The 103,849-nt window shown below is 40.2% G+C and overlaps 6 protein-coding genes across 29 annotated transcripts in view; 3 read left to right on the forward strand and 3 right to left on the reverse strand.

Annotated features, from left to right (window-relative positions):
• The first annotated feature begins 2,193 nt into the window (after positions 1-2,193).
• ppip5k1a (diphosphoinositol pentakisphosphate kinase 1a) lies at positions 2,194-31,894 on the forward strand. 16 transcript variants are annotated; one of them, XM_058629229.1, is made up of 32 exons: positions 2,194-2,276; positions 5,139-5,632; positions 5,845-6,040; positions 7,238-7,328; positions 7,441-7,526; positions 9,575-9,729; positions 10,185-10,286; positions 11,136-11,297; positions 11,414-11,535; positions 11,648-11,749; positions 12,043-12,129; positions 12,219-12,294; positions 12,904-13,013; positions 13,282-13,367; positions 13,468-13,593; positions 14,781-14,902; positions 15,002-15,184; positions 15,413-15,554; positions 15,942-16,165; positions 16,633-16,760; positions 16,838-16,952; positions 17,060-17,167; positions 19,140-19,268; positions 19,353-19,484; positions 19,826-19,919; positions 21,491-21,616; positions 23,587-23,649; positions 25,569-25,619; positions 26,342-26,521; positions 27,793-27,930; positions 28,020-28,133; positions 28,278-31,894. In XM_058629229.1, exons 2-32 carry the CDS (start codon positions 5,489-5,491, stop codon positions 28,892-28,894), a joined length of 4,311 nt encoding a protein of 1,436 aa, XP_058485212.1. In that variant the 5' UTR covers positions 2,194-2,276; positions 5,139-5,488; the 3' UTR covers positions 28,895-31,894. The 16 variants fall into 16 exon arrangements, with proteins under 16 accessions (XP_058485212.1, XP_058485217.1, XP_058485214.1 ...); XM_058629234.1 differs by lacking the exon at positions 26,342-26,521; XM_058629231.1 differs by lacking the exon at positions 23,587-23,649.
• A 3,572-nt stretch (positions 31,895-35,466) lies between these two features.
• On the reverse strand, positions 35,467-63,363 carry map1aa (microtubule-associated protein 1Aa). 2 transcript variants are annotated; one of them, XM_058629220.1, is made up of 7 exons: positions 63,178-63,363; positions 62,437-62,538; positions 46,976-47,058; positions 44,835-44,975; positions 37,683-44,664; positions 37,330-37,556; positions 35,467-36,666 (listed from the first exon to the last, which is right to left on the reverse strand). In XM_058629220.1, the coding sequence occupies exons 1-7, from the start codon at positions 63,359-63,361 to the stop codon at positions 36,511-36,513; spliced, it is 7,875 nt and encodes a 2,624-aa protein (XP_058485203.1). In that variant the 5' UTR covers positions 63,362-63,363; the 3' UTR covers positions 35,467-36,510. The 2 variants fall into 2 exon arrangements, with proteins under 2 accessions (XP_058485203.1, XP_058485204.1); XM_058629221.1 differs by lacking the exons at positions 62,437-62,538; positions 63,178-63,363 and adding an exon at positions 53,108-53,245.
• Positions 63,364-65,962: 2,599 nt separating this feature from the next.
• tp53bp1 (tumor protein p53 binding protein, 1) lies at positions 65,963-85,479 on the forward strand. 6 transcript variants are annotated; one of them, XM_058628616.1, is made up of 29 exons: positions 65,963-66,091; positions 69,389-69,608; positions 70,677-70,764; positions 70,876-70,960; positions 71,062-71,129; positions 71,215-71,337; positions 71,900-71,954; positions 72,043-72,212; positions 73,330-73,456; positions 73,545-73,639; positions 73,724-73,911; positions 74,337-75,471; positions 75,886-76,002; positions 76,084-76,275; positions 76,413-76,479; positions 76,989-77,081; positions 77,945-78,209; positions 78,906-78,965; positions 79,050-79,202; positions 79,717-79,937; positions 80,246-80,416; positions 80,693-81,087; positions 82,125-82,316; positions 82,610-82,792; positions 83,620-83,808; positions 83,938-84,032; positions 84,487-84,683; positions 84,937-85,073; positions 85,160-85,479. In XM_058628616.1, the coding sequence occupies exons 2-29, from the start codon at positions 69,429-69,431 to the stop codon at positions 85,342-85,344; spliced, it is 5,226 nt and encodes a 1,741-aa protein (XP_058484599.1). In that variant the 5' UTR covers positions 65,963-66,091; positions 69,389-69,428; the 3' UTR covers positions 85,345-85,479. The 6 variants fall into 6 exon arrangements, 5 of the variants coding, with proteins under 5 accessions (XP_058484599.1, XP_058484600.1, XP_058484601.1 ...); XM_058628617.1 differs by lacking the exon at positions 65,963-66,091 and adding an exon at positions 69,058-69,113; XM_058628618.1 differs by lacking the exon at positions 65,963-66,091 and having other exon boundaries at positions 69,135-69,608; positions 82,610-82,774.
• A 97-nt stretch (positions 85,480-85,576) lies between these two features.
• On the reverse strand, positions 85,577-93,183 carry tubgcp4 (tubulin gamma complex component 4). Its single transcript, XM_058628622.1, has 18 exons — positions 92,967-93,183; positions 92,038-92,166; positions 91,654-91,776; positions 91,520-91,573; positions 91,350-91,406; positions 90,582-90,661; positions 89,837-90,038; positions 89,576-89,741; positions 89,368-89,492; positions 89,226-89,276; positions 89,047-89,152; positions 88,331-88,438; positions 87,489-87,633; positions 87,204-87,381; positions 86,783-86,917; positions 86,563-86,679; positions 86,340-86,479; positions 85,577-86,150 (listed from the first exon to the last, which is right to left on the reverse strand). The coding sequence occupies exons 1-18, from the start codon at positions 93,042-93,044 to the stop codon at positions 86,144-86,146; spliced, it is 2,001 nt and encodes a 666-aa protein (XP_058484605.1). The 5' UTR covers positions 93,045-93,183; the 3' UTR covers positions 85,577-86,143.
• On the forward strand, positions 93,145-98,190 carry cdkn2aip (CDKN2A interacting protein). 3 transcript variants are annotated; one of them, XM_058628624.1, is made up of 4 exons: positions 93,145-93,215; positions 93,802-94,051; positions 95,186-95,310; positions 96,131-98,190. In XM_058628624.1, the coding sequence occupies exons 2-4, from the start codon at positions 93,804-93,806 to the stop codon at positions 96,718-96,720; spliced, it is 963 nt and encodes a 320-aa protein (XP_058484607.1). In that variant the 5' UTR covers positions 93,145-93,215; positions 93,802-93,803; the 3' UTR covers positions 96,721-98,190. The 3 variants fall into 3 exon arrangements, with proteins under 3 accessions (XP_058484607.1, XP_058484606.1, XP_058484608.1); XM_058628623.1 differs by having other exon boundaries at positions 93,209-93,468; XM_058628625.1 differs by lacking the exon at positions 93,145-93,215 and adding an exon at positions 93,537-93,718.
• A 4,899-nt stretch (positions 98,191-103,089) lies between these two features.
• cart3 (cocaine- and amphetamine-regulated transcript 3) overlaps positions 103,090-103,849 on the reverse strand; it is a 1,525-nt gene continuing 765 nt past the window's right edge. Inside the window, exons 2-3 of the mRNA XM_058629759.1 lie at positions 103,768-103,849; positions 103,090-103,670 (exon numbers count right to left, since the gene is read on the reverse strand). The exon at positions 103,768-103,849 is cut by the window's right edge and continues 2 nt beyond it. Of these exons, the coding sequence (XP_058485742.1) occupies positions 103,563-103,670; positions 103,768-103,849 (190 nt within the window). The 3' untranslated portion in view covers positions 103,090-103,562. The remainder of the gene's footprint in view (positions 103,671-103,767) is intronic.

Raw genomic sequence — 103,849 nt, forward strand, 5'->3', positions numbered from 1 at the left:
AGCAAAGTGATGTTCTCGTAATAGCCAAACAAAAACAAAAACAAACTCTTCTTGGTACCTTCAACATCATGGGTGACTCCTTAAACTAAAGGGCGCTTTGTGAGCTGTTGTTGGAGCTCTTAAGAATAAAGATGATGGGTGCTAATGAATTAATGTGGGCTCTGGGACATTTGGTAATATGGAGTTGCTGATGCTATCTTAAAATAATTAGTGGCAAAAGAATGGAAGAAAGAGAGGGATTTTATTTTTCTGTGCAAAGCACTATGAAAAGGGAAAGGCTGCATCTCAGCTTGAATAGAAGTGATGAATGACCAGGTTATGTCCTTGTGTTCTATAAAACTAGTTAAAAACAATAGGGTAGCACCCACATGTGGTGTGTGTTCTTGTAGGAGTCCAGAAACTGTCCATGATGACAATTTTTCCATGTAGAAATTACAGAGTTGTAAGACAAACCTTATAAATTTGTATTTAATTTGGCTAAAATATCCATTTGCTAATCATTTGTAATTGAGTGATTTGTGAACCCCCAGGGGGTCCCGACTCCTTGTTTAGGATTTAAATGAGAAATGGACCTTTAGTCATATTAGAATGTATATAGAACTGTCCACTTATTGCACCTTAACCTATGAGCTGAGGGTTGCTTCGTCCACATTTGTTGCTAAATGCTGCATAGTTACATACACTTTAATCAGCCCCTGCAGGGACCTATAGACCAAAGCAACCAGACACAGCACACATATTGTCTTGAACTGGCACTGCATTCATAATTCAATTCCTTGACCTGGTCTGACCTGTTGTTGTAAGGCACAGAGAGTGTAACACTCCTGACTATGGCAAATGGAAGCCATATGAAGGTGGTAGGCAGCAGAGCTACTCTTCACAGAGAGCCTTTGTAAAAGCAGCTGGGGTTTGGTGAGGGTGAAGACAGGATCATTTACTGTAGACAAATTTAACAGATAATCTGCCTCTTTACCTCACACACCATACACTAAGTTTAATTCCAAGTGAATAAAGAGACCTAGTGCTGCAACACAAAAAAACTTATCTGACTTTCGTGTAAATTACTTGCTGTTTTTATATTCTAAAAAAGAAATGCTGATGTAAAAGGAAATTTTTATTTGACTCTATTTGTGCAAGTGGAAGGGGCCCCCGCCTCTACATGTACAGTTTGTTTATAGAAGAGCCTTGTTTGCACTCTGTTCACCCAACCATTAATGAAATATGTCTTTCATAAGGAGTATAATGATCCTCTATGACCCCATAAAGTTCAAAGCAGCCACTGCCCTAGCTGGCTTAACACACAAGTATGTATGTAACCAACACGGAGGCAGACAAATAAGAGTCAGGTCTGCACAGGGATGTTCAGACAGCAACATGATGACATCAACATTAAAACCTACAAACACTAGCAGTCAGTGGGTAGTTTGCTCTGCTGTCTCTCTTCTGAGGAAGGACATGGCCACCTCTTAAAATATGCTGAGATCATATGGAAAACATGTAAGAACACTAATGTTTTAGATTATAACACTAATAATAATGTGGATAATCTAAAATGTAAATAAATCTCCACATGAGCAATCTATGGTGATATGACAAAATAGGCTCGATTTTCCAGATAGAGAGACATTATACTACTGAGTTGATGAACACAAGTGTTACAGAAATAGTAATAAAAATTGTATTATTATTATTATTGTTGTTGTTATTTTTATTATTATTATTATTATTATTATTATTATTAATAATAATAATAATAATAATAATAATAATAATATTGTTATTATTATTATTATTGTTGTTGTTGTTGTTGTTGATGATAATAAATTATTTTGAAATAAAATAACTGCAGAAATGCTTATTTTTTCTTTACTATAGAATTAGTCATTATTTAATAAAATGCCTTACCATTTCTGTATGGTCTTTCCATTCACACATTGCTAATGAATGTGCATATTATCATTTTAATTAAACAAACTGTTGTTTACCATTTGTCTCCATGAGCCCTCACAGGTGAACTACCTGCTAGTCTCAGTACTAACACTAGAGGTCGCCAAAGGTACCCCACATTTTTTGTCAGCGAGTGACTTACGCTGTGCTTATTGGCTCGTGTGTTGTAGGGTTACGCCTTCTTTCATGCGTTCTCTTCTGTCATTGGTCATTTTTGACGTTGCTCATCACTACGTCAAACTGTTGAAAAAAAGTGTCGTTCTGGGGCCAACTGTCAACAGCCTAAGGAAGGGAGCTCATGGCAGCGAAACAAACCTTAACTCGACACTGTGAGTTCATGATCCAATGTCTCTCGCTGATAATAGAAATGTCATCCACACTTCTCTTGTCTTAAGCGTTAACATGAATTATAGCACTGGAGTTAAGTATTTGTCTTACATGTAGGCCCATGTCGTCGTTACGAACACCAGGATACTAGTTAGCTTAATGCTAACAGTGGCCAAATTTTGCTGAATGTAATTACTCTGCTAAAATTGACGGATGCTACCGGGAATAGTTTTGCAAACTGTACGAGGATAATAGCGGAGCACGGTGGAGAGTAACATTAAAATTGTCTACTCAAGTGTCATACCGCTGTGGCTAACGTGTGTGTACGTATTTGCATAAATACAGTAAGTAGTGTGTGCGTGCGTGCGTGCGTGCGATAGCAGGGTTCAAAAGTCTGAAAGCATTTTAGGGAAAGTTGACTCAGTCTTTTAAAGTAAAGAGATAAATCATGTATTGTCATTTGTTTTTGCTGATCACCATCTGCCTTTAGGGTTAGGGTTAAGCAGCACCAGTTTTATGCACTGTTTTCCATTGAAAATATGTTCCAAAATGTTGTCATATTGCTGGGTAATAGGTTTATTTCTGTGTCTTTTCTCTTTGTTTGGGCCACATCACCTGTTGAGTGATACAAAAAGTGAATGTTAGTTGCAGTCTTTAGTAATTATTGTATAATAATAATAATTCACTTTATTTATGTAGCACTTTCGGTGATGATGGGGAGATTCTCTCTTTTAGCGAGTAGTAAAAATTGAGTATAGCAAAATATTGGCTAAGGTGGAGATGAATTGCATCATTATACTGCTGATTTCAATGGTAAATCATTCATAAATGTCAACAATAATTATTTACCCTTCTTATACATTTATTTAAGTAATGGAGAGAATAACTTTATTGAAACTGGTGACTACTTATTAGTGTCATGGCATGCCAGTATTTGCAGCTCTGATGGTGCTGAGGGATGAAAAATCAAGGGCCTGTCCTTACCTGTTTGTTGAAATCTTATGTTGCCTATTCAGGGTTGAGGATATGGACTGTAATATAATATTTACATGGGTCCATGGAAACCCAGGAGTTGTAGGAAATGAAATGTCTGATAAACCTGCTAAAGAAGCATTGGCCAGGGAGATATTAGTTCTAAGGGTTTGTATATGAAAGGATGAATTTGTGAGTGTCTGAAGAAAATGCAGTGAAACAGTGGCAAGAGGAGTGGCAGATGAAACAGAGACAAATTCAGTTATAAAAGTGGCTTTCAATGAAGTTAAAATGAAGAGACGAGGTTATCCTAACTAGACTTAGATTCTGGCATTGTGGATTAGCCAGCTATCTGAACATTATAGGATAACACCGAGATAGTCTGTGCCAGTGTGGACATGCTTTATTTTTTAATGTCACAAGAGAACGGCAACAGTTGTTTATTTAACTGACTGACCTGGGGCTTTCATGTGTTTCCTTAAAATCGGTTTTCAATATTGAGGAATTGCTGTCAAAGCAGCACCATTTTAAAAACAATATTTAAGAAGAAAAACCTTTGATGGAACTGTGATGGAGAGTTGTGTTGAAGGACTTACCTTGTAAAGGATTATAAAAATAAGGACTTTGATGTGCGATGTGAGCTTTGAACTGGTTGAGGAACTTTGAACTTTTGAACTGTGTTGGACAGCATTACACCTGTTGGTGTATGGCCTGCTAGAAATTAGTAGAAAAAGAAGACGTTGAACTGTGAAAGAGAACTGCAATCAAGAACTTAAAACTGTGTTGAATAACTTTGAACTGAGGACAGAAAACTTTTTCCCTGTTGGGCAGCATTGCACCTCTGCAGGAAATAATTAGAAGACTCGGTCGAAAAATTGAAAACTGTAAGCCTTCAGATAGAACAAAGTAGAGTGTGCCCATCACACGCTCTCTTTGGTAAATGATAATTCTTCAGTCTGCTAGTCTGATTTAGATGGTGTCTTAACCTAATCTGAATCTACTCAGTTATTGTCAAGTAAACAAAGCTGTCACAGTTATGAACGAGATGAAAAAACCTGTAATTTATTGAAATTACTTCTGCTACCGTTCCTGCTCTGTTAGACCAGGTAGCTGTGAGCGTGCCTCAGCAAGGAGTCCTGAGTCATCTGGTTCAAGGTGTGGACAGGGTGGAGGCCAAAGAAAAAGAAGAGTACAGCTTTGTAAATATCAACATTTATTTATCTATTTATTTTTTTAATAGGTAATTGTAATATCCTGAGATTTTAGACAGAACAAAAAGACAAAATGTGTCGAGGAAATGCAGCCTTTTTTTACAGTTTTATTTGAGTTCTGTCAGCAGGAGATCCCTAACGCTTTGGACACTTTGTTTACTGTTTCACTTGGCCTCGTCTGCCTTGGCTGCTGCTGTGAATAACAATATTTTTCTTCTGTAACTAGTCAGACTTGAGTGACTGTGCCTGATGGCAAAGTGGTTTGTTGTTCAGATGTGTGTCTCATAGCGTGCAGAGGGGTAATGAGTAGTTGAGGACATGACCACTGCCTGTCCTGTCTCCATGACTGGCTAATGTTTAGTGGTGATAGAAATGCAGAATGGAGCTAATGCCTCTGCTCTTTTGTAGCACCAGACTGCAGAGTCAGGGTAAATACAGTATGTCACAGTCGAGTAAGTGTTGGAGGTAATTATTGGACCAGTACATAGCCATTTCTGCTTATGTATATATATATATATATATATATATATATATATATATATATATGTATTGGTAGGTTTATTTCTAGATACATGCTTTTGCTGTTGGAACTGGTGCCATTTCTTCTATGCTGAAAATACTCATTCAAAACATGATAAAAAGAATTCTTGAATAATGTTAAATGTTTTGTTTCTTTTGTAGGGCTATCAGTTTTCCATTAAACTGGAGGAAAGTACTGTCTTCAGACAATTGGATCTTAGGTCTCTCAGCTGCTGAAGAAGGCCTGTAAGAAACCTAAGCCATTTATGTGAGTTGTGAAACTGCTGAATGAAGAGTGAGAGATTTGATTAACAACATAATAGGAGACAGTTGGCCATTCTACCCGTCTGCCTTGCATACCCTCATCTCCCAGCTCTGCTATCCAACTTAGGCAGAGTGGAACTGTCCATTTTCCCAGACCTTGTGCCCTCCCATTGGTGACCCGCTCTGGCAGCGCGTTGGTGGACGTCGATGGCGTGGTGGGATGCTGAAGGCTGCTGCGGGGGACTGTAATGTCAGAGCCCAACAGCTCGGGTGAGAGCCGGTGTGGCACTCCCAGATTCTTCTTGGGCTGCGAAGATGATGAGAGTGAGGTCTTGGAGGACAGCATGAGGACAGACATGGATCTGTATGAGGACGACGAAGACACAGACTCGGTGGGAGACTTTTGTCACACTACATACCCTCTAATTCATTATTGTCTGTCTGTTCTCCCTGCAATCACAGCCAGCAGGAATGCCACATACCACTAATTTCTTTCAGAAAAGATTAACAGATACAACATCAATAGCTACCAGAGGTTGAGTTCTTAAATATTAAGAACAAAGCAGTTGTTTTCATAAAATGTTGCTCTCTTTCCTCTCCTCAGCCCCCAGAGCAACAGATTATGGTGGGCATCTGCTGCATGATGAAGAAGTCTAAGTCCAAGCCAATGACCCAGATCCTGGAGAGGCTGTGCAAATTTGAGTACATTACTGTGGTCATCTTCCCAGAGGACGTCATCCTCAACGAGCCCGTGGACAAATGGCCTCTGTGTGACTGCCTCATTTCATTTCACTCGAAGGGTACAATGCACACAAACACATGCTGTACACTGACAGTGCTTTCAGTGCTTTTCATTTTGTTTAATGAACAGCAAGAATAGTTTTTTCCTTCAAAGATTTACCTGTATTTTCAAAATTGTTGTTTACTTGTTGTGTAACCCCAGTTCTCTGAGTAGCATGAATGAGTGTCTCACATTGCGAATGATGTTCAGAAGGGACAAATGTCCTAGGATAAGCCTTATTAAAGCATAACCACTCTAAGCACCTTGTGGGCTAGAGAAGGGGCTGTAACATCCAGCCTGTAAAGTCTGGTGAAGGTGTGTAGGGAACTCACCACAGCACAAATCTCCTGGATGGAGATTCTTTTTAAAAAGAGCCCATGGCGAGACCCCAGGTAGAATGTGCACACCTCTCTGGTGGCTGCAGACCCATAGATCTATAGGCCAAAGTGATAACATCAACAATCTAATGAGAGAGACTTTGCTGGCCTAGGTGATTCTTTGCCCAGGACACAAGCTGTTCACTCTTCCTTTGCATAATGGCCTTACCGGACACAACATATGCAAACTACGAGGAACAACACTTGAGGCATAAAATCAAGGTTAAGTTTTAAATAAATGCATTCCACACAAAGACTTTGTACAGGTTGGTACTCTGAAAGGGCAATTATCTCACCCACTTTGTTGAGGTGAAGCAAGAGACAGCAACAAGGCTGACTTAAAAGCTAACATTTTTAAGTCTGTTCTATTGATTCAAAAGGTGAGACTGAAAGGGTGTTTTAACACAGTGGGTCCCAGAATGAGACCAGTGACTTATGAACGAAGATTTTGGTGTGTACCATTTATAAAACGACAGACCAAGGGATGCAGTCCCACAGTCCCCCTTCCAAAGTTAATATGGCTGGCCGAGACAGGTACTCTTTTTTTTTTTTTTGCCCCGCTGAAAGGGCTTTCCATCAAGATCAATAATCTGCCATTTTCTCTGATAAAGAGACCTTGCAGGGAAGGATTCCACCGTACACGACACTAATGCTCCAGCCAATACTGGCTGGCAGAATTCAATAGGAGTTTCTGATGAGGTCACACCAGAGGCATACACATTTGTGAAGCACGAAACAACTGCTTTGAAAGAAAACCATTTTACCTCAGCATTTCAACACTGAATCAAAAAATAAGGCTTAGCTTATTTTGTTGAATTATTTCAATCCATGTAAACCAGGCTTCCCATTGGACAAAGCCGTGAGCTACGCCAAACTTAGAAACCCTCTGCTCATCAATGACCTGAACATGCAGTACTACATACAGGACAGGTAAGTGTACATGCCTTTACTTCATATTCTTGTATTCAAAAAAAGTATCCATGCAAACTAAAGTAAGGCTAGAGAAAGTATAATTGTCTATTTATTTTGTATGTTTTAACAGGAGAGAGGTATATCGCATCCTGCAGGAGGAAGGGATTGATTTGCCGCGCTATACTGTGCTGAATCGTGACCCAGATAAACCTGATGGTCAGTGTGCTCTTGATGAGTTTTTTTTTTTTTTCATTGATGCATTTTAGCACTTTAAATGCTATACTTAACGGGAAGTTTTGAAAATACAGTTACTCTTCTTATTTACCTCAGCCAAGGAGTCTTTGTTTTAGGATTACACATGAACTGATTTTCTTAAAATTCCATGTGAGGGTAGGGCAATATGGAATTAGATTTGTGTAAATAACACTTATCACAAATTCTTAAGAAATTATGCAGAGATCATTATACTGTTCAGGTGCTCGAACAACACTACATTATGGTGCAACGTAAACATCTGACTGAAACTGTTATCCCCATGATGTATACATGTGTGAAAGACGACATTCAGCAGAGAGGGTCGCTATAACCTGTGACACCTGGACATCACTGTCAACGCAGTCGTACCTGTTGTTTATGGTGAAGAGAAAAAATTACTGTAATGTAAGTACTGTAACGTTCTGCTTGAAATGATGAATTCGGAGTTAGTCAGCAACAGCGACTTTATTGCAGAAACTTCACGGTTACTGTCGGCCAAAACCCCGCCAAAATAATACAGCCATAAACATTAGGTCTGCACCGAACTTTTGCTCTCATCACAGTCACAGCAACACACACACACACACCAGCATCTTGCTCATCCAACCACATACCTGTCTTAACCCCACACACATTCACTGCATCACACAGTCAACACTGTGAACATTACAATACAGGTACACTTTATAAACAGACATTACTGCAGGTCGCTACAGTACATTTGTATTTTGTAACACAGTTGAGCCATTTTCATTATTTAAGAGCAGATTGAATCGACACGAATCATGTTTAATCGATTCAGAACCTTATGAATTGAAATCGGATCGATTTAGGAAATTGCCCACGATACCCAGCCCTAATAATCAGGGAGTATACATTGTATACATACAGTGTCAGAGTCTTATGATTGGGTCAAATTTAGAGGGGACCGGGAACATAGAGGTATATGCTCTTGCAGCACTTTCAATTTCCCTCTGCTGAGTAGTTTTTATATTTTGCCCATGTTTGTGTATATCTGTCCTTCTGATAAATGATTTGCAGAGTGCGGTTTCAGTCTTCAGAACATTAAAACGACTATGAAATGCCGTCTCTCTGACACAAAGACACAGAACCTCTCTCACCTCAGTCTCTCTCTCTTGATGCGTTTGATTACGCTGAAGCGAGGACCAAGTTTAAGGAGGAAGGTTTGAATTAATTTAGGACAGGCTACAATAGGTCAGCTGAGTTCAGTTTAATTTCTTGTAAATAGTTTGCTCACATTTTAATTGTGATTGTCTAATTCACTATCTTTGCATCGTTCATATTTGCAGAGACGCAGAGGTATTTCAGTGGCCTCCCTCCACTATCATGCTGGAAAAATGAAAGCATTTAATACAATTCTGTGTCTGAAAAGCCCTGCAAATATTATTGTGGTTGGTTTGTTTTTAAATGCTAATTAAATGCTATTAGACTATGTCTCATTATAAATTAAAAACAATTATGATGGATAAAAATAGACGATGATGCAATTTTTACAACCCTGTCCATCAAAATGATGGACAGCTATAAAGTTCAGCACAAGTCTGCACGAGTATACAGGGAAACTGTTTATATTTGGAATAATATAGTTATATAAAGTTTTTTTGTACATAGTACACACCCAGTACTATAGAGAGCGTGTATTGAATTGACAGTGTGAAAAGCTTAGCGGCATTGGTGGAGGTTTGCTGAGTCCCTTCTCTAGTTCAAGACTGCATTGTTTTTATTTCAGCTTGTGGGTAAATATAGAATCAAATGTGAAACAGTCATCAGTGCTGTGATATGAAGTTACACAGAGATAGTCCCTGGTGTCATGAGCCATTAGATGTTTTGAATCACTGCTGTCCTTGAGTAATAGTGCAGGGCTGCAGTCCTCAGAGTGAGAGAGCTCAAGAATAAACACTGATGGGTCCGACGTCATCTGTGTATATCATTGTTTGTAACAAAAAGTTTCCTAGCAAACAGAAACATGTGCTCTGTGTGTTTCTCAGAGTGTAACCTGGTGGAAGGCGAGGACCATGTGGAGGTGAATGGAGAGATATTCCAGAAGCCTTTTGTTGAGAAGCCTGTCTGTGCCGAGGACCACAATGTCTACATCTACTATCCCACTTCTGCTGGTGGAGGCAGTCAGCGTCTTTTCAGAAAGGTTTTTTTTTTTTTTTCTTCTGCAAGTCCTGTTCTCAACCCAAATTCAGTTCAAAGTTCCAGGGCCAGTTATGATGAAAGTGGCAACTAATTACAAAACTCAAAACTCGTTTTGAACTGCAAAGTAGTTTTTATTTCTAAGCCATTCAACTTTTCCCACACCAGTGATCTCATGACCATTACACTAATCCCCCATTTTAAATCTTATTAATCAGGATGAGAAGGATAAGACCTTCAAGCTTGATTATTCAGGTGCCGTCCACGTTTATGAAAAACGCTACTTTAAACCATCTACCAAAAATATATTTTGAAATCTATAATTTTTTTCAAAAGATGTGTAAAATTGTTGTCACAACTGTGAGCAGCAACCACATCTGTCATTTACTGTTTTCAAACTTGGAGCTGCAAAACTATATTTAGACAGTCATTTGTTTCTACTCATTGTTATTTGTGCAGATTGGGAGTCGAAGCAGTGTGTACTCGCCAGAGAGCAGTGTGAGGAAGACGGGCTCATACATATATGAGGAGTTCATGCCAACAGATGGCACAGATGTTAAGGTATAGTATTGATTAATATCAAAGCAGTAAGTAACTCACTTATGTAAAATGTAATATGGAACTTGTAAAGGGAATGTAATTTATTTTGTCTGAAATGTAAAGGTTCCATTTCATTTTCCCATTGACTGTACACTCACTATTTGGGTTCTGCTAGAGCTTCTAGGCTACCTGAAATTCCAACAAAATGATCAATATATGCACCTGGTTCTTGGTTAGTCAAACTCACAAACCAATATACATAGATATGATAATATACATTTGACTTAATGGTGCCTTGTAGAGTGTGGAACTGTTTAGAGTGAACCAAAATGCTATTTTATGAAACATAATTTCCTCAATGCACATTTCAAATAAATGTGGGAAATACTTTTTCTGAACTAGCCACTCCCACTTTGCATGGTAATTTTCTTAGGTATGGCCCAATAATTTATCTCCACCCAGGAGCTCTTGGCAGCAATTGTATGTTTGAATATGAGCAGCATAACTCAAAACATTTAAAGGATGGATTTGGATGAAATTGAGGTTATGACCCACAGAAGAAATTACACGGAAGAAATTATTATATTTTTGTGGTAAAGAAGGATTCAGGACATTTTTTCAATCATTTTGTGCGATAAAGGCGTGTGTTGGCTTTGTGGGAAACGGCTAAGTGTTTCTCTAGATCAGTTTTTTCGTCTTTCAGCTTCTCCCCTAGGGGTCACCGCAACGGATCATCTGTTTCCGTCTTACCCTATCCCTCATGTCCTCTCCTGTTGCACCAACATCTGTCTCTGTGGTTTTCCTCTGCATTCTTAAACAAAAAAAATAAAAAATACTGATTAAAATAACTGGTTGTATTATGTTTCTTAGGTGTACACTGTGGGACCGGACTATGCTCATGCTGAAGCCCGTAAGTCCCCAGCTCTGGATGGGAAGGTGGAGAGAGACAGCGAGGGCAAGGAGGTTCGCTACCCTGTCATGCTCTCTGCCATGGAAAAACTGGTGGCCCGTAAGGTTTGCCTTGCATTTAAGGTGAGTAAAGGCATGCTGATGATGTAGTGTGGTTAGTCTCTGTTTGTCGTTCTTTAATTGTTAACTGATGCAGTTGCATCTCCACATCACTGAATGAAATGTGTTCTCCTCTGCAGCAAACTGTTTGTGGCTTTGACCTTCTCAGAGCCAATGGTCACTCCTATGTTTGTGATGTCAATGGATTCAGTTTTGTGAAGAACTCAATGAAGTACTATGACGACTGTGCCAAAATCCTCGGGTACCATCTCTATTTTTTTCATTCCCCATCCTTGTCTTGTTTTCTCTTTAGCTTGAGCTGGCTTTAGTTCATTTCTAATCCATTCATTTATTATATCTTTACTCCTCTTTAGGAACATTGTGATGCGTGAGCTGGCTCCTCAGTTTCAAATTCCTTGGTCCATCCCTACTGAGGCAGAGGACATCCCCATTGTTCCCACTACTTCAGGGACCATGTGAGATGCAGTAGAACTATAAACATTTCCAGTGGTGGTGTGACCAGTATATTTCACATTAATTAGGTTGAACCTATAAATATCAATGTTTTTTTTAAATTACAGACACTTAAATTGTATATCAATTTAATAGAAAAATGTGTGTTATGAATTGGATTTTATGTGATGAATGTCTGTACTATAGACCTTCGTGCAGAGTTCTGCTAAATTGTTTTATTTTCACAATTTTCACTTTAGAAAATACTATTCTTTTAAATATGTTTGTAGTTACAATTTTCTTTTGTCCTCTTCAGGATGGAGCTGCGCTGTGTCATTGCTGTCATCCGACATGGAGACAGAACGCCTAAGCAGAAGATGAAGATGGAAGTCCGCAACCCCATGTATGTAAAATTTGTTGTTTCTGCTTTAATTGCAGTGACAGATTGTTTTCTTTTGATTTTTTATAAAGCCATGTTTTTGATTCGTCCAGGTTCTTTGAGCTGTTTGAAAAATATGGAGGATACAAAACAGGGAAAATAAAGTTGAAGAAACCAAAACAACTTCAGGTAAAAAAACCAGTCACACACAGTAATATATAAGTCACATATATTCCAGTCCCAGAATTTAAACATTTTATACCATCAACCCAACACTGTTTTAGGGTCAAAATAGATGCAAGTAGATACATTAATGTGCATGTGCCACCGCTGCCATTTTTAATTTGTACATGCTCTGAATTATATTGTATACTTAATAAATTGTATATCACACATTTTTATAAGTAATTTTAATGTTGGTATATTTTTCCCTTTGCACTGTGATGAAAGGTATTTTAGAAATCTTTTTTCACTGCCTATTCACTGCCAATTATCAGTGGCGTGGGATAGTAATGGATGTACTTTTGCGATAGTTCTTATCATCCTTTCTGAAAATATCCACATCCCAGTCTGTACAAAGCCAATCTTTCTTCATGCAAAGATGTTTGCTGTTCTGGCCTCATTAGTGAGCTGTCTTTCTTTTGGCCTTTTGTCACCATAGCAGAGTACTTAATGATTCACCCCCGTCTACATGTCATCTTAAAAGCCTCCTGAGACTGTCTGAACAGAAGTCTGTGTTGCTTTAACTTTGTGTGAACATGTATAACGTCTCTGACAGCTTTTTACTCTGAACATCAGGAGGTGCTGGACATCACACGGCAGTTGTTAGCAGAACTAGGACAGCACAATGACTGTGAGATAGAAGAGAAAAAGTCCAAATTAGAGCAGCTGAAGACTGTTCTGGAAATGTAAGTAATAAGAAAACTGGTTCACTTGTTTAACCATTGTCCCCAAGACAATATAACCTGTAGTGTGTACTGGAGGAAATGTGTGCACAAGTTCAGTTATGTATTTCTGGTAAGGAAACATCCTTATCCTGTTTTGTATTAATCATACTAACATTATAGTAGCCATTATAGACATAATTGTTTAGAGGTAGAATACAACCATGTTTATATATAAATAGTTCTAGCTTTTAATGAGTCTGAATTTGTTTTATTTTCTAATGCTACAAAGGTATGGCCATTTCTCTGGGATCAACAGAAAAGTGCAACTAACCTACCTGCCCTATGGGCAGCCCAAAACCTCAAGTGAGGAAGAAGGTAGGAGCATTTTCTTTTCACCTTCTACTTTTACCAAGATACAAGATGTCCAAAAATTTGAAGTGGGTATGAATTATCTTCCACCAATTTTGTTTTTCAGACTCACGGAAGGAAGGTCCGTCTCTGCTGCTGGTGCTGAAGTGGGGAGGAGAGCTGACTCCGGCTGGCAGAGTGCAGGCTGAAGAGCTGGGAAGGGCTTTCCGCTGCATGTACCCTGGGGGACAAGGTGAAGTGCATCTTTGTGCTATTTCTGCTGAAACAATGTCATGTACACATGTGGCTGTTGACTGCTTCTCAAGATTATATTGCTATTTTAATTAATAATTTTTTTATTACATGTTAAATAGTTGAGGGATAAACCCATCTGGTAATGGTTTCTGTAATTATAGGCTGTGGCCACTTATTAATGAGACTTTAAGGCCCCATTCAGGTCACACACAGGTCTGAATGTGTCCTCAGTTCAGATCACAGAAAGCACATGCAAAGGTGGTTTGAGATCGCATGTGGCCACATTCCTGAACTACATGAATGTGTAGCACAGATTAGAGACCACCCTCTCAGCTGACATCTTCTGACCAGTGTAAGTTTCAGATTTGGTTTTTTGTTTGTTTTTTGTGTGCACTAATTAGCGCTTATATGTTACATAATCATCTCTACAGTCATAAAAACATGTTTGTTCTCAAAACAGGCATGAGGTTAGTGTGTATGTGAATAAATGCACACATTCAGACCGTTAGTGATTGAATGTTTACTTTTTTTTTACCACCCCACTGAGCAGTCATTAATTCCCATGAGAGGATAAAAGAGAGAAATAGAATATGGGTTAAAAGACCGCTGCGTTCCACTCCTCTCTGTATTTATGTGGTTCTGATTCTTTTTATACATCAGTCAATGCTCTTGCACTGTTAACTTGGATAAATTGGTTAATTTGGCAGAGAACTACAATATAAACACATAAAATCATGGTACATGATCTTGTAACACTTGAGGATTGTTGAGACTGAAAAACATTAGGCTTTAGAACAAAGCTTTAATCAATAAAAACCTGGACAAGAAAACCTCATAACTTCAGAAAGTCAAAGCAAATAATCATAGGATATTTAAGAAGGATCAGAGTGGCAGCTGGGTTGCAAGAAGATCAGCAAGCTATAGCACAGAGTGCAAGTACCAATACCAAGTGTTATGAAAGATCAGATCCTCTACACACACTATGATAATATTTATCCTCAGTCATTTTGATAAACGTAATAATTGTAGTTTAGTGTATTTAATCATCAAATAAATTCATTAATTCTGCTATCCATTCATCCCAAGTTGAAGAGTAAATTGGTACCATGCCCTTCCTACCTTTAGGTGAACTTAAAACCAGTACATAGTTTATGCACTAACAATGTGAGTTCTGTGTTTTTGTAGGTGACTATGCTGGTTTTCCAGGATGTGGGTTACTGCGGTTACACAGCACCTACAGACATGACCTGAAGATATATGCATCTGATGAAGGCAGGGTGCAGATGACAGCGGCAGCTTTTGCAAAGGTATGCAGTGTCCAGAGAGCAGGTTGTTCAACCTTCTCATGTGAAAGTTTGATTCTAAAACCTCAACTTTTTTTGTGTTTGTGTCGTTTATGTGAACAGGGTTTGCTGGCTCTGGAGGGTGAGTTGACACCCATCCTGGTGCAGATGGTTAAGAGTGCCAACATGAATGGGCTGCTAGACAGTGACAGCGACTCACTGAGCAGCTGCCAGCACCGTGTCAAGGCCAGGCTCCACGAGATTCTGCAAAAGGACAGGGACTTCATCGAAGAGGACTATGACAGGGTGATTGATTAAATTTGTTCATCACTGAGCCTTCAAAAGTTTCCTGATCTGTGTAGTTACTTGTGAACAGAAGATTACTCAGCACTATTCGGTTGATGATTGTGCAAAAATGCAATGAGCCAAATTGTATCAAACTTGGTGTGGGGATGGTGGCATAGACCAGGAAACAACCTCTTGCCATTTGTGTTTGTTCTGCTGTATAATTTTCTCCTTTTCTTTGTGTGACAGCTGGCCCCGACCTGTAGTGACTCTTTGATGAATTCAATGAAGATGGTCCAGAACCCAGTGGCCACTTGTGACAAGGTCTATGCCCTCATTCAGAGCCTCACGTACCAAATCCGCAAAAGAATGGAGGACCCCAAATCAGCTGGTGCGTTAATTCCTCTGTTGGCTCTAGTGGGATGTTGGTGATAGATCTGCTTGACTGAAAAACTTCATACAGCCTCATCTGTATTTTGTATTGTATAAAGTGTTAATAAACAGTTGTTAGCATCCAACACTCAAAACTAAGACAGTGCACAGGTAATTGTGGTCATTATAATATCATCAAAAAATGCTGTGCCTATGTAAAGCCTAACTGAAGATAGTCAGTCTTGTCAGATGTTTAGTTGATCCATTTCAAACAGGTCATCAATCGGTTCCTGATGCTTTACAACAGTAATTATTGGCTCATATTAAAAAGTATTTCAAAACCAAATTAAATTGAACAAATGTTCCACTCATCTTAAACTATTTGTCCTCCGTCTTGTCTCCAAAGACCTACAGTTGTACCACAGTGAAACACTGGAGCTGATGCTGCAGCGCTGGTCCAAACTTGAAAAAGACTTCCGCATGAAGAATGGCCGCTATGACATCAGTAAAATACCTGACATTTATGACTGTGTGAAGTACGATTTCATACACAATGCCTCTCTGGGCCTGGAAGACACACTGGAGCTGTTTAGGTTGTCTCGAGCTTTGGCTGACATTGTTATCCCTCAGGTGAGAGATGGGTACAGGAAGGAGGGAATAAAGAGCAGGAAAGGCAGATGTTTATAGAGTAAAATTGCAAAGCAATATTTTCGAACATTTTGTGCATAAGGTTGTTTTTTTTCTTTTGTAACTGTCCAAGATGAGTTTAGATAACCAGAAGAAAAGCCAAATAACTGCTTTACCTACTATAATTCTGTTCAAAATGTAGCGAAATCATTTTATTTTTTGTATTTTGAAGTCCTTCACATTTAAAAGGTGAAAAAAAGACATGAAGGAAAGTTCAATAATCAAGCTCAGACATTTTAGTGTGTATGATTTACAATTAAATGTTGATCAATTTTGAACTTTTTAATTGGTGTTAAAATGTATTTTTTTAAAAGGTGTGTTTATATAAATAAGACCAATTGACTGTTTTTCACATTATTTAAACTAAGAAAGAAATATCACTCATTTATGTGCTTTTTTTGTGGTTTTAGGAATATGGCATGAATAAAGCGGAGAAATTGGACATAGCATATGCCTACTGCCTCCCACTGGTCAGAAAGATTCGGCTTGACCTACAGAGGACCCATGAGGATGAGTTTGTCAACAAACTACATCCTCTGTGAGTTTGATTAGTTTTGTTGTTGTAGAAAAAGATTTGCAGTTAGACCTCTTGAAAAAAATTTGACTTGTTTGCAGGTACTCTCGTGGAGTCCTGTCTCCTGGACGCCATGTCAGGACACGTTTGTATTTCACCAGTGAGAGTCACGTCCACTCCTTGCTCAGCTTTTTCCGCTATGGAGGCTTGCTTGATGTAAGAAATCAACACTAGTGAATGTTAAATGTTTCTCAAGGGGGGATTATAGGTGAAGCTAAGGTTCTCTTTTTGTGTGTGTGTGTGTGCGCATATGTGCTTAAAAGGAGGAGAAGGATCAGCAGTGGAAGCGTGCCATGGATTACCTCAGTGCTGTCTCTGAACTTAACTACATGACTCAGATTGTCATCATGCTATATGAGGATAACAATAAGGTAGGAGGGGTGTTATTATTTGTGTTATTTACTTGCACCTGCCTATCTGGTCATTTGTTTGTGTGTAAATGCACACATTTTTAATATGCAATTTAGAAATTAATGTACCCGTTTAGTAACAATGGTCGTATTAAATAGTAAATAACCACTATTTAGGTACCGAAGTGTCATCAAATGTAGACTTGGATTGTTAAAATGCGTCACTGTACAGCTGCTTAATTAATTTTTAGTACACAATCAGGATATTTTATATTCCTCAAATCAAAATTCTTGAAAATACAGTGCTCAGCGTAAATGAGTACACCCCCTTTGAAAAGTACCATTTTAAACAATATCTCAATGAACACAAAAACTATTTTCAAAATGTTGTATATATATAAGTTTGTATAACATCTGTTAAACTTATAACATGAAAGTATGGTCAATAACATAACTTAGATTACACATTTTTCAGTTTTACTGAAATAAGGGCGATGCAAAAATGAGTACACCCCACAACAAAAACTACTAAATCTAGTACTTTGTATGGCCTCCATGATTTTTAATGACAGCACCAAGTCTTCTAGGCTTGGAATGAACAAGTTTGAAACATTTTGCTACATCAATCTTTTTCCATTCAAGAATTATCTCTTTTAGAGACTGGATGCTGGATGGAGAGTAATCCTCAACTCTTCAGAATTCCCCATAGGTGTTCAATTGGGTCAGATCAGGAGACATACTTAGCCACTGAATCACTTTTACCCTCTTCTTCTTCAGAAATCCAACAGTGGCCTTCGATGTGTGTTTAGGATCATTGTCATGTTGGAAAAGTGCACGACGCCCAAAGGCACGGAGTGATGGTAGCATCTTTTCTTTCAGTATAGAGCAAAACATCTGTGAATTCATGATGCCATCACTGAAACGCAGCTCCAAGACACCAGCAGCACTCATGCAACCCCACATAAGGACACTGCCACCACCATGTTTCACTGTAGGCACCGTGCATTTTTCTTTGAATTCCTCACCTTTGCGACGCCATACAGTTTTGAAGCCATCAGTTTGAAAATATTTATCTTGGTCTCATCACTCCAAAGTACAGAGTCCCAGTAGTCTTCATCTTTGTCAGCATGGGCCCTGGCAAACTCTAGGCGGGCTTTTATGTGCCTGGGCTTTAGGAGAGGCTTCCATTGGGACAGCACCCATGCATGCCATTCCTCTGCAGTGTACGCTGTATTGTGTCACGGGAAATAGTCACCCCAGTTTGGCTTTCTACTTCGTTGGATAACTGCAGTGAACTTGCATGCCGATTTTCTTTCACCCTTCTCATCAGGAGACGCTCCTGTCGAGGTGTTAACGTCCGCGGACGACTTGGACGTCTCTGTGAGATGGTTGCAGTTCCATCTTTTTAAAATTTTTGTACCACTTTTGCTACAGTATTCTGACTGATAAGTAAAGCTTTGCTGATCTTCTTGTAGCCTTCACCTTTGCGGTGTAAAGAAATGATTTTCTTTCTCAAGTCTTGAGTCATTTCTCTTCCATGTGGTGCCATTGCTAACAACATGAAATGGGAAGGGGTTTATAGTCAACTGTCTGCTGGACACCTGTGTGATGAATAATTAGACTCACCTGTGGTTGATTATTGTTAAATTGGACATTTGTAGTCTAAAATTTAGCCTTGCTCCAGAGACTTTCAGTGGGGTGTACTCATTTTTGCATCATCCCAATTTGAGTAAAACTATACATTTTGTTCTCTAAGATATATTATTAACCTTACTTTCATGTTATAAGTTAAACAGATGTTAAATAAAACTTAGTCTTGTCAACATTTTGGAAATTGTTTTTGTTTTCATTGAGATATTGTTTAAAATGGTACTTTTCGAAGGGGGTGTACTCATTTACGCTGAGCACTGTAAGTCATTTCACTTGATTGTCTGGTGGGGCAATGGTTCAGACATTTTTTAAGAATATCTCAAACACCTCTGTTCTTCTTAAGGACGTGACCTCTGAGGAACGCTTCCATGTAGAGCTTCACTTCAGCCCAGGGGTCAAAGGTGTTGAGGAGGAAGACAACGCACCCACTGGCTTTGGCTTCAGGCCCGCTTCTGCAGAAGTAGCACGACAGGTACTATCACGTCCTAGCATTTCATCAATATTCTACACAGTCTACATCATTTTTTCTCTTCATTTGCTCACTCACAACGAGCAGAAAGAGTCGGACCCTGGCAGTCTTGAGGATCTCTCACGAGATGAGACGGACCGCGCTGGGCCACTGTCTGAGCCAATCACTATTCAGAAGAGGTCTCCACTTGTACGCAATCGAAAAACTGGATCCATGGAGGTGGGTGTCACAGACTTAATGCAAATAATAAAGCATTGTGAAGTCTTGTTTCTGAACTCGGTTTTAAACCGTCTTCCACTGTGGGCTTGCAAAGTTACAGCATATTTTATTATCAAACATTAAATAACAAACCTCAACAGAGATAATTTTCAGTAACTTATTTAATCAGTGATGTTTAATAGGTCCAGAGTTTCTCTTTTATGGTTTTGGCCTTTCCTGTTGCCCAAAATCACATTTTACTCTGCAATTTAGCAGCCATTATTGAAGACTGGTTTGTGTAATATCATATATGCCAGTTTTCCTGTTAATCAGTGTGATTGTGTGTGTGTGTGTTCCACCAGGTCCTGTCAGAAACGTCATCGTCTAAAGTAGGCAGTTATCGCCTCTTCTCTTTCTGCACACGTCAGTCCCCTGAGATGAAACAAAGTGGATTAGGTAGGTCTCCTCATGCCCTGTTTCCATAGCAACCATTTATAAAGACGATGCAAAATTAATCTGAGTGAGAGGTGCAACTTTCTTTGGATGAGTTTTGACTACAGTATCCAACAGTGCACACACCACTGGGACATGCAGGCAGGCAGACAGATGAACATATACCTGTATTTGTTAAAACATCTGCTTGGAAGAAAACTACTTTCCAAATACAATAGGTGCTGATATATATGATGAAACTAAATCTGAATTTCATGCCAGTTTTTTCTTTAAATAACAAACACTTATATACAAATACATTGGTTTGTACTTAATAATAATCCAGTTTGAGTGGATGTAATTAAGAATGTTTGGATGACATGGTCTGAAATTTAATTTCAGCTTCACACATGTAAACTAAACGATAAAAATCAACAATAAAAAATGTGTTCTCTGCGGAGGCTTTATATTCTATTTAATTCACATGCAGCATGTTTTTGATACACCCATACGTTGTTTTCATCAATCAGTTAACAAGTCTGGGCTGAGGAAAAAGCAATGGTGGAAATCCATTGTTTTTATTTTATTTTTGGTTGAATACATTCATTTATTCAATGAGGCTGCAGCAACTTTATACATCTCTGCAGCACCCAGGTTTTTTTTTTGCTTAATTGAAAATGGATGTTAAAAAAGCACAGCCCCTCAAAACGTCTCTCTGCCTTCTTCCATGTGTTTCTCAAGCCTGTTTAGATGCTGCATGTGAATGGCCCCTTAAACTTTACACAGGTCCACACAAATTAAAATGTGCGTTGTCCTTTTTCCATGGCAATGAACCTCAATCTCTTCCCCCTCAGCACAAGCCTGAATAAGTGACTAAAGCCTCTTTTTTTTTTTAATAGCTCTATTGCGTTGCCATACAGTGGTGAAATGTTGGCTGTCATAAATATTGCAGTTAAACATTTGGTTGTGTCAGAACTAAAGCACAACATCTTGACACTGCTTAACACTTCAAAAAGGAGGGGGGAAGTCATGAGAGTCACAAGGACTAGTTGCATTTTTTTATCCTTTTCCTCCAAGCTCTGTTTTTATCTCCATTCTACTCTATTTTCCTTGTACCGATGAAAATGAAAGGTACAAGGAAAATGTAAAGTAGATGCTTAACACATTGAATATGTAACAAACTGCCAAAGTTCAGTCTGTTTTTTTTCTCCTCCTGCCTCTTGTGAGGAGTGAAAAACATAGAGAGAGGGAGATCTTGGTCTAAGTTGTATGGTCTCTTCTGGGTTCTTGAGTCTGTCTGCCTTGTCTGTCTTTTTTCAGTTTTTCTGTCTCCTTTTCTCTCTTTCTCAGATGCTAATTGATTCTAGTTGTTTTGATTCAAGCCTAGTTTATACTACATGATTTTCAGCCCAATGTTCCAGTTGCTTACGAAAGCCCCCAGTGAGTGCTTCATTGTCAGTTGCCAATTGCTTTGTGCAAACTCTTCAAAGAGATGATTCAAAAAAGCCACCCAACAATCTGGTCATGTAGTGTGAACTGGGCTGCTTAAGCATGTTATCTAGTTGTGACTAACCCCCCCCCCGCCCCACTCGCAGGCTCTCAGTGCGCCGGGCTCTTCAGCACCACTGTCCTAGGTGGGTCCTCTAGTGCCCCTAATCTGCAAGACTACGCACGTGCACACCGCAAAAAATTCTCCACTGGCAGTCTATCCTACAAAGACGGTACGTGTTTGAGACCTCACCAAACTGCACAGGGTTGGTAGAAGTTCAGTGTCTTACGCATTTTCTCACTCCTAAAAACATAAAATACTGTGAGTTGGACATCAGTATCAAAACCCTGCAAGGTAACTGGGCACAATGAATAAAATAGGTAGAAATGTGCACTGCATATTATGTTAAGCATTAAGTAGCAGTGAAGTAGTCAGACAATGTCTAAAATCACAGAAGAAGAACATATTCAGAAAACTCTCACCACTCTATTGTTTTACTTAATATTAATGTTCTTTTCAAGAATTCTGGAAATTATAGACTGGATATAAATAAGTGTAAAGTAAATTAAGATTCAGCCTTAATAACAAGGCTATGAATCTATGACTATTCTTGCCAAAAGACAAAAAAGGCAGCGAATTAATGAAAATATAAGATATTTTGATGGATGAATATGCCACTAGAACAGGTTAGTTTTATCCAATTTAGGTGACACATCATCAGATGAAACGTTTACTAGAATTAAAAAAGCGCCATCATAGTCATCTGTGCCAGTGGATATTTTCGACATACATCACTTTGACTATGATTGGCATTTTTCCTTTACCATTTCTATACATGCTGACTCATGGCCAGTTCAGTTTTCTAAACCCAATATACACTGTTCATCAAGTTTTTCTTTAGTTTGTTAGATGTGAGAGGTTTGATATATATATATATATATATATATATATATTTTTTTTTTTTTTTTTTTCAATTCTAAACAAAATGTATGATTTCCTTCAGAGCTACAGCATGAAGGTTATAACGTAGCTGTTCAGTTTGTGTTAATTTACTGCCCTTCAATCCTAAGATTATGATTTCCTGTGTTATTTTCTTTCTGGCATGCTCCATGGCTGCATTTACCTCTTATTGCAGTCTTTCAGTTTCCATTTCTCTTATTGGGACTACTTACTAACAAAACATATGTCTCCCAGAGACAATGATCATGACTGTGATCATCTGAATTTTACATTCTCATCATAAACTTTTTCCAATATTTTAGCCCCCTCTGCTGACATCAGGCAAACATGTTTAATATTATACATGAAAGGAAATTATGAATTGTCAATATTCAGGGCTGAACAATGCTCAAAACATGGTCAACGTTCTTGGCCACAATTTTGTGGCTGAGGTGATGTCTGTTGTCCAGTAGGCGTCAGTGTGGTGTCATACAGAATTTCTTTCCTCTCAGCCTTCATCCTCCTGGTTGTCTCACATTGCCTCGCGTTTGGTCTTTGTCATCCATCTTGTTATACCATCATTTTCAAGAATCAAATGAAGTATTGTATTTTCCATGCAGTCAGTTTGCCTGAATTGCAGTGTAGCAGTGCATGCTCCTCTGAGTGCAGCGTTGGTTTCATGCTTTTTGAATTTTTTTCCATGCTGTAGCACCAGTCAGGTTCACACAGTTGGTATTTCTCACTGTTGTTGTCTTTGTGTTACAGAACATGACACCAGTCAGAACATTGTCACTTTAAGTGGGCTTGTTGTTAAGCTTGTCAGTTAGATTTCAAGAAGTAAAATGCAAGATAACCTGAATAACTCAGTTCAGTTTCAATTGCACTTTGTGTGCTTGGACCCAAATGATGGGCTTTTTTTCTGTGTTCTTGTCACCTCCTAAGCTATAACCATTTTGTTTCACTTGGTCATCTATGAATGTTCCATCTGATTCTTGATCCGCAGCCACCTTTACACATCTCCACATTTTTAACATTATGGAACCTGGTAACAAGTAGTTTGACATTAGGTACAGACCATTTTTGACATTAGGTGCCTGGTAACGGGTATTAACTTCAGGTATTTCTAATTCTTTAACCACTCTTTCGCATATAAGCTATACGTTACACAGTTGCATCCACATTGGAAGATAAAAGAGAAATGATTAAACAATGATTACTGTGGCTCATAGTAACACTAGTGATTTTTTTTTTTTATTTCCTCAGAGTTGTTGTCTATGCCGGCAGTAAAACGATTTTCTGTGTCGTTTGCAAAGCATCCGACTAATGGTACGTCTGCTTCTTTCAAGTATTTTTCCACTCCACCTCCCTTTGTCTTGCATGTCTTCAGTTTATTTTTACCTTGGGTTTTTTTTCACATGGCCCTCCAGCATACCAGGTTTCCATTTTAGTTTTTTTTGTTTTCTAATTATTGACATTTTTTTCCTCATATGCTTTGGATTGTTATTTTCTAACACAACCTGACATTCTCTTTCTAACCAGGGTTCCCACTGGTCATTCAATTTGTGAATTAGGAGATGGGGAATGTCAGCAAATTTTTCAGCAGCATCATTGTAGTGATGTGCAAAACACAGCCATCTTTAAACTGCTTTTACCCATGATGAAAAGCATTAGAACTCAAACAAAACATTTTCTCAATTAAAATCTTTTTCTGTCTTTTATAGCAATTAACACGAAACATGCTCATAGGCTGTGATCATTCCATCCCGCCTTTATACATTGATGATAATAAACCTCATTCAATCACAGTGAACACATGATATATATTTCTATTGCCTTTGCGTTTTATGGATTCAGCCCATTGTGATTTATTTTGATAATATTTTTAGTGTCTTGCAGTTTGTCTGTTTGAGACCAGTTTAACTTAGATTCAGCACAGTCCCACTTCTCTTTGTTTGCTTGAGTTGTTAAAGTGATGACATAAGTGGACACACCCACTCTCTGTAGTGTGAAAGATAATTTCCTTGGCATTGTATACTGTGTAATGTTATCATACAAGTGTCCAAAAAGAGCTGCCCCTGGGGCGTAACCTAAAGGCTGCCTCCTCACAGTTAAAAGAAAGTCTGACAAATGAAGGTAATATCCACTGTAGGTCCAGTAGGGCTGTCAGACAATATTTCTAATGAAAGATCAAATAATATTTGTTGTTGAAACAATCACCATGCCCTGTTACCACTAGTATTAGAGTTCTCAGCTGGCCTGAAAATTACAACCCGACCCGACCTGGCCCACGGGTCTTTAAGCCCGAACCCGACCTGGCCCGACACACAAGCATGAATTGTTCACCCGAACCCGACCAGGCTGCAAATACATTACATGGAAAACTTAACCAGTGTAAGGGAAGTTGAAATGTAATGGGGTTTTTTCTACTCAAACCTCAAGTCCTTTCTGCACAGTAGTACTTTACCTGTCATACATAAAAATCTGACAGAATGTGTGGAATTTACCTTCAATCAGATTACGTAAACCAGTGCTCATTTAAAAAATGTAATTCCCTTTTTACCCTTTTAAAACCTAATTTGTCCCACACTGTTCAAAACGTAGCACAACAATGGAGGTTTATGATGAACCAAGGGTGGGAACCCTGTTTACAATTAGTCATCATTACCCAATAATTCAGTATTTTAACCCTTCGCTTGTCTCCTCTCACTTCACCTCAGTAAAGCTGTGATTACTGTTAAATCACAGCTGACTCAATCGACCAGGATCTTACTGCCAAACTAGGGCTCACAGGCACACAGGGTTTTCTGTGTTTTCAGTACACAGTGGTTCAGTATTTTCAAGATTTGAAAAAAGAGCAAATATTCAATTATTCATTAATGATGAAATACGGTGTAATTTAAGTATTTTTTTAAACAACAGGTATTACATTGTTCTGAGTTACTTTCGGTACCTGCATGATCAAGCATTTTTCCCTCTTTCCACAATCTGAAGACTATTAAACAGATTTAATGGACAGTAGTAGTCAGTTGGGATCTTGTTTATGTTTTTAGTCTCTGCTTTTGAATTGAATAGTTGAAAGTTGGAGAGCTGTCTGTCGTTTTGGTCTCGGTATTGTGTATTGGTGGCAAGTTTTTGTGAGAGTCACTCTTATAGCCAGAGCTGTGACATGTATGTACAGCAGTCAGATCTCATTTATGCTACACATACACACAGTGTTTTTATCTTACATGTGTCATTTACCACAGGAACACAAGATGACACATCAGTGGCTCCACCTCTCTGGAGCACTGCAACAGGTATGGCGACCCCAATTGATGCAGTTTTGTGTTGGCACCTGCTCCAGCTTCGTCTGAGTGTCTGAAAAGTGATATAAAATGGTGGAAACAAAATGTTTCTGTATTTTGCCTGATTTATCTGCGTCTGCAGTGTTCCTTTGTAGAGGGGGCTGAGAGTCGGCTCTTATTTTGGGCTGTGCTGCTTCTTTTAAATGTCCTGTATCACACTTGCTCCCTTGTGAGTTTACTTTACAGATTGGAGCAATGAAATTGGTAGTGTATACATTTTAAACGTGAAGCTTGGAAACTACAGAGGAGCAATATGGTGTTTTTCCCCTGGTTCTTGTTCTGAGCTTCTCTGAAGAGCTGGATTGTTTTATTTTACAAAAAAATGCTTGAGATGAGTTTGCTGTTTACTGATTGTTGGCTGTTTGGGAAACAGCCTTGATAAGCTGTTGGCTTCATTTGCAGTACTCTTGATACATACTCACACACATATACACACACTTCGCCTTCCTCCTCTTTCTTCTTTGTTGTATACCTACCTACTTGCTCCACTCTCCTGTATCCTCTCATCTGTATTGTACCTCGCTCCTTTCCTCCTTCCGTTCTTGCTTGCTTATGTCCTATTTTTTCATGTCCGTTGTACTGCTCCTCCTCCTCCTCCTCCTCCTCCTCCTCCTCCTCCTCCTTCCTCCTCCTCCACTGGTGTGTTCTTCCTTGCTCTCCCTCTTCTTCCTCAGAGCCCTTTGAAGAGCACCATGTGGCCCAGTTGTTGAGGCCTTTCTCCACCGACCTCAGCCTGGGCCGCCGTCACTCTCTGGACAGGGCGCTGGCCCACCACCTCCACCAGTGCTCCTACCACCTTCGCCTCTTTCGAAACTGGCTCATCTCCGGCCAGGACCCTCTAGAGTACCTCTACGGTCAGCCCCTGGCCCTGTCCTCCATACCCCCAGCCTCATGCCCTGTCCAAGCACTGCTCACGGTTTAGTTGGGACTGTGCTTGTTCTGTGGTTGACTCTTGTGCTTTGCCTCTTGATGTTTCTGCATGCTTGCCTGTGTCTGTGGTCATGCAGATTGCAAGCTGGAGTGGTGTGAGCTGTTTTGGGACTTTTGGGCCATTTATTTATTTGCCAAACGCAACATTGATTCTCCCCCTTTGCAGTGGTGTCAGCTGCCCAAATCTTCTCTAATCTAAACTCCCCTTTTTTCATGAAGCCTCATAGGTTCTTAAACCCTGTAAGGCTAAAGCAACATGTGCCCCAAAGTGATGTAAATACACTGTACATTCCCCCAAACATTGTTAATCAGTCAACATTACTACACATAGTTGTGCATTTTTGTGGGCTTTATTGTAACATGAATATGTTCATGTTGAAGTGACACACCCTCTTTCCATTAAGATGTCTCTTTACTTTCAGCTGTAAGCAGACAACATATCATCTCCATCCTGCCCCTCCATGTCATATAAAGACAGAACCTGTTATTCATCTACATCACATTCAACTGCACTTGGATTAAGGCTGTGTTTTACTTCAATTTGAATGCCAATTGCCCCCTTTCCTGACCTTAACCAGCATGTGATTCCTGCCTGTCTGCTGTACACGTGGCTAACTCACACCCTGTGCAGATGAACACTGTACAAAACATCCTCTTTGGAGGATTTAAACAAGTGAGGCAAGCTGTGGTTTGACGCTTTGTGAACGGCTCTGGTGAAATGCGGCTTGTTTATAAACTAACAGTGGATGAGGTGATGAGATGTTTGGACTTGAGCTGTGGTCTGGACAGCTTTGACCGCTGTGTGCTGCTGTTAGAGTTGCAGCCTGTGTGAGCAGAAAGGCAGATGTCGTGTGTTTTGGAGACCTGCTTGCTTTTGCAAATGGAGCCCGATGTTTGGCTCATGTAGGCTTGTTTAACCAGTTGATATGGTGTCATGTTGTCTTGGCTTTTAGCATGGTTTTTGCTACTTGCCTGTGTGGAAATGAACCAATGAGGCTGGTGGGAATTCACAGCGGGTTTGGTCCCGTCCAGAATCATGAACAGGATTTTTGAGCACTGTGTTGAGGTGTAGTTTATGGTTGGCTATGGTGCATTGGTGTCAGATGACGTGGATCTGCTTGCTCCTCCTCTGAGAGCCTTGTCAAACTGAGGGCTGATGTGCCTGCGGGCGTCATGTTTTTCTCCTCTGCCGCAGGCTTTGAAGGCTGCTCCATGGTGCCCTCCATCTATCCACTCGAAACACTGCACAACTCGCTGTCGCTAAAACAGGTCAACGAGTTCCTCACAAAAGTGTGCGAGAGTGCCGGGGACCCACACTCCAGGACGACCAGAGGTTAGACGACAAACCTAGATTTCACGTGATTTTTAAAAAGTGTCATCATTGCTTCTTAACATGACTTGTGTTCCTGTTTTTCCCTGCAGCTCTGACAGCCATGTTTGCCACACACAACAATCCATCCGTAGAGTCTTACATCCCTCAGAGAGTCCTTTCTTCTTCCATCTCTCTTAAATCTCGTTCTGACAGACCTCCTTGGTGTGAGTATCACAGCAGTTCCAGTTCCATATTAATAGACATTTACCATTGATAGTAAAAAAACTAGAAAAAACACTTTGTTCTGTATTGTTTTATTCTCGTTCCCTCTCATACTCCCTCTGTGGGTTTGTTTTCTGTCCCTGCAGACAGCAGTGGTCCATCCAGCACAGTGTCCAGCGCTGGGCCGTCTTCTCCCACCACAGCTGACACTTCACCACGCTTTAGTTTCAGTGATAAAATTTCCCTGACCCCTCAGAGCAGTGAAGAAACCCACTCCTCTCAAAATGCTTCCACTCAGCCAACGCCTGCCGTTGGGTCACAGATCCTTGACCCAGCTTGCCCTCCTGTCTCAAACCCTGTTGAGGCCCCTTTGACTCCAGACAACTCACCAGAAGATGACGTGGAGACTGGTCAGCTGCCAGATCATCATCAACACATGCAGGAAGGGCCAGAGGTGACCTCTGCCTCTTTGGATTCTCTAATTCCAGATTCTGGCCTGAGGCCGGCCTGCTCTGCATTAACTGAGCTTGCTCTGGGCCGAATGGAGGGTTACTGCCTGCCAGGCTCTCTTCCTGTACTGCTGGAGCTCAGAGAGAGCAGCAGCGAGGCCGGCTCCAGCTCCCAGACACCCCAGTCTCCTGAAGGACCTGATGAGTTCTTTGACACCCAGGAGTCCATGGAGCTATGGACGGACAGTCCAGAAAGCCTTCCTCATCCTGAGACGCCTCTGGAGCTTGGAGCCACTCACCCAGTGAAGCCATAGGGTGAAAAATTCCAGAACATTATACTACATATATATATATGTCAGAAACTAGTGTGGTTGCATCGTACAGGCATCAATCTTGTTGTCAATCATGAGCCAACCAAGCCTTTCCTCTATTCTAACTTACTAACTGTGTGTTGTAACTAGTGCTGGACGGTATGACCAAAAATGTTTATTGCGGTACTTTTCAAAATTTCAACGGTTTTGGTTTCATGGTATACAAAAGAATCAGAATAAGTGTGTGTGTGTGTGCGTGTGCGCGTGTACTCGCTCATATGCGAGTGGCTGAGACGCATCCAAGTGTGTGTCTGTTAATGTAACTGTATACATTCTTGTTACTGTCAGACTTGATTTCTGCTAAAGTGGTGGAGTAAATTGATCATTCCTGCGATCACTACCCCAGTTGCATGTGTGGTGCAGCTGTGAAAGAGCCGACGAACAGTGTTTTGCTACGCTGCGTTCCATTTTTCATATATCTTGCGGTATACAAAGTTCATATCATTTTCGGTATGAACCGGTATACCACCCAGCACTAGTTGTAACTATGGGCAGCTAGCTGGTCCTCACATTCGTCCATGTTTTGGACAAGCGTGATGATGCCATAATATGTGCCGTTTTGTTCCCTTTTAAAAAGCTCATCGGTGCACAGCAGTAACATCACTGAGCCTCCTCTGGACAGGCCACTGGCTCAGTCCATTTGTTTCTGAAGATGTAGCAAGCAAGTTCTTTTAAGGTCAATTTTTATTGTTTAATGGGGGAATATGTATTAAGTCATAAAATGACCATCATACATCATTAGAGATTAGGAAAACGTGTGTGGGGGTTCTGGTTTGTTGCACCGTGTATCCTGGGTTTGTCATTCAAACACAACAAGCTGCAGCTATGGGTTACAAATGCTTTGTTTTACCAAACCTAAAAAGTCTCACTACCCCATCTTAAAGAAAAATGAGGGTCTGAAGTGGAGATCTGTTAAAATATAGATGGCTGAAAGTTTGTCACAGATAGATATGCTGGTGTGGATCATTTTCTCTTGGACAGGGAAGCAAAACAGAGCTCCGGCTAAGGTTAGCTAATGCTTTATATTAAACATATATTATATTCCTACAGTTAATTTTTGTCACCTTGCCGTCTCCTCTCACCATGTGATAGTTCTCCTGCTCTGAGGGAGACGTACTTTCACTTTCAGTCTCTGCCTCTCCCTGACAAATGAAAATGAACCAAGTAGCTTCAATGTTTATAAAAAAATCAAACATGGAGCAGTGCTACACTGAGTTACACTGTGTTAAGTGCAAGTGCAGCTCCAGCTCCATGTTTCTTTGTGTAGGAAACTTTAGTGACCACACACTAGTTGATACAAGCAACCGTTACTGTAAACAGTTGGACAACAACTTTCCCTAAAGCTGCAGTTGTTGATATTTGGCCACTGGGGAAGAAAAACAAACACACACCCGAGATTTTTTTATCACCCCTGGACAATTCTCTTGGCAAATTCATTTTTGTTCCGTTATTAAGTTTCACAATAGGTGCTCCAACAAGTCTTTAGAAAAAAAAACTACTCATCTGCTAGATGTTCCACTTTATTCAACAACTTTTTGTTACTGTAGTCTTATACGTCTTTGAGTGTTTTCACATTTAATTGAGTTGATTTAGTTAATTCATAGTGATACTAAAACTTAATGGATTAATATACTGTTATACTTTCTTAGCTTTAGCATGTACTCTGGGACAGCTGCAGTAGTTTGGAATTTTAGGGCAGCCACATTTTGTTGCTGAGCTTTGCTGTTTGTGCCATGTTTGTTGCAGGAATGATTAGACTTGCTGCTTTTCTGAGAAGCACAGACAGTGACTTGCAATTTGAAACTGACAGGAAACACAGCCGGTGGCCGGTCTGTTCTTCATCATACGTATGTCTGTCAGTCCTGTGCTGAGTATCACTGGTGGTTACATCTTTTGCGCCTTTAATCAGGATTTATTTGTTCATGAATCATTACTGCCAGTTAAATGTGTACGTTTAAAATGGAAGTAATCTCCAGGTCAACCACGTGTGCACTGCTTACTGCCAAAGTCTTTAAGCCTCTTCAAAGATTTAATATAATCAGTGGGAAAAGATGTAGAGAAAATATTTATTTTGAAATTACAGCTTGGAGAGAAAAACTTGGTATTTTTATTAGCCACATATATAGCCAGAGCTATTGTATATTTTTGTAAAATCACCTCACATTTTGGGAAAATGTAAAAGCTAATCTCATTTTACCTCTGAACAAACAGGTTTTACATTCAAGCAGCTTTATTATGGCAAGCAATTATATGTAGCAGGTATGTGATCGCGTGTGTGTGGGGGGGAAGGGGGGGTGATGCACACATGCTTGAGAAGCAAATACGAGAACGAATATACTGATTTGCGAATCTGTGTTTATTTAATGTTACAGTGCAATGAACTGTAGTGGTGTAAAATACAACTAAGAGTTGGTAAAAACAGTAAAAACATGACACCATAGTCGGCGTGTGCATGTTCTTGAGCTCACTGTTTTTGCTGTTTGTGTAGCAGGTGCTGATTCCTTCACACAGATCAAGCGCACATATTTTGTCACCTCCAGTAACGCAGATCATCTTTGTTTGATTTCTTTTAAGAAGCCTGTCATTGTCTTAAAAAAAAACATTATTCTTGGAAATGATCTGTTCTGTTTAACAGGACTTAATTTAAAATTTGTAGAAATGGCTTGAGATCTGTGTGGAGCTATGGAGAGACTGTGACTCTGTTTACATGGACAGCAGTATTCTGGACATTAAGGAGATCTGATTAAGTTACTGCCTCGTAAACGGCTTTTTCTGATTACATTATGTAAACGGGAATATGACTGCAATATGCATATAGCAATTTATGTAAACATAATCTGAATGTTTTATTCAGAATAAGGTCAACTGTTGGTTTAATAGTGTTCATGTAGTCTAACATTAACTCAATGAAAGAATAAAATAAAAACTATGATCTTTTCTACATTTATTGTTAAAATTGTCTGAGGTCATCTTGTCAACTAATATTCCTAAGCAAAAAAGGGCAGTTATTCAATTTTTTTTTGCTAATTGTCTTCTTTGTGTGCTCTTTGTCTCCTGTAACCACACACATTGATGAAGTTAGTGTCCCGGTGCTTTAACACTAGAGGGCAGCAGAGAGGAGATCTCATGAAACATGAATAGCCTTTTGTTAATCAGCTTTTCTCTGCTTAATCAAATTCTTCTGATGCAATTTATAATATTTTGGGATGCATCAGGATGAATGGCTCTCAAAACTGGGTTATATCTATATAGAAATTATCCCAATGAAATCTGTTCTCTGTTGTATATGAATTTAAAGTGACTTCTGAGAAATGGGTTTAAAACGTGTATAGAATAGGTCAAACCACAACTGTTAAATATAACTGGAGCCTCATAAATTTAGTGGATTACCCTTTAAAGCTCACAGCAGTCGAGCAGATCCAGTTAAAGGGGTTGGTCTCACTTCATTTTACATGATGGAAAGGGCAATGCAGAAATCAATGTGAAAAAATCCAGGTATATGTAGAGTGCCAATATCCACAAATGGGTAAAAATGAGTGGAGATCGGTCGACGACAGCTTACCAAGTCGAGGGATTCTCACCTAGTGTTAGCAGGAATTTGCTCCAGCTCCCTGACTTTCAAAGGATAAGCAGTGTAGAGAATGTATGGATGGACTAAATAGAATGGAAATCTAATACTCAGATTAAAAAAAATCTCTGAATTTTACCTACATAAAGTACCTGAGTCAATGTTACTGGTTATTTTCCACCTGGAATATTCCATTTGTGGTTCCTGCTGTTCTCCAGTCTGATCATGTTACTTGCAGGTGATGTCATCGCCACTTGTCGGACTGGTGATTGTCTTCCTGTCTGCTCCTTCGTGCAGCATAGTATCAGCTTCACACAGACCAAACGCTGTCTGGGCTGCTTCTGGTTACTGTGACAACAGAGATGGGGAGCTGATGATGCCGCCTGTGATTGTATACAGGCGGCATCACCCCCCCCCCCCCCATCAATATGCTTTTATTCTAAAATGAATTCTCACCTTTGAAAATGGGGTTGAACAAAATAAAAGACCACAGTTTTCCATTGTCTGGACCTCTGTGTTTCGTCATCCTTACACTCTGAGGCTGAGGTGGAGGAAAATTGGTGTCTACAAGGCATCAATCAGTACCTAGGTGTGGAAACTCACCAGATTATGGGTGGATTTCCTGCTGAACAAATCCTATATTCCCTCCAACTTATCTCTATCATGCTACCATGAGGTTGACCTTTGTGGTTTGTCTAAAAATAAGAGTTGAAGGGATTTCATTGATTTAGGAACACAAATTCAATGTACCCAGAAGATGCGGCTGTCAGTCCTCTGTGATCTCCCGATGCTACTTTCCACTTTTGTTATAACAGCTTCACGGTAAATCAGTGTAAAATGACCTTTAACCAGTGCCAATATCAAGTCAACATTTAAATTAGCTCCTTTCCTCAATTTATGACCACTTTAAATCAGGATAAAACTGATATTGGTGTTGTTTTTGACATGATGCAGAGTTTTTGTTTCATCAGGTTTTTTTATTGCTACACATAAAGACTGTGAGTAGGATGAGGAGGAGAAGGTTTGACGTAGTCACACAAAGGTTGAAAACCAGTGGCCTTTACGTGTAATGACATGAAAGCAGAGGGAGACGTTTGTTCTTCAGTAAATTGTGTTTTTATTGTTCTTCACCACACTATTTCCCCTTATGACAATAAATCTGTTTCTATTTTACCCTTTTAAGCATTTAATGAGTGTTCAAGAGAATATTGCACCTAAAACAAGAGTCAGAAATAAAGAAGCAGAAAGAAGAAAAATAAATCACAAGGCTTTCTTTACAGCACAGCAAAGCCAGATTAGATGTGCCTCCTCAGGACCAGACAGCTTAGCTTCTTGAATATACACCTATAATATACCATGTCTATGTAAAGTCATCTTTTTTTTATTATTATTAATTAGCTATTGCAATACAGGATTCAAAAGGTACACATGCACGTACAAGCAGGGCTCAACAGAAACCAGTGGGTCATCACGCAGATGAGTCTGAATGCCACAAATGTTTCCTTTTTCTTTTTTAGTTTCCCTTTCTTTTTTTTGGAACAATAGAAAAATGCAGCAGCTACTGTATGTGAGTGTTTATGTTAAGCTTTGGAAAAACGTGTGACGTTATATCTATAGATAAAAATGTATTGACATGAGTGACTTGAGTCCCTCACGTCTGGCAGTTTGGTTTGTGACTGACCTTGTTAGTAGTGTTGGTTATTATAAAGGACTAGTATTACATTTACAGTGGTGCAGTATTTAATAGGAATGCACAACAGGTGACGCCCTGGTTATTTCCATTGTCATCAAATAAGCTGATGTTTTAATTTGACTGCCATTGGACAGCAGCCTCACCTCAGTGTGACTGTCACCACTGTAATCTGCTGACAGAAAGTATAGTTTAGCAAACTATGGTGGTCTTAGTCTGCACTTTCATTAGTTTTCCTCTCTGCACAGGGTTTTATTGCAGGCTACTGAGGGTTGTTGCTGTGACCAACGCAACCGGGAGATGAAAAGTCCTCAACAGAGAACATAAAGGTAATCTGCATCTTAACATTCAAATCAGGTCTGCGCTGCCTGCCTGCCTGCCTGCCTGCAGCCTCTGTGGTTATTTTTTTCTTCAAGAGCTTACGTCCGTGCATCTGTTGTACATGCATCTCTAGATACGTGAAGGAAAGAAAACACTATACAGCAAAGCATCTGTATTTTCAATGTGCATCATAAAAGAGCAACCCTGGAAAGATGTGTTGGTCCTGTCAGTAGTTAAAATTAAATTACTACTACTTACCTATCAAAATATAAAATCAACACGAAATTAAATACATCTATAAGTAATAATTTAAAAAGGTGTTTAAAAAAAAAAAAACATCCACTGATTTACCACTGAAAGTAAAGAAAACTGATGATTAAAACAGGATGCAATAGATTGAGGTGATTGTAGATAAAAAGACTGTTTCAGAATCAACATAAAGAAACTGCTTCTGGGTTTTCACACACTGGTTTTCCCTTTGTGCTTCTTTAAGCGGCAACGCCAGGAAACAAAAAACATAACGGCTGAAATACTGAGTTGATGCTTTAAAAAGTGCAATTTTTCACTTACTATGTACAACTCCAACCTTTGTACAACTCACAGAAGAATCCAGCTCAGCCGAGCCTCTGCCACAGAGCCATGGATGTACCGTACACACTTTATATCTAAAGTTTCTAAAGCAAACACACATCTATTTTCCTTTCCAGCACAGCAGGACACAAAGGCACATGTGGATGACAGTCCAACCTCTACCACCAATCAAACCAGACCACATCTTCTTCACCAGGAAAACACAATCTCTCCTCACAACCACATGTTCCTATTGTTGTAGTGGAATACATTCTTTGTCCTTTAACACAGCTTTTGTATAAAGATCTCTCAGACACAACAACTGATATGAGCTTTGTCCATTTGTTTTCTTTTTTTTCTAATGAGCTTCAAACACAGAGTGTTGTTCTGTATGTAAAGATAAAAACACGCTGATCCAAAGATCAGGATGATGATTTCGTTCTGGCCTCAGCACCTCGGCCTACATCTCCCCTCATGATCCTCTGCCACGATATGTTAACTGGAAATACACTGAAAAAATACACCAAAGACTACAGAAACAAATAGAGAGAGAAATGTATTCATCAAATTCACGGTAGGGAATAAAACAGCCACAAAGTAAGTTGTACCATCACGGTTGATTTTCACTTTGAGAAAACTGTAGGAATACTATATTTCACTACGATACAGATTTTTGAATATGGTCTCCTCTACGCCTACACCAAATATACTCAAAAAGATAAAAGACAGCTGGGATTCACTGGAACATTTCTATCTTACTACCAGTTGGAGGCACAAAGTTCAACACTGGGAATGTCATTGTTTTAGAAGAGGGATTTCATGTTTTACTGAAAGCACAATGGTATGAATTGATCGGATGTATCGGGATTTTTTTATGTCTGGAATTCAGTGGAAGAACCTTTTTTTTGTACTTTGTCACCAGCTGTTATGTGCACCAGGTTGTGCTTTGAGTCAGGCCAATTAAAAGACAAGAAAAGCATCAGCTTTTAAATGACCAGCGTGACATCATTTACAGAAACAACTTGCTCCTCTCTTTTTCGCTTTTTAACAACACGTCATGTCGTCTCGGCTAATAAAAGAATGTCGATGGGGGTAAAAAACGAAATTAAAACCGAAAAACTGCATCGTTCCTAGTATGTGATTGAAAAATAATGAAGAAGTTGAGGACAAACAGTTGTCAGAAAACTACCATTGTAATACAAATGGTGACAAAAAGATTATAAATGAATAAAAATCTAGAAAAAACATAGACAGTTATCCAGACCTGTTCCTGCTTTTGGCCCAGTAATGACACAACTCACAAAGCAGGGACAGACTTGTATATCAGGCTATTATTGAAAAGAGGCAATTAAAAACCGATCTACAGTAGGGGGCAGGGGGCAGGAGGAGGAGGAAGAGGAGGAAGGAATCTTAAAATTCGATCTTGCAGGCCGGGAAGGACTCATCCTGCATGACGACGGTGCTGCTGGACGCCAGGACCATGATGTTGAGCTCCTGCTGCCGCTCATGCGTCTGCTGGTACCAGTCACGGGTCACCTCAGAGTCATGCGTGGGGATCAATGTCACCTGAAAGGAAGAGCAGGAAATGAGTGAGCAACCAAACAGGATGAAGTTTTTTTTATGCTGTTTTGAATGGTATTTGTCAAAATTTGAAATATTTTACAATAAAATTCACCAGTTGTGTGCACTATTAATAATTCCTAGCTCAGCTTTAGGGAAGGATAAGGTGACTTTGGAAGAGATCCACTTGATTCTATTCACCTCAGACAAAGATAAACTTGCTGGTCATCATGATGATCCATTTTGGAACCTTTTTCCATGAACAACTATTATTCTGCTAAGCTTCTTTGAGTAATGTTGACTCACTCCCACTGTAGGATATCCTCAAATAGCTTAGGTTGGAGGGGGGTCCAGATTCAACATCACTGCCTACACAGCCGGCACAAAACCTTTTTAATTATTGGGGAGATTTTGCACCACTGCTGGGGCTGTTATCTTATCTTGAATTATCATTATATGTCTATGAGCAGTGCATGTTTTCAAGTCAATTGCTGCATCTGCTTCCAGCTCTATTGTGGTCTGTTGAATATTAGAATGGCTTGAACTACTTTTTTTTTCCCCTATACTGTGTATCAAGAGCAATGTTTGCAGGACAAACACAACATAGATTATTTTAGATTACAAATTAACTTCAGCAGTGAGCTAAGTGTGCCTGGAAGAAAACATTACCTGTAGGTTTGATCCCCACTGAGATTTGCCATCCAACAGTGCATCGAGGACTCCTCGGCTTGGTTCACCATTCGCTGCATCGTTCCCGCTCACCACATAGTATGCAGAGCGAATACGTTTGAAAAACTCCTGGTCCACATTCTTGGCACTACAGTGATTGGGAATGTAGGCTAAGTCGACATAAATTGGAAGACCAGGAGCAGCTGCGGAGCCAGACTTCTGGGAGCCTGAAAGCAAGAACCAAAACTGTCACTATGTCGGAAATGGAAATCTGTTTCGTTGTATTAAGTGTAACTGGTATCTAAATGCTTTCAGGATATACACAGTCCTCTGTTGATTTAATCTATGCTCACCTGAACTGCCCTTGACACTGTTCGTCAGCCCCTTGCCAGTGTTAAAGCTCAACCTGGAAACATCATCATCTTTGGAGCCTTGTCCATCTGACAGGCGAGACATACGTGAGCTCTTGTCTGTGTCCTTCTTCTTCAGCGAGGCACTGCGAGGAGACGATGTCTGTTTGACGGGCATGGGAGACCTCTTGCGCCTAGCAGGGGATGAAGACTTGGTTTTACTCAAGGATTTCTTCAAGCCCTTTGTCTTTGGCTCTTTCTTAAGTGAGCCATTATTCAAAGAGTCAGGATCCACCATGCAAACATCTGGGCGTGGAGGGTGAGGGCAAGGGTCCATGATGGGAGCTGGAGGAGGGTCGTGGCTCCTTCTAGAGGAATGATGGCTGCCTCCTCCCGTGGCAGATAATTTATCAACAGGCATGTAGTCTGCATCTTCATCTGAGTCCATGTTGCCTTCACCAGTGACTAATGGGTATTCCTCTGTGCCTGGAGGTGCATCAGAGTCTGACTGAGAACCGAGGGACTCGCTGACTGAGGTTGGCGGTGTGTCTTCTGTGGCTAGAGCCAGCACTGCTGACATGCCACCAGCTTGTTGCAGAGCGCCGCTCTCCCTGACATCTCTGTGGGTTCGCTTCTTCACTGACATATCATGGTCATTGCCTTCTTGCGACTGGTTGCTTCTTCGTTCGTCCTCTTCATCATCCTCATCGCTGGATAACTGCCGCATGCAGGGGTTGATGAAGGAAGGTGAGAGGTCTTCTTTGTGCTGCCTGTATTCAGAAGCCGAATACCCAGGGGAAGTGCGGCTGTTATAAGAGGAGGTGGCTCCCATGCGTCCATCACCAGCAAAATCCTGATCGCTATCATCATCATCGTCATCATCATCCTGTCCTCCACGGCTGCACTCCTCAGAGTAGAATGGTGAGCGGAAGGGCTGGTCTGTTGTAGAGAGTGAAAGTGGGCGGGCAGGGTGCTCTGGCTCCATCTCACACTCCTCCTCAAATTCATCATCATGACGGTAATGGGGAGGAGAATCTCCTGGAACCATCCCCATCTGGGGTTTTGGCATCTCCCAATCATAAGCGCTCCTATAACCTGCTGCTCCCTCCCTGGACTCTACCTTGGCAAGACCTGGAGCTGCACCACTGGCTGCTTCAGGAGGAAAGGTGGAGCTTGTAGTGACCTCTGTGGGACCATTTGTTGTGTCTGGCTTGCTGGCCTGGAGATGGGAAGTCATGAAGGAGTCATGGACATCAGGGAGGACACCACCTGTCTTTTCTGAGCCAGCTGGAGAAACCAGCTTGTCAGAAATTGAGAGATTACCTGCCAGGCCACTGGAGGGACAACTTCGAGTCATCTCACGCACATAAGCCTCCTCATCCTCTTCCTCACTGCTGTCCGTTTCCTCAAAGTAATGCTTGCCTTCTTTGTCTGGGCGTGGTGAGGAAGTGACACCAAACAGAGCAGCACTGGCTGCCTCTTTATCCTTGGAAAACTCTGTTTGAGACAAAAGACCAACTGAGGCCCCAAATCCAACAGCTGTCTCCAGTTTGGACCCTTCAGACCATTCAGGCTTATAGAAACACTTTGACTGGGGAATGTTGTCCATAACTTCACCTAATGAGGTGGTATGCTCCTTCTTGGCTTCAGCAAAGTTGGTAGATGAGAGTGAGGGGAACGATTTGACTTCCTCAAATGGGCTGAGGGGTGAGAATCGCGCTAAACTGGACTCAACTGTGGGTGCAGCTGTGATCTGTTTTTCAGAAACTTCCACATAATCATCTTTGGCACCAGCAGAGCTCGAGAAGGGGGAATCCATAACCAGTGAGTGTTCATCTTTAAAAGAGGAGTACTCAAAGAGCGGCTCAGCAGAGGCCGGTGTCTCCAGTTCCTCTCCAAATTGACGGCTGGTGGAGAGAGAGCCAGAGGTGGAGGATGAATAGCTATAGGCTGAGGACGAAGAATACCCAGGGGCAGCTGTTGTTGTGTACTGAAAGCTTGTGTCAAGTGACTTCCTACTCGGGAGGTCTGGTGTCTTCTTTTCCTCAAACTCAGCATCAGCTCTGTCACTCTGATAATAACTGACCTCTGTCGATTTAAGAGAGAAATCCTCGTTTCCTTTGTCTATGGTCTGACTTGATAAAAATGAATCTTTCTCTTCATGTCCATATGAATATTCAAATCCTGAGGAATAGCCAGAGAAACCCGTAGTCCCTAAGTCTGTTGGCTTTCCACTGAAGGACAAGGAGTCAGCTTTGGTCTCGTCTTCAGCCTTTGTAAGTGAGCTGGAGCTACATTCTCTCATACTTGGTTTCCCTTGACTGTTATAGCCATAACCAGCCATGGACACCATAAACTCAGGTTTATTTGAGCCAAACATTTCACTGATTGGACTTCCCGCTTCCTTCTCAGACTTTTCTTTGGCACCTTTCTCGATATCATAATCATAAGCACCATCATCTTCCTCTTCTTCCTCCTCATCTTCATCATAATCATCATCATCAAGCACTTCATTATCATCATAGTCCTCCTCATCTCTTGCCGTTAGTTTTCGCATGTCAACCTCCAAACATGCCCCTTTCTCACTGAAGATTGCAGCCTCAGGTTTGCCAACATCAAAAGCTACTGAGGAGTGTGTCAGGGGCTGTGTGGTGTCAGTGAGCCCTTTAAAAGACAAATAGTCTTTTTCTGATGATAAAGATGTGGTTGAGGCCTCAGGTCTGTCTGCCACTGAAGGTAATCTACTGCCTGCACTGTAATCCAAAGTCACCTTTCCTTTGTCTTCTTTTTCAAATGGGGGTACGGATGAAGAGCTTTTGGAGTCGAGCCATGATGCAGTGGAATCGTCTTTTCCATAAGAGGCAGTAAATCCCTTTATTTCTGACATCTTCTCCATAGGTTTGACCGAGGACGGCGTGTCCTGTTGCTGCAAATCCTCTCCACTCTTTGTAATGACTTGCTCCGCTTTATCTAAGGACTCCTGATGATATGAATCAGACTCCACTGAGCTTGTTTTGCTGTCATAAATGTCACCGTATGAGAATGTTTTGCCATGGACATAGGGTGTGTCTTGTCTTATATACAGGGCCTTTTCTTTGCTCTCCTTCTCTGGGAAATCATAGAGACTGAAATGGACACCTTTTTCTGGCTCTTTTAAAGAGGTGTCAACATTCTCCGCAGTATCGTGTTCAAACTCTACTTGTAACTTATCTGCTGATAAGTGCTGAGACATTGCGCTTCTTTCAAAGTCATCATCATTTTCGTCCTCATCTTCATCTGAGAACACCACCTGAGGTTTAGGTTTCTCCTGTGGGATTACAGAAACCTCTGCCTTGAATGGGCCCTTCACTTCTGTTTCTATAGTTGCAGATTTAGCCTCAAAAGTGTTGTCATCATCCAGGAAGCACCCTTCTTTTGCCTCCATAAGCTTGGCCGTAACAGTAGGCTTTAAATCCTTTTTGACAAAGTAATCTTCCTCTTCTTCCTCTTCTTCTTCTTCTTCTTCTTCTTCTTCTACTTCTTCTTCATCAGATTCATCAGATGCTTCAAATGCTGTCTTGTCACCTGGCAGACCGATCAAGGAAGAATTGTCTGAAATAGTCATAGATCTTTCTGTTTTCTGGATGTCAGATTTCACATTGATCACATCTTCATTTTTGTCTTCTGTCTTAAATAGTTTCTCTTCTGTGGGAGAGTAACTGCTGCTTGTAGGTACAGACTGTGTGGGTGAGGCCAATTTCATTGTGCTGTCATCTGGGCTTAGACATCTTTCCTCACTTTCCTGCCTGGAGTGAGACTCTAACCCAGGGGAGAAAGAATGGGGAGGTGAAATAGGCTTTTTATCAGCACCAACCTTTAATCCCTCAGTGTTAAAGAGAGTCTGATTTTCCTTGACATCCTGTATAGGAGAGTACTGTGTAGTACAGATGGGAGGCGGAAAAGAGGTGTCAGATTTCTCCTTTTCCTGGAGCATCTTGGAGGCTGCATATTCATAGCCCTCTTGGAGTTTCCCCAAAGGTATGTCAACATTTGGAGTCTGATCCTCATCCTCGTCTTCCTCATCATCTTCTGCTTCGGGGCTGAACTGGATTGATTTGATCTTTGCATCACCCTCCATCTCAGGAATGTTGGGCTGGTACTCATCAGAAGAGGGAGACTTAAAGCATTTGTCATCCTCCAAGGAGGAGGTGGGTGAGATGGTTCCTGCTGAGTGGAGATACTCCTTTCCATGGGTGGCCTCTGCACGAGAGGGGATAATGTTGATGTTGTCAAGCAGGAGCGAGTTTCTCCCCATTTCCTCAGTCTGAGGTGCTGTAACCGAGGCTATTGACTGGTCCTCGGCTACAGATGTGGCAAAAGATGACAGTTTGTCATATTCTGTGATGGATGTTGCTGAGGAGATGTGCTCTTCCTCTGCAAGAGGAGCAGCAATGAAGTGAGGGTAAGTTGCAAGCTCAGGCTCGTGACGTCCCAAAAAAGCTTTGGGTTTTATATCTGCAACATCAGACACTATGGAGCTCTTCATCTCTTTGATACCATGCATGGAGTCGAAGGTGCCAGGGACATCAGGAACAGATATGTCATAGGAGGCCACATCATAGCGGAGCTGTGGGATCCTGTCCTCTGTCTCCTCGTGGATCTCTTCATCTGAAATGGTCTGTTCAGTCTCAGAATAGCCGGGAATGGTCTCATCTTGGATGAATGAGAACTGCTCTGAGGCGGACACTTCTGCACCTTGCACAGAAACAGCTGCAGCTGATTTTTCCTCAGCTGACTTGGTGACCCACTCTTTTCCATTTTTTTCCTTTTTCCCTTCCTCAGGTTTGTACTTTAGTACTTCATCATCTTCTGTTCCTTCAAATTCAGCTTTTTCAATGACATCGTCCTCCTCCTCTGAGCTGTCACTCTTCTTCGATCGATCTATCATGTCATTCGTTGCTTGGTATTTCTCATATTTTTCCATTTTCTCCTCTTCATACTTCTTGTCAAAGCCATCACTTGTGTCATTTTCAATGGCTGCAATCTCTTTCAATGCACCCTTATCTATGTTATCCTCTTCCTGATTTACTGGAGATTTGGCCAAAGTAGATTTTATCTCAGTGGCTGTGGTGATTTTCTCATCAGGGAAAACTGAGGAAGAAAGTTCAGCTTTAATATCTGTATAAAGTGAATGTCCATGCATCACATCATTCTGGATAGGCTCACTCTTGGGTTGAGGGACCTCTTCTTGTTGTTTTAGAGCCTCAAAGTCCTCAGTGAGGTCCTCAGGGGAGGACACAATAGACCTATCAGCCAAAGCAGCCGCTGCCACCTCTTCAGCGATGTTCTTCGTCACTGGTATTTTGTCATTTGCTTCCTCCTTAACTGCTTTGTTTTTGTCTGTCTTAGGCTTGGCCTTAGTCTTGGCCTTATGCAGAGTTTTTCTCACTTCTGGGGTGAGTGGCTTTAGGTCAGGTTTGGTGATTTTTCTCAACTCTGGTTTACTTGGGTCTTTCTTTTTCTCCACTTTGGCTTTATTTTCCTTTTTCTCTTCTTTTCTTATGTTTTCGTCTTTCTTCACGTCATGTTTTTCTTTCTTAATTTCTTTCTTCTCTCTGTCTTTCTTTTCATCCATCTTGGATGCTTTATCTTTCTTATCACTTTTTTCCTTGGGTTTCTTCTTTTTCTCGGTCACTGGGGCCACCTCACTGTTTTTCTGTTGTTTGGTGGCTTTTAGACTTTCACTTTTGGGCTTTTTCTCCTCTTTCTTTTCCACTTTATTTTCTTTAGTAATGTCACTTTTGGACTCGTCCTCTTGTCCACTGGTTTCTTTCTTTGTTGTTTTAGAATGTGGTTTGGGTGAAGATTTGAGACTCTCTTTGCTGTCTGTTCTTGATCTTATTTTCGTCTGTTTGATGACAGGAGGTGGTGCACCAGATGATATGTCCTTTTGGGTAGCCACTGGGTATCGTAGGAAGTCCAGGTGCTTGAGTTTCTCAAGGCCTTCAAAGATTTTATTCTGGGGTGCGTTTCCTGGAAACAGCACCCTCACTATCTTTTCTGTAGGACGGTGTGGAATCCAAACAATGAGAGCAGTAACTGACGTTAAATAGGGAACAGATATTTCCCCTTCTTTTCCATTGGGCATCATAATTCCTGTCTTGGCTTTGCTGTTTCCTGCCCATTTCTGCATGAGAAACTGCATCTCTTTGCTTTCTTTAACAGGGTTTAAGACATACATGTCTAACTTTCCCACACCGAGTTTGTGGAACAGTGTGATAGGATCAATGGTGTTGCTGACGACTCTGTTAAGAGGCTCTGGTGTGATACCAAGCTTGTTGAGGTACTGCAGTGTAAGAGATGCTTCCTCAATGCTTCGCTTCACTTTCAGTGTAGACTCTGGCATCCGAAGCTTCTCTGGCACATTGAGAAACACGATCCCCAGTTCAGGCGAGATCAGGTTCTTCTTCCAGTCTCCATTGTTGCTGGAGCCAGAGCCTTTGTTACGTTCCTCCTCCTGCTCAGCAATCTTTCTCTGAAACAACCCATTGATGCCAGGAAGGTTGTCAGCTCCAATATGGGTGAGCAGAACAGAGTCAATCCTGTCCAGGTGGCGAACCAGCTTCCAAAAGCAAGACTTTCGGTCAGACCCTCCATCCACCAGCACGTTGAACCCATTGACGGCAAACAAAGCAGAGTCTCCCCGGCCTCCAGGGAAGACATAGCAGCAAGGTTTGGAGAGTTTCAGAAAACCTCCAGAGGTAGGAGGCTCCAGGAGCTCAAATGGTGAGGGCACATCCACTGTCTCTGAGACATATTCGGTGAACTCTGTGACTCCATCCATGTCGGAGAGGTGAGGTTCAGGGTTCAAGCGGTATTCCAGAAGGTTTTGGAGAAGCTGTTGCTCCTGGCTTTGGCCCAGGGAGCTCCAACCCCCGTCTCCCTGACAGGAAACTGTAAGCCTGGCCGGCTGCTCTGAAGAGGCCCTTGATAGGACTTCAATCACCTGACAATAGAATAACAGGAGTAAAGAAATTAATCATCAACCTAAAATAATTGTGTTTTGTACGTTTTGTCATTGCAAGTTAATTGCAAAGTTAATTTATACACACACACTGTAATTTTTTTTGTCCATGTAATTTTCCATTGTTTGGAGAGAAGGTGTGTTCTGCTTACTTGAGGGCTGGAGATTATGTCAGAGAAGTGCTTCCAGGAGAAAGCTCCTCCTTGTAGTAGAATGTCACCTCCCTGCTCAGAGCTCTGGCCACTTAGTATCAACAACTTATTCCCAGCAGAGTCAGTGATCAGGGAACGGATCTAAGCACAATAGAGAATAACAATTGCTAACATTAATGCTGAAACCAAAAATCAAAATGGTATTGTACAGGGAGTTGGAAACAGTTGTAAATCACAAGCAAAGCAAATGGTCAATAATATTTTATGTATAATGAATACAGTGAGGTGCTCAATTTGTCCCCTTAGTATTGTCATCCAAGCAACCCTGAACTACTACATGATAACAGCACATGTGATGATTAACAGGAAGCTAAAGACCGTGATACATGTTAAAGAACTCATATCATTTTTGGTAATTCATGGTGTAGAACTGGACTTGTGTTATGGGTCTAAATACAAGAATTAAGTTTAAATTGTGTGACAACCACCATTTCTCTGTAAATCAGACAGATGTGGCCAGTTACTTAAAACCTGTGCAAAAGAACTATGTATAGTTCCACAACATTGAATGATTTTAGACTGCTTTAACCTCAATTATTATGACAATCTTTTAAAAACTGGTACGTTCAGAGTACAACTGCAGTTTGTTTACAGACCCAAAAGTGGAGTGGAGGACACAACACACACTCTGCTTAACCTGCTCTCAAACATCTGGAAACACCATTTATTTATTGACATGTCTTCTGCTTTTAACACGATTCAACTGCACATTTAAAATCAAATTTAAATAATAATCGTATGGGCTGAATAGTAAATTGGCACCTATCTGACAAAGCGTGCTCCTCTTTTTAAAAGGCAGTTTATTTTAAATTATGCAGAGGACTAATCAGTCTGCACCAGGAAAATGAGAGTACCTTTAGAATGACTGCCAACACACCTGAGCCCACTTTTATCAAAGGACAAACCATTAAGCACGTGCAAATCTATAGCTATATCGGGATTATCATTAATTCTACACTCATTTTTGAAGAAGCTGTGTGCAGAAAGGGACACCAGCCTCTTGTCCCATTTTCATATTGATAGAACCATGATGACACTTTTTTACGGTGCTTTTATTGAATCTGTTTTTGCCTTCTGTCTTGTGCCATGGTTTGGAAACCTGCCTTTGAAGGAATTGTAACTCACTGAATCAAATTGTCAAATGGTGTAGTTTGCTGATCGGGGAGTCACAGCTGTGTCCAGAATCACTGTTTACCAGACAATTGCAGCGGATAACCAGTTCCGTTTGTAATGATGAATCATCAACTTCCATCTGGTCGGAGATTTGATGTCCCACAGTCTAAGACTAAGCCATATAGAAACATCTTTGTTCCTGCTGCAATTGCTCTTTTAAATAAGTAATTTGTCATTATTTGCACTTTTTTTTTTACCCTACTTATTTATCTCATCTTGTTTTTGGGATGACTTTTTTATTCAGTTTACTTTAAATCCTTGTTTTAATACTGTTTATTTTTTTTTTGGGTTTGAAGCCATCTCAAGGTCTGTGTGTAATAGGTCAAATCTACCTACGGGTAAGAATAAAGTCACCTCAACCTGAAACATAATGGTCTTAAATTAATCCTAGAAGTTGAATATTGTTTATTTAATCCATACCTGAAATAGATAACTTGAAAAAAACAAAATGTATTTTAATTTCAACCAAATAAGGTTGATTATCATCATCATTCAGATTAGTCATAAAATGAAAAATAAATGCACAGCCCAGTGTAGATTTGTCAGGTTCAATAATCATGGGTTGGTATTTGTGGTCAAAAGCCTAGCCTACACTTAACTGACAGGTAAATAAATCAGAGCCATCTGAACGTTGTTGTTAACGAATATTAAATAAGGTCCTAGGTCTCAAAGAGCTTCAGTTGAGAGTGATGTGTTTTCTCCAGTGACTCCAATGAGCGATAAACACCAGCGTGAGACTAAGACTTCCCACAGGGAATCAATGTGATGAGCTGTTGTTTTCTTCACCGAGTGAAACCTCGTTCAATTAAATCAGACCAAACACTTTGACCTTAAAAGTGTCCTACAGGAGTCAGAGCATGTAGTTCTAATCACTCTGCAGTTGTGTTGTCTGTCTGGGTGTGACTCACCTCTGAAGCAGTGGTCTCCTCTGATGGGTTCACCAACACCACTGTGTGAAGCACGTCACTCTGATACTGGAGAATTCGCTGGCCTACAGACATGAGACAATAAAAACCCAATAAGTTAGAAACCAAACCTAGCTCATTAGTTATCGTATCTATTGGTTATTGGGGGAAAAGCATGTTGAATTTATAGAGTATATCCTCATTGATAAACTGCCTGTAATGCTGCTGGGAGTGGTGCTGTGTTTCACATGCATGACTTCATCTGTATGCTGCTGAAAACACAGCCAGTTGGTTAGGTTAAAAAAAAAAAATCAGTATGAAATTATGCTTTGACCATTGTCAGTGCATCATCAGCTGCACCCAGCTCCTCTTTTGCTCACTTGCAACATACTGTATGTCTGCAGTGGCACTAACCCCAAATGAAAATAATCCTGCTAATAAAATAAATGCATATATACAATCATAACAACACCACAAAAAATATCTCTCAGCCAAAAGCCTCATTGGCTGTTGCTATGGGGACGTTCTCTGACTGTGTTCGCTGGTAGTGGGCAGGAAGGAGACGCATTGCAGCATTTCTGAGAGAGGGAGGGGAGGCTTGTCCTGCATGACAGTATGCATGCAGCATCACATAGAACAGGAGGTGAAGGCGAGGGCCAAAGTAGCAGCAGCAGCAATAATAAAGGTATGCAGCTACTTCATCAGGGGAATCTACATTTAGCAAACAGAAATGTTGCCATTTCTTCCTCTAGATCACAAATGTGTTGAAGCAGTTCATTTCTCCTTCACTACAAAAACACAGAGGCACACAACAAATACAAAAGACACTAGCGACACCATTATTATTGCCACTATCATGTCAGAATGATTAACCAGATTGTGCAAACTCAAAGCCAATGATTAAACACACACTGTGGCCACGTTTATGCATGCCGTTGTGTTTCTGTCACATTCTCCTCTGAAAAGATTGAAATCTGAATTTGCACAGCTGGTGATCACTGTTAAAACACACAATTCGTTGAAACTGAGGCTCTCGCCCCGATCACTTTTTTATAAAAACTGGGTTAGGTAACATAGTTTTAGCATTAATGAGTGATAATGACCTGCCATAATTACCTGTCAGCTTATTGTGTATCATGTGACCTGGGAGAGAACTAGACATCTGTTTGCAGCCTTTGGGAAACCTGGCCTTTGACAAGAGACCTACTAATTGCAGTGCTGTTTTGAGAATGAACGCTCCTATGAGCTGTTTTACTTAGCAACTGTGCACACGCATACCTTTGATGAAAAGGTTGTTATTCCAGCACTGACAACAATAAGTGGCGAGATGGGAGGGTGGTTGGGCTACGTTTGAGAGCTTTGAACTACGATAAAGACAGATGAAAAGAGGATGAGACTGAGGAGATGTAAGCATGAGAAGGCTGTCAGAGATGCACTGTCATAAAGTAGAATTGATTTAGCAGCATTACATTACATTACATCTCTGTCGGAAATGATTACTGGAATTACTGGAAGACTGTTCGCTGTCCGAGCTCCCAAATGGTGGAACGAGATCCCCATTGATAGCCGGACAGCAGAAAGCCTCCACATCTTCCGCCGACGACTAAAAACACATCTCTTTTTCGACTCTACCTCGACTAAGACAACAACGACAAAAAAGCACTTACTTGTACATCGCACTTATGACTAGCACTTTATAGTTTTGGCTTACTTGAAGCCCTTACTTACTTCTAGCTCTTGTTTGTACCCAATAGTTCACATATTTCTGGATCACCTGCTTTTGTCAGTGATCTGCAGATTACTGAGAGACCTTTAACACTGGATGACCTTCCTGACACACACCCCCTATTTATGCTGGCTTGGGACCGGCACTAGAGTACACTTGCTGTGCCCCCTATGACTGGGGTCAGTGTAGAGTATCCAATTAACTTAATCAGTGGGGAGCAATGGGGATTGGGTACCTTGCTCAGGGGTACCCCAACCCTTGACCTGCCAGGATTCGAACCAGCAAGCCATGTTCCTTTTCCACTTGTCTGCCTTCTTCTACAGTTTTTTCAAGTCCTACAAGTTGCTGGTGATCCACAGCCAGATGTGTTGCTAACATCTGTGCATGTGTCCATAGAGGCATTTCAGGGCCCCATGCAAAAGGGACCTGGGAGACCCTACACCAATGTATTCAACAAAAGAGAATCTCTCTCAGCATGGTCTCCTTTTCTTGTCTTTTTTGCTTTTCCTATCTTGCTGCTTTCTTGGTTCACAAGTTGCCACTCTGAAATGATCAAGCATTTGCCAACAAGCTATTGGCATGAACAAACTTTGAGTGTTGTGTCTAATATTAATACATTTAGTACACTCAGAACTTCAGCTAGAGTACATTTTGTTTTCTTTTTACCAAGCATTACAAATTAAGAAGGTGCTAAGGAGAACTAAGTGAGATGTCTAATAGTGAGGGCTGGGTGTCCGCAGCATTAAGAGAGCAAGCCTACACACTCCTGAGTGTGGTGTATGGTGGGAAAGAGTTTGCAGCTGGCAGTGTTTGAGCCGTAGCAGTAGCACATTTCCTGCTCGCTCGTCCCAGAGCAACCACAGCTTCACACGTACTGAATCGCCAACTGAGGCCAAGACATATGTCAGCTGTGGGCTCGTGTTTATTTGTGAAAGTAGACCATGCCCCACATATGTCACTCTATGTGACTCCACATGGCACGAATCTCCAAAAATACACCAGGAAGATGTTGTCTGTGGTGGTTCAGTATTTCCATCACTAAAAAATGCACACAGAGTGGATCAGTTTATGAACTTCCATTCATCTATTTATCCTTTGCTTCCCATCCACACATCTATTAAACATCTTCTGAGGGGATGCAGGAGACTGCAACACATTCCTAATCACTGACAGGTCCTGTTAAAATACCCCAATTGAATAACTGCCTTGGACAAATCTCTATAACCACCAACATACTGTTGTATGTATTTAACAGAGAATTATTCCCCAAAAAAAGGGTTAATGGCAGCAAAACATTAATGGCCACATATGGTCTCAAGAACAAACATATTAGACATTGCTCCTTTTTTTCTGGCAGACCACAGTTTCCAGCTGGTAGCAGGTTTTGTTTATGATTTGCAGGATTAATTTTGAATGGACACATGATAAATGATACTGTTCCTTAATAATAAAGGCTTTAAGTTGCCCTTTGTTATGACTGCTCAGCTATTTTTGGGGGGTCATTAGTCATAAAGCAGGGAGAACCCAATATGCATGCACTGAGTGGTGATACAGGCACTATAAGGGTGTAAACTGTATGAATGGGCTACCAGTTGCAAAACAAACTCACATTGTGAAGCCTCAAGATTCACAATTTGACCCGCGCTAGGTCTGTTTTTGTGACTAAATATTGGACAATACCAGCTGTAACTCACACTGATGACCACTCATTTGTGCTGTGCTTGAACGACTCCTCTAATTGGGAACATTCCTTCTTTTATCTTCTACTGCTTTATCCTCCACACGAGGGTCACGCTGGTGCCAATCCCAGCTGACATTGGACAGAAGGTGGGGTACACCCAGGACAGGTTGCCAGTCCATCATTTACAAAATTGTCATCATGTTCAGCTATTTAAGCTCTGAAAGAAACCCTGAGGCCTTTGACTCCTCCGGAATAACAGTCTCTCGTGTAACAGCAGTGTTCCTGGTATTTGTCTGAAAATTAGTGTGTACATTCTTATCGTTAGGGTTACAAAACGCGTGATGTGAGGTCACCGTGAACCAAGATTTGACCAAAATAAATTATGTTTTATGCCAGGTTTGAAGAATAACCCTCAAAGTGCTCTTGAGATTATGAAAGGTGCATTTATACAGTATTTTGTGTGACAGTGCTCGTGGACAAATACAGGACAGAGGGTTATTGCAGCTCATGGTGTGCCACAATCATCGATATCTTCTTAGGTTTTCTAAGAAACTGCCTGATAAGAGTTTACATCACATTCACGACATGTCAATTGCCTTTTTATGTGTGTTCTTAAATGTGTGTAGATTTGCTCTCACCAAAGAACAAAGACCAGATAAGAATTTTTTGTTAAATGCTAAGGTGGATTTTAAGAGGAAATTTGTTCTTGAAACTGTTTGGTGAATTAGGCCCACCTTGAGGAAGCACAACCAGGAAACAGATCGGTGTCAACTATGACAAGATGGCATCATACACTTGCTTTTTCTTTTTTTATCTGTGAAGGTTTTGTGTCTGTGAGACACTCAGAAAAAAGAAAAGACACACTGAAGGCTGGAAAATGTTTTGTTGTTGTTGCTGTATTCAACAGGTGAGTAAATTTAGCCTGGCATCCAGCTCTTAAGGAAAAAACATGATTAGAAAAAGGTAAACATGGCAAGAAAACAAATTATGCAATCTCCTAGCTGCATTGCATTCTTTATTATGCCATTAGTGTAGAAACTAGACTAGTTTTGAATGAATTTCTTTGTTTTCAATCACTGGATGTCACGGCAAAGACATCTTTGGTTTTTAAAGATGGAAAAGACACTAACAGTGCATATTTGTTTTTAAATAGTGTTGAATTGAGTCTCTTCTTGATAAAAAAAAATAATAATAAGCATCACAGCAGTGGAATCAATGTAACACCAGACAGTCTGGAGCCGTTCCTCTACCAATCCACCTAAAGACTATTCCTGTTGCTGGGCATCCGGTCTGTCCACTATCCACCCAGATTGAAGCTGCTGAGCTCAGCACTCTGCCTCACCCACCCTGAGGAATGATGGGAGTCCACAGAGCACAGGCCAAGGTGATTTATATGTGTGTGTGTATGCTCTGGCCTAATGGCGAGGTAAATCAGCAAATCTATTCTTAAGATATCGTTTTCCTTGTTCTTCCTTGTGTAGCAACAATGTTTCAGTGCTATGTGCTCGTACAATCTCAAAAACCTGAACTTTCTATCTTTTAATAGCTTTTACTGTTACATCATTAACAAAATAAATATATTCTGCCAATTTAGTATTTGCTTTAGGATTAAACATAAATGGGGGTTCTAAATAGTAACCCTTGCCTCGGCTGTCTTTCTGGATTAAAACAGCTGTCAGTCTCCACGCTCTGCATCTATTTTGGTCAGTTGTGTAAGTTCGGTGTTAGTCAGACAGTGAAGTTGGTCCACAGCAGAGACCCACCTGGACTGTCAGGGGACCTCAAGGTCGGGGGGGGAGCTGCAGTTTTCCCACCATGAAAAAAATCAGGTCACCTGAATTTACTCAGCTGAATGTGGATCATGTTGTAAATGTTGAATGTTAACATTGAGTCAGAGAAGCTGTTTACACTGTGGTTCAACAGAGAGAAGGGGAGGCCACACACCACAACTCTGAAACACCTTTTCTTTTTAAAATCAAACATCAAAACACTGTACCAAATTCTGTGTATGTTAATCTCTATTTGGCAATAAACCTGATTCTGAGAAATCTATATTATGTCTTCTACAAATACACCACAACCGCACGGTTTGACACGATACAGCACAGTATAAGGTATCTGCTGTATATTGTCTCTTTTAGGATCACTAGTGCTGAATAAATCTCAGTCGGTAAATAAAAGCTCCATATATCAAAGTCACTACATAAATAATTAGAACAAGGTCACAGACAAATAGAACAGAATTTATTCAAAAAGGCTGTTTTTCAGTGACCATTGTTGAATGTGATTGTAGCAACTGTGTGACATGAAGACCGTATAGTGTTGTCTTGACACCAAGAGAACATACAGTACAAAGTGTGATGATTAAATTGCACCATATGTATTTCCAGTACGGCCTATAGTTTTTTTTATGGCTGAATTATGGGCTGCACACTTTCGGAATAACAACTATATGCAGGGAAATTGACCATAACGTTACTCACGTTAGTGCAGTGCATCCGAACACATATATACTTGTTTTCTTGCGGATTCCTGCGCTGACTTTGCCCGTCTGCAAGTGTCGCTCCCACAGTAACGCTTATAAAACACGCAGACAGCGCGCCAGTCCAGTCCTAATCCACGTCTTTACACGCATCTGTAGCATCATCCCGGTGGAAAAAAGCAGTGGCTGACCTGCTGTTTTTCTACAGTAAAGCGTGAACCGAGAGGAAAGGGTGAAGCGTCTTACCGTCCTTCCGTGCAGAGGACAGAGCAGGGGATGGAGCAGAATGAGGGGCGGGGATGATGCTGCTGATGCTGCTGATGCTGCGGATGAAGATGAAGCACAGGATCGGCCTGGTACTGAGCTCAACACCTACACACACACACACACACTCGCTCTCACTCGTGCTGCGTTCAGGAACCCGTCGTACGCTCGTGTTTCACAGGTGGCAACGTGACCCAGCCGCGTTCACGTGAATCGGACAATTCTGAGTGATGATGTAAATAGCGAGCTTTAAATCGGGGTTTTAGCCAGAATTTCAGGGACCGATGTTTTGTCAGACCATGATTTGTGAGAATGTCACTTATGCTGCTCACTCCCAGTAATCAAGTTATCTGAGACTGAGAGAAATGCCAAAAAAAATGTTATTTATTTAATATTTTTGTTGGTTATATAAAATATACATGGTGCTAGGATTTTAGGAATAAAAACATACAACTTTCTGCATTGAAATGTTATTGTTATATCTACCTAATGACATTTTTAATTGGTTTGTTTAATATTCAGCCAAAAGTTACTTCTAGCAACTTTGTTTAAAACCGTATTTGATGCACATTTCAAACATGCAGTTTGTTTTATTTGGTCATCTGTCCGTGGCAATGTATGTCATTGGTGCATTCATAGTGTTTGTCTCTCTGAAAAGTCTAAATTACGTTTTGATACAGTTTTTTTCAGTCTCTTTTTAGATTTAAACTGTATACTTCGGGGGTTTATTCAGCAGGTCTGTTTGTCAGTAAATGCTGTAATGTACTTCCTGAATGATAAACACTGAGGGAATACTAAGATGGAGAAGCTTATTAAAATGGTTTGATAACAACTCCCCTGTTGCCATGCTAATTACACATCAATCTGTGAAACAGCAAAAATATCAATCTTGCTTCATGCAAGACAGCACTGGCTGCACAAAGCTGCAGTTGTTAATTGTTTTTCCACTTTTAGGAACTTGTTTATCTAGTTTATCTAGACAAATCATGTTAGATAATACACTTTGAAGGAAGCAAGTGGATTATCTGTTCTGGGAGGAGGCTTTTCACACAGCTGTGACTCAAACAGCAGCTGCAGGGTGGGACAAAACTAAAATAGACTGTAAGCTCTGTTACCTCAACCCACAATAAACTGTGAATCATATCATTTGGCACACACATGCAAAGTCAGGACGATGTATGACACAGTTTCAGTCTCCTTGAATTGGCTAGACAAAAGAAGAGGTCTAGACTTGTCACTGTGCTTTTGTCCCTTAAATAATTTTCTGGTTGTCTTATACAGGAGTTTTTTTCTCTCCACTGATTCTCGCTTACGTGCTATTGCTTGAATTGTTGGGTTTCTCTTCTGTCTATTGTAAAGGTCTCTGCCTTACAGTGCCTTGAGATAATGTATGTTGTGAATTGAATTGGATTGAAGTGAATTGAAAATAATCTCCCAGCTTTTTTTGATATGACACAGCAAAAGGGTTTTCATTTATAGCTCACAAAGGAGAGTGCATACAACTATAAATGATGAGATTGTCAGCAAAGTAAATAAGTCTCACCCCCACTTTTATTACCATGTGTAATAAAAGTATAGTAGTAGTAATAAAAGGAGTAATAGTAACAAAAATTACTTTGGTTTATGTATTTAGGCAAAGGCCTTGTTTTATACAGACTGCTATCTTGCACCATGATGTTTCTACAGCAGTGCGACATGCATTACTATGTAACGGAAAAGGAAGTGATTTGATCACATAAAACTGATGAATTCACCCACGAAGAAGAAGGAGGAAATGGCAATGAGAGTGAAAGAGTGTTATCATCATCTCTGATGCACTTAGGAAAGGAAAAGGATGAGCAGAGGAGTCCTATACGTTAATGATTCTCCGAATACTCATTATTAGATATTTGGTGTGTGAAATGTAAATTACAAAGAGCAAACTTTTTATTCATTCATGTAGATTTAAGGTTAGTTAGATGAGTCACAACAAAAACGTCATACATTTATGTTGTTTATACGGTGGTTCTCTTCACAAATAGCAGGGTGTTGTCTGCAGCTGCTTTGCTACCTCTGCAAAAAAAAAAAGTGCATCACATTCACTGTGTTGAGGCAGCATCATCTCAGATGACTAGCCGTCTCTAAATGTTAGACAGCTGTTAGCTTTATCTACAGCTCGGCTGCTCCATGCCAAGCCCTTCTTTCCAGTCGCACTCATTCTCTCTCCCCTGAAAGCTTTGCCTCCCTCCCTCCCTCCTCCAACTCCTTACATCATCGTCAGTTCTCTCACACACTGAAGTTGGCTCACACACACACACATACACACATACAGTGAAAGACACAGAGAAAGCAGCTGGTCAAGGTCACATGGTTTCTCAGTATTTGTAGAATTTGTGAAAAGTATAAATCTTATGTGTGTACGTGAGTAGGTTGTCAAGGATTATCACAAATCACCATGAACTGATGATTTCGCTTTCACCTGAAGTGAGATTGAATTCTTTACAACTGTTTAACTTTAAGGCATATCAGATTATCCTTAACCTGACCTTAGTTATATGTATTGATGTATAGTATTTAATCATTCAGTGAAAAGAGGCTCCTCTTGCAACTTTCAACAATTGAGTATTTGAAATGTGGCCATGCATGATTCTATTAGTTCAGACAGAAATATAATTTTTATTCATCCTCAACTTTGAGGTATAGAAATAACAGAGTCTACAGTCATTTTGAGTAAATATCTCATTGTTTTCTCTTTAAACTCTTCAACATTTTTCTCTGGTATTACAAGATTCAAATTGGTGTTTCTGAGAGAAATGTGTCAAAAACCTTCGGGTGATTGCTATCCATTAGTAGGATTTTATTTCATCAGACATATAAGATGTTAATAATATATTTGTGGTAGCTCAGAGAAACTCTGTGCAGCCTTTCAGAGCTTTTAGTGCTAGAATGTCACTAGAACAGTGCCACAATGATCACCATTTGCAATGAAAAATGTTTACATCCATATTCGTTTTATTATTTTTTTTGGATTTGTCACTTTTCTCAGTCTTATCAATTGTGAAAATAGGATATTTGAGTATGGCCTCAGGATGATTGTGTTTTATTTTATGAGCAATAACTTAGTATTGACAATTTGTTCTCACATTTTAGCAATAAAACGAAAGTCAATTACACCCAGATACGATGGTAAATGCATATATATTCCTTTTAATGATTAAATATCCCCTCCACTTATTTGAAGGGGACATGATTAATGATGCATAATGGTCCATCCCTAAAAAGCACTGCAATTTGTCTTTATACATAACATTGTAATCCTCTAAAGGGCTGCTTTTATGACAGGTCTCTATACTGTGCACTATTGCAACTGTACCTAATGAAGTGGTAATCTGACGTATTTGTCCTCCACCCCAAGGACATTACAAACGTCCCTACAGTCTCTCTCCTTCCATCAGACAGATCACATTGCGGTAATTTGACTGTCTGTGAGAATTTCCAATGCATTAGTGTACACACACACACAGACACACACACACACACACGTATGTGGTTGTATGTTGCCATGTCCAGATGAAAGGCACAGAAACAGGAAAACCTCCCTCCTGCTCTGTAACTTGGACTGCAGAGAAGCAGAGGGGCGGATCAATATCAGCCTCTAAATTATTAACCAGTATGCCTTCTCCTAAACCACACCCAATAAACTGCTTTTTACCATGCCTGGACATTTTTAAAGCATGTTATTAAAATTTTAACAACTCAATATAGATAACTGACAGCGATGCAGACTGTGTGTTTTCCCTGCAGGTCATTATCTGGGACCCTTATTAGTTCATTTACTGCTTGCTGGTGAAACCTGTATTGCTTTTCACAGCACATTTGTGTTATTTGCTATATGTTAAAATCCTTCTCAGGCAGAAATCAATAAAGAGACAAATGAATGTACAATGTGAGGCAGAAAACTTGAAACAGGCATGTCTGATGGTTCACGAATGTCATAGCTTTCTCATGGAGATGGAAAACATTTAAAGATTATAGAAGAGAGACAACAAAAAATGACATTAGCCTACAAGTTGTACGTGCAGTTTTGATTTAATGTGATAGCGCAGTAGTCAGACACAAGACACAAGCTTGCTGACTCTGCTGAGTTAATTTGCCACCCACTCCTTCATTATGATTCCACCTTCGTTATTTTGAGTATTGGTTGTTCTGCCTTGTTTTTTTCCCTTTCTGACTCCGTGTGTGTCTGTTGTGTATACACAAGGATCATCCGAAGCTACAGATAATGATATATCTGTGAGTGAGAGACATCACTCATCTCTGTCTCTGACTGAGGCAAATGACAAAGGGCAAAGGGAAATGTGCAACAAATCTCGTTAGCTATCAGATGCAATGCCATTTTGAAGACATCCGTAGTCCCTGGAGGACGATGCTGAATTCTGCGTGTCCTTGATTTAGCTATGAAAACAATCAGCTGAAAATATTTGTCTGGGTCAAAGTATATATTTTATAAAACCACAATCGCCACATCCAAAGACAATTTCAGTCAAAGACACTGAATAGTAATATTGAATTATTAGCCAGCAGCACTGTCAATAAATGTATAAGCAGAGGGTCAATGTATTGATATAAGGATGATATGAGGCTGTAACAATGCTCACATGTTAAGTGAGTGTTGTTATTTGTGTGCACATACAAGAATCATAAGATCCACTGAGCTTTATTGACTGAGGGTCATCGGATGTCGCCTCATTCTGTTTATTACCAATTGGTCAGTCACTGAGACTTTATTAACTGCACCATATCAGTGGCAGCTGCATTCATCGAGGCATTACCACCACCCTCTTCCCCCCACCTACTCCTCTTCCTCTTCCTCCTCCTCCTCCTCCTCCTGCTTTCCAGGGATAAAGCATGATCTTAGGTGCTGCCAGTTTGTTCTCACCAGTCGATCGGGACACAGTTTGTTGTGAGCAGAGAAGACACACAGTGATGGATGCAGTGATTACCTGTGTGTCCTTTATCCTTTGCATTCTGACACAGCAGACGCAACTGTGCATCACCACCACAACTGCTCAGGGAAGCAGGTGTTTTCATGGAGCTCAAAAGAGGGACTTTTGAGACTTACAGGAAAATAGCTTTGGATACTTAGGTGACTCTTACAGGGGGAAGAGGAGGAGGATTCTTTTCTTTACATTATTTAAATTATTTTGTGCTTTAAAGTGGACTAAAAAGCCGACCAAACCCTATATGTTATCTGCATGTCATTATAGTAATATAAATCACCATCTCACCCTCTACAGGCCTGGTCTTGTGGGACATGTTGTCAATATCTAATTTTCGCTTCATTTCAAGCTCAGTTCATTGTGCTTTGATTAATTTAATTTTATTACAACTCAGAAACCTGTACTTTACAAACAATTTTATTCAAGTTGTTATATTTTCATTATGAAAATGTCTTAAAGTGATTTTTCTTATACATTTCATAGTTTATAAAATGTCAGAAAATATAAAATATGCAATATTTTGTTATACCAAAACTGTGGAGTTATTATCACATACATGGGTAAATAATCACGTTTAAGGTGTTGCAGTGAAATATTTTTTTTACTTTATGAAATGTAAAAATTGTCACTTGGTTTCTGGGCATTAAGAGAAATGTAATGTAGCTTGGGGTCTAACAGCCAATGGCTCATATTACTGGCCTTGATCAGTTAGCCTAAGCCATTCACTGTCTCAACTCTTAAACCTTCATGTCCCTATACCATCTGTGTCCTGTTATCGGTCTTTTGTGTGTTAGGGGCAATTGAAATGTGTAAAATATTATGCAGACTAGCTGTAGAGCGTTAGAACAAGGCCTTCGGGAAGCCTTTGAGACCCGCCGAGGGCACTGGCTGTTCTTCAGCACATATGCCACCCGTCAGGAGGTCACTGTCATGTTGGAGCTGCTGGAGCTTTTCTACATTCCCATCAGAGGAGTATAGAGGGGAAACTGGTGGCGATCGCGTTTTATGTGGTTATTCTTCTACAGATTTGTACTCTGATGAAATTCTAAATAAATATGTCTCAAATGCTCTTGATGTTCCATCATCTTTGCTAAGGAGGTGGGCTGTTTTGTGTTGTCTTAAGACCCTGGAACTAATAGTGATTGGTAAGTGTTGGCAAATTAATCCAACTGTCAACGAAACTGTCATCCTCTAGATCTTATAGATTTTTCCTCTGTGTTCCCTGTGTCTGAGCCCGTCAGCCATGATGACTGTGCACTCCTTGATCAGCTGTAAATCAGGCGCACACAATAAGGAGCTGCACAAGTCACAAGGCAGGCGAGCCACTCCGGTAAAAGACCTTGTGTGCGCTATGAGAATAAGACTTTGTTTTTTTTGAAGTCCTCTGAGTGTCATCATGACAAGCGCTGCTGGTAGATGAAGCTCAGAGGGACTGACCTTCAGTGGACCTCTGAGGACATTTTACTGCCTGGATCTGATCAATTTTCCAATGTGACCTTTGCATACATGTAGCACCGAACACAGTTGTCTCATCCCACCTCATCCTCTACCTCACTTAACTGTGAACTATCCTAACATGTAGCCCAGAAACCAGTGGAGCATTAAAACACAATGGTTCTGGGATGACCTGGATGAATTGTTTTAATAGGGAAAATATTAATCTTTATATTGGCCACAGTCTCCACACAGTGTCTTGGCAGATCCACAATTACTGAGCTATTGCTCTCTCCACACTGAGTGCACCTCCTTCCTCCCCCTGACACCAGCAATTGATTGGTGTTTCGTTTCACTAGTTTTTACTCAAACCACTGATAGCAATAAAAACCGACCAAGTGAACTACTAAAAAGCAACACAACATAAATCATAAAATCACAGAATGAACACAACTAATTTCACTGAGACTGCATAGCTCCCAAGTATCATTTTCCCTCTCGTCTTGAAAAATAAGGCCTTAACTAACAATCAGGAACCAATTAGGACGCTTTGCATCCAAGTCCTGACATTTCTCATTCCTCCGTGCAACAGAGCTCCATTGTTTCTGAAAATCATTAAAGACCATGCTCAATGAGCCTCACTGTTGCTGTTGGTGATACCCTCCTTCATCACCATGAACACACACACACACACGCACACACACAGCTAAACTCTGATGGTTCATTCAGGGTTCAGTTGGGTGTGACTTCCCTATTCCAAACTGTAGCACAGCTGCATTTGCCAGTCAACTCCAATAGCCTGCTTAGGTGTTTAAACACCAGCTCAACCCGCCTGGGTTTTTTTTTCTTTGCCACAAAGTGTTAATTTGCACTTACAGTTTTGCTGTTCTCTGCTTGCTTGCTCACACCTTGTTTTTCATGTGCCTTGGAACCATCACTCGTGCCTTTAGTCGGCTTGTTGACCAGCTTTCAAATATCATAAAACCTCCCGTCCTCTGCATTAGATTCTCATAAATTCTAATGTCTCAGCAGTACATTTTCAAAAAAGAAAACCAGGGACCATCAGGGACAGAGATTTGCTGCTGCCATTTTGGCTGAGGCTGTTTCTAGACATGAGCATATTTGAAGTTCACTCATCACTTCCATTTGAATGTGCTCACTGTGAAGAGTGAGTGTTTGACTCCATACTAAATGAAGTCTTCCCATTTCTTATTCTGAAAAGAACCTTGTGTGACTATTTTAGTTTTACGTAAATCTATATTCTGAAGTATCTTTATCTTGCAGAGAGTCTTTTTCTTGACTCATTTAGAATACACAACTTACGCAACCTGATGGTGCACTTGTGTTTAGTTAAGATTTCATTTGAATGAATAAGAGTCATGTGCTCAATGGGCTATAATCAAATTCGGTCTCTGTCAATTTTATTTTTAAGCTCTGTAGTGCTAAACTACATAATGTAGTCTTCTTTAATGTATACACCTCTAAATTTCATTAATTCATTCATTCATGAATCCGTCCATCCATCCATGCATTCTATTCCACTGAACTCATTCATGTTCTATTTTACTTTGACCTGTCATTGAAGCATGTGGTCTCATTCAGCCACACTGCAGCGACACTGTTAAACTCTCCAGAGTCTTTCATCAAGCAAATGCATGCATGTACGCCACCTGCAGAAGTAAGCAGTTAAAAATATACGTGAACAAGGTGAAGAAATGCCTTGTCTCTGCAGATTTCTCACAGGATGTTAGAAAGGTGATAAAAACGTGAACGTGCTGGTGTTATGAGAGGCACAGAGGAAGCTGTAAATTTATGCATCTTGAGAGGATAAAGATGGTGAGAGAATGACGTAATGGTTAATTAAAGCAGAGCAGAGCACGTACTGTATGCTGCCTGGTTTTATGCACACTTTCAATTTGCGCATTAAAGTGTTTATGCTTGAGAGAGGTGGAAAAAGGGTCTATTAATTAAAGGTAAATGCAGTAAAAACAGATCACAGAGGAGAAAAATCAGGCACATAATTTTACCCAGCAGTGATGGTTACATTATCGGTGGGCAATCCAGTGTTTTTAAAGCTTGAACCACAGCCACAGACAATAAACCCAGACATTTTGGCTTGTGTTACTTTGATTTTGACCATTAAAGTCCTTTAGATGTATGGTTGTTGGATAATAAATTGCTTGAGTATATTTTAAGAGAGAAAAAGACAAAGTCTGTGACATTATGTCAAACTACGTTTTGTACAACTATCTAAAGACCTGTGTGAGAATATAAATGTGCACCACCAGATCTAAAACTCTGCTCAGTGTTCAGTGAACACCAAATGAGCACATTTTAAGATCTTCCTTATTTAAAACCACTATGCTGCATTAAGTGATAGTATGCCCGTGTGGGTGGCACAAGTGCTTTCTTTGAGCAGACACACTCACAGCAGCAATGTAGCAGGCTCTAATCACAGGCTATCACATGGTTTAATATTATATTCCTGAAAGAATTAGTGTTCATTCTCATGTTTGCCCCTCATTGATTCCCACCGTGACATGCAGTCTGCATATGAGAGCCTGATCAATAGCATCCATGTTCTCCATCTCATCCGATAACACCCAGGGAACGTGAGGAGAAACACGATGCAGCAAAAGAAACGATATTTTTTTTGTCAAACTTGGACTGAATGCAATCTGATCCACAGCGTGTCTCTGGGTGTTTCTCTGCAAACACAGCTACCAGCGAGATGATAAGGCAATACAGCTCAGGCTTTTATTGTCTCCAGGCAACAAAAAACTGAAAATGCTCAAGGATGTGTCAAAAACCAGTGTGTAAACACTCCCTGGAAATCAACAGCTGCATATTTCAACTATATATACTGAAGCCAATATGATTTGAAGAGTTCAGACTGACCTTTGACTTGTGCTGAAAACTGAGCTGTGTGCTTGGTCTCAAACACTTGCAGCTCTTTGTTCAGGTCACAAACGGTTAGATCAACGTTCCAGGAGCATAAGCCTGTAACACAACAGGGAAAAGGCACAATGACTAGTGACAGTGAAAGAAATGTACAATGTTATATGCAACATTTGCCTCAAGTATCTGAAAGAGCTTCTTTGGCAGCACCATAGTCATCATAGAGAATTACTTGACTAACACCTATGGCCTAAAAGTACAGCACTATCACTGATATACTTTAAGCAGTTTTAACAAAATTAAAAATGTGGGTTTTGTTGTTGTTGGGTCTTTATTTTTTTATATACTGAATTCCATATAATAAAAGATTATTATATTAAATCAAGATTTTCATACAAAAATTCCTTTTTGGCCTGAAAACACCAATGACCAACAAATAAAACGTTTTCTACCATTAAAACCAAAACATATGTTGCATGAAGACTGTAAATTATTGGAGGGAGAATTTTCTTCAGTTTATAGACAGTTTTTTGGAAACCGGTGCTTTTTTTCTGACACATTTTACCCATGTTTAGTCAGATACATTTTCGTTACAAATGTAAAAATCTGCACACACATTATTAATATAATATTTCTAATATTAAAGTTTTTCTCTGTATATTAAATGTATAGTATAATACAAATAACACATTATATTGTTTATTGATATTACTTTTTCTCTTTGGACTTCTGTTGCCATACCTTGTGTGATCTGTTTCTTGGCAGTGTCGAGGTGATGGGTGGTGGAAATCTCTCCGATAACAATCAGCATGCGACAGTTTCTGTGCTGGAACGCAGCTCCGGCTTGGTGCTGTCCATGGTGCTGAACAGACTCCTCCAGCTCTGCTCGAACTAGTGAGGCAGCTTCTGCGATGGGGATCTCCATGGTAACAGTGCCACCAGTGGACACTGAGCCCTTTTCTATTTCCATGACAACTGCATCCGGAGCAAGCGCCATGACAATGCAGGGTGGTGTGGGAAGGGTTGTGGGTGTGGCTATGTGGACAGTCAATATGCGATTGGTTTGCAGGTTATGTGGCTATTTGATGTGTCAGCGTATTATTGGATGAATGGAAAAGACGGATATGAGAATTTATCTTGATCCGATTTTCCGACATGACACTGCTGAAACATACAATCATGTATAAATATAAGGGTAAAGTTGAGGATGAGGAAGACAGTGAAGATTAAAGTATCATTGCACACATATGAATATTTTTCAGGGACATTTATTTAATAGATAAAAGCCATGAATGAACTGTGTGAAAAAATGTGTATGACCATCAGTGAGAGCACATAAATGTATTAATCGATAGTGTTTGGGGGGTAACTGAGAGAAGAGTCACTTACTGTAATCCAGGTATTGTTTCTAACAACTACTGAATTTAGCTGCCAGACAAAAGGAGCAGACAAAGGTTCTATTTATATCAGTGTCACTGTGAGTACCAGGCCATGGGCTTTGATAGCTATACTGATACATCTTTGTTCTCATCGTGAGCAGAATAAAGCGTCATCTGTGCAAAGAGTACCAGTGACAACAAAGGCTCGCTGGCAGAGGGGAAGAAAAACACATTTATTTCTGGCTTCAAAAGTCTTTTGAATCAAATACATTATGCAACACAAAAGCAGCAAGTTTGAATTATGTTAAAAATAATTCAGGCAAAATAAGGTATTGGCATTACATATTCAGTATACTGCAGTTATACACAGTTGTGAAAGACAATATTTTATACATTAAATTCCATAAGATGGCTATCACAGAACAATCAATGTCATGTGTCAATGCAAATCCTAAAGCAAATCGTTCTGAACCACAGAGCTGCATAGTCCCATTAAAACACACTGTCGTTTATTATTAACTTTATCACAGTTAATACACAGTTAGTACACCGCACCTTGAAGCAAGAGAGCAACACAAGCAATCCACAGCTGTATAGTAATGTTTGTTACTTCACTCCCGTATTTGCGTGAATGGGGTGAAGTCTGCCATCTCTGATTGCCTTGTTTAACATTGCAGTGCCCAGGTACCTCAAGGAATTGTTAATATTGAACCACTTTTGTAGAATTATGTTTTCTGCAAGAACCAATAATTACAGGGATGAGGGGGTAGGAACGTATACTGATGGACAGATTAACACATTGTCTTTTGTTTACAGCAACAAATTAATGCTCTCAGTCCTTCCACTATAACTGACAATCACACAGGAGGGTACAACAGCACAGTGTCACACTGCACAGCCTGAAGCCACAGTTTAAACCAGCTTCAAATAAGTTTATTACATCTTAATCAAATTTAACCAATTATGAAAAGTACCTCACATGTGCCTGATCATCAAATGTTCAAATGAGGGCTCTAAAGACATTTGCACTTGAGAATTTCTTCGTCTCCCATGCTGTTGATGGACGACATGAGTCCTGACAACATGAGTACTGAGGGTATAAGTGAACTGGGGGAGAAGGAAGGACCAAGCACGGCTGCCATGTGTCATATAGTGAAATGTACTGTAATATGAAACTGTTCATTCTCTATAATTGTTAACATTCACAGGAAATATGGAATAACAAAGTAAAACCAGTGTAAAACAAAGACTTCCATTAATCTCAGCTATAGCACCATGGCCCCAGTGATGGCAGTGTTGGTCAGTTCAGCCGATAAACACACGGGAAATATACAGTCTGTGGTGTTTCTAACAATGAGTCAGCATTCCTGCCACTGACAGTAGTAATAGTGTCTGCTGACCTCTGCTGGAAAGATGAAGGATGACAACAGCCCCTGTACATGCCTAGTGTTTGCCCAACAAAAGTTACATTTACAGATCAATTAAACAATACCAGTCATTTCAGTGTTGTTATAGATGACTATACATAGTAGGTTAATAACCTGAAGTCACGGAATAATAAACATTTAGAAGTATTGACAAAGAACACCAGGATAAAATGAATCATTAACTGGGCAAAAGCATAATACATGTACACAATTTATAATGATCTAGCACATGTGCATGTTTGTTGGAGGATAATTATGATGCATTCATGTATTACAGCCAAAATATCATTTAAAAATAAATCTAATGATCAGATATTACGTGCGCCACTAAAGTTCAGTGATGATAAAATGTTGTTTTCCGTCATTTATTATCACTTCTATTCTTGTTTATTTTTAAAGCACAGTTTGTTGATGCGCCGACACAAATAAGTTGTGTAATTTCTTTGTCTCACCAATGTTTCAAATAAATTCGTTGGTAAATAACTTTATCCAAAAAAAAGAAAGAATCGTGTCTAACATTAGATTACACTGGGTTTTTATCTCAAAAGGTTGGTTTTGAAATAATAATTTTAATTTGTGGTGGTGTTTTTTTGTTAGTTTTTCTAATTAAATCTGAAGTCATCCATCAGCAGACATGTTTGACTGCAGGGGCAAAGAGCATGGACACATTAAATAAATGCCTTTGCATCTTGACGTGTAATCCATGCGTGTGTATTCCACACCCTGACTCTCAGCAAAACAGAGGCAGAGGAGCCAGTGCGTGATGTCGGACTCGATATTATTGCAAACAACGGGACAGTGAAACAAACTGGGGGGAAAAAACGATCAGCACACACATTGATATCCAAGGTAAAAACAAATCTCTTTATGTTTGTTTTCGCATTGAATAGAGCTAAGCAGTGGCATGTTTGTAGCAGCAGCGCGGGCTCCTGCTGTGGATCTCTGTGTCTGTCAGCTCCAGCAGTGGCGGCGGCTCACATTAGACATTTTGGGTATGGCTGCGCATTTCTTAATGTGGGTGTCAGCCCGGCAGACCTGCAGAAATGACGACGTAACGTTGAACTTTGCGGTGCCAGTCGGTTAAAGGGATGTCTGCAGGAGACTGGGGCTCACAACAGCATCCATTCAGCTGCAACTAATCATTGTATTTCCTTATCCATGTTTATATTTTATGAGCCTATATTTGACTATTGAGCAGAATCAGATAATCATGGTTGCTTTGTTCCCATGTCGGGATGTCTCCATCTTAGTGTCTCCATAGTGCTGCTGAAATGCCGGTCATTGATGCCCACGCTGCTGCTGCTGCTGCTGGTGGTGCTGATGCTGAGGCTTTCCTGTAAACTAGAGCTGTGATCATGTCCATGGCTGGTGTCTGGCAGCTGCCTCAGATGACTTGAGGCAGATTTTAAATAGCAAAAAAGATGATGAGACATCAAACACCACAAAGGCTGCAGACATAGGAGCCTCTGTTGTGATCATTTAACAATCATACCACTCATACCCCTCAGCCAAATCATTATTGTTGATGTAAGGTATAGACTGTATACTTTATATGATTGTCTGCATCATGGTATTTTATATTTTGTAGGTGTCATCATAAATGCTGTGATATTTCTCTCAAGACATCATTTGATACCTTATTCCTATTTAAATGAAGGTATTGAAATGGTAAATAATAACATTTATTGGTATAATTTATTGTTCGCCTGAGGTCAGGAGACAGCTTATACATGAACAGTACTGTGTTACATAGATTTTTTTTTTTATTCATGTTTTTTAAAGATTTACTGAGCAAAACTCACTCCACCAGCAGCCTTTAGTCAAGTGTTTGGTTCTTTGTACTTTCTATGCAAATTGTACCTCTGTGATCTGTATTTGCATAGACAATGTGGCGTCTCCATGGAAACCGAGACTGTCAAATGTTGAAGGCAAAATAATGTTCTTGGTTGAAAGGTCGTCTGTTAATTTTCAAGCTGTGAGCTGCTCTTAAATGCAAAATGCATCTACTCTGTGCTGTCACTGTGCCTGTTGGCAGTTTCAATCTCTCAGCATCACAGCTTATTGTACCTTCAACTCTGATATCCATTTTTAGAAGATTCTTCCATTCTTAATCTGTAAAGAACAAGAGTGGCCCAGACGCATAGTGATTATACCATAAACCTCCTTCTGTTCATATTTTTTCTTTAAAATGGGCCTCAGCTACCCTTAAAATATAGAATGAATTAGCCAAGTGTGTGCAGGGGTGGAGGAAAGAGCAGACACAAGGAAAATGATGTAAATCCCTGGAATATGCATAAGTCAGTGACTCGAGTGGAGGGAAATGATAGTGAAAAAAGGTTAACCCACATATCATTTTGCTGAAGCCCCGCAAGGGCCCATGAAGATCTCACTGCAGTGTCCTAGATTTCTCGTGATTTATCCTTGGAGTGTAAAACTCCACTGTGTAACCTGTAAAAACTTTATGTTTAGTTATGCTAATAGTGCAAAATACAAATAATTCAGTTTAAATCTCTATTTTACGTGAGAAAATTCTTTGTTTAGGTAGAGTAAAAAAAATGCCGAAACATAAACTAGGGATGAGCCGATATGATACTAGGATTGGATACATGCCTGTGCATGTGATACCTATATATCACATGCTTTACTATGCACAGGCTGTAAAAATGGAAATAAAAATCAGCAACAGCATTTTAGCTGAGTTATGTTGACGGCTTTTTATTTCTTCTTTATTGATAGTATATTTGTTACACAGCTGGAGAATTATGCTTTTAGAATCACTTAAATTGTGTTCAACAGTGTCATAGTTTACTAAACTTTGACTAAAATGACTGTATCAGACGTTATTAAGGGATCGTTATTGATACACACTCTAGTTTGTGATATTGGTATCAGACACAAAGAAGGCGGTATCATGCCATCCCTAACATAAACACAATAAAAACACAGCAGGACAGCCTAATGCATTGAAAGTATAGAATAAATAGTATATGCTTGTAGTTAAAATAAATTAACCAGAGTGATAAAACAGGCTGAACAGTAATATGAAGGTTGGAGATAACAAGCTATTTAAAATATGTCAAGAAAATTGCACTTATTACACATGAGTTAAATAAAATAAAAATAAAACATCCTGCAACATGTGTTAGTATAGTTCATAATTTGAAGTTGATTTCAGGTGATATTCACGCTAAAATTATTAACAGAATGCATTGGGCAATTTGATTGTATAGGCTTTAGCTAATGAATGATGCTGTATGCTTTATGTGCTCTGAAATGTGCACTCTTAAATCAGGTTCTGTGGTATTGGCCCAAAGTGCAGAACTTTACAGTTCAAGACTGTATCTAGATAATTATTGGTTACGTTTATTGTGCTTTTTCTATTTCTGTTGGAGAAACCTGGAAAACACACATCCCTCGATTTATATTAAATGGATCAAAAATATAATCTTGAGCAGGAGATGTATTTGCATCTTTTTGGTGTTTTTCTCAAGAATTATGAAAAACAAACCATTTTTTTTTAATTCATTTATTTTGAAAAGGCTTTTTCAAAATGTATACAAAATTATAGTAAATTATAGTAAAATAGTCATATAATGTCACTTCATATCATGCAAAACGTGGGCTTGTCAAAATGTATATTGTTAAATAATTTGTCATCTCTTAAATATGGCTCCCCATAAAATACATGTGGCAAATACTTCTGTTGAAAATGATAACAAATCGTGGAAGTGATTCAGATTTTTTTTCATCGTGAAAAAGAAAACATCCTACAACCATAAAACTAATGTACGTCCTCGCTCTACGTCATAGCGTCACACGAACCAATGAAATCGCTTCCAAGAACTTTTGCCGCGAGGAGCGGGACACAGGAGTGAGTGTTTACGTTTTCTTGTGGAATTATCGTGTTCACGAATAACAATTTAAATTAAAACCGGAGCCTATTTGTAACATATCGATGGAAATACACGTTTGCAGGCGTGTGTTAAGTTTGTTTAGAGCACAGACTCTTCGGTGCGCAGCAGCGACTCGCCTTGTTGTTGGGCGGGGCGTTATCTGCTAGCTTACTGTGGCTAACATGCTACCACCGGGCAGTCGTGTCTTCATGGTTTTAACGCGTGGATCTTTGTCTCGCTGCCGTTTGTGTAGCTAACAACAACATCCAGGCTCCTGTTCTCGGCTGAACCTCATGGATCCCGGCGGAAGTGAACTGGACTCCAGTCTGCCTCAGCCCGAGAATCCGTGTTTGATCGTGGAGGACTCTCAGCCGGACAGCGTCGCTCTGGAGGACGATCCCGAGAGCAGCTACCGAGCCCTGCTGGCCCGCCGCCTATCCAATCTGCAGCCCACCTCCTGCAGCCCGGTTCTTGTAAGCATCGGACACATTATACTCACAGTTATAGAAAATGTATGTTATAGTTTCTGATCGGCTCAGACTTTTGTGAATTATGTTGGACTCACAGCAAGACAAACAATAGCAAGTTATAGTCCTGAACTAATGAGATACTTTTAAGTATTGATTACGATGGATTAAAATACACCAGTACAGCAAATATAACCTAAAAATACAGATTTACTACACGAGTATTATTAACTAGATGCGCTTCAACTATCGGTGTTTATGTGCCGAATGTCGAAAGGTGGAGATGCACCCTTTGACCTTTCTGCCCCGAATGCTGAAAGGGCAGAATGTGTAGAATATCTTAGATGTAGTATATACATTTTCATGAGTTGTTTTATTCAATTAAATGATTGTATGAGCAAAATCGTACTGTTGTCATTTATAGTAAGTTAATTAGGTTCACCAAAAACTATTATAAATGCTAGACACCCATCTCTGAGCACACTAGCTACCTTACCGAATAACTTATTTTTCTCTGTCATATGGAGAGAATGGACATGTTAAATTTATTTTGCCTCTTATAGTAGTGCAATGTATCTGTGTGACAGGGATCTAATAAAGTAGAGTAAGACATTAGACAAGTATGACGTATGCAGACTTAACAATGATGATGCCTATTGTTGGGTTAGGCCAGAGCGGCTGGTTTCTCAGTCCAACTTGAGGTGCTCACCACAGATGCACAAAATCTTGCAGTCCTATCCAAATTCCAGCATTGAATTTTAGATTTTGTTTTTTGTAATTGATGAGGAAGTAAAAGTGAAAATGTCAGTTTTCTGGATCATGTTGATCTTAGTTAGTTAAATCTGCAGTTACATTTTCTATTCTTTCAGCATGACTTGTGTCTTTATTCCACTCTTGAATAAACTTAAGAGTAGCAAATAGCAACAGTGCTATGGCATCCCTTGAAGCAGAATGAACCATGTTCATTTACTATTAGCTGTGTGTGTTATACATAATCTTGCTGCATGTCATTGGGCCATCAATGTAAGCTTTTTCTCTTTTGGTAAACAAGAGGATTTAAATTTTTTTCCTCAGGAACTGATATCGTCACCTCTAGGAAGCAGATGCTCTCAGACTGACAGCCAGCTAGACAGCCCCCAGAATAACGGTCAAGGTGAACCTGGTAAGAGCTTTTTGCAAAACATGAAAACGGCACATAAAATAGGCTACATATCGCTCGGTCTGTGAAAAAAGTAACAACAAAAAAATTAAACCTATTGTTTTCTTTATTCAGGGATCCTCACAGTTTCCAACTGTAGTTCGTCATTCCAGGAGGAGAGTCAAGTTACAGACAGTTGCCCTCCTCCACACAAGAAAAAGTAGGTGTTGACCATTCTTTGTTGCTGGTTGATGCTGCTCAGGTGCAGAGATTGATGGAGTATTTTCAATCTGTTTGTTTTTTTGTGTTTTGTTTTTGCAGGAGTGGACCAGAGGACACTGATATGGATTCTGGAGCTGATTCCACCACACACTGTAATCAGCATGATGGTAGGGGACCTTCTCACATCCAGTGAAGTTGAGTCCCAAATGTTACCAGGCATTAACAGCATCTATATTTCTGTGTGTATATCAGAGGAAGCCTCCCAGTTTGGTTTTCTCGAGCTTTCTCAGAGTCAAGATCTGCGTGGCGAAGTGATGAACTGTCAGGAGAAAGACCTCTCTCTGCAGCCTGTCAATGAGAAATGCACCAAATCAGGTATTGGGTCTTTTGTTTGCTGCTTACATGTAACAGTTGTGTAAATGTTGTATTTTACCACTGTCTGCGGTTTGTTGTAATGCCAGTAGTAATAGTGTAAGAATGGTGTTCATGGTGCTGGACATTTAAGCAGCTATAATCTATGAAAAAAGTAAATTCTGCCACAGGGTTGGGAAGAACTTCCTGAACAATATTTAATTTTCCACTGAAGAGAAATATTTTGTCATCCTCCTGGTCCCCAGTTTGTCTTAGTTGTATTTATATGTGCATTTCAAGCTTATGATGCAAAATGACGTAGTCCTACATTGTCCTTCATGCTTTAAGGGAGTTACTGTTGTATTGTCAGTGTACAACACATATACACACAGTGTGTGTGTGTGTGTGTGTGTGTGTGTGTGTGTGTGTGGTTAGAGAAGAAATTGATTGCAAATATAACCTACATGGTTGTTTGTTGCAGTTTTATTGTTTGGTACCTGATCAGAATATTTATCCTGGCATCTTGCTTTGCAGCTGCTGATGGTTTTAATAGTCAATCTAATTTCTACCTGCTTTTCATTACCAGCGGAGCAGAACATTTGCTCCAGGACTTTGGAGAATCAGGACAACAAATCTGTGAGGTACGGGTCCATGTGGTGTTTCAAATTCTACATTAATTAATGATGCACCTGTTAATTTGGTTTTAACATTTATTTTGTCATTTGCCAGATCTGAGGTGAGCTCCAGCAGCTCATCAGACACTCCCGCGCATTCGGGCAGGAAGCTGAGTGTCCAGGCTCTGCTGCATTCGCAGGGCCTTCATGCTTCTGGTGAGCAGGATCAACAGGATCCTGAGATCCTGTCCTCACAGGAGGACCTGTTTCATTCTGACAAGTCAGGTGCGTTCATACACTCGTTGCACATGTGGTTACTTCAAGGTTCATGCTTGTGTTTGTCTACGTTGTAGATCCCATTTACTTTATTACACACACACCAAATGTAAAGACCATATATACTTTACATAAGGAACACTGATGTTATTTTTTATTTGTGGGAATAATTTTAATTTAAAAAAGGAAAGTAAATCAGGAATTAGTAAATATGGATGTGGTTGTTTCTTGCATTAAAGCATTTGTCATGTTTCATTGTTTCAAATATCTACTGTACAAGGTTACTTTCATACCATAGTAAAACACAAGCCAGTTGAATGAGAACATTGAATGATGTTAAAGCTAAACTTCAGTGTTTCTCACAGGATTTATTAGACTGTGGTGAGAGGGTCTCTGACCCTCGGGGGTGGAGGTGTGTGTACATTTTCAAGCCTGATATATCAATTTAGTGTATTTTGAGACCACTGAATTTAATGTAAATTGCTGTATACGAACATAACAGACCAATGAGACGTGTTTGTTTTGCGTTAAACAAACAAACAAAGCAAAATAGATCTAGGTCTCATTGGTTTAAATTAGTTTTTAATATATTTGTGAGCTCATTCATTATGTCATGGACAATAAAGTTTTTTGAATCTTAAATCATTAGATTAGGTGTGGAAATTGCCAAACATTGGCAAAAAATGCTTAAGAATACTTTTGTTGATACTCAGTAAACAGAATATACAGTAAATAACCAAGTTATTTAAATATGCATATTGCTCCCTCACGTGATTGGATAGTGATTGGTTATCAGTTTATTTAAACTCACTAATCGGTGATCGGAAATCCTGAACATAGCCTACACTTCTCTGTTATCCAACTATAATAGCCTACGCTCTGCATGGGCGCCACTGCTGTGGAATGGACTGACTGACGGATCATATGGTGAAATAGTTTTTTTTTCTGGTCATATGAGACTGTGGCGGACCCAATGGTAATTAATGGGAAACACTGAACTTCATAGAATTTGAATAGAAAATGGATGTCAGCATGAAACAGCTGTCTTTTGTCTAAGTGGTCAGTTTTCTCTTTCACACTTAGCCAGTGGTTCACAGTAGTTAACACTTGTTTGCATTGCTCTCAGGTGCTGCAGTAGACAGTACAGTGTCTGAGCCAGAGCAGCAGGGTCACCCGACTCCGACGCCATCCCGCACCCTGGGACTGCTGCATCTCTCTGGACAGGGAACACTGGTTCAGGAGAGTTTGTCCCAGTAAGTCACACTAGTGCTCATATACTGTCCATCTTCACACTTCTACATCTCTCTAATTTACGTGCTTGTTGTTTGCCCCCATTTCTAGGAGCTCAGTTGATTATATTGCCCCAACGCCAGACAACTTCACCCACACTCCTTTAATTGTTCCCAGCTCACCCACTGGACCAGAGATTGGAAGTGGTAAATGACTAAAGCTGCTTTAATGACTGAATTTAAATTTGAGAAACAGCTGGTAAGCAGTGGTAAAAGTGTCTTTCTGATCAGGTCTTGATGAACCAATGGATACGTCATTGCCTCCAGATGATGGTGCAGGGGAAAAGGCTGATCAGCCAATGGAAATGGATTCAGCCTCTAAACCACAACCGTCTGCCTCTACTCCTGTATCTCAGAATCCCCCTGGTTTTGTGTTGGAACGCACCTTGTCATTACCTTCTCAACCAGAGTTCTCCCATGTATGTACTGTTTTTTTTATTTTAATTTAATCACATAATCTCCTTATTTTCAAAGATACAACACATTTATCCACAATTGATTGCCCATCAAAATTATGGAGAGCTCAAATGCGGCATCTTATATTACTTGTCTCAAACATAAAGCTATTCAGTTACTATTAATGTTGATGATGTCTTATTGACATACAGGTGCTGGTCAACAGGTCAACTGAAAATCCATTGTTAATTTTGATCATTTATATAAACATGAAATCACTAAGGAAAAGTGACACATAATCACGTAATGCAGATTCTCATAAATGTTATTTCTCAGAGCTCAATATCTTTAAACAACCAATTCATTATCTGATGTTCAATTAAGTAGATGATCTTTAGTTGCTGCTGTCGTGTTTGGGTTACCTTGTATTGTTTTTCTACTTTCCTAGGATGTGTTTGCCCCAACACAGAGTCAGGACATCTCAAAACCATTAGATAAGATGTCTGCATCATTGCATCATGATACACAGTCTCAACATCTGGAGTCGGCGCCATTCACTTTGCCTTTGCAACTCTCTATAAACACTGAAAATAGTGGCGCAGCTCCGGAGACCTCAGAACAAATCGAAGAGGACAGTCAGGCGACACAGATAGAGGAATTTGAAAAGCCACTCGGTGTTGATACCAGTGATTCTGTGGCTTCATGCTGTTCCCAGAGGAGTGAGAGCAATAGCGTTGCTGTACAATCACACACTGACACTAATGTGAAATCTTCCACCTCTGCTGAATCACTTAAGCATCAGAGCGAATGTTCCAAGTCTGAAGTGTCCAATCTGTTGCACAGGTCTGATGTGCACAAAGCGACGGTAACTTCTTTGAATGTACAAAATGTGAATGTTAAAGAAGGTAAGAGTGACTGCAAAGAGGTGAGCTCTGCTGACATGGTGTCCTGCTCTCAACCAAACCTCAATTCCTCAGATCTGACTGTTAACAGTTGTGTGCAGGAGACTCCCTCAGATATTACACCCTGCAGTTTGCCTTCACAGTCCATGATATCTGAGACATCTGTTGTGGATGTGGTGAGGAGTTCTTTGAATGTAAGAGGAGGAGAAATTAGTCATCCAGTAGAGCCATCATCACCACAGCAATGTCCAACAGTTGGTGACAGCCAGACTGACAACAACATGATGGAGGAGCATGAGCAGGGCGAAGAGGAGGAGGAGGTACTGATGGAAGAGGAGAGTGCAGGGGGAGGTGGTGCTTCAGGAATGGGTCTTGCTCTCTCCCAGAGTCAGGTGTTGTCTCCTGAGCCCATGGAGGATGATGGTGAAGAGCAGGGACTGGACAGTGTGATTGTGGTTACAGAGAGTGAGGGAGACTCCCAGATTTTGAAGAAAGATGTGACACCACAGTCAAAGACCAAGAGCTCCCAGCCAATCGGAGGCAATGTGTCCGCCTCTTCTAACGGCCACGAAGCTCAGGCGAAGGAAGTGAATGTATCTCCTGATAGATTCTCACACACTGAGATGAAGGGGCCTGAACCTGAAGGGCTCAAAGACAAGAGCCTAAGCGATAGCTCAGGAGGTAAGATGAGCACAGTGAGTGTGATTTCCAGTAGTTGATTAAAAGTATTGATTTCCAACATGGAGGGCAAGATTTCAAATATGGCTTTGAAAGGGTCGCTTAGTTCAATGTGATTTCCTGTCTGTAATCTATGATGTAAGCTGAGGTCAAAGTTCAGGTAATAACAGTCCTTTATGATTTACCTGTACTTCTCTTCCACATACAGTTTATTTACCCTGGGGTTCTCTTAAATGTAATGGTTGACATTACCCCCAGCTTACTGGCATGCTGTATAAAGACAGTTGCTTTTGTCTGTAAATTAAATATAGGAATATGAGGTGTTGAAAAATCTGGAAAAAAGGTGTTTGGGCTTTAATGAAAGTATAATACTATATATAGATTTAATCTGAGTGCGGTTGTGTTTTTCAACAACAGAAATTTCCTTTCACTTCACGCTTCCCAAAGAAGGGGAGCTGATTGGTCCTGCTGTTGGTGCCACGCCTCCTCTCATCAATCAGCTAAAGCAGACACTGAGACACAGCACTCCCATTGGTGGGTTCCTGTGCACAAGAACTATTTTCCTTATTTTGCTCATATAGCACACCATTATCTGGTTTTCTTATTCTTTTCCAGAGATCACATCCTTTTCTGAGAAGTCACATATGGTGGGTGATGTCTCTGCAGATGTGGTGATGGCTGCCAGTGACATTGTGTCTGGGGAGGTCCAAGAGGATGTGATGGAAAACGGAGAGGGGAAGCTAAGTTTGAGGATGAAGCTGGTGACCCCTGTTGAAGAAGGCAGCTCCGAGACTTTCAGCCTGCAGAGTAAGAGCTTTAATATGCTCATGTTCACTGATCATGCCCCTGCTAGGGTGGATCTACTTCTTGGGAGAGACAAAATGGTATCCATGGAAATGCTGCATACTCACATCATCCTAATATGGTAATATACTACCCAACAGAGCCAGCACTGTTAGAGGAGGATGGATCTGTCACCAAGGTTACCACTGTTTCCAAGGCTGAAACCAGGTAATCCAAATGACTTACTGCGTCGCTTTCAGTCCACATTGCTTATTGGAGTGAAATGTCACAACAAATATTGGATGGACCGCAATAAACATTGCCAAATATTTGCTCAGGACGGATTTGAGTAACTTTGATGCTCGGATATTTACTTTTAGCAACACCATTAGGTCATAATTGTGATATGTCAAATAATGTCTATGATGAACTATCCTAATAATGACTTGGCCTCAGCTCTACTTTGTAACCTGTATCAGAGCTATGCTTTCTGTTTATTTGAAAAAGGCTAAAGCTGAGCATGGCTAAATTCCATTCTACATTATTTGGATCATAAAAGCAATTGTTATCAGATTTTTTTTTGTGGCTCCCCTCTGGTGAAGCATTTTGAAAAGCATCTTCGGGTGTTTTTGTGACACTCGTTTTGTGATTCATCCACTTGGCAGGAGGTGAATATGCTGATGACAGAAATGAAAGTCGAATAATAATAATAATGCTCATGTTTGATGTCTTTGCAGCAGCCCGTCAGTGTTCAGTCGAGTCAGACAGGTGCACAGGCAGCAGGAGGCAGAGGACGACAGCCAACCTGCAGGCAAATCTACATCTGTCAGGTAAACACACTTGCTGCTGGAGTGCAACCCCTAGTGTTGTTAACTTGTAAAGCCAGATCTGATTATAGTTCCAAGTATGCTTGCAATAGAAGAAATTCCACTGTCAAAGCTCCAAACAACCCTTTGTCTCAGTTCCTTTGCATTTCCATATTTGCATCTTTCCCCAGATTCAAAGGGGCACATTTTAGCCAAGTTTTATTCGTATGTGCACATGTCTCAAATCATACAAGAGTCCCCTTAAAGCAATGTTGCCCTACTTTGTTAGCTCTTTTTTTTTTACGCCATCATTAGTAGAGGTTAATTGTGACTATACAGACTCTTTCTTCACTTATTTCACACAAAGCATAAAACTAATTGACAAGAGAATACATTTTTGCTAGTATGCTCTGTGATTTTTATTTTTTTTTAATTTTTTTTATGTACATGAAGCATGTTAAGATTCTCCATGCAGATTCTGCTGTAGCCTCACACATCTATTTGACCTTCAGATACAAGCATAGATTTCCCCTGTTGTAATGTATTTTAGTCGACAAAAATAGGTCTACCTGTGTGTGTGTGTGTGTGTGAGAGTGAGTGAGACCTACTTGGATCCTGGAGGTGATATAGGTTGCTATTTTTTGTAGTACGTGTTTATCCTCTTAGGCAATATGAAGAATTAAGGTGTGGTTTTGTCTACTCAAGCCTTGCTGTAACAAAGCAAGGCTGTTTTACAAAATGTCTTCAGCTCAGTCAGTTTCAAATCCACACCTCCTGAAACTAAATTCCTATTTGTGGGTAGATTTAAATATTGTAACTGGATTTTTCCTTGGTTGTAAGTCAGATGTCTCACATTATCACATCCTTGCATCTGAATATCGGTGCAGGGGTGAACTATTCGCCTCACCACAGAGAAGCTCCCAGGCATCCTCGCTTGGATGCAGCAGCCTCCCTAACAGCCAATCACTGACTTCACAACAAGAAATATTGGAAGCTCCACAGCAGAACACAGTTAAATCTCCCACTCCTGCTGAGCAATCTGAAGAGGGACGAGGACAACGGGAAGTTTCTGAGCCCCTCACCCCTAACAGTACAGATGCCAGGAAGGAGGTGGTTTCCCGGCAAACCTTCACATCCAGCCCATCCAGCAAGGTAACATTGTCATTGTAGAGGATGCATATAATCGAAGCTTAGTGAAATGTATTGTTTTTGTTAGAATTAGAATAAGAATTTCACTGACATGCTATAACACACTTTTAAATAGCAGACAGGTTTCTGCAATTCCTCATTCCCTCAATTTCTTTCCCTGACTCAGCTTCCTGCCTATGTTTTATGACCTTTTAATATGTATAAAGCATCTCTAAAAGTCCTATATAAATTAAATTTACTAATATTATTAGTGTTCAAATGAATAGAAACCCCTTTCTATCTATGCAGCCTGTGGCCAAGTGGAAAGGGAACTTGGCTTGTAACCGGAATGTCGCCGGTTCAAGTCCCCACCAGGTTGAAAGGGCTGGGTTACCCCTGAGCAAGGTACCCAACCCCCATTGCTCCCCAAGCGCTACTCAGTGTGGCAGCCCACTGCTCCTAATTCTAGGATGTGGAATTGCAGAGAATAATTTCCCTAAGGGGATTAATAAAGTATCTAAAAAAATTATGATTATTTATTTTTTACTTGTATTGTCACTGCACATAATGTTACATTTCATCATCTTCAGTATTTAGAGGTCCAAGTTTCCAAAGTAAGACACAAAAGTGGCGTTTTGTGTGTTGATTATTTTTGAGACAGCAGTAAGTGTTAACATGAGGTGTCATGGGTTCATTTCCTGTGTGTCTCACCTCCATCAGCGCACCGTCTCCCAGCAGACCAGCTTTGATGCCCCAGGACTGCGCTCCCCAGCTGGCAGGGTAGGGAGATCCAAGCATATAAGGAGAGAGACTTTATAGCTCATCTCTGTCAATATTCTTCAGCTGACAGGTTTTGTCTTGTAGGTTGAGCCAGAGTCTCCGTCCTTTAGAAGAACAACAGGCCCCTCCCACTGCAGACACGTACGCACCATCCAGGAAGTGCGCACCACCATCACACGGATCGTCACCGATGTATATTATGAGGATGGTAAAGAGGTGGAGCGCAAAGTGACTGAGGTAACGATATGGTTATTTGATAAGTTGTAGGGCTATTGAATTGTATGTATACACTACTCTAATGAATGGAAATCCTCTTAGTTTAAAGCTGTGCAGTTCAACAGCACCACAACCTACATCTGCCAAAAAACGTTTAGCTAGATCAACACGTCTTTGTAACAGTTTCAGCATGAGCTGGACATTATAACCCCCAGGACAGTAGAATCAGTAGCAGCATCATTGTATTGGGTTGCATCAAACTTGCTTGTTGGACACAATAAAGTAGAAACTAAGTGGGTGCACATACTATTTAAAGGTTATGACAATGATAAATGTTTTACCTGTATGAACCTACTTACCTCAGAGGATATTGAATACCAAGTGGCCACTGCAGCAACGTTAGCCCACTGCTTAGTGCGGTTTCCTGGATTTGGTTCTGCCCCAAATGCTACAAAGCTTTTATATTTAGCAGCAAGCAAGATGGCATCGGTGTGAGTAAATGTGAGTAAATGACTGATGTCTGTGATGTTTCCAGGAGAATGAGGAGCCGGTGGTCGACTGCCAAGTGTTGGACAGCGACGTCTCCCCGTGCCGCACGGGCAGCAGCTCTCTGACCTCTGGTGACCTGGGTGACATCAGCTCTCTGTCATCTAAGACGTCCAGCCTGCAGCACAGTTCAGGAGGAACCACAAGCAGCAGTGGCTTCACCAGGCCTGACTTCATTGTGCCGTCAAGCCGAGGGGCCAGATCTTTCAGGTATCACTTTCACACGCCGGTCAGATTCTCACTATTTCCCCTTAAAACTGTCCATAAGGGCTCTCTGTTTACCTGTCTCTGCTGGCTGCATGCTGATTCCTGTGTCACACCCTCACCTTCTTTGACTTTCTAACACCCACATCTCTCAGTGATTCACTGATTCACTGATTCCTGCCTACTTCAGCCACAAGTTGCTTTCAGGCACAAATCTGGGATCATTCCACAGCCCTCAGTCCTAAGTGGGGTGATCCCAGATCAGTGCCTGTGCAACCTGACTGCCTCCATTCGTCCCCTCTGTGTGTCTCCAGTCCCAGGAGGGGAGGTGGGCATCAACAGAGGGGTCACAGAGGTCAACGGGCAGGGTCAGTAGTCACAACGGACGGAGGCTATGGCACCCTTGGGTCCCGGGCCTTCGTCCCACCCACTCCCAGAGGAAGGGCTAGAAGGGGCCGGCCCCCGTCCCGCTCCTCCCTGTCCAGGTGAGTCCTCTCTGAGGCTCGTCCTGCACGTTTAGAAAACGATGGGCAAAGATGGAATAATGACAGGCGAACTGCTTGTGCTCAGACTTTTTACAGTTTCTCCACTAACACTTTCATTTTTCTCTTTTCACTAATCTACTTATACCTTATCTCACACAGAGCTGTCACACGAAATGCCTTAAACATTCATATTTAAATTTAAGGCACATTTCAAAAGCGAGAACCAGTTGATGTTTTGGTACTAGGATGTGTTTAACTCTGTGTTTCTCTTTGAAGGGGGGGTGCTGCTCGCTCACTGCAGAGACTCGGTGCTCATGGGCAGCTGCTGTCCTCCTCAGAGGACGAGCCCTACACCCGCATGCTCCCCCCGCGCCTCCCCGTCAGCCCCACAGACGCGGAGTCCCCCAGCCACTCGGACTCCCTCAGGTCATCACCAGAAGAGGCGGGCTCAGCCAGCAGCTTTGTCGGATTGCGCGTGGTGGCCAAGTGGTCGTCCAACAGCTACTTCTACTCAGGCCGCATCATCAAAGACGCCGGAGAGGGAAGATTTCGTCTGCGGTTCGACGATGGCTACGAGTGTGAGGTGGTTGGCAAGGACATCCTGCTGTGTGATCCCATTCCCCTAGAGACTGAGGTCACTGCTCTTCTGGAGGATGAATACTTCAGCATAGGTGAGGATGAAGAGCAAAACCTCAACAACCTCAATTCTTCAATTAATTTTATTATACAAACTGGTGAGCTTTTCTTGCACTAAGCTTAAAATAAATGTCAAGGCTCTTGAAAGTTTTTGAAAATAGACATGGGTCATTGAAAGTGCTTGCATTTTGTGCCAGAATGTCTCCTGCCACCGACGTGCCCTTGATTGTTACTACTGCTTCATTCGTCCTGCATTGCTCGATAGATTCCCTGCATAACAAGGAGCAAGCAACCAAATTATGTGATGCCTGGGAAATGCAAATTTCAAGATCTCTGCCTCGCCAAAGAAAAATACAAAGACTGGCTTGCCTGTGATCCCAAGGACCATCACTTGGCCAGATGCAGAGCATGCTGTGAATACCACCAACTTAAGCTGTGTCAGACCATTCAGTCCTTCAATTAGCAGAAACTGATCCTGGAAAGTCCTTGAATTTGATGTCAACCAAGGTGTGGGAACCCTGGTATTTCCTTACAGCAAAGTAAACATAAAAACGAAAACTTAAACATTTTCAGATTTGTCCATTAGGAAAATTCAGGGAGAAAAGACAAGGGCAGTGTTGCTCTACACATTTATGACTATACTATACTAAGTGTTGGAGAGGTGTTGCATCACTGTAATAGATGTATAGCATATTTTATTAATTACAAGGGATAACTGCAGTGTTGCAGGAGCCATTGCAACAATGTAGTAGGAGAATAACATATAATGCAGCTGTTTGTTTCCAAAAACAGACTCTTTTTAGTGACAATTGGGGCCCAAGCTCTAACTGGTATTGAAAACAAAATATTTTTTCCTCATTGGAGACTTGCACAGATCAAAGGCAGATGAAATTACCCTTCGCTGTGGCCACGGCAACCCGAATAAAAAGAAGATGAAGAGGAAATGACATCTTCCTTATCTGTCCAGTTTCCTGAGTTACTGGCAGCACACAGGTGCAGCAGTGCGAGGGACGGTCAACTCTGCTTACAGCTTTAAATTAAACTTCTTCATATTTGTCTCGTTGTGTCTCAGGTGTGGTGAGAGGTCATAAAACAGAAGGCCAGGAGCTGTTCTACAGTGTGGAGAGGGAGGGCCAGAGGCAGTGGTACAACAGGACTGCAGTCATCCTTTCTCTGGAGCAGGGAAACAAACTGAGGGAGCAGCACAGTCTTGGGCCTTATGAGCCCTCAACTCCCCTGACCAAGGCCTCAGACATCAGCCTGGGTAAGAAGACCACAGCTGGATACAGATTTTTACTAATAATTTAGGGATAGTTTTTAATGTTTTTGATTTAATCCAGAGCCGAAGAACAATTACAAGTTAAAGTTTGAGTACGTTAGTAACTTTATCCTCTGGGAACAATGAAACTAGATGATGGAGTATTTAACTTGGTAACTTGATTATTTTTTTTTTTTACTGGGCATCATTTATAGATTATAAACAAGGAAAATCTCCCCAGAAGATTGTTTTTTCCATATGCATGGATCTTGAATAACATGTCTTATTCTTTTCCGTAGATAACCTGGTAGAGGGGAAGAGGAGGCGCAGAGTGACCTCAGAGGGTCAGAACACTCCCAACCGCGACTCCTCAGGCAGTCCTCATGCTCCTGGTCCCTCTGGTAAGAGGAAGCTGAGGACGAGCGCCGCGGACAACAGGACGCCGGCCAAGAGAGGCCGCAGAGGTGCGGGCGCCAGAGTCGGTACAGAGACCTAATCACTGACGCCATGACCACGTGTGAATGTGAATGGGAGACGATTTGTTTTAACATCATGAATTCTGGACTTTTTTTTTTTTCATCTTGAGTTGATTATAAGTTTTGATATTTTTAACTAATTGTAGCTAGTTTGTAATGTAATAGTAAGCCAACACATGTATATGTTTTTAGATTTTAAACAATGCAGATTCTGGTGTGAATCGACATAAATATACATTTTTTTTTAGAGAAGTTATTTTAGCAAAAATACTTTTTTATATTATATATTGTGGTTTTAATATTTTTATGAACTAATGATATTTTAAGATTATTTACATTGATGAAATTCTGTGGAATCAGTAATGTGTAATTTCTTGCACTGAGCGTAACACAGTGACACACAGTGGCACAGTGACGTCCATGTGTCCATCCTCTGCTGCTGTTTGCTGGCTGCTACTGAGACTGATTTGGTAATTAACATGCTGGCAGTGTTATCACGGTGCTGGTTCACAGGTGAAGGGCAAATATAGGGTGTTTTTCACGGGTGTGTTTTCTTTAAGAATAATTACAAGTACAGTAAATATGATTTGATTATTTTTCTTTTTACCGTGAAGTTTCTACATTGTATGATAAAATATTTCATAGAAATCTTTCACAGTTTGTGACTCTTGTTTCAATCACTGAATTCTCTAAACATCAAATGTCCAGAAGTTTGAAAGGGGAGAACAGGTGTTGTTGTAATTCGTGTGAACTGATGTTATTGTAACTGTTGATTCAGTTTTAACGAGATTCCGTTCTTCTACTTTAACGTGTCGGTGTTTTCCTGACCTCAGCTCAGCGGGTCGGTGAGTGTAACACATCCGGCAGTGGCACAGATTTCCCTGGTCAGTCTTGTGACGTGGCAGAGACTCATGGACCGCTGCCCGAGAACACGTCTCTCTTCATGGGCTTCGCATTCATGCTCACAGCCTCTTCGGAGATTGACCGGCTAACCAACACGCTCACCGGCAGTGACGACGAGGGTGAGGCAGATATGACAAAAATGTTAGGGTGTTACAGTGCTGCAACACACTGAATCAGTTCGAGTGTTATCTCCTGATCCCTTTAATCATTACTGGATCAGTAATTTTTATTTTTATCCCCCTCCACAGATCACGTGCAGATCGGCCCATACAACAAAGCATACACAGAGTCTCAGCTGCAGGCAGGTGGAGGCTTCGTTCTGCCTGACTTTAATGAGGAACAGGTACATGCCCCAGTTACTACAGCAAATTCAGTAAATTTTTTAAAAAGTATCATTGTTTCTCACAGTATTTACAAGTATACATGATTCCGTCATGTTATTTTACCTGGACAAAAATTGGTGATATTAAACTGTATTCACTTAAAACTGCCATTTGAGTAATGTTTGCTAATAATTACACCACAGTTTCAGGAAATTATTTAGGCTTAAAAAAAGAGAAAAATAAAAGTATATCTGTATGTGCTCAAATTGCTACAGAGTGTTAGTTTTGGGTTTCCATAATCTTTTCTGCCCACTGTAATCAATGCTTTGTTTATATCCACGTGTTATTCTACCCTTTGCTGGAGACCAAATGTTGTATGTTCACATAACACTTATTGCTGACAAAACTTGTTATATTTGAGTGCAGATTTGTGTTCAGCTCATCTCCATATTCTTCTTCTGTGTTCCACATCAGTGTAAGGCAGCGTATCAGAGCCTGCTCATAGCTGACCAGCACTGTCGCACTAGGAAGTATTTGCTGTGTTTGGCCAGCGGTGTTCCGTGTGTGTCTCATATATGGGTGCGGGACTGCTGCAAAGACAACAAGCTGCTCAACTACAGGAATTACCTGCTGCCTGCTGGAGTGGGGCCAGACGATGCCGTGGTAGAATGGTATGAAGCTGCACCTGGTGTTTTCATAATTTAATACTTTGGGTTTGATGTCTCATGTATCAACCACAATGTTGTCCCTCTGACTGTTCCACTCAGGTTTATCCTTACTCTTGTTTTTGAATGACTCAAGAAAAAACTTTATGAAATGTAAAGCATATATCTGTGATATTTTCAAATGTTGTTTGTTAAGAATAGTCCTAAATTTAATTGATTAATCATTTATTTAAATTTTGAACTTATTTTATTCACTCAGGCATTCTCGCTGCAGTCCCTTCAAAGCTCTGCGGGTCCTTCTCATGTTTGAGAAGCCAGTGGAGCTTTGGGCCCAGCTGATCACTATGGGCGGATGTTCCTCAGTCCGGCACTTCCAGGGAGACAAGGACAGTTCAGGTACAGAATCCACAACATGATGTTCAAACACTGAGCACTGTGAAATGTTAACTATTAACCAAGGTTATTCCTCTCTCTGATCACAGACATTCCTGCTGGCAAGTACGATGTTGTGGTGACAGACCATGCCTGTCCACCATTGGTAGCAAAAAATGCGACATCGCAGGAAATCCCACTCGTGTCCGCCGAGTGGATCATTCAGAGCATCATCTGCGGGGAGCGTCTGGATTTCCACAGCAAACCTCAGTATTGTCACGACTACACCTCATAATCCATCTCCACGTGTGCAAAATGCCTTGGATCATGTTAAATGTTCAACGTTATTCTGTTGCATGCCTCTGCTGTATATAACTTTATCCTGTCTATTTTTATGGGATAATAAATTGTGACTCTCGTTTCATTTTAACAGATTCAGGTTTTATTTTCTCGACAGGAACTTGTTAGTGTAATAAGGTTTTAGTATTTACAGTTTGTACAAGAGGCAAGGTACAGATCATCCAAAAAAAGAGTTGGGCATTGATGTGATGATGTGGAAATTGTATCTCAGGTCTCTGCCTCATTACAATAAATGGGATTTTGTTCATAATTCTTCACAAGGTATAAAAAAACAATCTAGTGCCCTGATGTTTAACTGATGAGTCCATTCTGAGGTTCAACAACATTGGCTTCAGATTCATGTAACAGAGTGTTTTTTACTGTATGTTCTCATGTAACTCTTAGCAACATGACAAAAAAGTGCATTTATGAGAAATGCTAAACTATTCCTGCAATGTATCAACTACAGAGTAGTTTATCTAATCTACAGTTTTTGAAACATTGGTTAACATTCCTGCTGCATCAACAATTGTCACTATATATGAAAAGAAACAAATGTACTGCTTGTTTCTTTCCTTCTCTGTTGCACTGAGGCAATCATGGACAGTTCTGAGGCAGATGTCGAGTGACTGTTGCACACACAAAAAGCGGTCTATATCAGATTTTATAATTTTGGATGATCTACAAAGATACACTTTAAGAGAGTGTAACAGTGTTATATACAATATTTTCGTCTGTCCACGTCTTTGCTCTTCTTAAACACTGAAAAAAGACAAAGCAAAAATCGTTTAAAAGAAAGTTAATAGCAGCCACTTTGAAATTGGACCTGCCAATATGACTGATGCTTAATTTTGCGTTTCAAAAGACATGTTTAAATGATCTGCATCAGGACACTATATAATATTATATAACAAAAAAAAACATTGCTCCATGTTGCATAGTGTGTCCTACCTGCCCAGAGTGCCTCCAGCCTGTGTGTAGTACTTGTTGTAGTCCAGTCGCAGCAACAGCTGAGCCAGGTCAGAGTTGATCTGATGATTCCTCACACTTGAAAGGATCTTGAACAGTAAGGACGACTGCCGCCTGAAACCCTGAAATTCGATTATAGCAATTTTATTTAAAGAAAAATAAAAAAACTTTTTTCTCCAACATTAGACAAATAAGATGATTGTACCTTGACCAGGATGTCAAGCTGAGCAGTTCCCCTCTCATCCAGAGAGGCCACAGTCTGACTGACCAATGAGCAGAAAGTGAGACATAGCTCAAGGATTTCATTCAGACAGTGGAAAACCTGAGGACATGAGCATATTGGTATCTTGTGAGCAAACAGCCCGAGTCTAAAATCAAACAATCTCCTTCATAATTCCAACATAATTTGGAGATGTGATGCGTACCGGCTTCAGTAGGATGAAGGACTGGGCGAGCAGATTGCTGAGGAAATGGTCGTGGGCTAATCTGATGCTTTCAAAGTCTCTGGTAGAGTTGATCTGCTGAAGTAGCTGAGAGAACTGAGACTCCAGGACGTCCACCTAAAGACGGACAAAGGAAAACAACTCACTGAAAAAGCAGCAACGTTAGATGTAAACAACTCTATTAACATTAAGAAAGAAACTGGTGTCTGTTTTCAAAACACAAAAAGTTTTTTTCCCTAAATGAGAGCATTTTCAACACGAGATTCTAATTTCTGCTTCAATAATGAGCTTTGAAAAGATAAAGATGCATCTACTTGCTTGATACTTTTATAGTACATGTATGCTCTAAAATACGTAAATAAATAGATTGATGATTGTTTACGTAACTCTGGGTAATTGTTACCTGTAAGTAGTACTGCAGGTTGTCAATCAAAAACGTCATGTGGTTGCGTAATCTCCACTTGACGGCATCAGTCTGGCTGGACTTTAGGTGCTTCCTCTGCATCTGCAGAGCCCAGCAATGCTGCAGCTGTGACTGCACCCGCCGTACGCTGAGCAGGTACCTGAACACAACATTGTACCTGACCACAAAGAGAAGAAACAACCAGGAGATGACACTCAACAGTTGCTCTCTAATAAATACATTATTGGTAGACAGCCGTAATAGGAAACCAAAACCAAAACAGACTTCTCCAAGACAGCAGGAGTGAAGAGGATGTGCAGTGGCCACTGGACTTTGTAGATGAGGCCGAGAGCTGCCCAGCCTGTGGGAGGGACCTCACGAGGGGACGTGTCCTGTGGGGGCGTGGCTCCATCTCTGGGGCCTGACCCGTCTGTTTAAAAGAAAACCCAAAGAAACAAACAATTATTAATGCAGGAGACTGTGGATCTGTAGTAGAGCGAGGGCAAGACGCTCAACCCCAAGTTGCTCCTGATGGCTGTGCTTCTACAAAATGACTTAATGTCATGTTAATGTAATTAATTGTTGAAAATAGGAATGTTCCACTCAGTGTGTGAGAAGGATTCACCACATTAAGGTTGCAATTTCACTTTATAATGAACTGATGTGAAACATGCTTTTTAGCATACAATGATCTATTGATCATATTATGAGCTGCGAAAACAGGAATACAAATACTAACTTTTTTCTATTAAATTATCGGAAATAAAATGTGCACAACAATTTTCCAGGCAAAAAACAATTATATCTTTTGACTAACCATTGACCAACTGTCTGACCAGCAGTACCAAACATCTAAATATATTTGACTTATCCATGATAGAAGAGACCAAAAACAGGCAAGTTCTCACATTTGAAAAGCTTCAACCTAAAACCTAAAAACAAGTAAAAAGTAAGTATTTGGTGTAAATATTCGTATTATGAAGCTCTAGTCACAAATAAAATAAATCTACCAAACTTAAAGAAAATCACTGCAGGTGTAGTGCTGTTCTTTTACATTTATTCAGAAAGACCACAGAGTGGCGCTAAATACCAAACAAACGAACAAAAAAAACTTAAGACCTTCAAACCTTTGCTGTCTTTGCCCTGATAGTCCACAGTGAGGTGCAGCAGAGGCAGGAGGTTGTCGTCATCCAGCAGCACCTTATGAGCCGCCTGTTGAAAGGCCACGTTTACATCTGTAGAACAGAAATCGCATGACATTAAAATACATTTGCGTTATCTTCATGTAACTAATAAATGTACACACATGCAAACAACAATACTAACAACAAAGTTATTGCAAATATTTTATCATATTTTGTCATGGAAATATCTATTTCCAACTATAATATCAATCTTATAAGAAACCAAACTTACATTCAGCTCATGTTTCAACCTCACTGATGAGACGCTGACAACGTGATAAACAACAACCACAGCTCAACCAGGTTTTGTGCCCCTGGAATCACCTCTGTTGTTTTCTGCGCTACATATTTTGCATATTAATAGTGTTTGTCTGTTTGCCTTCATTGTGTCTGCAGCACATGTAGTGTCAAAAATTTAAATATGCTCAATGTTTTCGGTGTGTTGAGTTCATTGTAAATAAATCAAATTATATTCCATTCAATTAAATATGCAATACGTATCATGGTATTAACACAGGATCAGTACACCAATATACTATAGCTGTTAGTATCAGAAAAGCACATGCAATCTGTGCAAAGCAATAAAAGGACAAGGTATTGGGGAAAAACATTTTACTCATCTTAGTCAGACAGATACAGTCACACATGTCAAACATTACCGTGCTCAGTGACAGCTGTTGGAGGCGTCTTCAGCATGTGCTGTGCCAGGTCAATAAAAACCTGGTAGAGCTCACCACGACCAAGCAAGTAGAAATCTTTAATGATCTGGAAGTAAAACACCAATGTCAACACTGTTCATTCTGCTGTAATTCATGATCCAGAGCTGAGGAGTACAAACCTTGAGCTGTTCGAGCAGATCAGACTCCTCCACCATCAACGTCCAGAGGTGCTACAAGTTAGAAGGATTGTGATAACTACATTTTATACTTTTCATTATATTTTGTTAAGAGAGAAAATCGTATGGCACCACATGAGCTCACCTCTGCCACTGTGCTCCTGATGCGATCCATGAGATTTTCAAAGTCCACCAGACTGAAGAGAGGCTGCTGTTTGAGTTTGTGCAGCTCAGCAGCAAACGTGTCCTCCTGGTGTTTCAGTATGGAGCCTAAAATAAACAAAACAAAAAAAGTCTAAATAAGAACAATAAAATTATGCAACCACAAATTTTCACTTTGATTTTTAGTATACCAGCTCTCGATGGATTGTGGTTGTGGTTTTCAAACATCTGGACAGATTCTCCCACAAAGAGGATTTTCTCGGCAACTCGGATTGGGATGTAAGAAGGCAGCATCTCAGTTCTGAGAGAGAACTGCTGCAAAGATGGAGCCAGCATGTTCTCCTCCTCAATCAGCCTCTGCACAATAACACAGAATATTATAATCAAGACTAAGGTGAAATCCTGAGCCCCAGTGTTGGATGCAGGCCTGTGTGTCCAACTGAACTTCTCACCAGATCCTGCAGTTCTCTGAGCTGTTTCCCACTCAGGCCTCCCAGTCCCAGGTCCTCCTCCTCCTCCTCTTGGTTGGCAGCAGCTCCTCCAGCACTGGGACCCTGCTTCACAAAGAACTCCTCACTTTGGTCCAGCAGCAATCCGTGCAACATCCAAGCTGCTAGCTGCTTATACATCACACCATGGCAAACTGCAAGAATCCTGCAGAACGGCAAAAGATGGGAAAAAGAAATATGATTTGGTATTTTAATGTGACAAAGTTATACATGATATGGTCCTACAAAGGATTTCACGATGTCCACTCTGGTGTGAGTCAATACATATTGCACAATTTTGGTTACAAAAAAGAAAGAGCTTTTCTCCTGTTTCTTTTTTAACTGCAGGCTAAACAGGCATGACATTATATTTGTGTTGTTGAATTAATGGAAATTACATTACCAAATGAGCTCTGAGTGTTTCAGCTTTTTCTTTGATGTTTCATCATGTGGTGGACTTGTTTGCTTGCTCTAGTCTAGAACACTGTTTTGTTTTTTGCCCATGCTTTGTCTTTTCTGACGTTCACAAGTGCCGTCCATTGTTAACCTATGTCGATCAGACATTGCTGAACACTGCCAGGTTTATGAAAAGGAAGATTTTCAGTTGTATATAATAATACAACAGCATAAGTCTGATCCTAAGAAAAAGTTGTTGTGTCTATAACATGTCACAACAGAACACAAATTGATCCAGATGGAAATGACTTACTTTTCTAAGGCCATGCGTACAGGAGGAAGCCCCCCACAACTGTGCTTGTATACCGTCTCCAGGATTTGACAACCATGGATCTAAAGCAGCACATACACAGCAGGAAGCACATGTTGGTCAGTTGGTTTGCTTAGCTGTCACTAAGGAGCTTACTGCCAACACAGCTCTGAATTCACATTAAACATACTGAGTAATGAAAAGTTGCACCTAACCTCAACAGTAGCTTTCCAGACTGTTGAGGAAATGCAAATCAGGGTTTTTCTGTTGATTAGTTTCAAAAGAATGATTCTCCAGGGGATATTATAAGACAACACAAACAATGGATCACCCGCACCTGATCCATTATAATAAATTAGAAATCACTGCTGCTTCCCAACTTGGTTTTTTTTTTTTAAATGAATTACTTTGGTCTTGATTTACATGTATCCTGTTGGATGATGAGAAGGCGTTATCCTTCCTTGTCTCAACTGTTATTTGATGAAGAAAGCATTTGACGTTTTTTGAAATATTTTTACTACTCTGTGAATATTTAAACAATGGATATAGGATTGGTTTGGCCAAGATACCATATGTGCCTGTTTCTTTGTTCAGAGCCATGGCAAAAATATTCACAACATACTTTGTCAAATTAAACTGATTAAAACCCTGGATTTCCTGGTGGGTTGTAGCTCCAATTGAATAGAACATGCATACTTATATTGCTATTGAGGAAAACATGTGTGTTGCAATAATGATATAAGATGGTTTTAGGTGAAATTAATAAAGTACCTTCTGTGATTTTATAGCCTCTACCACCACCATCACAGAGGGAAATAGTAACTGAAACTGGAAAGAAAAAAAAGTAACATGTTAAAACAAAAACAACTGTTTAATTGTAGAAAAATTCTTAACTGATGCAATACATATTATCTCCTAAGGTATTTTAATTACTGCTTTACCTGATCGAGCTTGTAATTCACATGGGATATTGTCAGATGAGGATCTCCAAGAAACTGAAACATAGACACAAGTTGAATTTACTTCCCATCACATGCTCCTCCACTCATTGCTGTTGGCGGTGTTGTCATTTTACCTCTTGTTCAAGGTCCAGCAGAGTCTGTCTGTACGGCTGCAGCATAGAGTCCAGCCCTGTGCAGAAAGCCCGCAAATAAATGCCATGAAGTCCAGTCTGGTTGGGCTGGTTTGTGTGATGTTCCTGCAGAGCAAATTATGCACATATGTTTACATTTTTCATTTAATGTACAAATCATTTATGCAATAATTAAACACTTTTAAATGAAGCTACATCACTTAATCCAATCTGTACGGAAATTTAAAGGAAGTGTTGGCTTAGAAAGTTTGTTGTGTGGAGATCAATCCAGTAAGCAACATCAACCCTCATCTTCGATAGGGTAGATAGATGTTCACAACTTAAATACTGTATATACACATGTTGTAATGTAGGACTGGAACTCACTTGTTGATGCACATGGCCAGTGTGTTGTTCTATGAACTCTGTGAATCGTATGTAGTCAGAGCCCAGTTTACAGAGCCTGTTGAGGACACTGGTCTCACTGGGGTGAAGGAAAGGCAGGTCCTGTGACACCTGTGGATAAGATAACATGGTTCATGATCTCAAATACATTAATGTATCGCTTTATCCTTGTGATGACAACTGACATCTTACATCCTGAGACAAACCTGCATGGTCTCAGTGTCTACATGAGTTCTGTGGATTCAAAGAAACCTGAGACTCATGACTGCCAATACATGTCAATGTGAGTCAATGTTAAACCCATTAGCAATCCACATAAATGCAGAAACAACTGAATATTATCTTTTGGCACAGAAATAACCTAAAATACAGTGTATTCCGATGTTCTGCCCTTTTCACTATAATAGACTGAAGATGCCTGAATGCAACTAATCAGCCGCAGTCCATCATGTTCTTTATAGGAATCAAAATACTTTTAATCTATGGAATATATTTTACTCACTTTCTCTCAGTCTTTTGCAAGTAGGATTAGTCAATCAGTATCGATTTGATACTAGTCAAAATCACCTGATCAGAAATTGAGAAACATAATCTAATTCCAAAAGCCCTTAATATTGCATAAATATTATATAAATAGTGAATCGGATTGATATCAAGGCTGTGATATTAATTACAGTAGATTGTACTTGATGAAATGATGAATATTTTTGGTAGAACTCAAACTGCTGCTACATAATCAACATCATTTAACTCTATATTAATATGTGCATTAAATAAGTCTTTATTTTTAGACAACGGAGTATAAAATGCCTAAAATTACAAGTAAGCTACAAAACATACTAACGCTAGCATAGCGCAGTGATAGTACACACGTTACTGTATCAGAGAGCTGTGCTATTTCACTGATTTACCTGCAAACCTGTCCGTTTGTTCCACGTGAAAATTGTCCCTGGGTATCCACTTAAAGCCAACAAGAGCTCGTGAATCATTTTAGTTGAGGTTTAATTAATTACAACAGAATAATACAGTGGTGGGCTTGTCATTCAATAACCAAAACAACTTGCCGCCTAAGATGTCGCAAACTAGAGACGTCACGACGCAAAGCATCACGGGACATGTGTGCGCAGCACTGGTGTAGTGGCGGCGGCTAATCACCCACGGTCTGTAGCATTGTCCCTTCGTGCTCACTTTGACTTTCATGTGTCACAAAACTTAAATGTTCATCTTTGTGATTAGTACAGTGCTCTGCTGCGCTAAGAGACGATAGAAAAGTCTTGCAAGAAAGTAAACGATAGTTCTGTAGCTTCCACGGCGCTTCTGGGAAATATAGTTCTACGTGCTGCTAAAAGTCAATCTTGCGTCATCATTCGGTCATGTAGCTAGCTAACAACACTTCGCACCAGAGAGAGCTTGGTATGTTACTACATACACTATTCATTATTATTATTACTGTTGTTGTTATTGTTATTAAGCTTGGCAGGAAGTTGGGATCATCAGCGCGACCGTTGTCTGTGCTAATGTTCATCGGCTATCCGTTTGTTGTGACATAGCAACAGTTGCTAAAGTGTGTTTGTCTTTGGACTTAGCTTTCCTAGGATACAGGCTACAAAACACAGCAGTGCGTGTGGTCTAACACGCTAAGTAGTTACCCGCCTGTGTCCTGGTTTGTGCAGTTAATTTGGATCCTACAAAATCAAGAAGTAAGTGTAATTTTTCACTTCTCATACCCAGTGTTTGTCACTGCAGGGATGGCGGGGGAGAGTAGCGGAGAAGACATAGTTTCAGAGTACCTGGGCCAGAACCCGCACCTGGCCCCCTGGATTGACTCCCTCAGGGGATATTCTGAGACCAACAAGCAGTGGTTCGCCCGGAGAGAGTTCATATTGAGAAATATGGAGACTTTCTCAACAGTGGAGCCAGGAGTCCCCAGCAGCAGCCTGGATAAGCTGATATCTCTGTCTATGGTCTGGGCCAATCACGTTTTCCTCGGCTGCAGGTAGGACGCACTGACAAAACAACAGCGGAATGATCAGCTACAAGGAGTAAAGATCAAGGTCATCAGATGAGGAGTGAATTGTCGTTGTTCTCTTTCCTGCAAACCTATTGACACTGCCACCAACCACACTCTTCATACCTGCATTGCCACTAACATGGAGTGGAGGTCACATAACCATCTATTCAAGTCGTTTTATTTATTGATCTATACAGCCCAGCTTCTCAAAGACAGTATACCTCAAAGGGCTTTACAGTCTGTACAGTCTGTACCTTCTCCTTAAACTCCACAAAAACTCTTGTACAGGGGGAAAAAAAGTCAGAAAACTCAGAAAGAGACACAGAGGAAAGATCCCTCTCCCAGGATAGACAAACATACAGTGGGTGACCCCCCCCCCCACAGAAACAAATTCAGCAGTTTACAAAAACATCAAATTTACAGAGAATATATAAATCACATACATTTTCAATGTTGAAAAATTTCGGGAATTGTAACAGAAGCTAATAGAAGAGAGGCATATGGTCACAATAACAGTTAAATATACTAGTATTACTATCTATATTGATAGTAATAATAATGACGATGGCGTCAGCCCTCAATCTAAGATTAGAGGAGTCTGAAACTGCATGGCCTTCTTTCTGCCAGATTACCTCAATTCTGATAAAAACAGAAGTCTTCTTCATTGGTCCAAATTCACTTCTACCAACAATACAAAAAAGTATTGTCCCACTTATTCCTCTGCAAGAAATATTGGAATCCAGTTTTACCTCTAAATAAACTTATTCAAATATGTTACCTCCAAAAAAAACTGGCTTAAATCAAACCCAAGCTCTTCCACCGACACATGTAGCTATTAATACATACCTTCATCCATCTCCCATGACATTTCTGCAATGCCCTACTCTGAATTGCCAGATATAATTCCGACCACACAAATCCTCCTCATCTCTGTGGAACAGCCTCCCCCAATTGTCAGTAATGCAGAATCTATTCATACTTTCTAAACACTTCTAAAAACACATTTGTACAAATGATAGCCTTCCTGATCCTGACATAAATGTTTCCAATTAAGGTTAAACTTAAAACTGTGTTTCAGAAAGTGCTGTATAAATAAAGTACTTACTTTTCATTCCACAGCTATCCACAGGCTGTAATGGACAAGATCAAGGAGATGAGTGAGGGGATCGTTGTTCAAGATGCTCCTGTTCACAGAACCACAAAGGATGAATCTATGATGAGAGGAAAGCGAAGTGCTAAATCTGGTAATGCAATACACATTTTCACTAAAGTAGACATAGTAAGTAAGAATGAAAAGATAAAGATGAGTTTAAGTGCAGTTTATAATTTGGCTGAAACCAGGAAATGTTCAGGTGGACTCAGTATGAAAACATTACTGTGTAGAGGTTCATAGACATGTGTTTTTCTTTGGCTGATGCCAGTCAAACCACAGCAGATGATTGTGATATATGATACACAAAATTGCTCAACTTAAATAAACATTTATTGAACAACCTTCATGGTCTGGCTCTCCCATCTGCATTTTGTCTCTGCACTCATGTGCACTTGTGTATTTTGAATAAAATAAACAAAATAATTAACGTATGAAACTGTTAATCAAAATACTATTTTAAAATAATATTAAGGATTTGCCTTATCAAAAGCATGCCCCTAATAATATGACAATATTGCAAGGTTATTGATAATATAAGCAATATCATCACTGTTTCTTTCTTGTCTAATCTAATCACATCGCTGTTGTGTGCCATAGACAAAATCTCTTTGGCGGTATTTTAATGAATGCCATGAAGAGCTGTCTCAATTATAAACATTGAGTTGTTTTCCTGGTCACCTTAAGTGGCCTTTCAACATGTTGAGGGTGGGGGCAATTCTGTGCACTCCCACAAACTTCCTGTTGCTTGTTATGGACCACAAACAGTTCTGTTACAGCAGGGTGTGAGTGTAATTACATGTTTTTCTTCTTTTTCTTTATACACCCACACCTGATGCTGGAGACAGTTTCCTCATTAGATGGCATTTCTTTGTTTGAGCAACATTGTCCTGCCTGTTGTCATTTTGTTGCAGAGGGCGATGCTGAGAGCTGTGTGAAAAGAGCTAAATGTGGCCCTAACGAGATTGACAGTCGACCTGCAGGGAGGACAGCAACGTGGCCGATGAGTCAGAAAGCAGGACCTCAACCACAGGCTCCAGCAGAGTACCAGCCTTTCTTTAACCGCCTCTACAAGACAGTGGCCTGGAAGTTGGTGTCAGCCGGGGGCTTTGGTCCCAACATGGACCATTTTGAAATACTTCGTAGCTGCGTTGAGTCATGTAAACAGACCTTGATCTGTGTGTTTGTGCCACTGAAGGACATCACAGGCCTCCCTACAGGTCGCACACAAAAAGAAGGCCACGTGTGTGAAATTCGCTGTCAGACTGTCTACATGGGTACAGGATATGGGCGAGATGAATCTGCTTCTAGAGCCATGGCTGCCAAAGAAGCCCTTAAAGCCTTTCAGGGGCGAAAAGTGACAGTTAAGATCTGTAAACGTAGGTACAAAGGGAGAGATGTGGAGGATTTGATTTTGTTGGACGAGCAGCCTCGGAATCAGGGGTTTCCTCCCGCACTCAGTTACCCTTTTCAGGACATGCAGCAGGAGCAGGGTTCTTCCTAAAGAAGCCAAACTGTGATATCTGCTCGATAGTGATCCCAGCTGGAGAATCAATAAGTGGCATTTACAGAATGGGGCCACTGAAGGAATTCATGACTGTATCAGGACCAGACTGTTACCATGATCGTCATCGTCAAGTAACTTTGAGCATTAAATATCACAACACATTTCCCACTTAACTTTGGTATCAAAATGCAGGTAAAATATGGTGATACAAACATCTGGAAAACACCATCAACATGTGGTCTTTAGTGAAAACCTTTTCAACCTATTCCAGGTTTATAGATGATAAACACAGAGTAACTGTGTGTGGAGTTCAAGCATGTGCCATTACTTAAAAATCAAAGCCTCTGGAAAAAAAGCTCCACTGCCAGTGTGATTTCATATCAAGGTAGATTAAAATACCACCTTAATATCGCAGGAGAAAATCCTGTATTGATGTGAGTATTTATCTTAATAACTCTGAAATGAGAAACAGATTCCCCTTTCATTCCAGTCATTTTTGTTCTGGTGATTTCAATAATCTTACTGGTTTGTTGACACAGCAACGGTTTAAGTTTTTTGTTGCATTTCAGTTTGTTTAGAGTTCTACTGCTTATGCACAAGGGAACCAAAAGTCTCATGAACAGAGTAATAACATGTGGTTTTATAGGTTTGATGGGGTCCAGACTCTTGACTAACACACTTTTTCTTTTTATGATGGCCTTTAGTGTTCACACCAGATGAGAACTCACCACTAATTGAGTGTGAAGTATCAAACCACCAAACTTTATTTTGTTGATTTAGTTGTTCTAACTGTAGGTAACTGTTGGATGTTCTATAAATATTGTTTTCTAACTGTTCCCATTAACACTTGCATTTAAAGTTTGTTTCTTCAGACGGTGGAGTTTCTGATTCCCCTCAGAATCGCACTTTAAATTTATTAGAGCAGGACCAGGTCTTTATTTTATGTGGCAAAAGCTGAATAATGCTGCTCTGAATGTGGTTAATATACTGGTGATCCAATCTAAATGCAATATTAACCTGCTGTAAACCGCTGAACAGTGATTCAACAAATTATCAAACACAGTTTCTGCCAGAAAAGTAACGCTATACATTATGTTAAGTTTAAATTTAATTTCACAGTGTACGTATAGAGTTATCAGCCTTCATGTTCTTTTTGATTTCTTGGTCAGTTATAGTACTCATTATAACGTGGGCTTTTATTTCATTATCCGAGTTTAGAAAAACAGACCCACATTGTTGATAATATCAGGGTTTCATAGTTATGAATATTCACTTAAACACAGTGAAGTCCAGCATGTACTGTTAAAATGTGTGTGGGAGTAAAGTGCTGGTGTGATTATTTCTTTTTCAGTTGAAGTTGAACAGGGTTGCATTGAAGTGTGAAGTATCTACACTGGTTCATGTTACTGTATGTTTACACCAGTGGTCCTGTTTCTATATGTTTTTTTAAATAAACATAATTTAAGCAAGAAATGTCTCATGTGGTTTCTATTCAATTCTATTCAGGACTGCACATTTATATTGGGGAGTGACCATTTGAAACAAAACAATATGGAATGTTTTAAACCTTCTGATCTTATTCCAGTCTGAACTAAGTCATCCTTCGAATTCTTACGTTCAAATGAATTGTCACTTGTAGGTTCTCATTAGTGATAATTGGAAAGTTCAGACACAAGTGTAGAGGATGAGTCAGATCCTTATTAGTGATGGTATAATAGATGTTGGAATATGTGAATGTAATCTCAGTGACCTGAATAACATGCATACCCCCCCACACCCCCCCTGCAGTAGAAATGGTAATTGATCATATCAACAGGATGCCTCTGGCCTCATCAACATAGTTGATTCACTCACTCGCATGGTTTTTCACTTCACTGGACAGTCTGAACACCAGCTCTGATATCATCAGTTTCCTTAATTGTGCTGGCAGTGGACGTGTGTAGTTTGAGACATCGTTAAAAAAGGAAACTGGTGAAAGCCCCTCCGCCACACACTTACCTATCTCCCTATCTCACAAGGTCAACAGTTGGTTTGTTTGTTTATTTATCATTCTAACCGTTACTAGATTACCACCAAAATCTACATATTTATAGAAAGATGAAGACATCAAAGTATTTTTGGGGGGAAATCCAGACATCTGTGGACAGATGTGGAAGTTGTTGCAACTTTGATTTGTCTGTATCTATTATAATCATTGATAATAAGCTTTAGCCATTGTAATACATGAAGTATATGCAGAAACATGACAAGAACAATGTAAACCCAGTTGGCGTGTCGTGTTATAAATCAACTCTAGTGCCTACAGCATTGTCTGTTTTCATTGAGCAGTTCACGTCTGCTCTGTGTCTCCATTCATCACCTGCTTCATAGTAGGTTGTCTGTCTTTCTCATGTTTTCTCAGTCTTGCTGTCACTAATGCTACTTCTCATTATTGACCTCACTGTCAAATTATCACGCAAAACTGATCACTTCTCTCAATGGGCAGTAGCTGCAGGTTTGAACTGTCTCACTACATGAAAAAGCACCTTTCCAACCAAGTAATGTCTGAGTTATACCCTCAAGCAATCAATAACAAAACCTCTCTGTCTGGAGAAAATATTGCTCTGGGAATTAAGATAAAGTGACTCATTGTCATTCTGACAGCTGTGAATGTTTTTGGTTATCCAGAGTGTAGTAAAGGAAAGCAAGAGGGTTTGTGTTAATCAATCATGCATCATACTCTTTTTTTCTTTTTCTTTTTACCAAAACTAAAACATGGAAAAGCTCCTAAAACAGCCTGTAGCTTTTGTTGCACGTTAGTAGTAATGTTTTCTAGTTGGTACACTTCACAACACCTATCATATACTTTTGTTCAAGAAAATAACCAAATGTTTTTTTTTTTAACCTCACTTATATATTTTTTACACACTGCTCTGGAGGCAGCAATTTTTTAAAAACACTGAATGGAACACAAGTATGTGTCAAGCACTTGACATCAGGGCTTCTCAATCCTGGTCCTGGGAACCCACTGCATGTTTTAGATGTTTCCCTGCTCCAACACACCTGATTCAAATGCTCAGCTCATTAGCAAGTGCTGCAGAAGCCTGATAACGAGCCATTTATTAGAATCAGGTGTGTAGAAGCAGGAAACCGGGTATAAGGAGCATGTTCTGATGTTTAATTTCACTCAGTACATAGGAACACAGTGTATCACATATCCCAACAATTCAAACAAACTAATTTGACAGAGAAGGATGAAGGCAACAAAATGATAAACAAATTAGGAGTTGAGGGAGTTTTTGGTTTTGCAAGAATAAATCAAAGTGTTGGATAAATTAATTAAGATTCTGACCCTTTGATGATGCCAGGGGGAAAGTCAGGGGATCGATACGTTCACTGGGATTCATTTCGATGGAGACCTGAGGGTCTAAATTTTACAGGGAATCCATCCATCAGACCAGATGTAGAGATTGAGGCAAACCACTCTGTCTTCAAATGTCCATGCCAATCCTTATTTCAGTGCACAGGTAAACAGTTGACCAGCTGGTGGCACTAGAGAGTCTCAGGCAACCACCATGTTGAGTAAAATCATCATTTAGGGACAATAACTGTAGCACAACATGTGTGTATGTGTCTGTCTGTCTGTCTGTCTGTCGTATAAAATCAATTTTATTTAAAGCCCCAGTGTGTAAGAATGAGTGACATCTAATGGTACGACAGCAGATTGTAACAAACATCCCTTCCTTTTCCAAGCACTTGAGAGAACTATGGTCTGCAGCTCAACAGAGAGAACATTGTTTCATGTTTGTAGCTCTCACTTGGTGCACATTCTGGTTGGTTTGTCTGTTGAGGCTGCTGCAGAAAACATGGTGGCACAAGATGTTTTATTTTAAAGCAGTTATACACTTATATGAATATACTTATGGGTAGTACATTTAATTTCTAACAGTAAACCTCCGTAAATGTTACACATTGGACTGACTGTCAAAAAAGATGTTAATCTTACATAGGAGATCATATGTTACTTCTGATGAATGATTGTGACTCGGAGAGAGAAACCTCAGCGTCAGAGTGTCAGCCCTTCATGTCTTGAACCCAGAGAGTCAGGACCTCCACCTGTCTGTGAAATATTTATGATGAAAACAGCTTTTCCTGGAAATAACATGAAAAAAAACAGGAGAATGTGTCAGTCGGGTGTTTGAAAGCACAAAATGCAATCATGTTTTTAGGCTCAAGCTGACCTCCCAGATGTCTCAAGTGAGTGTGTACATACACACAGATACCCAAAACTGGTCCAAGTGAACATTTTGTATGTGTCTCTTCTGTATTACTGATGCCTGCTGACAGGCTCAGCAGAGTGGAAAGTTGGATAAGAGGTGTGCACAGTGACGTGGAATATGAAAACACAGAGGGCTTGAATTTTCAGGTCAACTGGAACATCAGTGAGGAAAAAATGGAAAAATAACATCAGAAGAAACTTTAAGTCTGTGATCTACCATTGTTTATCGATGTTGATTTGCTATATTTCCCTGACACATGCTATATCCACTCAACCACCACTTCTTAAGGAACACCTGTTACCTGTTACAACTACTCTTGTTCAACTATCAAAAATGCTGAGTGAAACATGCTCAGAATACAGAACAGCCCATTTCTGAGAAAACTGCTGTTTCCAGATCAAATAGCATGATCTAACTTTAATCTATGTCGCACCAGGCAGACATGAGTCAATTACCTTTCATGTCTTTATTGAACCAAACTGTCATACAAACCATCAAGTGCTTTTGCAAAAAGTAATTGAACCCTTGGATTTATCTCCAATTCGAAAACCTCCTCTGGCAGTAGGAGAATATTGGAACCATTCTTTCTACAGAAGAGTCAGACATGCTCTTGTTCCACAGTAACTCGTTAGTGCTGAGGTCCAGGCTCTGTACTGGGCCTCTCCAAATTTGCCATGTAAATTGTGCATGAATTCACCACTGTGGATTGTAATTGAATTATAGGACAAATCCACTGGTGTGAAAGTTGCAAATTTGACTAAATGTTCACTATTAATTTCTCGCATTATAATATAGAGGTCACCATTTTGAACGGACTCATTTGGATTGTTGTTTCTTTAGGTTACTATTAAAAGAAATGTTCCCACACCATGAGTTCTCTTTTCTGGACATTTAAAGCTAAACACTGACAGAAGCAATTGTAATTTAGATACTGTGAGTGTAAGACATGTATTGGACAGCTGTGGCTCAGGTGATGGAGCAGGTTGTCCATTATTTACAGGGTTGGAGATATGGCATGCCATTGGTGTCTGGGTGCTTTATTAAAGATCCCATACAAACATATACAAATATTCTTTGAATAACAATATACCATATAACCTTCTCCAAATTTGAGAACTGCAGAATATATCCAATGGTTTGTCATTTGCTTCCTACACAGAATTCTTCACTGAAAAGTAATTTCTCTGTGTCTGTGCCCTGCAGGTTCAATCATTCTCACTTCATTCATGTTTTAATGCTGGACTGTGACTGGCTCCAAACAAGCTATGGTGTCACTGCAGATTCCTACACATGTTAAATTTAGAAAAATAAATAAATAAATCATATACACTGACAAATACAGACAATGGTTACAAACCAACAGTGACAAAAAAGAATGTTAAAAACATGAAAAAGAAAATGGATATAATTTAAAACTGTATCCCATCTCTTCAGCGGATTAATGTGAAACGTTTTGAAGCGCCAACATCAAAGGGAAAAAAGCATCACTTGAGTGCAAGGACTTGTAAGTTAAAAGTGGCAAACAGACACGTTTCACTTAAACTTTAGATAAACCTGCTGGTAAATTGTTTTCATATGGCTATTTTTAGTTTGACGTCACCCTGAATCTGCATTCAGAGACTGTAGCAGCTCAATGGACAGTAAATAGAACTCTCATGTGTCATTGTCCTCTGTAGGTTTCATTTGAAGACCCCACCTTGTTTTTTAACAAATGGAGCCCCCCAATCCACTCCACCCACCCCGATATGTGACGTCACACCATGGTTTTAAACACTATCAATAGCTCCCATTGAAATAATCGTCATCTTCCTACAGCTTTGGCTGTGATACTGGGTTGGGGTTGCAAGAGACCCAGACGTGTGTGTGTGTCTGTGTGTATATATATATATATATGTATGTATGTGTGTGTGTATATATATATATATATATGTATATATATATATATATATATATGTATGTATGTGTGTGTGTGTGTGTGTGTATATATATATATGTGTATATATATGTGTGTGTGTATATTTATATGTGTGTATATATATATATATATATATATATAGTGTTTACATGAATCAGCAGATTTAAAAAGAATATTCAGCCACTCCACTGCTTTACAAAAACAATTTGATCCACACTTTATTGATGTTGTTGCTATGAGTCACAGACAAAACATCATGTGAAACAAAATAGTGCAGGTTTATATGACAGATTTCATATTAATCCATAACAAGGTTGCACTATAAGACTTTGGTGTGCATGTGGTCCTCATGTGAGTTTATTATTTCTTATATCACAACATTGATTCTGTGGGTGTACTATACACACAAAGTGGTTCTGAATATTTACAGTAACTGTGATTCCTCATGACATCATGTCCGACATCACAATATCCTTACAGACATGTAGTTTTTCTGTGATATAAATATGTACATCATAGAAATACTCCTTTTTTTTGTAAGGGAGGGACCGTTTGCCCCACATGCTCAGCTCTGCTGCATCATACAAAAATATGACAATAATAACAAAGTAACCGAGTGGCAGTTATTTTCTTTTTCTTCTGTTTCCATTCAGATCGGACGAGGCTCATAAGCACTTCAGCAGGAAAAAGTTGCAGAACGCTCCCCGGGGACAGTCGCACATCTTACCGATCCGTGCTCCCTTTCTCACGGCGCACTGCTCCCCGACATCACACTGAGACACAGAGAGAGAGGTTAGATTTATTCCATCCACCTATTGCTGCCACAGATATTAATGCATTCATCAATACATAGATACAATAAATGTTTACCGTTGGGACTTGTCCAAATTTCTTTTCCCACAAAGGCAGTCGCTTAGTCTGCAGTTTTTCAAGAACATCCTGTAGGGCTCCA

Source organism: Solea solea, chromosome 5 (assembly GCF_958295425.1).
Source record: "Solea solea chromosome 5, fSolSol10.1, whole genome shotgun sequence".
Classification (NCBI taxonomy): domain Eukaryota; kingdom Metazoa; phylum Chordata; class Actinopteri; order Pleuronectiformes; family Soleidae; genus Solea; species Solea solea.

What these genes read in the sequence shown, in the direction of transcription:
- ppip5k1a (XM_058629223.1), top strand. Translation starts at nt 5,489, where the DNA reads ATGTCAGAGCCCAACAGCTCGGGTGAGAGCCGGTGTGGCACTCCCAGA. An exon ending in GTCAGCGTCTTTTCAGAAAG is followed by an intron (nt 9,730 to 10,184) that starts GTTTTTTTTTTT and finishes TTATTTGTGCAG; the next exon opens with ATTGGGAGTCGAAGCAGTGT. An exon ending in AGAAACCAAAACAACTTCAG is followed by an intron (nt 12,295 to 12,903) that starts GTAAAAAAACCA and finishes TCTGAACATCAG; the next exon opens with GAGGTGCTGGACATCACACG.
- map1aa (XM_058629220.1), bottom strand. Translation starts at nt 63,361, where the DNA reads ATGGAGATCCCCATCGCAGAAGCTGCCTCACTAGTTCGAGCAGAGCTG. An exon ending in AGGAGACCACTGCTTCAGAG is followed by an intron (nt 44,976 to 46,975) that starts GTGAGTCACACC and finishes TATTGTGCTTAG; the next exon opens with ATCCGTTCCCTGATCACTGA. An exon ending in CAGTGTCAAGGGCAGTTCAG is followed by an intron (nt 37,557 to 37,682) that starts GTGAGCATAGAT and finishes TCTTGCTTTCAG; the next exon opens with GCTCCCAGAAGTCTGGCTCC.
- tp53bp1 (XM_058628616.1), top strand. Translation starts at nt 69,429, where the DNA reads ATGGATCCCGGCGGAAGTGAACTGGACTCCAGTCTGCCTCAGCCCGAG. An exon ending in GTTTCATTCTGACAAGTCAG is followed by an intron (nt 72,213 to 73,329) that starts GTGCGTTCATAC and finishes CATTGCTCTCAG; the next exon opens with GTGCTGCAGTAGACAGTACA. An exon ending in GACGATGCCGTGGTAGAATG is followed by an intron (nt 84,684 to 84,936) that starts GTATGAAGCTGC and finishes TTATTCACTCAG; the next exon opens with GCATTCTCGCTGCAGTCCCT.
- tubgcp4 (XM_058628622.1), bottom strand. Translation starts at nt 93,044, where the DNA reads ATGATTCACGAGCTCTTGTTGGCTTTAAGTGGATACCCAGGGACAATT. An exon ending in TCAGGAGCACAGTGGCAGAG is followed by an intron (nt 89,277 to 89,367) that starts GTGAGCTCATGT and finishes TCTAACTTGTAG; the next exon opens with CACCTCTGGACGTTGATGGT. An exon ending in ATCTGCTCGAACAGCTCAAG is followed by an intron (nt 89,153 to 89,225) that starts GTTTGTACTCCT and finishes TTTTACTTCCAG; the next exon opens with ATCATTAAAGATTTCTACTT.
- cdkn2aip (XM_058628624.1), top strand. Translation starts at nt 93,804, where the DNA reads ATGGCGGGGGAGAGTAGCGGAGAAGACATAGTTTCAGAGTACCTGGGC. An exon ending in CACGTTTTCCTCGGCTGCAG is followed by an intron (nt 94,052 to 95,185) that starts GTAGGACGCACT and finishes TTCATTCCACAG; the next exon opens with CTATCCACAGGCTGTAATGG. An exon ending in AAAGCGAAGTGCTAAATCTG is followed by an intron (nt 95,311 to 96,130) that starts GTAATGCAATAC and finishes ATTTTGTTGCAG; the next exon opens with AGGGCGATGCTGAGAGCTGT.